The following is a 110,835-nucleotide window of genomic DNA, read 5'->3' as shown; positions in this document are numbered from 1 at the left end:
TTCCCACGGCATCGACAGTCAACTTCATGAAAGCTAATTAACATTCGAGGATCAATTGAGAAACTATACGTGTGTGGCCGGAGAAAGAGGTAGATCATGGTCCACTGATAAAGAGACGTTGTGACCGATGATTTGATTAATACCGGGTTGTTTTTGTGTTGGAAAATATTTTTTAAAAAAGTAAAAAATATATATATTTTTATTTCAAAATAATATTTTTTAATATTTTTTATGTGCTGATTTTAAAAATAAAAATAATTTATTTTAAAATATTTTAAAAAATAACTACAATCATATTTTCAAACGAGCCTTCATATCCCTGGAGAACCACAGACCTGCCTTTGGACAATATTTTTCACTTAATTATTATTTACATGTATAAGATAGATTCTGCTTTTATTATTATTGTCTGTATATTCATAGATTCTGCTTTTATTATTGTAAACCTTATACCTAAGATTTTCCAAAAAGTTTCAATGTTGTCCAGGTAAGAGAATTTAGATGAACATGTACATCCACTCTCTACGTTGTTACTTGTTTAGATGGAGACTTTTTTAATTGATGCTCATTTTTTATGTTATACTATTAATAGGTTCTTTTTTTGTTACCTTTCATCCCCCTTTATTTCTTTTCTTTTGATTATTTGGTGTCAACTTTATGGTTAAGTATGAAATTCAAGGAAAATAATTTTGTGTGGAATTGATAATAATTAAATGTATTAATTTAAATTGAATAAATTTGAATTGAAGAAATGAATGATAATTAGTTGGGTCCCAAATAATTTTAGATAGTCATGGGTTTTGTTGAAAATTTAGAAAAAATTAAACTAATGTGTAATTGATAACACTTATAGTATTAATTGATGTTATTTATTTTTAAATTGAGTAGTTAATTGTGCACATATTATTTTTTGTTAATTTTATGGTTTGGTTGAAAATTTAGGGGAAATTGAATTTTTACGGAAATTATAACAATTAAAGGTTAAGTATGTTTCAGCTTATAAAATGTTTGATAGTTATTGAATTATGAATTATATTTTTTAAAATTAGAAGAATTGAGTTATTTTAAAATTAAAGAAATGATGGATTATTAAGTTATTAGTTGGTTTACATTGGTTGATTGTGATTCATTTCTTAATAAATAATTGAATTTATATTTAATAGTATGTTTCAATGTTTTTTTAATTGTTTCATTGTTTTTTTTTTAAGTACCATGTATTTTTAAAAAAATACAAGTCCAAATCTAATAAAAATACTCATTTTTCATCAAGTATTAGTGTTGGTGATCATATTATGAATCTAAAGCAAGATTATAAAAAAGTACCCAATATAAAAGTTATCAATCGACGCTCAACCACTAGAGATAACAAATTAAACGTCCTTTATTAGATAGAAATCATTTAAAAAAAATGAATAGCAAAATGAAAGGACAAGCTTTTTATGTAATTGTTTTGTAACATGATATTATTTATTTTTATGGAGTTATTTTAATTATATTATATAATTATATAAAAATAGCTTTTTTAAATTATTTTAGATAGAAATCTACCTTTTGAGTTCATTGCTTGAAGTATTTATTACCTTCGATACATGATCACCATATGTATACAGAGAAACAAGACAATACAAAACGGACAAAAGATATATATATATATATTCTTACGTCGAAGGTTTGGACAAACTATCGATTCTTGCTCAAAACACTGCACCCACCGAACTTTTTATATAGACTTGTTAATTCTGGGTTTTAAGTGAACATCCACGTCAAACACAGTCCCTAAGCTGCCCTGGAACCAATGGTCGATAGGCAGAGAAAGTCGAGGACAAGTGTTTTTGTCGTCGTCCCTATAATCCACTCCAAAACTGCGAGGTGGCATGGAAAAATTAATGAAGTTGTGACAGGTTTCCAGTTTATTTAAAATTCGAGCTTTCCCTGTCAGTGATGCAGCATTGATGACCACCCTGACAATATATGGTAATATCTTTTATTAACTGAAAAAGAAAATGTATTGATTCCCAAATCTTGCTTCATTGCCTCCAATGGCTCATGGACGCAGCCGATAGAAAAAGTGTATCCGCAACTATACGTAATCTCTCGTCTGTTTTGCACCAGTAGATGCAAAGTCAAGATTGTATTACCTTTTGGTTACGGAAGTCAAGATTATTTTAATTGCAAACACGAGAATCAACGAGTATTTAATGTCCAAAGTACTGTCGTTTTCACGTATGATGCTTGGTACTGTAATCTTAAGGTAATAGCGTTGAAAAGCCTGGGATTGTCTCGATTTTTTTTTTTTACATGTGAATTAATTTAAATGCCGGTTCGCCCTCTCGTAGCACGTCATCAATCCCTTCACATCAACCATCTCACTTTTTTCTTGTCGTTATCTGCCGAAAATCAATATCATTAGGTGAGTATTAGTTGGGGGTTGAAAAATATGTTGATAATTGCACGTCAGCATTTTTGGCTATAAAAGACCAAGATAGGTCGAATATATCACCTCGGTGCATCCAATGCTGGCCACGCAATTCAAATCCAATATCAAGCTCTCAGACATTGCATGTGTTTTAGATATTAAGAGTCAACTTATTGCTACTATAAACTTGACTGTCTGGTTTCTGATTCGGGCCTGCTGGTGGAATGTTCGGGCTTGCATTTCTAAATAATTTAGCTAGAGAATTCTTATTTGATTTTTACTAGACGTACTCGACAGGCACCGTCATTGTTGGAAGCTTGCAAGTCGGCAATTGTTCCCTTGTCTGGGATTGTTCTGTTCAATTATCGCAAGTTCTAGCAATAACCCCAAATGGACAACATCAAGGTTTTGTCTGAAAATCCGACTCGCCATGTTAATTCTAGATGGCCAAACTTTGTAGTTTTCCTACAAGGAGACTTAGTTTTAGAGTTGAAATGTTTAATTTTCAAGTTTTGGTTTTACATTAATTACTTGTGAAAACATTGAAAACAGGGATGATGATATCACTGACTCACAAAAAAAAAAAAAAAAAAAGAACTGTTATGTAATCCAAAATTTAATTGGCCTTCGAATAAACAACTAAAACATTCCTTGTCGGTTTGAATAAACAAATAAATCGTTTTTAAACATAAGAGATTGCTTTGTTTGATAGGAAGGAAACTCATTGGTCCATGGTTTAGATTAAACTCCCACTATTGATAAACACACATCTACCTTGTACTAACTTATTCACCGTATTGTTTATTCATGTATTTAAAATTATATTTAAGTGTGTTTTAAAAGTACATATAACTTTTAAAAAATATTAAATTAATGTATTTTAATGTTATTTTATAGTTTTGATGTGCTAAAATAAAAAAATAAAAATCTAAAAAATTATATTTTAATATATTTTCAAGTGAAAAATACTTTTAAAAAACATAATATATTATGAAAACATTGTACAAGTCTCTCTCTCTCACTCACTCTCTCTCTCTCTCACACACATATAAAATTGATTTATTAAGAAGAATATTTGTAGCACAAGAGGTCAAGATTAAACCTTTTTTATTGCAAAGAAAAAGATGGCATGCTTTGTCGTGATCATGGTAGTATCTCCACATTCGAGATTGGGAAGATCGAAGATACCATTTATAATTAAGTAGTGCCTTTGATGGGCCATACAAAGCATGTTTATCCATGGTCCCTCGAGATTGAGTGGAGTCTCCGACAGACAGATGATAATTTTAAAAGCTTCAACTTTCTTGAGCTCAGCATGTAGTGGAACATTTTTGCTTGGCAGAGAAAAGAGAGAAGGTTTCCTCGCTCCAAAACTTGTTTGTCCTCGGTTGCTAGGGTTCAAGAACGAATCGGAGCTTGGGCTAGTTCATCTTTGTTTTTACGTCAAGAGAATTAAGGACATAAGGCTAGAAATACAGAAGCGTTGAGCCCAAGTAGATAAGTAAATACGACCACTCCAAATATTTGTAGAGAGTAGCCTAGCAAAATTCTTTCACTAGGCCTTCCTCGATCCAGATCCTTTCCAGGCGACGCCGTGACCCCGTCAAACCCATACAAACGCCCCTTTTTCTCGAAAGCATGGATATAAAACTCGGTCGCGAAACTTGTAGATATTATCATTATAGGAGAAAGAACTTTTATTTTTTAAAAAATTGTAGACTGTAGTTGTTATCATTTGAGTGTTTTAAACTTTAAATTTGATTTATGTTTTGAGTATTTGAATTATTATCACAATAATTACTTATCATCGAGAAAAGATAATTGTTCATAAAATCTCAATCACTTGATTATCAGAATTCAATATATCTCACTCTTTTATATTTTAACAATAATATAACTATAAAAATAATTTTTTTTAAAAAAATCTCTATATAAAACTAAACAAGCAAGGGTAGAAAATCACTAGTGTATATTAGATTAGATACTATACTAAAACTCCTAAGTAAAATATTGTAACAATGTTTTTTTTTTCTTTCCTCCTTCAACCTTTTGTTTTCAATTATAGTCTTTTATGCCTAATTTGTCAAACTTTTGATAAGGATTGAATCAATTCAAAAAAATAATTAAATTATAAACACAAAGAGAAAACCCATGATAAATCTAAAATTATATGGCAATTTTTTTTTTACCCTCACACTCTCCATTTTATTTCTTGTATAGTTATGCAGTTTTTGCAATTTTAATTTTAATTTGAAAAATTATTTTTTTAATTATAGTCCTCAAGTTTGTGAGAAGAAAAAGTTGTTATATCATGATAATGAGAGAAAAGGTCATTGATTGGATCACATTTTAAAGATAAAACAAATATTAATTTTAGCATCAACATGTCTAAAAAGGTTGATTGGAGTCAAAAGATGGGAGGGGAATCTTGATTTTGTATTTTTCAACCATTTTTAGGGTTTTTTTGGTTTGTTAAATTGGTTTTGGGTTTTAGAAGAGTTTATTAATTGTTTTTTGGTAAAAATAGTTTGAAAACATCCCCACTTAATTTTCCACGCACCAAGATAAATGATGTGTTGTATGTTCTTTTATATATATATATATATATATATATATATAAAGCATTTTTTCTTTGTTAAAGATAGATGTAAATAACAAATAAGATTTTTAATATATTTTTTTATATAATTGTATCATGTTTTTTCAATATTTTTATCTTCAATCATGTACAAAACATCATTGTGAGTTTATTATGTTAAACCAAGTCGATTTAATATATCATTCTTTTATTATTATTATTTTTTAATATCATCTTGAATTTATTTATTGTTAATATCTAAATCTGTTATCTAAATTGCATCCGAACTCACACAGCTGGATTTTTTTTTTTTTTTTTTTTATCATCTAGTTTTTTTGTTGTCCCTTTATTATTATGTTATTTCTTCGCATTTTAAATTTTCTATTGTCCAACCTGCAGCGGAGGTTGAGGCAATAACCTAGTAATATTTGCGCTTTCAAGACCAGCCAGAAGCATGTCAGGGAAGCCCAATATACTTGGGCCTAGGCACTGAGCCTGAGCATAGCCTGGCAGCATCTTTCAGCCCAATGAAGAACTGAACATGATAAAACACACAAAGTGGATAAAACCACGAGTAAAAACGGGAGGAGGTGTAAGCAGAGAGCTACGCTCATGAGGTGCAAAGAAACAGGATAATTAAAGATGCAAATCCTTCTTCTTCAACCCTGTAAGTCTCTCACTCTCTTCAGCTATTCACTACCATCCATTACTAACAGCTTAGCTATCACACATAAGAGGAGCATAGTCCATCATAACAAGTGTGCAAAACCCCCCTGTTTTCACTCATTTTGTAGTCTTGGGACACTTAAAGCCATTTTTTTGTCTAAGAATTCCCAACTTTGGAAAAGTTCCCTCGTTACATTATGCTCCCAAAATGATGTCTTTGATGATTTTTCGAGTACCCAACTGCCTGAAAAGGAACGGGATGATAGAATTCAAGTGAATGAGGAGCTTGAATTGTTAAATAAGCCATCTCCAGTGGTTTTTAATAATGGTTTGGATGTAGAAGTTGATAAAGAATCTGAGAAACCTGGTAAAGATGAGGCCTTGGCGCCTTTTTTGAAGTTCTTCAAGTCTAATGATTCATTGGATGAAGTGAGTGAGGATGAGCGTGATTTAGGTGTTGTAGAGGAGAGAAGTGGTGTGGATAATGAAGACAAGGAGGCTAGGAAGATTAATGTGGGCTATTATGAGCCAAAACCTGGTGATTTTGTGATTGGAGTTGTGGTTTCTGGCAATGAGAATAAACTTGATGTGAATATTGGGGCAGACTTGTTGGGTACAATGCTAACAAAGGAGGTGCTGCCTTTGTATGACAAAGACATGGAATTTTTGTTGTGCGATACAAAGAAGGATGTCAAGGAGTTCATGGTTAAAGGGAAGATGGGGATTGTTAAGGACGAGGTTGCAATGAGTCCAGGCCCCCCAGGGTTAGGGAAGCCGGTTGTGGAGACAGGAACAGTGCTGTTTTCAGAGGTTCTTGGAAGGACGCTTAGTGGAAGGCCATTACTTTCTACCAGACGGCTTTTCCGGCGGTTAGCTTGGCAACGAGTGAGGCAGGTTCTTTTCTCGCTTTCTTCCTTTCCACTTTGTTTTTTTTGTTTTTTTTTGTGCTGAAATAGCTTCTTGGTAAAATTCTTTAGATGATTCAAAATGAATTTTCAGACATAAATAGGAATCCCTTGTTTGTTGTTTGCGTTTTTCTTTCTGAGAAAAAATATGTCGATTGCCTTTGTAATTGAGTAAAATAATAAGATAGTTTTTTTTTCAACGCATTTCTCCGCAGCTTCTTACTGAAATAAAAACAATCGGGTTGGAATTGGTCCTTTAGAAATTAACTATGAAATTGAGGATTATTGTTGACATCTTACTTTGTGTCAGCAGATCAAAGATCTGAATGAACCTATTGAGATTAAAATTTCAGAATGGAATACCGGGGGCCTACTTGCGAGAATTGAGGTCTGTGTACCCTTTATGTATTTGATTTGTGTGTAAATGCATTGCATGCATAGTAATGATAAATTTTTGGAATTTGCTCTTTCAGGGATTGCGAGCGTTCCTTCCAAGGGCTGAGTTAATGAACAGAGTGAACAATTTTAAGGAGTTGAAAGAAAATGTAAAGTGCAATACCCTGGAATTTCTGGTTCTGAATTACTTATAATTTTTGTTTTTGTTAGGTGTTGATGCTTTAATCATTTAATAGTTGTTGCCACGTTGCATCAATCATAAGAACTTGTTCCTGGAATAAAATTGTATAAAATGCACAATCTTCTGCCTGTGGATTTACATTTCCATACTATACACTCTTTGCAATGATTTTCCGAAGCCTGGTGCATGTTTGTGGTTATTCAAGGCACCTGTAAGGATTAATTTTCCAAGGCAAGGCATTGGTGTTTCTATAATTAGATAACCTATCTGGATTTACCTCTGAATTTGATAGTAAAATCCTTGTCAATGCACCTAAAAAGGTGTTCCTTTCGGTCCACTTCATCAACTGTCTTGCTATAGGCCTCCCTTAGGTTGTGTCTTGACTGTACTCGTTATCTATGAATTTTGTTCTTGATTTTTTTTTTTTTTTTTTTTTTTTGCCAATCATGTGCTTTATTTTGTTGCATCTGTTGGATGCTTCTTGTGGATCACTGGTTTCATCATGGTGTAGGTGGGTCGCCAAATATACGTGCTGATTAAACGAATAAATGAATCGAATAATGAGTTGATACTCAGTGAAAGGGAAGCTTGGGTCAGTTTCCTTGTGGCATTCTATTTTACTTTTCTCCCTTGTTGTTTGAGATTTTGATTTTGGCTAAAAAAAAAAATTCTAATGAAGAAGCTCTATGAATTTGTGTACAAAATTGCAGGAAATGATAAACCTCCGAGAGGGAACACTTCTTGAAGGAACCGTTAAGAAACTTTTTCCATACGGAGCCCAAGTAAGAATAGGTGAAACTAACCGTAGGTGAGTTCTTTATACTTTTAGGTTGCAATTTAGTATATATATCACAGCGTATTGCTGCTCCTCACTCGTAAAGAAGTATCCTAATATTTATTGATCCATTTCAGTGGGTTGCTGCATGTCTCAAACATAACTAGGTCTCGCATTTCATCTGTCAGTGACTTGCTTAAAGTTGACGAAAAGGTTAAAGTCCTTGTTGGAAAGTCAATGTTTCCTGACAAAATATCTCTCAGGTAATTGAGGAGTACTCAACTGCTGGATGATGCATCTAATTTTCAGAATACTGGTCAGTCCAATGATAGAAAGGAACCATCAGAACCTTTTTTCGTGATAAAATACAAGAGTGATGCATGCAAGACTTTCTTTCCCTCTCTTTTTCCATATTTGGAAATGTACAGACACTTTAAAAATAACATGTGGTGCCAGTTCTGGAGAAAGATTCTTATTTATCATCATGAGAGATTATTTTCCTTAACAATATAGGAACATTGCTAGAGAGGAGTGACTTCAATGTATGGAAAAAGAAAAGGGGTAACGAAACAGTTTCGGTCCGCCAAAAACTCAATTTTTTGATAAATTTTGGTCAGCCAGCAAAATCAGTTTTGTTTATTTTGCCAGTTATTTAGTTACAGAATTTTGTTGTTCATTGAGCTGTGCATTGCAATGGTTACATAAGATGTGGAAGTCACTTTTTATGGGCCTAGTATTCTCCTATGGGCAACAAAGATTGCTATTTAAATAGCACAGAATATGTCAATGTATGCTTTTTTTTCCCAGAACATCCTAAATTTACAATTTAATTGTTAAATGAATCATGTATTTAGATACCAGATGGTGCCCTTCACCTCTTCAAATGAGTTTCCTCCTTACTCTTAGTGTTTAGCTATTTGTTGCTGATGGAAAGTCTTTTAATTCCCTTTAGCAAATTTGACTCAGTAGGGCTATGGATCTTTGATTAGTGGAACGATCCGATCATAAGTGCTTGAATCTCTGTGAATCAATCTTGATATTGCACCCTCTACACATTGAATCTGACTTCTTTTGTTTAGTTTATACACCTCACAACTGTGCTTGCAGCTCATTTGAATTTCTTTCCCAAGGGAAGCTCGGACGGATATTAGATGGCTTTTACTTGGTTTAAATTCTGTGTTTATTGTGCCTTCTATGGGACTGTTCAATCGTTGCTAACCTTAACATTCAAAATCTTGAAGATTTATTTGCATATTTTCACCAAATCTTTCTCTCTTTTCTTTTGAATTTGTAAAAGTGCCAAATAGTGGTACCGAGGTAACGACGTATTTTGCTTGCATGTACCATGCAGTATTGCTGACCTTGAAAGCGAGCCTGGTCTGTTCGTATCAAACAAGGAGGTCGGATATTTTCTGGTTTGTTTACATTTTTCATTTAATCCTGTCTAAAATGAGACTGAGTACGACTTTCATTGGTAAAATTTGTGTTTTTTTTTGGGACAGAAAGTGTTTGCTGAGGCAGAAGAGATGGCAAAGAAGTATCGGCAAAAGCTTCCAGCCAGTTCAACAAATTTGAAGCCAGAAATCCCACCAAGCAAGAATGCCCTATCTTCTGACACTGAGGCAACATTATATGCAAACTGGAAGTGGTTCAAATTTGAAAAGGAGTGAAAGAAGCCGGATTAATTTTGAACTTTTGTACCATCCAACCAGAACATGGAGGACTGGGGCCCGGCGATCTTCTCTCACCCTAAACTTAAACACGGTTCATCATGGCAAAAGGGAAGAACTCTTATCAGGCCATTATTCTCTACGGGCAACGCAAAATAATTTTTTGTGGCTTGTGACTTCTGTGTTTCTGATTCAAAATCAGATTGGAAGGTCCACGAAAGCATACGGCGATCACAGCATGGAAGCGCGTAGTTCTGTCCAATATGTAACATGCATCTAATCGTCCTTTTCATATTTTTTTAGTACCATACGGTTTTATTATTCTACAATAAATTATCATATTCATTCATTTCATCTGGTTTTACTTATTCAATCTGTCACTGACCGGAAAAAGGGCAAAGATAGTTTGAAATGGTAGTCTCTTTTCATCTATATGGAATTACCCCGATGAGGTTATGTTTGAGTTGGTTCATCCGTTTAGTCTTGTTATTATATATATATCGTTGTTCTTAATGTTTCTTTTTGGTCCGTTTGATTTTATCATCATGTTTAATGCACGTTGTTTTTGCCTTCGCTGGGAAAGATCGTCTATGTTCCTTCACCTTGATTCCATCAAAAAAGTGATATTATAGTATCAGGGTCATAAGAATGGCGCCCCCGCCCTTTAAAATCTTAGTGTGCACCGTTGATATCCATTTGTTAAGAAAATATATAAAAAATCGACGTATGACAGCTTGACTCCATGGTTTGGTGTGACAGCTTCACCGAGTTTTACTTGTGCTGGTGACCAGAAGAGAAAAATCGGTATTCAATCTTTGTTTAGCAGAAAGCTACGAGGACTTACCAACCCTAGCCTGATCTATTTTTGTCTCCATGCTTTCTTCTGTTACTAAACAAAGAATGTCTTTCTTTTGTTTTCAGGCAGGGGGGTTTACAAGTATTGTTTGTAATCCAAGTTGAAATGGCCTAGTTCAATAGGGTTTGGGGCTCCAGGAATTTTAAAGATGAAGAAAACATATAAAGTCAATCTGTAAAAGCCATTGCTGCATAATCATCTGCGCAAGGGATCTGTTTGCTAGCACCGGAAGCAAACTTTTGCTTAAGGATCATCAATATATTTTAATTTTATCCTACTTTTTTCTTGTTAATTCGAACCAACACTTGCATGTTAATCATTTTCAAGATGCCTGAGAGCGAAATATCCTTCCGGACAGCTAGCCTTTTTGCACAAAAGAAAATTAGTTCTAACCAAATTAAAAAATAAAAAATTCCACATTCCTTGTATCCAGCAACTCAGCCGAGTGCAGACCCATCTCCATGCCTTGATTTATGGTTCTTTAAATCTCAGTGAAATGTCAAACACAGTGATGGAGTACAAGCCAAGCATCTATATACTTTCTGCTCACAGTTACTTACCTTGTTCCCTGGTCTGTTTGCCTTGCCATCTCTCTAATTATTTAGCTAACAAAGATAAATGAAGAAGGATAAGAGAAATCCCTCCGATCAATTTTCCTTCTTATCAAACTAAGAGTACACTCAGCCCCTCCCCTCCATACCTTTCTCGTTCTCGCAAACAGAGTCTAAAACAAATACTATATCTCATCTTCAACTGCTTCCTATTCCCTTCATAACGAACCCTAACTATTTATTCATAGATGCACGATCGTCCGAGATCGTAAATCATAATCAAGGGGGGAGAGACGAATTAATGAGATAAATGAGATTTCAATTCAGATTTTGTATATTCTAATCATGGCTTGCATAATAGAGTATACATTAATACGGCGCCGTATCAAACCGGGAGCTAGCTTCATTAAATTAGAAGTCTACTTTTGGACCCCTTTTTTGTGAGGCTTGCTCCTTAACAGGGAGCTAGCTCGACCACTGCAGCACAGTTTTTATATTATATGTGTAATAGCTATTTGAATCGTGTTTTATTATGGGTTATAAATTTTTTTAAAAAAAAAAATTGGATATATGATTTATTTTCATGTATTTTTTTTATATAAAAAATTTAAATTATAAATTGAAAAGCCCATATAGATCGTTAACAATAACTAAAAAAAATTAAAAAAAAAAAAAGATATAAATGTATTAATCACATAAAATAAGATATTTATTCGGCTACAACGCCATATCCAACAAAAATATTTATAATAATAATAATAATAATATATAACTTGTCTAACCCAAGTTGATATATTTTTTAGTGTATTCAAAAAAAAAATTTCTTCTATAATAATAATATATTTTTTTCAAATATAATAATAATAATAATAATTTTTAAGTTTACCCTTCAAATTAAATCTATGGTTTTTTTTTCAATATTAATTTTCTTTCAAATTTATTAATTATTATATTAATAATAATACAAATAATAACATTTATCATATTATTAATAATATTAATAATAATAAACTTATTCAAGTTTAAGTGAGTTTGACTGAAAGATCGCATCTAAAAGCTTTGAGTCTCTCTTAAATACCAAACCCAAAAGCCTTGGCTTTGGCTCCAATCTAAAGCCATTAGAGTTGGGTGAAGACATAAGACCAAAGAATATTGGGTATTGATGCAGCCCCATTAACCCAAGGTATAGATGTCTGACCCAAGTGTCTTGGGCCACGGAGGTCATAAGACTTAAGGGACTTAGGTTTACGCCCCTACCACTTCCAAACAACTTGAGCCAGACGCTCCTTTTCAGCCTCAAGTTTTTTAGGTCTGGAAAGGCATGCTAGACTCAAGTTAATAATAATAATAATAATAATAATTGATTTTGCCCTTTAAATAAAATCTATTTTTTTTAGGATAGTAATGAAATTTATTTCAAATTTAATAATATTAATGAATTTAATAATATTTATAACATTAATAATAATATTAAACTTATATAACCTAAGTTTTTATAGTTTTTAATCCCTTCAAATAAAGCTTATTGTTTTTCTTCGATACTAATAATATTTTTCTTCAAATGTATTAATGATAATAATAATAATAATTTTACCTTTCAAATTAAATCTATGATTGTTTTTTAAAATTAATGATATATTTTTAAATTTTTTTAATTATGATATTAATAATATTAATTATAATAAAAATAAAATAATAATATTTATAAGATAAATAATAATATTTTTAATATTAATAATACTAACAATAATAAAAATTTAAAATATAAATAATAATATTATTGGATATGGTTGCACAACCAGATCCAAATATATTGGGTCCAGCTACCTAGTTAAACTCAAGATCAATGGCATTCATGCACTAATGAGTTGTGTTAGGCAGTATGAACCATGTTAGTGCCACCTTTTGGATGTGTTTTAGGTTTGGCTTAGCAGTCAAACCCAACAGCTTTTGGTAGAGGATGCAACGCTCCCAGCTGCAATTTTTTACCAAAAACATAGTAGAAAAACACCCTATAAAGCACTACAATGCTGTCCACAATGAAAATAATCAATGGCTATAGTATTGTCCACAATGCAATGTGCCTGTATCTACCCGCATGTGTTTTAAAAGAGCCCACCAAAGAACAAACACAAACAATATAGTCTATAATAAAATCATTCATAATCTATAATAATTTAAAATAATACAATTCATAATAAAATCACTCACGATCCACCTGAAAACGATATACAATGACTCACTAAACCTTAGATAACAACAAATTATGCTATTATTTCTATATGGATATATGATACACGCACCCCCTTTTAGAAGCAAGTATTATAATTGAAAAAATATAAATTAATATTTATATAAATAAAATTTATTTTTAAAATGAATCTAAAAATAAAAATTATTATGTATCTTTAGCATAATTGCTCTGTTTATTTTTGTGTTTTAAAAATATTTTTAAAAAAATTTGAAATTTTTTTATATGTTTTTAGAGTATTTTAATATATTAATTTCAAAAATAATTTACAAAAAATAAAAAATATTATTTTAATATATTTTTAAATAAAAAATACTTTAAAAATTAATCCAAACTGAACTGCTAAAAAGGCTCATGGCGCGGAATCAATCATCCACTGCAAAACATTTGTGACATTAATGAGAGAAGTGTCTCGTGCGGCTAAATTGCTAGGGAAACGCAGTTAAAACCTAAAACCCTAATCGTTACCTGTGCCCTAATATATTCCAAATCCACACCCATCTCTCTCTCTCTCTCTCTCGTGTGACTGTCTGTGTTTCATTATCTTTAGATCTCCACTCCCAAAACAAACCCACCTCCTTCTCCTCGGTAACCAAATCACTTGGATATTCCACCACCCCACAGTAATTACACTGTAAAAAGAAATATTTGGGCCTTAGGCCATCTAGACGACGCCACCATGAAACTTCCTCTGTATCCACGCCACCCTTAACCCTAACCCTTTTATTATAACAGAGGCCACGTTTAGGACCTTATAGTTTATGCAATGTATAGTAGTGTGAGGAAAAAGACATTGAAAATGGTTGCTTACTCCGAAACCCTTTTACCTTTCACAATCTCCTAAGCTGCCTCACTCCTATTATCATCAGCCTCTTCTCTTCCCTAGGCGCCCTCTCCATTTTGTTGTTTACTCTCTTTTTCCGGTGGACTTAAGACGGATGGCGGATTCCGAAACTCTCGAATCTTACCCACTTACATGCCCTCTTTAACTGTCGGGAAGGGTGATTTCTAGTATTTTGTTGAACTGTTATTACACGTGTCGACCATGATTGCTGTCAGGTCGAAGTTTAAAGCAATCCTAGCCATCGGTTTAATAGGACCCATTTGTCTTTCTGGCAGCATGCATTTATATTGAGCTATTTAGACAGCCAGGGTTGTGCCCTGTCAGCAACCGGGTGGCCCACTGACCCGTGCACGTCCCCAAATATTGCCACGTGCATGTATAAGGATGGAGAAACTGATGTGAGCACCCAAGAGAACAAAAGGTCAACACTACCCCACTTGACAACAAAATGCTTCCATGCTGAAACAAGGGCAATTTGGGCTATTCATAAAGAAGCTGAATCGCCCGCCCATGTGAACTGCTCTAAAATAAGAGCTACTTATTTAAATGCCAAAGCATAAAAGGCAACCAGAAGAAGATTGTTCAAACTCCAACCTCAGCCACCATCCACCATCCACCGTCAGGTCCACCACAACCACAACCACCACCATCTCAGCCACCACCACCATCTGCACCCAGAAACCGACCATGGATAAAATGTGCAGTTTCAGAACTTGGACACAAAGAGCTTGATGATATCTTCATCTTGCTTACAATATTAGCACCATCACCACCGGCCACCACCCAGCTTTGGTTGCCTTTGATATCAGAGAGGGAATTTTTTCGGGTAACGTTTTCTTCACTTCGACTGTATCAGCCACTCTTCCACAAGAGATCTAGTGGCACTCTTCTTTTTGTATAGTTCACATGCATGGTTTCAACACTTTGGTGTAAAACTCAAGCATCCAAGGCCTCCACGGGAACTGTTCTCACATGCATGTTGTCTCCTGAGTGGACTTTCTTTCACCATCTCTGTACCTCCATTCACTATCACCATTTTCAAAATCATCAAAAAAATCCTCCTTTCTATTAACCCAAGATTTCTCAAATCATCATCGCTCTAATGGAGAAGCCAAGCCACCATTCCCTCTTGTTTTGCTCATTCTTGGTAATGATGATAACCAGTACCAAAACATTTTTTGTAGTCTCTCTATCTTCTGATGGAGAAGCCCTTCTTTCTCTTATCTCAGCAGCAGACCAGTCAGCAAAAGCATCCTCATCAATCCTCTCCTCATGGAACCCATCAAGCCCAACTCCATGTTCATGGCAAGGCATTACGTGCTCTCCACAAAATAGAGTTATTTCCCTTTCTCTCCCTAACACGTTCCTTAATCTTTCCTCGCTGCCCTCACAACTCTCCTCTCTTTCCTCTCTACAACTTGTCAATCTCTCCTCGACTAATATCTCTGGCGCTATCCCTCCTTCATTTGGCCTACTCACCCATCTTAGACTCTTAGACCTCTCCTCTAACTCTCTTTCTGGTACTATACCACAGGAACTTGGCCAGCTCTCTTCCCTTCAGTTTCTTTACTTGAACTCCAATAAATTATCTGGTAGGATACCTAGCCAACTCGCAAACCTTACTTTTTTACAAGTTCTTTGCTTACAAGACAATCTCTTCAATGGTTCAATACCATCTCAATTGGGTTCTTTAGTCTCGCTCCAAGAATTTAGAGTTGGAGGCAATCCTTTTCTTACAGGAGAAATACCGGTACAATTAGGACTGCTAACCAATCTCACAACATTTGGTGCTGCAGCAACTGGACTTTCAGGGGTATTACCACCCACATTTGGGAACTTGATCAATCTTCAAACTCTGTCTCTTTATGACACGGAGGTATTTGGTTCTATACCACCTGAACTCGGGTTGTGTTCAGAGTTAAGGAACTTGTACTTGCACATGAATAAGCTCACTGGTTCAATCCCTCCTCAACTGGGTAAGTTGCAAAAACTTACTAGTTTGCTTCTCTGGGGAAATGCACTATCTGGAGCAATCCCAGCTGAACTTTCAAATTGTTCATCACTTGTTTTGCTTGATGCTTCAGCTAACGATCTTTCGGGCGAAATACCTGCTGATTTAGGAAAGTTAGTGTTTCTCGAGCAGCTTCACTTGTCTGATAATTCACTTACTGGTTTAATACCCTGGCAGTTGAGTAACTGTACAAGTTTAACTGCTCTCCAGCTTGACAAGAACCAACTGTCAGGTACAATTCCATGGCAGGTTGGTAATTTGAAGTATTTGCAAAGTTTATTCTTGTGGGGTAATTTAGTGTCTGGTACAATACCAGCCTCTTTTGGGAACTGCACAGAATTATATGCTCTTGATCTTTCAAGAAACAAGCTCACAGGCTCAATTCCAGAAGAGATTTTCAGTTTGAAGAAATTGAGCAAACTTCTGCTTCTAGGGAATTCATTATCAGGGGGGTTGCCTCGCACTGTTGCAAATTGTGAGTCTTTAGTGAGATTGAGGCTTGGAGAAAACCAGCTTTCAGGTCATATTCCCAAGGAGATAGGCCAATTGCAGAATTTGGTATTTCTGGACTTGTATATGAATCATTTCTCTGGTGGCCTACCTTTGGAGATTGCCAACATCACAGTTCTTGAGCTGTTGGATGTGCACAACAACTACATTACTGGAGAGATACCGTCTCTACTAGGAGAGCTTGTAAATTTGGAGCAGCTTGATCTTAGCAGGAACAGCTTCACAGGTGAAATTCCTTGGAGTTTTGGAAATTTCAGTTACTTGAACAAGCTCATTCTCAATAACAATCTGCTCACAGGGGCAATCCCAAGGTCCATCCGAAACTTGCAGAAGCTAACGCTGCTTGATTTGAGCTATAACAGCCTCTCTGGTCCAATCCCACCTGAAATTGGTTATGTCACAAGCTTAACGATTAGTTTGGATTTAAGCTTAAATGGATTTACTGGTGAACTTCCTGAAACGATGTCTAGCTTGACACAGTTACAGTCACTTGATCTTTCCCATAATTTCCTTTATGGAAAGATTAAGGTTCTTGATTCCCTTACTAGCCTCACTTCCCTTAATATCTCCTACAATAACTTTTCAGGCCCAATTCCTGTATCACCATTCTTCAGAACTCTATCTTCAAATTCATACCTACAAAACCCAAGACTTTGTGAATCCACAGATGGTACTTCTTGCTCTTCGAGAATAGTTCAAAGAAATGGATTAAAATCAGCCAAAACTGTAGCTTTGATTTCAGTTGTTCTGGTTTCAGTGACCATTATAGTCATTGCTTCCTTTGCTATAGTCGTGCGGAACCATAGGTATGCAATGGAGAAATCTTCTGGAGCATTAACAGCATCGTCAGGAGCCGAAGATTTCTCCTATCCATGGACTTTCATCCCATTTCAGAAGCTTAACTTCACCGTTGATAACATCCTAGATTGCTTGAAGGAGGAGAATGTGATCGGGAAAGGCTGTTCTGGGATTGTTTACAAGGCTGAGATGCCAAATGGGCAGTTGATAGCGGTGAAAAAGCTTTGGAAAACAAAACAAGATGAGGATCCGGTGGACTCTTTTGCTGCAGAAATTCAAATTCTTGGACACATTCGACACCGGAATATCGTGAAGCTTTTAGGCTATTGTTCGAATAGGAGTGTCAAGCTCCTTCTGTACAACTACATTTCAAATGGCAATCTGCAACAGCTTCTGCAGGGGAATAGGAACCTGGATTGGGAAACGAGGTACAAGATAGCTGTTGGTTCAGCTCAGGGTCTAGCTTATCTTCATCATGATTGCGTGCCAACAATTCTTCACAGAGATGTTAAGTGCAACAACATACTTCTGGATTCAAAGCATGAGGCCTATTTGGCAGATTTTGGCCTGGCCAAACTGATGAACTCTACAAATTATCACCATGCCATGTCCAGGGTAGCTGGGTCTTATGGTTATATAGCCCCAGGCAAGCATCCCTGATTTCTAGAACTCCAATATATTTGTTCATGTTTTTTTTAGTTGATTTGTCATCATATGCTGATGGAATCTTATAGTGTGCGGTTCTATTTATAATTCTTATTTCATTTGCTAATAATAAATATATTTCCATGTTCATTGCAGAGTATGGATACACCATGAACATTACAGAAAAGAGTGATGTTTACAGTTATGGAGTGGTATTGCTAGAGATCATAAGTGGCCGCAGTGCTGTTGAGCCTCATATAGGAGATGGATTACACATAGTTGAGTGGGTGAAGAAAAAGATGGGAAGCTTTGAACCAGCTGTATCGATACTAGATGCAAAACTTCAAGGTTTGCCTGACCAAATGGTGCAGGAAATGCTGCAAACACTAGGAATTGCAATGTTCTGTGTGAACTCTTCGCCTGCAGAGCGCCCCACCATGAAGGAGGTGGTCGCATTGTTAATGGAAGTAAAGAGTCCACCGGAAGAATGGGGAAAGACTTCTCAACCTCTAATAAAACAGTCATCGAATCAAAGTTGAAATAATTTCGGTCCTTGTTTTTCTTTGCTTCCAAGGTAATCATTGATTGATTCTCTTTTCCTATCCCAAGAAGACAAAAGAGGAGAGTTGTTGAAAAAATTGAAGAGTGTGCTTTGGATATTGTTATCAGATTTAGCTGGTGGTCCTGGGTGGGTTTCTTGTACAGTTGTAGAAACAGCAATGTGGTTGAATCTGCTTCATCCTTTGCTTTTTTCCCAATTACAATTTTTTATTTACATGCAACTCTATGCATTTCCTTTTTGTCCTCGTTGATGTTACTGAAGTTCCTGAATTTCTGTGAAATGTGATCTGCTGCTTATGCCCACAGGATTAGATTCCCAAATTTCAGCCATAATTTAGGTTTGTGTGGTGCTTGCCACAGCAGGTGGCAGTTGAAACAACATCATAAAATAAATTTCAACTGGTAACTTGGAAACATTCAAGCAAATTTACTGACAGCACATAACGACATGTATACAAGTAGCAGAATTCATGCAACAGCAAGAGAGCACGAGACAGAAGTAAATGAAAACAGATCCTCAGAATCATATGAACATTCGAGGATGTCCAAAATGTGGGACAGGGGGATTGTGTCTGGCCCTCTTCGATTGAAGAAAACAGAAACGTTAAACCTATTGCCGGTGGAATTGCTACTCATCACGGAAGGACTCCCCATACATGTCTTTGCATGTAGGGCCTATGATGCAGATAAAAGCAGACAGATAGAAACAGGCCATGCTTTCCTCCTCCTCCCCCCCATGCCTGGACAGGCTAATTTGTATCCCCTTTCTCACTATTCTTCACATGGTCAACATCACCCTTTTTTCATGAGACAAGAATCGGGTCAAAAAGATCTAATAAGAAAATAATTGCTGCAACATCCCCATTTCCCTCTTGCTCAATGCCCTTTTGGCTATTTTCTTTTTTCCTGATAAAGAGAGAAGAATCCGTTGTTTAACTTAAATTCAGAACCTCAACATGATAATACCTTCATGTCACGTGAATAAAGAAATAAAAAGATCCATGATTAGTTCAATAAGCTTCCCTTTTTGTTTCTTTCATGGCCAGGTCAATCTTTACAATCCCAGGTATTATGGGCCAAAGCAATTTGAAGTAGAAATGATGTATGCAGACCACACTCTACGGACCACATTCATCGTGTATTTGCACTGGAGCCTCTGCAATGGTAGGCGATGAAGCTGCATAAAACTTCAATTAAGTATTTTGGGCTTTTTCATGGGCTGGACTGGAATGTTTGGCCTTAATACTGAGCTGGACTGTGATATTTGGGTCTGGGTCTGGGTCTTCCTCTTCAAAACAAGTCTTAGTTAATGAACCCTCCTCTTCCTATACTCAAGTAAAAAATGAGAGAAAAATAGAGTTCGTAGAAATAAAAGCGTGTAATGTTAGGTTTATCCCGTTAAAAATATATTATCTTTAGCTCCATCTCTTGTCTTTATCTTTCTTTTAGTACCCTTTGTCTTCAGCTTTATAACAGCAAGAATCCTGGGAGATAACCTTAGACAGGGGATTATATGAGGGAGGTTTATTATTTTACTTTTAGATCTAACAAATTATTTTGAAAAATTCACACCAGAATAGTTACGAGTTGATAAAAGCTTCTTCAAAAACAAAAGGAAAAATTAAAGTAAAATTCAACTAGATATAGTATGAGTTAGAAATCAAAATATATTGGATAGAATTTATAATTTTTCAATTTTTATGTTTGAAAATATAAATCAACCCATGTTTTCAACAAAATTAAGTTTTTTTTATGAAAAATTAATTTTTTATATATATTTTAAATCGTTTGATATATTAATCTTAAAAATATTTTTTAAAAAAATTATTATTTTAATATAAAATACATTTTGAAAACCAACCAATTTTTACATATTAGAAAATAGGGGTGAGCAAAACCGGTACGGTTCGATTTTTATCTAAAAAACTAACCAAAACCAAAATTTGAAAAACTTAAAAATTCAAACCGAAACCAAACCGGAACCAGTTCAAACCGACCGGTTTCAGTTTGGTTCGGTTTTTTTTATAAAAACCGAAAAACCTGTACTATTTCTTCGTGAATCAAACTGTTTGGAGCTTATATTTCTAATCAAATTAACATGATTTTTAGAGTGAACAGCCATTAAATATTTATCTTCTGCTTCTTTCCCACTCAAAATCACACACCTGAAAGATTCAAAGGTAATAACTAATAACAATAATAATAAGTCCAGTCATAAACCATCAAATAAACCATTAAATATGATATTCATGAAGAGAGAATATATGTAGCATCCTTCAAGATTCTTGCTTTGAAGCCAAGAAGAGCTACCCTGTCCGCCTCTGCGCAAACTGAGGTCTGCAGTGGGGTTATTGTTTGAGCAAGTGATAGTGGTGAAGCAAGAAAGAAGGATAGCAGTAAAAGCTTAGAAACCTATCTTAGAATCTGCAGGAGAAACAATAATAATAAGTCCAGTCATAAACCATTAAATATTTATGTGTTCATAGTTATCAGCTACTTGGAATTCAAACAGCTAAACTTAAAAAGATTATACCTTTGCGTTGGTTGGTGGAAGGGAGAAAACGAGAGAACGAGGTGCGGCTGTGAGGAGATGGAGTCGCAGTCTTTAGGGTTAATTAGATTCTAGAAAGTGATTTTTTTTCTCTATTTATAGTACCATTTAAATCAAACCGGTTCGGTTCGATTGAGGTTTTTCCGGTTTCTGGTTTTGAAAACCGAAACCGAACTGAACCGAAAATTTTTTGAAAAAAAATAATCAGTTTTTTTTTTTCGGTTCGGTTTTTTCGGTTTTTTTTTTCTTGATTTTTTTGTTTTTTTTGCTCACCCCTATTAGAAAGTATCATGCAACCTGTTACTTTTGAAACAAGCAATAAATGGCGCAACCGATTCTCTTGGAAAATGTACAATTATACTTCACCCAAACGGCTAGAATATATATATATATAGAACGAACCCCGACAAGAGGTGGCCCGAACAGAATAGTTTCAAAAGAAAGAAGAGGTAGACAAGAAGACAACCAGTTCATGCTCGCCACATGAGAATCGACGTCCTCTTCTTTAACTAAAAAGGAAAAATCCCGTTGTCAAAATGGTTGCAACCGGCGCCTTTTGTGTCTTCTCTGGTCCAATTCAAGTTACTTGGTTTTATTTGTAAATAAAATGGATAAAGCTGCTAGTTGCATTTGGTGCTTTTCAACTTGAACATGGCCTCTGGTGACATCAAGTTGCAGAACTTGCTGCTTGTCCATACTTGCCAGAAGCTGTCCTGAAACATTGCAATCAAAGAAATATCATATAGAAGTTAGGGCTCACAACCTTCCAATTCGAGTTCAATTTCCTAGTGACTTCTGCTTTTTAGACCACTAAGCTTGTCCCCAAAAGCCACATAATGGAATTTCTTTTCTCCACATGCATTTTATCTGTTTCTGATACCATTTTCCCTTTGCTCTTTCCTTTCCTTGTATGCTTTGCTTTTTATATGGGCTGCAATTTCCCACATCTCTCTCCCTATAAACCAAATAATCTTTGAAAACCATGGACTGCAGTTTAACACGCCCTACTGCATTAGCATGCAGCCATCCCTGAGAACCAGTCGGCAAACTCTGACAAATTACTTGGATATTCTGCTCCTGTTTAACTACTGTTAGTGAAGCACCATGTTACCTCGTCAGCGCCTAAACAATACATCCAGTAAATTCCCATTACATGTCAGGAGACATTATCTCACCCCTCGTCAACTACAGATCTTCGCTCTTCCGAAGAGCCATCCCTAGCCGAGGTTTCTCAGCGCGCCCTCTTCTGGTTGAGTAAATTATACATTAGTCCCTATAGTTTTGTATAATGAAATGAATAGTCTCTCTAGTTTCAAAAATAATTAATTAGTCCCTATGTTTTGTATAATGAAATGAATAGCCTCTCTAGTTTCAAAAATAATCAATTTGTCCCTATGTTTTAAAAGCTGCATGTAACTTGACATTTCCTGTTATTTCTCAATTTATTTTAAGTAATAGAAAAAAGAATTGGATCATATGGAAAGATTGATGAGAAAAAAAGATATTAGATGGTCAAGTCAATTGCTTTGCAAGGAAGACAATGAAATTCAGTTTCCATTATTGTGTTGAACAGGAGTTTCCACGAAATACTGTATCATTTATTAGAAATATTTTCCAGAAAGTGAATTTTCTAGTGACTACCAAAGGGCAGCCTATGAATTGCTTGCTAGTTCATGGATCTAATTCCAGAAGAATATTTCTAAATTCTAATTTGACTCAGCACTTAGTTATGCCAGATAACTAAAAGTCATCAACTACATATCATGCCATACCAATCTACAAAGCAACATCCTTCTTCGTAACAACAATGACATTGCTGCCTTCCAAAATGAGGTCCACAATCTTTCCCCTCTCCATCTCAACTTTAACCAGTTTTGGAAGTATAAAGAATAATAACGCTAAACATACACTCCATAACATGATTGTGTGAAAGCATCGGCGGGTAAATTGTGGATCAGCTAAGAGCAAGTTATTTCAGCCTGAACTAGGAAATCAATAACATGAAAAAGCTCAAAAGAGATGAAGCCTCTAGTTTATCGAAGAATTCAGGTGCTGGCTAAGGAAAATGGAAGGGAAATTGAATAAGTTTAATGTTGTTGGCAATATCTATCACTGGTTACTGAAAAAATGCCCCATTCATGAGCTAAATTTACTTCCTGCTGATGTATTAAAAACTTTCCAACACCCGCATGGATCTACCTGTCTCAAAACGAAGATATAAACACTGCTATTTGAGCATTCTCTGTCACATCAAAGAGACATCTAAAGGCAGGCATTTGAATGTAGTCGTATCTTTTTGCTATTGTGGCATGAAATTGTAACAGGCAACAGGAGTGTACATGCTTACAAGTTGCATTTTTCCATCTTAATCTCCAACGTTTTTGGGCTTTTTACAGGATATGTTCTGCGAGATTTCGTAGTGTGCACCATGGAAAAAAGGACAATAGATGGTTAAAGACATTCCTAATCCTTCGAAATTAAATGTGGCTTTTAGCCTGCCATATTGGTTGGACAAATTAAGATCCAAGCCCACTTGTTGAATAGCTGCCCAAAACTTGACTCTCTTGTTAGAGGCCACTGTTTGGAAGAGGAATCTATATCCATTGTGTCTAAAAATCAGTCTTCTTCAATAAACAGACTACAACTCCAGGGTGTGGTCAAGTCTACAAGTGGGAGATAGGTGGTACAAAGAGGTGAGAGCAGTGCAAACTGCAAAGGAATAACAAGGACCATTGATCTCAGGATTGAAGAAAACTGTAAGAATTCAGTGTTTGACAGTAAAAAACATACAACTCTGAATAAAAAGTACAAGAAACACGCAGTTAGTGCCTGTTAATCCAGTACTAGGAACCTTGACGCAAGCAAACTTTAATGGAGTTGAATGTATTTCTTAGGCATTTCAGAGCACTCCATGGCAGATCCCTTCTCGTTGTATATTACCTATGAACTTGGCCTCATTGCCACTAAACCACAAAATGCTTGAGTTGACTGTGGAACATGTGGGCTCTTAATATTTTCTCCTAGCTCTCAATTTCAACCTTACATATCAAAGTATCATCCTAATCTTTGGTGGGTTCTTATAAGCAAGAAGCTACTCATTGGATATAGTTAAAAGCATAAACTGCATTGGTGCATTCTTAGTTCAGCAACAGCAATATTTCCCCATAGCATTTATCCATTTGTTTTGCTCAAAATAAAATCCGTAACATCCATAATAAGAGAGGCAGACTTACCTAAACAAGCTCCAATTCGTCAGTCAAAGCATGAACATAATAGAAGCATGTGACCATTCATTGCGCCTCATATTGTCAAAAAATTATTCTAAGCTACATAAAACAATATCTTTTAAGTCAAAAGGTAACAGAGTTTCCACTATTAGTACCATTGACATTATTAAATTTGAACTGATCCGTTATTCAAAATCATCTTCATTTCCTACCGTTAATATCCCATGCATCATAATTCATAGCAAAGCCCTTTCCACCTATAACATCAATATCAAAATTATCCTCAATGAGAACAAAATACATTGCAAAAACCCAAAAATGGAAAGCACTAAAGAGAATTTAAGCGAAGACTCATTATCACAAACCTCGTTAATCATCTAACTGCTGAAGCTCGGCCTTTAACTGCTCCATCTTGAGCCCCATTGACCTTTGCAAAGCTGCCTTTTCACTCTCTGGCAATTTACCTAGTAGTCCTTCAAACAGGTCCGTAACTTCCTTCACTGCAGCCCTTGCACACTCAGCCTCTTCATCAAAATACACAGTCTCTTTTGACTCCGAAGCCATGTCGATCTCCTCTCTTGCCTCTGCAAACTTGAGGTTTATCATGTCAACTTCTCTGTTGACATCTAACAAGGGCACCGACTCACCTCCAGACTCAGTACTGTGTCCTCTCCGATTTTGGTCGGTCAGGGACCGAGCTCGAGTGCTCGGTCTACAAGGGTGTGTGAAATTATGGAAATTTGAGACGGGTGTGTGGAGAAATTTGGGGTTTCGAGAGTCGATTGAGTTCGGAACGAAATAGGTTGAAATCAGAGCTCGCGACTGGAGGGGGGACGGATTTGTGGGTTTCGGGGAACGTTCAAAGGGGCGTCTCAAAAGCAATTTGAAAAGAGAAATCTGCAATCGCTTCTGCATTTTCACTGAGCAAGAGAGCAGACACCCAAAAGAAATTCTCTAGGCTAAACTCTAAAACCCCAACTCCCAACTCCCTTCTTTTACAGGTTTAGACTGGGCCTAGGCTATGTAAAGATTGAAAATGGTCTGGATGAAAGGTGTGGATCTTTTTTAGGTATGCATCGTAAGGCCCTTATCAATGTCAAAATGGGTCATTCTCAAACCACCGATCAAAAATGAAAAAAAGCAGCAGGTAGGTATAGTTGGAAAGATGAATTAATGATGTAATGCGGTGATTGGGCGCTTGTTTGGAAGTAATGTATACGTTGTTTTTAAAAGATTTTTTTTTTTAATTTATTAAAATATATTTTTTAATTTTTTATAGTATTAAAAAGTTTTAAAAATTTTCAAAAAAATAACCAATTGAACCGTAATTTAAAAACATGTTTTTTTTTTGGCACAATGTTTTTAATATTTTTTTAGATTGGTTTTTTACTTTAATTTTTTTTTTTTTTTACAAGAATCATGAAGAGTCAAAACAATTATCTCAATCTAAACTCTAACAAATCCAGAAACCCCGTTTGGCAAAGATGAGCCTTATAAACTCTCTCAACATCACAGAACCAGGCATAAGAAAATTCCCACGGCTCGCCAACTTCACTTGAAACAAATACCACTAAGCTGGCCTGGCTGCAGTGACACTTCTCTGTGTGCATTTGCCTTGTTCGTGCCTACAAAGGGTCAATAGCATTGAAAATTAGCGATAGAATATTTCAGATGCAAATAACGGATTATATATATATATATATATATATATATAATTTTTTTTAATATTAACAATGAATTTAGTAACAAAAAATTAATTACTAAAAAATAAATTAATATATTAAAAATCAACAACGAATTATTCATTGCTCATGACATGCAATTTATAGTCACTGTACTGATAAAAATAAATTAATATACCTATCTTAATTTGTTGTACCATATTCATTGTAAGATGAAATATGTTCTTTGCAAATGGATTTCTTGGGAGAACAACACAGAAAAAGTTAAAAGAAAGTAAAAATGGGGTTGTTGGAAAAATAACGTTCTGGAATTACATATTTATGAAGAACAATTTAAGAGAAAGTGACAAAAAATAGGGTGGGTTTTTGAAAAAAAAGAAAGAAAAGGGATAGATTGATGGGGTTAGGGTTATTTATTTGGAGAGTGAAAATTGTCTGATTTTGAGATTGATAATGGTCTCCTTTGATGTAAGGTTTTTTTATTGCAATATATACAATGTAACAATTAATATATTAATTTATTTTTTAACAATCGATTTTTTGTTGCTTAAATCTGTTACTAATATTAAAAAATTAATATATATGTAATCAGTTTTTTTTTTTTTTTTTTTAGTAATGTGAGTTGTCCCAAGTGGTGGTAATCTTACACAATTGCTTTAATTAATAAGGCCGCATAAAGTTTTCTATAAATAAGAATGTTGATTACAGTTTTTGTTCTCAGTGATTGCATGGTTTGACAGCTGCAAAGCCCGGTGCTCCCTGGAAAGAAAGAAAAAGAAAAAAGCGAAAAAACAACATGATCCTTCATAATAATCATGGCAAATGTTAAGACCTGCTTCAATTATTACTTTTAACTGTTTTTTGCAACTAATGGAGAATCATAAACAATCAGGTGTTTGAATAAAGCATGAACAATCAACTGTGTTCATCATCAGGTTGAGTTCCTGCGACCGGACAGTGAGATAGGCGTTACATGATAGTTGAGTTAGAAATAGCTCAGCACATTTTCTCAGCATTCAATGTCAAATTTCATCAATAAGAACTCCATTCCAGTTCCCTTTCTACCAATTTTTTTGGCAAACAGAAACTATCTCCTTTCCCGGCCGGGTTTTCCGCGGAACATCCATGCCCGGAGAGGCGCGTTCACATGAAAGAATATTTTCTACTATCAAGAACACTTCAGAGATGCAATCCCGAGGTGAAAAAAAAAATTTAATACACTGATTTATAGCTAAGAATATTAAATATATATATAAAAAACGTGATATAAGAAGAATGAGGAGTACAGCTCTACATGCCAAAGGAGGAGAATGCTAGAGTGACGTGTTTGTCACTAACATGGAGCTTCAAGTCGAGGGAAATACGGGGAGCCCCACTGCACTCAGTACCAGAACCATCGGTTTCAGCGCGTCTGAAATCAACAGAAATGGGGAGGATCTGGATTTGCCTGACCAAGGCGGCCAATACCAAACAAGAAAAAAAAAAAAGCGCCGATGAGCGGCGGATGAGAAATAGAGGGAAAATCGAAGGTGATTTGAGAGGCGAGTGGCCGTGTACAAGACCCTTTCCATCCAAAGACATCAGTACCTAAAAGAGGGTGAAGAGCTTTGACTTTTGATTGCTGGGTTTTGGTGATGGTGGCCAGGGGTTTACGAGAGCATCTTTATTGCGAGAGCCAAAAATAAAGTGCTAATTTTTTAGCATTTTGTTCCGTAATTTTGCAGCTTTACTTTAAGAAAAAAACGAAAAGTTAAATGTTTTTTTCCAAAAAAAAAAAGTCATTCTTAGCTTCAAAACATTATAAATAAATTATTTAAATGTTCGTTTTTTATTAATTAATTTTTTCAATATCTTTTCAGAAAAAAGTGATTTTTTTAAAAATATTTTTTTATTTTAATATTTACAAAATAATCATAAAAATAAAAAAAAATATCGATTTAATATCTTTTCAATTTTTAAAATACACTTAAAAACAAAAATTATGTTTTTTTTTTCTTAAAAACAATTAATAGATGGGTGTAGCCATATGCGGTGACACAAATCGGGCCACGGGCCCATTTCCAGCAGCTGGCCCAAAATTCTAAATATTGGCGCCAAATACTCAAAATTTAAACCTCCAGAACCCCCTCCCCGCCAAAAAAAAAAAAACCATTTTAAAACACAAACCCCAAACAGATCGAGAAACAAAATCGAAAAATTCCTTTCCACCCAGAAGAAGATCATGCAGACGATTTTCATCGCCCTACAGTGCTACCAGTGCTCCACGATGCAGGCACCCTCATCTTTCTCTTTCTCTCATTTTTACCAATCTTTCTGTTCATCTACCCATCCCCAGACATAAACATTTTTTTTTCGCATGTCCAGGTGAAGCAAAAGAAGAAGAGCAGCATCAAGTGGACATGCGTAGTTTGCAACCAGAAGCAGTCCGTAAGGAAAGTCTTTGCTCAAGGTTGCATGGCTAAAGACCTCCGCAAGTTTGTCCAATCATTCAACATGTCTCGCAAAATCGCTGACGAACAAGACTCCTTCGATCAAGATGCAGCGCTTATCCCAACATCAGAAACTGATCATGTTGGGTTAAATGAAGATTGTCAGAGAAAGAGGCGCTCTGATTGGACTGAGTACCTTGATGCAGAGGAAGAATATAATATTAAACAAGAGGATGAAGGTACCTGCACGTGTTTCTTTTTAAGTGTAATTGTCTTAATTTTGATTAATTGATTGAATGGTTGAATATAATTTTGGGTTAATGTCGATCATGGCGCTCTTGAGAGGGAAATTGGAATATGGTAACGCAGGAGAGGAACCTGGGCTAATGGTCGTGACAGAGTTGCCCAAGGAGATGTTTAAGAAACCCAGATTGAAGAATGCTTTTGGGCAGAATAGTGGAGATCATGGCGATGGAAATCTGTACAAGCCGGTTTTTTCAAAGAGAAATGCTAGCAAAGTTCCCATGTCTCGAGGTACTGGAATCGTAGTAAATGAATTCAAGAGATTCCTCCTGTTTTAAGTTTCCTAGTTTTCACTGTTTTGGTTAACTTTGAGTTGCAGACAAGGAATCAACGAAATACCAGTCTACAAAGGCTGCTGGCAATTCAAAATGGAGTGATTGCAGGACACAGGTTGAGGAGGAGGAAAGGATTTCCCAGCCGACAACGGGGAAAACCAAGGCTTCCAAATGGAAAGATTACATAACGCAAGATGAAGATGGTTTTAACTCTGGGAGGGGGAGAAATGCTGGAGCTCCCCACCAGAACTGTGGTGATTGGGAGAACATATTGGATGACGATCAGAAGGTAGAAGATGATGTCCACCCAGACTTCATGTAAACATCTTTCACTCTGTTCAATACTCTTTCTATATAGGTCAGGGACCAAAATTAACTGAAATTTGGAAGCTTTGAGCTACTTGTCATTGATTTGGAGTGCAGTTGACCTCGTTTGAGATCATGCTTTTACTTATTTTAGAGGTTTAATTCTTCTACGGGTTAGGAACATTCGATGCTGGAAGCTCATCCTGTTCATTACACACCATAGAAGATGCAGGGAACCGTGCCAAAATCTGGTTTAGAGTTCAGACCTTGCAGCTAACAAAATGAAGACAGATAACGCGCCCTTTAACCCCGTTGGCTCTTATCCTTTATTTATTCAGTTCCCATTCCGTTTTCTATACATCATCTTGTGACACAAATTAAGTTTTCACTACCACGTTTTCAGATTGTGCTTCGATAATTTTGTGGCTTCAAGAATCAGAAAAAAAAACCCTAAAAATCGCTGTCATGCTCAAATTCGGTAGTCTAAGCTGCCAATCCACTAATACAATAAGGTCCTATAATATTAGTTTCAGAGAAAATTCTAACAAAGGGTGACGGGTCATCAAGCCCTAAAAACCTAGGCTCATAAACACCAATTTATAATCATTGTATTTACCCACGAAAATAAGCTATGCTTCATTCATTGAGTGCCAAGGAGCCAGGTTGATCACCAACGCTAGAAGCACCAGCTTCCTGAAGGACTTGCATTGCCTCAGCCACCTTTTTCTTGAGAGCATCTGGAGATTCAATAAGATGCAGCACCTCTGTTTGATCCATCTCCAATAACATCCCAGTCACCTTTGCCACATGATCTGGCTCAAGACATTCCACGAGGGGATAAAGCTGTTCACCCAGCATCTGCCAGAGATGTATAAAAAGATAAAAAGTTATGTTTCATACATCTATCTTCACCAAATAAAAAGCATTTTCCCAGAGTGGAGGAGCAATGTCGTGTTACATACCATCATGCGGTTCTCTGGTGTAGCAGAAGCCAGAGCGGTTGTGAGAGTTGAAATGGGCACTGGAGTGGTTGCCTGGGCATGACTAGGAGTTATAGGCATCCCTGAAGCCTCAAAGGGCAACGGCATCACTGGACCAACAAAACCTTGCGGAACCACAGACGAATCTATGCCATTTCTTGCGTTGCCCGCGTATCTTAAGCCTTGATTAGTATTCCCGTGCAATAGCTGAATTCAAAATGAAGTGGGTATCAGACATGGGCAAACAGTTGTAGCAGAATAGTTTTTGAATCAACTACAAGTTACATATCAAGATTAGGAGCAGCACCGAATTGAGTGCCATTACCCCATGATATGAAACACAAAGATGAGAATAGTATGATGCAGTCAGCCAAAAAAGCTCAAGTAATGATGAAAATAAAAGCGACCACTCTACTCTCACCATGCAATTAACCATCAGAGGAAGAAAGTTTGGACAAAACATTTCCAACAGATTGAAGTGCAATAATATCTCATAATTTAGCCATGAAGTTTCAATCAAGAAAGTGCCTCTTTGAAATAAAAACTAGGTTAAATTAAAAGGGATTTGCTCATGTAGAACAGTAAAATTAACATGGGAAAATTACCGACCACACTTCTTAGGTAAGGGGAAATATGACATTTTCTTATATAACAGAAAAAGGAGGGAAATAGGATGTGTTCTTGAGTGGCGAGATAAAGGAGGGAAATGTTGAAAGACATGTAAACAATAAAGCACCTGCTGCTGCTGCATCTGTTGGTGGTTCCCTCCAGGCCGCATGCCCATCCTCTGCCCCGGTTGTCCTTGCCTTTGCAGCTGATACGGCATAACAAAGTTGGGGCCTACACCAGCACGCATTCCAGGCAAGAGTTGCGGCTGGAAACTGTAGCCTGCAGGCTGAGGGGGCATCATGCCAGGAGTTCCTTGGCCAAAATAGAGCTGGTGTGGTGCAAGCCTAGGTGTGCCAGGATGATATCCAGGAAGTCCTGAAGGTAAAGTTGGCAGTCCAGGTACCCGAATTTGAGAAAAATGTGCCTGGCAAGAAACATCGTTTAAAATAATCCATCTACATTTCACAAATAAAATGAGAAGATAGGCGTTACATCAGATTCTACCATTGTATACTTTCAAACTATTGAACTTTTGAACAAGTGTAACACTCATCTCACTATGCACTACACTGATATTTCAGAAAACAGTGATGGAAAAGATCAAATTTGGGTGTTGAAAAGTAAATAGTGAGTTTAAAAGCAACCCTTAGATTCCTGCATATATCTTGCTTTGTCCAATTGCATCTGGATCGCGGTTTAGAGGGTATCTGAATTATTTCACTCCCAGGAAATCCTAAAAACGAAAGCAAAAAACTAGCTATTTCTGCTATAAACCAAAATCTTCATCCAGATTACCAACAACAATGATACAAAGATATTGAAGAGCTCAGTAGTCATTTTTTATTGAGGACTATGCAAGACATCTACAGGACATAACAAAGATGAATAAATAAATACATGCTTCCCACCAACAAATGCTTTCTTATTGAAATAAAAAAGAGAAAAGTAATTGTTTGACAAGAGAAATATGCGGTGATGAAGATTACCTGCAGCCGAGCTGTCCTTTCTTCTCTGCGTTGGGCAACGGCCACATACAGGGGTTTCTTTCCTATCATCTTTCCATTCATTTCACTCAGCTGAAAATAAAAATTGGTGGTAACAGATTAATATAAAAAAACTGCAAATGTAAGAGGCCAGATGGCAAGATCTAATTAGCAATTAAAAATTAAAAAACTTACAGCTCTTGAAGCTTCCTCAGGTGTAGAAAAGGCAACAAAACCAGAGCCCTTACTCAGCCCTTGTTGATCAAGCATGACCTGGAAGGAATATTACTACATGAATAACAAAATTGAATCTATTTGCATGAAAAAATAACCCAGTTATCACTTCCAAAAGCAACTGCATTGTAACTATTACTTGTAAATAGATTATACCTTGCATGATGTTATAGATCCAAACTCAGAAAATAATTCCTTCAATTTTTCTTCGTCAATGGTGTCGCCAAGATTTTTTAGGTAGAGATTAGCAGCCTTCATTTTCTCATATCTGCTGTTTCTTTCCTGTTCAAACTTGGCTTTCAACTCTGCCTCCCTTTCTCCTTTCCTTTGGGCCCTCCCAACATACCAAACCTTATCACTGAAGGTCATCCCATTCAACTTCTCAACAGCAGCAGCAGCAGAATCTGGGCTCTGGAAATTCACAAAACCAAAACCTCTGGATTTCCCATTTTGGTCCTTCACAACAATTGCACTGGTGATGGCACCATAACTGCTGAAAATTTTCTTAAGGTCCTCATCAGAAGTTGTCTCAGACAAATTCTTAACAGAAACATTAGTAAATTTTGGTGACCCATTAGCCTCAATCCTTTCTAGGCGTCGAACAAAAGGTCCAACATATACTTCTCTATCGTTTACCAACATGCCATTCAACCGGTTGATTGCACTCTGAGCATCTTCCTCGTTTTCAAACTGTATGAAGCCATAACCCTTTGATTGGCCATTGTTGTCAACAGCTACCTTGCAGGAAAGGACAGGCCCAAAGGAAGCAAATGTTTCGTGCAAAGCCTTGTTATCAATTCTAGTGTCCAGATTCTTGATAAAAACATTTGCATGTCCACTTCTCCTTGTAGTAGGATCACGATGAGAAAACATTATTCTGATAGGTTTCCCATTCAAAGGGGTAAAGTTCAGAACCTCCATTGCTTTTGCAGCTGCGGTTTGCAAAATGACAATCAGGGCCAAAATGCTAAGAAGTTTGTTTTGTTAGCAAAACGATTGAGGAAAAAGGGTGCCTGCCCTCGTATTTCCAGTCGCAAAGACATTACATGCACACACATACTTGAATTGACATCATTTTCAATGTCATTGAACTAAGATGTGCTACATTCAAAGGGTGCGAGGGAGGGTGACGGAGAAGAGTATCAGAAACATTGGATAAATCCCAGGAAAAACTTTTTTTTTAAAGAAGGGAGTTGTTATTCACTTTGGCTGGCTTTTATCAACCGTGCACAAAAAGTTTCTGAAGGATAAAAAAAACTAAGAAGCAAGAAGAAAAGGAAGCAAGCATCAATTGAAGAATTCCAATCTCTTCTCTCCATCTTTGCAGTAAAAAAAATAACCAGATTGATCTTAACAAATAGGACACTACAAAAACATTGGCACCACACACTCAAAAAAATTAAAAACCACAAGCTGATCACAAAAAAAAAAAAAAAAAACACTCAAATTAACAACGAGAAAAACTGCAGGACAATAAAAATATATAAAATTTAATGAAAAAACTTGAATAGAATTGTCAGCACTGATGCATGCACTCACACATTGACTAACACGTGAAAACAGATTGCTATCACAGAGTAAACAACAAAACAAGGGCCAAACAATAGTATAAATGGGAAGAAAATTACCATCTTGAGGATTGCTGAAATTGACATAAGCATAGCCGAGCGAGGTTAGCCCAGCCTGATCCCTACAAACCCTAGTGGAAACAACCGGCGCCACCTGGCTAAACAGATCAAACAGTTGTCCTTCTTTGACGTTATGCTCCAGATCCCCAACGTAGAGCGACCTGTTCGGAAACTGTTCCGCTGCGGGCGTTTCCGCTGCAGGAGCAACCACTGCCGCTGTTTGATCCGTAACCACTGGTACCGCAACCGCTGCAGCCATTGTTTTCTTTCTTCTCTCGCAACGGAAAGAACAGATTGAAAAAAGTATATATTTGTAGAGTGATTGGAGACAGATGTAAATAGAGAAAATAGGGTCGGCTGCGTAAACGGAATTGAATTCTTTATTTTTATTTTTTTATTTTTTTGGGTTTGTTTCCTCTTTAGAAAGGGAGAAGTGGAGGGGAGTTGGGGGAGAGGATGGAGAAGGAGGCAGCGAGAGTTATATATGTGTGCGTGGGGAAAAGAAAGGGACTTGAACCGGGTTTTTTTTCTCCTTTTGGTTGGTTGGATTCCTCCAGGAAGTAGAAAAAAAGAGAGTGAAGAATCGCACGTGTGAGCTGTTGTTGTTGGAAGAGTCCGTGCGTGGTATTCGAGGCTTTGTTTGTGCCTTGTGGGGATCCTCCCCTGCAAGTTGTTTCTCTTCTTTCGTTTTGGATGGATTTTTTATTATTATTGTTTATTTATTTTTCTGTGACGTCACGTTGGTGATCTCACTTCTGGATGCCTACTGGTTTACAGGGAATATGGAGAGCAGAATTGACAAAATAAAAAAACAAAGGGTGAGTAAACGGGTGATTTTTTTTTATTGGTTGGATCCCATGATCATGCAATATTATAGTGCAATATAATGGGGAAAGAAATATATATTGTTAAAGAAACATTTGTGGCTGAAAAGTCATGAATATACAAATAAATATGTTATTAAAATAATATTCCCTTTTATATTTTCAAAGGCATTAGTTGCATAAAAACTTGTCTTTATAAATAATATTTTTCTTTTTTATTTTTAAAATGTCATTGTAAAAAAATAATTTCAAACCTACTCAATCAAAGCATATATAAATAAAAGTAATTGTTCTCATAGTTTTAAATTCAACTTCAAAGTTGACATGAGATAATGTTTGGGCTATGGGTTGAACGTGTCAATCCTTAAACAAAATTGTTTTGATCAAGAAAAATTTTCAAAATAAAAAATCAATAGATTTGTTTCTTGATTTTTTATTAGGCTTTACACTTGGTCAATTAATTTACGAATCAGCTCATGTTTTTTACTAGGTTAGGCCACATAACTTCTTAATTTATCTTTTCTTAAATCTAGATTGGTTAAAGCCTCGAGTTGTTCTAATCTCATGATCGGTTGATCCAGATTTAATAACTAGAGTTGTCATATTATTATTAATTTCAATACTCAGTATAAACTAAAAAAAAAAAAAACATCTAATTATTTTTAATATATATATATATATATATATAAGTTTAACAATATTATATATCAAGGGTAAACTAAACTTTTTTATAATTTATACCGTCTTATCCGTCGTTAATCGGATAAGGATATATAGACAATCATAATGCCTTGTAAATCAATACTGAACATAATTATATATTTGTCTCTTATTTATCTCATGTTCTCACTCCCGCCGTCTCTTTTGTCATGATACAATAATAAAACGTTGCCATGATGATATACAAGAATAAGAGGCAGTTTGGGAACGCGGTTCAACCTGTGTTCCTAAATTTTTTTTATATATTAAAATTAAGTATGGTTTGTATTTTTTTGATCATTTTGATGTGCTGATGTCAAAAATAATTTTTAAAAAATAAAAAAACATCATTAACATGCATTTCGACATGAAAAGTTATTTGAAAAGTAACCGTTACCACACTGCCAAACACGCTCTAAGTGTCCAAGTTGGGTGTCTATTGTTATCAAACCTGATTTAGGATGCCAATTTAAGGACCACTCGATTGAGCCATTTACTTGGTTGGATTTCAAGTTGAGTCGGCTCCCACCCGACTCAATACGTTTGATTGACTTTATGACTTTAAATATAATTCGATTAAAACTCAAATTAATTTAAAAATTTTTAAAATGATATCATTTGAATCTTTTTTATACATTAAAATGATAATGTTTTAAATTAACTCGTGTTAACTAGAATCAACCCTCCAAACTAGTGACCCAAAATATAAATTTAATTGAATTTAATAATTTTTTTTAAAATTATTTTTTATTTGATTATATGACAATAAAAATTGACATGGACATGAAAGCTACCAAATAAAAATTAAGAAGGAAAACACGGTAGATAATTGTATTAAAAGTGCTTGTTAACACTGTGAAAAAATTATTACAACCTCGTTAAAAAAAAAAAACCCAAAGATTAGTTAATATTTAATCAAATAATATCCAAAAAAAAATCAAATTAATCCATTTCAGTGAATTGTAATAAAAATGGAAGAAAAGATGACCAGACACATGTTTCTAACTATTTTTTTTTATTATTAAAATGAGTAAATAACATATCATTTGTCTATTCAAAAAAATCAAGTGACGCATCACCTACAGTCATTAAACCAGATTATATTTGTCCACCTTCGAGTGGTTAGAAAGCAAACTTCGTCTTTTGGTCTCAAAAAATATATTTTCAACAATATTTACTTGAAAATAATTAGAAAGCCCACAAACCCAAATAAATCCATATCTAACCTCAAAATAATATTTAATTGATAAGAAAAAAATCAACATAAGATGAAAAAAATAGCAGCTCCCAAATCTAGCTTTTTTGATGATATTAAGGGCAAAACACTTAGATGGATATTTTCACGTCAAATAGAATCTATTTACACTAAAATTGATATTTTTGGTTATCAAAAAATGGACAACTAGCAATTTTTTATCTTCTTTTTTGTTTTTCACAACTCTCTTCTCTTTCTCAAACATATGGATTGTGAGTTAAACAAAAAAGATTTGAACGAAAAAGTAAACGGTTTGAACTAAAGGGGTTAAAAATAAAAAATATCTTATAAAAAAATTATTAAATTTCAATTTCAATTTACATAATATAAAAGGATAAAAAAAAATCAGCAACCAAAATAGAAAGCCCCATTGAAAAAAGAAAAGAGAAAACGATCTCGAAATCCACACTGTTTTCTTTCAAAGTGGAACAATAAAAATACCATAATATTTATTTATTTATTTTCTATAATGCAATGACTCATTGACCGTCAAGTTAGCAAACTAAATTAAAAAATAAATCCTTGTTTGGGGGTTAATTAGCAAGGGAGTGTTATAACCCCCCAAAAGGGTCCTCTCGGATGGTAAATTTCACCCTCCGTATTTGAAAAAAAAAAAAAAAACTAACCTTAAAGCAAATATTATTATTGTTCTCTTACGTATTCTATTTTTTCTCTCAAAATATATATAAAGTGATTTCTTACTTATCTCTCACCGCTCAGCACTGATAATTTAATTATTTTTTACTATTTTAATGATTTAATTTATTATTACACCAAAAACTATTTGGAAATCAATTTCTACACACTTAAAATATTTTTTATTATAATAATTCACTTTATTTGTATTTTTTAAATATCGGACCACACACCAACAGCCCTACTTTTAATCAATTGATAACAAATCGGAACAATAAAGCAGTCTCGCTGAAAAGCCCAACCAGGAGTCTTGACTCGGAACCACGCCTTAAGCTCGAGTCAGGTAAACGGCACTGAGCCGAGAAACTAACTCGGCCCGTACATATCTCCTTCGTTTGCCGATTTTACAATCTTAACCCCCCTCCTTTAGCGATGACGTGGACTCAGCCTCTCCACTGGTCTCTCAGTCAAAGAAAGAAGCGAAGCAGCTGCATTCAGTCTTCCACGTCTCCGTGTTCTCCTCTGTGGCTAGTAGAGTAGAATTGGAGAAGACAGTATTCTGCAGGGAAACAAAAATGGCAATTCCATTATCAAATGGCTTAAGAGCACTCTTCTCAGTATTGGGCTGTTTAATGGTGGCCACTCTCATCTACACCATCTACGTGGATGGCTTCCCATTTCGCAGAGACCTCCTCACCCCGTAAATAAAACTCTCTCCGTGTCAAATATTTTCTTTCCACTTTCAGAGTTTTCTAAGTAGATGAAAATTATAAAATCTGCTTGCTTTCTCTTTTACGTTGCAGGTGGATGGCCGCTACTTTAGTTGATTTCTACATCAATATTATAGCTTTAGCGGTACCGCTTTCCTTCTCTTCCACTATACATATTCTTTGCTTCCTAAGATTTAGGAATATGATACGTGCTTCAACTGAGAGGATTCTCTGGTGGTTATCAGGCTTGGATCACCTACAAGGAATCGAACTTTATTACTGCAACAGTTTGGATAGTTCTGCTAATATGCTCCGGAAGGTATTTTTTATGGTTATTATACTTTAATTATTGTTCCATTAAGTGCAAATCCCTTTGAGAAATTAATTCAAATGTGGTGGTGGTTGTTAATAGAAATGGATGTAGTGTCAAAAAGTCACTTCTTTAATATAGTCTTGCCGTACAGTGTCAGGATTTGTTGTTTAATCTTTTTGTGTTTTGTTCAATATCTTCAGCATTGCAACGTGCGCCTACATTTTTATTCAACTTCTCAAGTTGTCGCCTGAAGAATCTTTGCAAGATCCGCTGTATCATGTACTATTGCGGCACGAAAACAAGTATGTGATTTGAATTTCTGGTTTCTAGAATTACGCTCTCATGCTGGAGTAATGTTAAAATAAGGAAGTAAGGCTGTAGCCCTTGCATGGAAGTTATTCCCGTTTCCATTTCCTCCCCATCAGTTCTGCTTTTGCAGTGGTGGTTGTTCAAAGCTTGTGTCTTCCGTGTGTATGTGTGTTGTTAACCACTCCTGACCTAATTCGATGCCCTGAATCAGTAACCTTTGGATCATGGTAAAAAGTAAGCTCCAATGTTTATAATTCAACTCAAACACTAGTTTTGTATCTGGCAATTGTAGCCATGGCGCTAAGCATGTTGCAGCTTGGTTATAATTTTTTTGTGCACACCCCTTTGCCTGATGATGGAAGCCTGAATGCTACTGCTCGTAAGTAAAAACTTTATTCCATGTGTGGAATTCATAATGTGTTGAAGAGGTGAATTTTTCTTTGAAACTGGAGGTTTTCCTTCACAGACATCAACAGCAGTCTGGATGGTGATTTACTGTTTAAAAGGGTCGAACTTCTTGATGGGCAAACTGCTACTTTAGAGTCTTACTGCTCTGATTCTTAATCCCGTTCTAACTGGACACAAAACAAGCTAGGAATCTGTTGGAAGGAAGAGAATAACTTCCACACCACCAGTACATGATTCTTTGAAATCTTTTTTTTTTTTTTGGTTATTATGTTTTAGAAGTTTATTCACAACTCATATAAAATAGATTCAACAAGCTCTACAGATCTCACCAGCTTTCCCTTTTTGTAATAGTTGCTCATGCATTGACAAACAGACTTACTTATAGGGGTGCGGAACAAAAGACAAAACAATCTGCTGTTGTGACTGCAAGGATTGCTTTCAGCATTCTGGGTCTTCTGATGCTGGGAACTTTGATTTACACTTTAATAACTGATGGTTCTCCTTTTCGCAAAGAGCTTCTTACTCCGTAAGTTTTCAGTTTCCTTTTATCTCTTGCCCTTTCATTTTCTCCCTTGGCTGAATATGTTATTAGATAAAGGTGGTTATCTAGTTGAGTCCTTGTCCTCATGGTTGAAAAACATGAGGTGCTGAATCAAATCACTCCGGGGGGGAAAGAAAGCCATGATGAGCCTCGTTTCTATTAGAAAGTCTTCTTATTGGCCTTTGTCTTGGGTGGGGCAGGGCAGAAAGCTACGAAGAGATTTCTCTGTTTCTTTAAGATGTTATTGTTTGTGTCTAATCATTAGTTTTTGTTTATTCATCAGAGATATTTGCTAGTTTGTTATCTTCTATAATACTGATTGTATATTGCATGCTCGCAGCTGGATGATTGCAACACTAATTGACTTCTATATCAATGTCGTGGCTCTTTCGGTAGGTGGAATTATTTTGGTTACATTGTTCTGCTCCTTTATTGTTGAAGTTAATTTTAAGACCTTGATATAGTTTCTACCGAAGCCACAAAAGGTTCTCTAAAAATGATTCTTTTTCACTAGCTTCTTTGACATGTGTGATTCACGGGTACTTGGATAGATTTCATTTTTTCAAGAAATTCATAACAGCTGTTTGCGGAGAGGAAGCACAATGATATAAACCCTTGTGCTTGTATCATTCTTCACAATTTCACAAGATCTGACTTTCTTTAAAAAATCTGTTAAAGATCTTTTGGGATATTAAAGTCTAGTGGTGATTTGATTTACCGAGAGAATCATAGTAAATTTTGGGTTTTACTAAATATCCTTGTGCATTTTCTTTCAAATGAATAGTGTCCTTCCTTTTGAATTTAGGTTTGGGTTGCCTACAAGGAATCAAGTTGGATCAGTGCATTCTTATGGATATTGTTATTGATTTGCTTTGGGAGGTAATATCTCGTCCATAGCCTTGATTCTCAAATATAAAGGATGGTTTGCTTTGGCTGTCAAGAGAGTCAAAAAGTTGCCAGGAAGTCATAAAACATTATGAAGATAAAGTTGCTATATGTATGATCTGCAGTTGCTTTACGTAATTTAAAACCATCTGTCCATTTGGGATGCAGGAATTTTCAGATACATACCGAAGAGGAATGAAATTTTAATTGATAAAACGATATTTACCTTTTGCATTTTCCTTCCATGTTGTTCTTTTGGTGTCCAAACCGAGTCTCACACAGTGCGTGCCATTGTTGATGTAATATGGAAGTATAAATTGCTATTTGCATGTTTTTTTATGAAAATGTTTGGTCATCAGGGATAAAAGAATCTATAGCAGATATATGGTGAAAATATATTTAATGAATCTGAAATAAAATGTTGATTTGAATGATACTTTGCTCACTTTTCATCTATAATTATCTTCCTTTTCTTTTCGAGTCTGAAACTGATCGATTCGATATCCTTTGTAAGTACTGATATTTCATTCCTACAATATCCAGCATCACTACTTGCGCCTACATAGTCAAACAGCTGCTGCAGCTTACTTCTCAAGATCCAGTTTACCTGATCTTATTCAATAGAGGCAACAGGCAAGTCTATTACACTTTTCTGTGTTCTAAATTCTTGCAGTGGCTTTAAGTGTTTCTGGGTTCAATATTATGGGTGGCAGGTTGAGGAGTATGAACATATGACTTGTCATGTAGTGATTTGTTCACTTTGATGTTTCGACATATACAATCACATTATGGCAGAAAAATGAAGAGGTTAAATGTTAATTATAATGTTCTTGCAATTGAGCTAGCAAGCATCAAGATTCTAATTTCTCCTTCCAAGAACCTGTGTGTTACGAGCCTTTGTTTGCGGAAAGATTTGGAAATTAACGTGCTGTGTTCTTGAACTGTTTCCATTGCACATATTTTTTGTATTATTTCCTAAGAGCCGCACAGTTATTTGTCCATGGTAGGGCAGAAAACAGGTATGAAAGGACGTGAAACTCATCTAGACGACAGGAGTTGATGGACATGAAGCTTATAATACGTTTCTGGTGTGCACTTTGTCTTGGACTTTTATGACAGTGATTGCTTATGAATGATGCGAACAATTGTTGACATATTCATAAATTGAATCATGATTGTACTACTAAATTACAAACCAGAATTTATATCTGTATAAACCTCGTGAATTGTTACTTGAATTGTTACTTGTGTATAGCATGATGATGATTATTTTTAAAATATTTTTTATTTAAAAATCAATTAAAATAATATTTTTTTTTATTTTTTAAAATTTATTTTTGATATTATCATATCAAATAATCTAAAATTACTATAAAAAAAATTAATTTTAAAAAACAAAACACAAAAATAAACATGTCATAAATTTATCCATAACTATTTAATTTTAAAATAACAAAACACAAAATTTAACGGGTTTGGTGGGGTTGCCTAGAGTTATCCACTGAAACCACCCATAAATTATATGTTTTTTTTTTGAAATCTCCTTTTAGTCTCTAAATTTTGTGAAAAATTATTTGTCACTATTTTTTTAAGAAAAATTAGTATGGGTTATAGCTTTTTGTTTTTTAGCTCTTCATATATATTTTTTTTAAAAATTTAGTCCTTGATTGAAATAGGTTTTTCAATCACATGTATGCTGAGGACTAATTGCAAGGCCAGGCATGCTTTTTTCGAAACTGAAGTTTGGTAACAAAAAAATATTCAGATGGAGAATAAGGTGAGTCCAACAGAAATTTAATATGTAAAATAAATCATAATTGAAGTTAATATTTTCAGCTGATAATTATGAAAAATAAAATATATCTTTACTAAATGTAATTACCACAATTAAAGTGACTTGTGTGTAATCCAAAACAATTATCAATTGTATAAATTTGAAATTCATGGGAGTAAATTGAAATTTAATTATTTGCTTTGCTAATACAATCCAATCAAATTTAGGAAAATAAACAAAAATAAAAGATTACGGAAGGACTAAGCACTCGTCTCTCTGCATCGATCGTGTAGGAGAGCTCGTGTGTTTTTTAAGAGAAGTACAAGCCTGATAAGACAAGACAGAAACGAAGAAGAAGATGCAGATCTTCGTTAAGACTTTGACTGGCAAGACCATAACTCTCGAGGTCGAGAGTAGCGACACCATCGACAACGTCAAAGCCAAGATTCAGGTACCTTAACTCAGTTTTTTTTTTTTATTTTTAAATAAATTATTCCTCCGGGTCTGTTTATTTTGACGGAAAGATTTTTTTTTTTTTTTTTGGTTTCGTCTTTGCCGTTTTAATTATCAGTAGAGTCGAATAATGCGTGGTGTTTCTCATGAGTTAAAATAAGGCTTTGGATTTTGTTGCTTAGACTCGTTTCAGCCTTGAATTTTTATGGGTTTGGCTTCTCTTTGCAGTCTCTAGTAAAATCTTGTACTGTTATTATATGCTTTAAGTAACTGGTAGAGTAGAAGAGTTGTGAACTCTAGAATATTCAATGGAAATTATCTGAAGCCCGACTTAGGTTTTTGCAAAAAAATGAATTGTTTTCTTTAAAAATAAATTTAAAAAAATAAAAAAAATTATTATTTCATGTATTTGCTAGTCAAAATCATTTTGAAAAGCAACTCCTACCAAAACACCAAACAGCCTCTTAATACCTGTCGCCATCAATTGTTTGTGTGTTTCTTCATAGCGTGAATGAGAGCCATGACACTTTCTTGGTTAGACAAGTGAATGGTAGCCGTTGCGCTGTTAATTTATCTGCAACAATAGTCAACTATATTTTGTATTGTTCGATTCCCACAAATTGATAAAGCTTTGGTCAAGAATATTCAACAAGTGCCAAGTTGGTGTTCTTTGCGTTTAGTTTGTTTGGTTTTGATGATTGATGTTCCTTTACCCTGAGTAGCTGAAACTCGTGTCTGACTTTGTTGGATGTACCTTTTTCAGGACAAGGAAGGCATCCCTCCTGATCAGCAAAGATTGATTTTTGCTGGTAAACAATTAGAAGATGGGCGAACTCTTGCTGATTACAATATCCAGAAGGAGTCGACACTTCACTTGGTTTTGAGGCTCAGGGGAGGAACCATGATCAAGGTGAAGACTCTAACTGGAAAAGAAATTGAAATCGACATCGAACCAACCGATACTATTGATAGGATTAAGGAACGGGTTGAGGAGAAAGAGGGAATTCCTCCAGTGCAGCAAAGGTAGCAATGCATAATTTATCAGTAACACAGGAGTTGTTAATGTGTCGTAGGAGTAACATTACCTGGTTTCTTTTACGAAGCATGCTGCATTAAACTTCCATCTGGATGACAAACTACAGTGAGGTTTTATAACAACCACATTCCTTTACTATGCTTTCTGCTGGTTGCAGGCTTATTTATGCTGGCAAGCAGCTTGGAGATGATAAGACAGCTCGTGACTACAATATTGAGGGTGGCTCTGTGCTTCATCTTGTTCTTGCTCTGAGGGGTGGTTGTCTTTGAATTGAACTCATAACGTTACAAAAATCTACCTATCCAAGCTTCTTCCATACAAGTACAGCATGGGGTTATGAGAATCCACAATAAATATCTTTTTATAATTTTTCTAGACACAAGATTGTTCAATTATCTTACACTACCTCCGCTTGCTGCTTTCTTATGTTTTTGCAAGGTTAAACCAATGCCTGCTTTACTTGTTCACTCGTACCAACGTCACGTGTATTTTTGAGCTTTTAACCAGTAGATATGCATGTGCATCTGTGGTGGCTGGACATTCTGCCAAGAGCATGAAGACACAAGTTCCCACCGCTTAGGATTGCTAACAATAAAAAGAATTTGTCCAGATGACTATCTTCCATGATGTCATGTTGTATCCAATTTCTGAAATCTACTTCAACAAATAGTATAATGAGCAATCTCTGAATAGCCAACACAAACCAATTGATTGGATTTATAAAGAGCTTCATCTGAGGATATGCTTGACTTGAGAATGAAGAAAACATTCAAAGGGATTTCATAGTTATTATTATACATTTTCCTTTGATTAGGAAAACTGGATCTCCACCTTGCGTGTTCAGTTTACCACCACCAGCGACCACTTTTCCGAGTAACAACTATCCCCAACAATGTTAATACTTAAGAATTACTAGCAAGAATTAATCTTAACATTTAGCATCAAGAGTTGTTGAGTACGATAATTTCAGTGCATCTATGCTGTAATAGGCATGCTGCCCTGCAACTAATTACGGCCAGTGCAGAGTAAATTTCGGATCAAAACGAGTTTCGAATGATCATGTCGGTGCATTTTCGTTAGCTGTTGTGTGGAAATCGGTGAAAATGGAACCGGCATGCTATAGCTTTTTTTCCCATTTGTTTTACCTAGTTTAACTGACAACCAGAACGATGTCCGAAGAGAGAAAAATAAAAAAGGATCCACAACTTTAACTTGGAGGCACTCTAAGATGGAGGGAGAGTGTTTGTTATTGCAATTAAGTAATTGATTATTGAAATTTTGATTTTTTTAAATAAAAATAATATTTTTAATGTTTTTAAATGTTGATATCAAAAAATAAATTTGGAAAATAGTCTTCCCCTGCTTTGGAAATCTGGATGGGCCATGACGTAGTTGAAAACTAAATCAAATTTGACATGGACATATAATCTCGACTAGAAACGGCGTGGATCACATTGCTTAACAAGGCTCACTATCTCGAAATGCCGAAGTCAAAAATATAAAAGGATCCCAGCAGCTTTCACGAATAAGATCTTTTTAACTAGAGGCGTTAGAAACACTCAATTCCGACACAGCTCTGAAAACAGCATCCATTCTTTTATCACAACAGAGACAATCTGAAAGCAGTTCATGGCATACTAACCCTAAGTAGAGTTCTACGGTTTTAGACTCGGAATTTTATCAAACCAAAACAGTTCTGCCTGTTAGAAATGGCAGTGACACTCAAGCATGTTTCAGGATCAAGTGCGAGCTCAGTATACAAAGTGGACAAAAATAAAGTTCAAGAAAATGGCTAAAAACTCACATCGACCAAAAAAATGATAAATGAGCGCACTAAGACGAATATGTTAGATCTATCCAGAACTTAACATGCACAACCACCTCTTTGCTCACTCTCTGAGGCAGCCTCTGGGATACCCTGGAAGTATCTGCAATTAAATACAAGGACAAAAAAGTTCGTTAATAAACGTTTTGGATTGTTCTAAATATCATTGCAATGTTTGACAAGCACAGCAAGCACTAAATTTAAAATCAAGGATTGGGTTCAAAACCACAACTTAAGATTTTATCATATCACAGCTAGTACAATAAGACCAAGATGAAAACATTTTGCCTTTTGAGTGCACATGAAAGCATAGCAAGAAAAATGCATGCCAAGGAACCTGAATGAGTCCATATACAGTTCAAATTTCTGGTAAATTTTGGTTATTATACAATAATACATCTTAGTTAATAATAAGCAGCTACAGAGAAAAGACAAGCACACTATATATCACGTCTTCTAATTCATTAAGACGAGAGAGAAACATTCGTTTGATTTTGGAATTTAATACTACCAGCAAATTATTAAAATGACTTCAGTCTTATTTAAATTAATTAGTTGGGCAATTGATTTATTTATCTTTTAATTATTATTATATCTTTTGGAGATATTAGGGCTTTTATTTAAATATGGGTTCATTGGATTATAACAAACTAATGGCAAACCATCCTAAGCTGTAGATCCTAAATAATAATAACAAACTATTTTAAATCATTTATGACCAAACTAAAATGCCACCATCCTGGGATGTAGATCCTAAATATTAATAGCAAATGATTTTTTATTTTTTGAAAAAAAAAGCTTATGCACAATTGCAATCACACATCTAAAAGACCCTAAAATTGTAATATCATATTCTGTAGGAAAAGAAATATCCTTGTCCCATAACACAGCATTTGAAATGACACCGTGGAACAAACATCATGGATGGAAGGATATCCAATCTTCTTGAGAAACTTTTAAATGGCACTCCATCAGCTTGGACAGGAAGAAAACAAAGTCTTCAATTCCTAGCATGAAACTTTCCATATGCCAAGTTGATCATTTTCTACGGTTGCAACCAAAAGTTTGGAAGCATTGTGGAATTTCCTGGTTAAGTACTTTTTTGGGAGCTAAAGAGAAATGAAAGCTAAAAATGATTTTCAGAATTAAGAAAGAACAAAGAGGCTAAGATGGAAAATGAAGTACGCGAGAAAAGGAAATAGATATACAACCAGAACCTAGTAATTTTAGGTCCTTTTGTTTTTGGAGTCTTATAAAATTTGTATTTCTTAACCCATTCCAATAAATATTTCCCTTTAAGATTATTTGTTGTAATCTTGCATTCTGTTTTATTCTGATTTTGGTCTAGTAAACTTGGGAGACCTAATTGCGTCTCATTTCTTAATATCAAATCAACAATCTATTTTTTCACCTGAACTTATGGCTGTTGCTGTAACCACTTACATTACTAATGTATGGTGCTGATACAATCCAAACAAAAACTCAGCTGACAATTTAAACTTACATGTCTTGTTCACGCTCATTGGCTAGAGCAATTTTGGCAATGGACAGGAATGCAGGATCAACATTGTAATCTTCTTTTGCTGACGTCTCAAAGTAAGGTATGTTTCCTTTTGAAGCACACCAGTCCTTAGCTTTCTTCTCAGAAACCTGCACAGCATAAATATTAGACCAAGGGCGGGGCAAGGAGTAAAGGAAAATGAATTTACCAGATTCAAATTGTACATCCTTACCACTCGGCTATTTCCACCATCGATATCTATCTTGTTTCCAAGTAATATAAATGGAAATGTCCTGGGATCAGACGGGGTTGCCTGGGAGAGAATAGGAATGAAAACCATGTTGAATTGGAAAGAGAACAACAATGCCATCCTCAAAAATTAGCAGCTAAAGAGTTGCAAACCATAAACCAAAGAAAAAGCAGGGAAGTGATGGATGGCCAAAATGGGCAGGATTATCCTGGTAGATTATATAGGAATGAAATGCCCAGTCAAATAAATTGATGCATTTCCACAAAATGCTGCGCTCATCTTTACCAAGTTAAATAAATTGATGCATTTCCACAAAAGCTGTCAGTATCCTTGACAAATTCCCTTGAGAAAGCACAATGATTCTATTCATCAACCACCAAGTAACAGAATTATTATCATAACACGAACTCCTGGCAAAATCTGCCCATATTTCGGGGAAATCAGCTAAATCAAGGCCTAAAAATACAAATCTTAGTTTGACCTACTTCATAATTATTTCAGAGTCAAACACCAGAGTTGGTGAGTGAATAAATGGAGCATTCCAAGGAAGACTACAATATCTACAATAATAGGAAACCTCCTATGCAATGGAATCATGGACCATAGCAGGAATATAATACTAGGACATTATCATTTCCCTCATTACTAAAACTAGACTCAATTGCGTGTGATGAAAATTCCATACACCCCAAACCATGGGTGCAATCCATGTAAAATGGAACATTGCCTAATGTAAAGAGAACAGCCCCCTATGCCTCAGACCACTAGCAGGACTTTGCTACTTGGACATAACCCATATCTTTTGGTGCTGATATCTGCCCCCAGTATAACATATCACAGCATGTAAGTTGAATAAAATACGTTTTGATTTCCTGATGTGTGGGAATAATTTGAGGAATCATGAAGCCTTAAGAATCTATATACCAAAGTGCCATAGCAGCTATCCATTCATCAAGTTAATCCAATCACTTTGATGAGTGAAAGGACATGCCATTTTTAACTGGTTTATCGTTATAACTTATTTGGTCCATTGCAGTCACTAAGAAGAGTCCCTAAGAAGTCAAGATGATAGCTTAATGGCTGGCAAACCATTTACTCATTGCATAAGAAATCCCAACTTTATCAAGGCTGTGATAGTAAATTCTAGGGGCAGAAAAAGGTGGTTAGCCCTTCTCCAGAACTGCTGCTGAAGCCAAAATTATGAACAAGTAGCACAAGCCATATTAATGCACTGCTTTATTGTACTACTGTATATACATGACACTTTCCAATTCACACACCAACTGTTCAAATCTTTATTGACAAATGGTAATGAGAGAGCCATCATAGAAACAATGAAGAAAAGCAACAAAGAACCTGTTTAAGAAACTCTTCGTGCCAGTTGTCAAGAGTATCAAATGATCTCATGACATTCACATCATAGACTAGAACACAGCAATCTGCTCCTCTATAAAATGCAACTCCAAGCGACTGAAATCTTTCTTGTCCAGCTGTGTCCCATATCTACATATTAGATACTAGTATTTTCAGCAAGCATTCTTGCACACATTCCAAAACAATTCAATAGAATTGAAAACCCACTTGCAGAGTGACGAGCCTGTCATCAATCAGTAGTTCTTTAGTCACGAAATCCGCACCAATCGTAGCCTTATATTGTTGGCTAAACTTCTTGTGCACATATCTGAGTAATCAATTAAGGACTATACATCCCATTCCCACTCTCCCGCCCCCGCCCCCCCGCCCCCCAAAAAAAAAAAAAAAAACCGCAAAATAAACCTTAAATTTCTATATAATCTGCATCTAAATTGATTAAAAACCCAATGAACTCTCCACGTTATTATTAATTAAACACTATCAAGAGCAAAAAGATTAAAAAGAATATTAAAAGAATAAATTAATTGATTAATTAACTAATCAAAATGCAGATTTAAGAGATCAAAGAAAGGCTAAATCTAGCGATATTATGAAGACAGAGGATACTGATTCATTAACGACGTCTTGCCGACCCTGACAGTCACAGACAACATTTAAAATACAAAATCAGATTATTTTGTATGTGCTGAACAAATCTGAAGAAAAACCCTAGAAATCGTACCCGCTATCGCCGAGAACGATGACCTTGAGCAAGGTACGCCTACGCGTTGACATGCCGCTCTTCTTTCTTCTTATTAATAGTCACGAATATACTGCTGGTGTGGTGATAGAAATTCAAATCAAAAGAAGAAACAATTTTCCTCCTTTTCTTTTCTTTTCTTTTTCCAGATTTTCACTGTTTGTAAGAAAGGAGATGGGGAGAGAAAGAGAAGAAAAAAGGGGCGCCAATTTCGATCTGCTCTTTTTGCATTTTACGAATTTCTTTTCCTTTTTCGAGTGATCGTCTGCCAATTATGTGTAAATTATAACAAAAGTAAAATGGGGGTAGATATCATTTAGATCATAAGATATTTTATATGGATTGTAATAGTTGTTTTATTTTTAATTTTATACATTTTGTGAGATGTTATTTGGTTGTTTGCTTTATATATATAAAATGTATAATTATTTTCTATTTATTTATTATTTATTTGGGTCAGGTAAGGATTGTTACACACAAGCTCTTTCGATCTGAGTATCATGCTACATTCAAGGTACCTGGAGCTGGCAGGTACGCGGGTTTAAAGGTTTAGATAATTTTCATGTAACTTGGACCTGGTTGGGATACCTAAATAACTTGGATTAATTTGATTAAATCTGTCATGACTATCCAGACTCAGGGAGCTTAAAACAATTTTTATATTTTTGATATTTTAAAAATTATATTAACCCACGAGAGCCAATACATTAGTAATAGTTAAAATTAAATTGCATTGATAAAAAAATAATAATATATATAAAGTCGTTTTAATATTATTTTGTAGAGTAATTTATTATCCTTTCCACACTGTTGTTTTGATTTAAAAAACTAAAGATTTTTTTCTGCCACGCTTCAAAGTTTTTATGAACTTTCGTATCAAAAAGGAATTCAAGTGAAACTAAAAGGATCCCGAGTCTGTCACCATTTGTTTTTGTGTTTAAAACTTTGTTTATCTTGAAAAAAAAAAATATTTTGAATATATTAATGTTAGGAATTAAAATAATATATATTTTTTTAAATTATTTTTAAGTAAAAAATATTTTTGAAATGTATTTTACATCACAATACAAAATATATTTAGCATTGTAATAGTTTTTTAGATTGAGATTTAGAAAATAGATTTTAAAAAACAAATGTTTTATAATGTTTGTTTCTATAATTAAACCTATTTTTCAAATTATTTTTCACCTAAGAAATTAAATTGATATATTTTTATATATTTATTTTATAATTTTAATATGCTATATTAGTATATATAATTTGAATATATTTTCAATTGAAAATTGCGTGCATTGCATTATCAAATGCACATATCTAGGATGGTCTTTATTTGCATTTGTCCAATCACTAGTTCTTAACCCATGCTACGTTTTGGGTTAAATAAAAAACAAATTAACCCAAAAAAATATCTAAACTATAAAAAATATTTAATATTATTATTAAACCCGATGAAACAAAACCTTGAATTCTTTAATATTGACTTGTCGACTAGCCCTGGTATACGATTAACGCTGTGAGAGTTGCAGTGTTTGTGATTAAAAGGAAAGAAGTTATTGTTTACTCTCTACTGCTAGTCACCCTGAGCATCTATGAGCCAAGCACGAGCCACCCCAGAAAACACGAAGGGACCGGTTAACACAGTCTCATCACACACACTTGGGTGTGAATTTTTTATTTTTATTTTTTCCATACATGACGAACCAGTCCGATCTCAGCCACATTTAAATCCTGAAACCCTAAACCTAAAAGGATAAGGCTCCACACTTTTTACACGTTAGGAAAGGAGAACCTTGTGGTGGCCATGAAAAGATGCTACTAGAAAATATTGAACCTGACTCCTTGTAATTACGAAACCCTAAATCTTACCTGGGCCACCCACCTCTCATGTTCTACAGGAGTAAATCGAACAAAGTCTCAAATAGCGCTTCTTAGCATGATGGATTTCTCACTTCTTAACATCATCAGATGTTTAACTGGATCCCATAATTATCTACTGCTAGCATTCTTATATTTCACTCCTAATGGAAGAGCAATATAAATCTTAATTCAGTTTCTGTAAAAACATCGACACAAGAAAAATAAAATTGATGATATAACCATGAAAGTCCATCAACGACTAACCAAACAGAGACAGCTTGATTATCTTGTTCTAGTATCTATCATCAATTCATCATCAAAAGTGGGGCTTTTTTTTTTTTAGAGTATAAAACGAGGCAAAGGACTAAATCATAAAAATGCAGTTGCTTTACTCAAACCTTGAAGGTAGTCAGATTGGCTCTTCGACCAGAACCAGGAATACTCAGTGGCATATGTTTTACCAGCCACGCTTTTTCAAAAAGTCCCCAGTTCTCTTCCTCATGCGAGTAAAAACAATAACAGCACAGGCAAGGATCCATGGCGGGAAGCTTCCACCAAAAAGGTTTGAACTCTTGATCCATTCTGGACGTTCCTTCAGAGCCAATGTTATCAAAAGAGTGATCACTGCTACCCCAAGCACGGTCTTGGTCACTGGTTTGATCAAGGAGTCCTGCAGTTTCAGAGTACAAGTTGCATAAATATCCTATTTGAGCAGAAACACTATTTCAAAAAACCGAAAGAATCGTGAGTTGGACAAAAATATACAGCAAAACTGCAATTAATCCAAACACGATTGTAATCCATGCCCAGAATTCCTGGTCTAGAGAATAATTAATACAGAACACATGCCAAATGCAAGATGATTATGTTACAATGTATGATAAAGTATCACCGGTAGAAAGTTCAAAGAAATACAAGTCAGATGAAATTTAAGATGCTTTTGGAATTAGCCGGTCAATGCCTGATTGAGCATTTACGACAAGGAATCCGAAATTAATTGTTTTAAAGAAGTAAACAAGCATAAAAGTTCAAATTATGCTCCATTAACTTCAACATGGATAAGTAAGTAATCTTCCCAACTCCTGCAACAGCCTGGCATTTCTAATACGAAAACATAGCCAGAAAAATGAGCATCTTACTTTGCATTTTGACCATCAAAAACATTTATAGGAAAAAAATAATCAAAGCGAGGCTAATCTATTCAAATCCATAGCATTCATTTGACTCGAATCTTGTTAACTAGCAGTTTAAAACGTAGCGAAAGAATATCACCGCGGCATATTGGCACAGCTGGGAGGAATTAATTTAGAGAAAATCCCAACATTCAGAAAACCATTCAAGAACTAGTGGTTAAGAAATCACATGCTTGACAAAATAAATTTCAGAAATGAACATTCAATGCAAATCCAAGAGAACCCAGTCAGTGAAATAAAATGACAAGAAAATGGAGGTTGATGTTTTCTTCTCTAATTTTTAGATTTTTTTATGACGGTTGATCCAGTTTTCCAATATACTATATGCCAATTTATCATCGATCGCTAGGTGCAATAAAATTGTAAGCAAGCAACAAAACATTGAAAAAAAAATGATAATTGCTGTAACATAATGAAACTGGAAAGATTAAAATCGAATCAAATAAAAATAAAACCAAATCAAGTTCTAAAATTACCTTTGGTTCTCCGTCAACGTGAATGACCGATCCATCTCTATACCCAAGCATAGACCTACCATTCCTCCCAAAACGAATCGGCGCACCCCGACCCGACTCTGGATTGAAAGCGAAGATCGACTTGAACCCGTATTTCTCGAGGATTTCTCGGACCTCCAGTTGGTCCTGGTCCCACCCTCCCAAGCTCGACTTGAACACGTTAATCGGACCCTTGCCTTGTCTGTACAGATGGATCTCCACCTCCGGTACTTTGGTCCTAACCGTTTTTTGCGTCGGCTTCGGGTTGCTCGGTGAAGATTCGTTCTCGTTTGCGCCTTCGATTTCTCTAATTTCGTTTTCTGCCTCCATTTTCTTCGGAAAACCGGCTTCTAGATTGTAAGTGCCAGCTTATTACCGTATATATCAGGATTATTAAATATATTTATTAAAAGATTATTTTATGACTCGTTATGGGTTGATTTTGATTCAATTGTGACAATTATATTCAGAATATTTTTTGTGATAATTAAGTTTTTTTTTTTTATGAGATGTACATCACTCTTATCTTATGTATTTGAAAAAAATTAAAATATTTTCATGATTATAGAATAAATATGTCGTAATGTATCTCATTTTAATTATTTTTAAATATATAAAAAATTAAATCTTAGAAGGGATAACTTAATAGATTATGTCTTAATTAGATTTTCTTTTTAGAAATTATTAATTCAAGTTTTATAAATTCTAGAGCAATTAAAAATGTATATGATTATTAATTTTAAGTTTCATTAAATTAATTAAGATATATATAAATTAGTTATATATTCATATTAATTTTTAAATATATATATATATATTAAAAATATATTAAAATTATATTTTTTTTATTTTTTAAAATTAATATATTAAAAAAATATAAAAATATAAAAAAAATTATTTTTTTTAAATATGAATTGGATCAAATTTCCAAACGTTCCTATCAAGTCAGATAACCAAAAAGGACGTGTTTTTTAAGGAGTAATTGTTTAGAAGAAAGAGAGGCGCTCGGATTTCGATTCTATTACCCTAAACTCGTATCTAAAAGTTTGTTATTAATAATTCTCAGTGTGTTTATAAATTTAAAGATTAAATATTAATATAAAAAATAGGAAATGATTTAATTATTAGTAATGATTAGTGAGAAAATTAATTCAGCATGTACTCTGAGACAGCGAGAGAGAGAGAGAGAGAGAGAGAGAGAGAGAGAGAGAGAGAGAGAGAGAGAGAGAGAGAGAGAGATAACACTGGTTGAAATATATATTTTTTTTTTGTATTTCTCTAACCCGTAACAAAGCTTCGATACCCAAAAATCCACGGATTTTTTTTTTTTTTTTTTTTTTTGTTATAGGAAATATTTTTGGAGTCTTACAAATATGAAAACATTGAATAAATTTCACATAGAAAATATTATAGAAAATCATACATAAAAAATATTGCATCTAAAATACTTATACCATGCATACAGTTACATTTTATTTTACAAGGTAAACTATATTCGAAATTATTTTTTTCTTAAGCTCCCTCACACTTACTTTTATTATAAAAATTTAAAACTATTTGAAAATAAGTGTGTAAAAAATAATTAAATATTTTAAAAAATAAAATTATCAAATCAAGTTGTTCTTTTTGGTAACCCGAGATGTCCGGGTCAATTTACGTGCACCACGACTAATCCCTGTATCCATTGAACATCCTGAAAGCCTAATAGATAAATTATTATTTTATACATATATGTGTGTTTTTATAACAACGTGATCCAATGTTTTTCAGGTTATGTTTTCTTTGATATTTATAAATTGATACACTGTCACCATAAGTAATTAAGATATGTGAAGATAGGTGGAGGTGCCCACCTTGCCCACTTGGCCACTTGCTCTTCCATGGATGCTTGCCTATAAATAGGCAAGCATCCAAGCATTACACACACACCAAAGTAGAGAGAAAGAAGAGAGAGTGAAGAGGGAAATCCCACTAAATTGTGAGGTATTTGTGAGAGAGTAAGTGAGGTGTTTTCTCCTATTAATAGAGAGATTCTTAGTTGTTCTCCTATTATCTGAGAGAGATTGTAATTCCCACATTACTAGTAAAATCCTTCTATATTTGCCCGTGGACGTAGCCTAATTGGGTGAACCACGTAAATTCTTGTGTGTTTCATTTCTCATTTTAGCCTTTTGTCTTTGTCGGGTTTGCATGCCAGTATCCTAACAGTGGTATCAGAGCCTTCTTGGTTGGTGTTGTTAACACACAAAAGTTATTCGTGTATACGGTTACTATTCACGTCTACGGCACTATTCATCTATACGGTACTGTTCACTTTCGTTACTGTTGGCGTATATAGAAAGTCAGTGCGGTGATTAAATACAGTCTAGGAAGTTCTGTCTAAGGAGATTGGGTTTTAAGCGGGACCGTTTGTGACCCCTCCAATCTTTCCTGGGAACTTACTTAGTGAAGTATTATTCACACGATACTATTTCTATATACGTTACAGATCTGTGAAACGGTGATAGCTGAATAGATCTCGGTGAATACAATGGCCGCAAAGTACGAGATTGAGAGGTTCAAGGGGAGCAATTTCTCACTTTGGAAAATGAGAATCAAGGCAATCTTGAGGAAAGACAATTGCTTGGCAGCAATTGGGGATCGGCCCGCGGAGATCACTGATAATGCAAAATGGAATGAGATGGATGGCAATGCTATTGCTAACATACATTTAGCATTAGCTGATGAAGTATTATCAAGTGTGGCGGAGAAGAAAACAACTAAGGAGATATGGGAGACTCTAACAAAGCTATACGAGTCCAAGTCTTTGCACACTAAGATTTTCTTAAAGCGGAGACTTTATACCCTTCGAATGACAGAAACCACGTCAGTGACTGACCACATCAACACAATAAGAACTCTATTTTCACAACTCACTACGTTGGGTCAACAAATAGAGGAAAATGAACGTGCAGAGCTTCTACTTCAAAGTCTTCCTGATTCGTATGATCAGCTCATTATCAACTTAACCAATAATATCCTCTCAGACTATTTAGTCTTCGATGATGTTGCAGCCGCTATCTTGGAAGAAGAAAATAGGCGCAAAAACAAAGGAGACAGAAACAGTTCAAACCAAGCAGAGGCGTTATTGGTGTCAAGAGGAAGATCAACGGAGCGTGGCTCCAGTGGGAGTCAAAGGCAAGGGAGGTCCAAATCAAGAAGTAAAAAGACTATGAAATGCTACAACTGTGGCAGAAAAGGGCACTTCAAAAGGGATTGTTGGTTTAAAAAGGGTATAGAGAATACTGCAGAGTCATCAAAACCTCAAGGATGTGTTGTAAGCACCTCAGAAGATGGAGAGGTTCTATATAGTGAAGCAGCAACAATCTCTACAGATAGAGAAGAGCTCGCTGAGATCTGGCTAATGGATTCAGGAGCAACATGGCATATGACCCCTAGACGAGATTGGTTTCATACATATGAACCTATCTCTGGAGGCACAGTGTTTATGGGTGATAATCATGCTGTAGAGATTTCTGGCATTGACACCATCAAATTGAAGATGTATGATGGCTTAATTCGTACTATTTCAGGAGTGCGACATGTGAAAGACTTAAAGAAGAATCTTTTGTTCGTAGGACAATTTGATAGTCTTGGCTGAAAGATTCGAACACACAATGGAATCATGAAAATTGTCAAAGGAGCGCTGGTGGTTTTAAAGGCAAGAAAGACAGTTGCAAACATATTTGTATTAATGGGAGAAACACATCATGAGGCAGAAACATCAATCGCATCAGCCAGTCCTGTAGAAGAGAAGACGATGATGTGGCATCAAAAACTAGGCCACATGTCAGAGAAAGGTTTAAAGGTTCTCTCTAATCAGAAGTTACTCCCTGGGCTTACAAAGGTTACTTTACCTTTTTGTGAGCATTGTGTTACAAGTAAACAACACAGGTTGAAGTTTGGCACGTCAACAACTAAGAGCAAATGCATCTTAGACCTGATTCACTCTGATGTTTGGCAAGCACCGGTTGTATCCTTGGGAGGAGCAAGATACTTTGTATCATTCATAGATGACTTCTCCAGGAGATGTTGGGTGTATCCGATTAGAAGGAAGGCAGATGTGTTCACAGTTTTTAAAACCTTCAAAGCGCGGGTAGAACTTGAATCTGAAAAGAAGATCAAGTGTTTGAGGACTGACAATGGAGGAGAATATACCAGTGATGAATTTGATAACTTCTGTCAACATGAAGGTATCAAAAGGCAGTTCACAACGGCATACACTCCACAACAAAATGGAGTGGCAGAGCGGATGAACAAAACTCTATTGGAAAGAACAAGAGAAATGTTGAAGGCTGCAGGTCTAGAAAAGTCATTCTGGGCCGAAGCAGTCAATACCGCCTGTTATGTGATAAATCGATCTCCATCTACTGCAATTGAGTTGAAGACACCAATGGAGATGTGGACTGGAAAGCCAGCTGATTACTCTCGATTGTATATATTTGGAAGTCCTGTGTACGTGATGTACAATACTCAAGAGGCCAACAAGCTGGATTCAAAATCCAGAAAATATGTATTCTTGGGATATGTTGATGGAGTGAAGGGGTATCGCTTGTGGGATCCCACTGCCCACAAAGTAGTCATCAGCAGAGATGTCATATTTGCAGAAGATAAAATGCAAATGGAAGAAAATAATAGCATTTTAAAGGAGACTACAGAATTCCAGATGGAAAATACTCAGAATCGTACTTCTTCTGAAGTTGTACCAGAGCATGAAGAACAAGAACAAATAGAGTCTGAAACTCCTGAAGTTCGACGGTCGACTCGTGAAAGAAGACCACCGGCTTGGCACTCAGAATATGTTACTGAGAGCAACATTGCATACTGTCTTCTAACAGAGGATGGAGAGCCATCAACTTTTCCATGAGGCTATCGAAAGCACAGATGTATCTATGTAGATGACAACAATGCAAGAGGAGATTGAAGCTCTGCACAAGAATAACACTTGGGATCTTGTTCCACTACCACAAGGAAGAAAGGCCATTGGCAACAAATGGGTTTACAAGATAAAGCGTGATGGCAATGATCAAGTGGAGCGGTATCGTGCAAGATTGGTGGTGAAAGGATATGCTCAGAAAGAAGGAATAGACTTCAATGAGATATTTTCTCCGGTGGTACGACTTACTACAATCAGAGTAGTCTTGGCAATGTGTGCTATATTTGATCTTCACTTAGAGCAGTTAGATGTGAAAACTGCATTTCTTCATGGAGAACTTGAAGAAGAAATTTATATGCTCCAACCAGAGGGTTTTGCTAAAACAAGCAAGGAGAACTTGGTTTGCAGGTTGAAAAAATCTCTATACGGTCTCAAACAGGCGCCGAGGTGTTGGTACAAGAGATTTGATTCCTTCATAATTAGCCTTGGGTACAACAGACTCAGTTCAGACCATTGTACGTATTACAAGAGGTTTGAAGAAAATGATGTTTTCATCATTCTGTTGTTGTACGTGGATGACATGTTGGTAATAGGCCCCAACAAAGATCGAGTCCAAGAATTAAAGGCACAGTTGGCTAGGGAGTTTGATATGAAGGACTTGGGACCAACAAACAAGATTCTAGGGATGCAAATTCACCGAGATAAAAGTAAGAGGAAGATTTGGCTTTCTTAGAAGAATTATTTGAAGAAGATCTTGCGACGCTTTAACATGCAAGATTGTAAGCTAATTTCCACCCCACTTCCTATTAACTTCAAATTATCCTCAAGTATGTCTCCTAGCAATGAAGCAGAGAGGATGGAGATGTCTCGAGTACCGTATGCATCAGCAGTGGGAAGTTTAATGTTTGCCATGATATGTACAAGACCAGACATTGCATAAGCAGTGGGAGCAGCTAGTCGATATATGGCAAATCCTGGTAGAGAGCATTGGAATACTATCAAGAGGATCTTGAGATACATCAAGGGTACCTCAGATGCCGCATTATGTTATGGAGGATCAGAATTCACTGTCAGAGGTTATGTTGACTCAGATTTTGCTGGTGACCTTGAGAAAAGAAAATCCACTACAGGCTATGTGTTCATAATTGCAGGAGAAGCTGTGAGCTGGGTCTCTAAACTTCAGACTGTTGTAGCATTATCCACAACAGAAGCTGAGTATATGGCAGCTACACAAGCTTGTAAAGAAGCAATATGGATGAAGAAACTTATGGAGGAGCTCGGGCACAAACAAGAGAAGATTCTTTTGTATTGTGATAGTCAGAGTGCCTTGCATATTGCAAGGAATCCGGCGTTTCATTCAAGAACAAAACATATAGATGTTCAGTATCACTTTGTTCGCGAAGTGGTGGAAGATGGAAGTGTGGATTTTCAGAAGGTTCACACAAAGAAAAACCCAGCAGATGCTTTGACCAAACCAGTCAACGCTGATAAGTATATATGGTGCAGATCCTCTTATGGCCTAGCAGAAACGTAAGCAGCATGAAGATGTCAAGTATTGAAAGGATAGAAGAATCACAAATGATGAAGTGTGAAGACTTGATTCAATCATCAAAGTCTTCAAGTGGGAGAATGTGAAGATAGGTGGAGGTGCCCACCTTGCCCACTTGACCAACTTGGCCACTTGGCCAACTTGGCCAACTTGGCCACTTGCTCTTCCATGGATGCTTGCCTATAAATAGGCAAGCATCCAAGCATTATACACACACCAAAGTAGAGAGAAAGAAGAGAGAGTGAAGAGGGAAATCCCACTAAATTGTGAGGTATTTGTGAGAGAGTAAGTGAGGTGTTTTCTCCTAGTAATAGAGAGATTCTTAGTTGTTCTCCTATTATCTGAGAGAGATTGTAATTCCCACATTACTAGTAAAATCCTTCTATATTTGCCCGTGGACGTAGCCTAATTGGGTGAACCACGTAAATTCTTGTGTGTTTCATTTCTCATTTTAGCCTTTTGTCTTGTCGGGTTTGCATGCCAGTATCCTAACAAGATAAAGGTTCAAGGAACTGTTTTATATTACAGCTTACCATATAATTATTTTTATATTTAAATATAATTGTATTCATCACAAGGTCAAGCTAACTTTATGAAAATGAAAAATTATGTTTGTTTATATATTAAAAAAAAAATGGAACAATGATCCTTGTACAGTTAAAATCTATAAATAATTTATATCAAATTTAGGAAGTTAGTGAATTGGACCGAAATTATTTTCTAGAGGGAACACTTGGATGTTGTCCTAGGCTTTGTTTGTTTACAGGAAAGTTGTTTTTTTTTTTAAAGTGAATTCCGAGGAAAGTGAATTTCAGGAAAGTATTTTCCGATGTTTGGTAGTGTTATGGAAATGAACTGGAAAACACTTTCCAGTGTTTGGTTGTGTTATGAAAAATAAACTGGAAAATAATTTATTAATGAATTAATTTTTTTTTCAAATTTATCTAATATATATATATAATATTTAATATAAAATATTTAATCACTTATGCCATAACCCAACTTTTTGAATAAATAATACAAAATGAATGGATAAAAATATATTTGAGAATGGGGTTAAAACAACACAAATTCAAAGTTCATGGTTGAAATTATCAGATTTGAGAGTAAATTGGTCAAAAATTGAAGAATTAATAAGTTTGAAAATTTAATTAAAATTTGGATTAGTTTAATTAATGAAATTAGAAGAATTAATAAGTTTGAGGACTTAATTAAAATTTTATTTAATTAATTAAATAAATTTAGGGACTTAATTGAAATTATCCAAGGGTCAAATTAAAAGGTGGAAAAGATGCCCTGTCAAGTGTGGTTCATTCACATAGAAAGAATATAATAAAGAAATGGAAAGTGTTTTCCTTAGAATAAGAAAAAGGAAAACACTTTCCTCCTCTAACGTTTTAATTTTTTGTTAACTGGAATTGAGTTTTCGTTGACTGATTTTCCTTATGATTGTCAAACATGGAAAAGTGGGGAAAGTGGTTTCTAAGAAAATGAATTCCTGTAAACAAACAAGGCATTATGTTGTATTGAATTTATTTTAAGAAAATGATTTATAACTCCAGACAAACTTTAAATGAAGCTCTCTCGCTCTCGTTTATTGTGTTTGTTCTCTATTTTTTTTTTTATAAAAAAAGACATTAAACTTTGTAACTATAAAATGAATAATATAATTTTATTATTTTTAAAATATGACCACAAAATTATATGAATTTTTACATGGACGTTCTTCAAATAAGCGTATATGCATCTTATATTTGTAAGATATTAAATAAATGGATGCATAATGTAGGCGGGTGTCGAAAAACTAAAAGACATATATATATATATATATATATATTTGTCGAGGTAAAAAGACAAAAGACAACTAGGACGGGACAAGATAAAATACTATAAATTATATTTAGTAATGATATACAAAATATAAATAAATATTTATTTATTTATTCTGTTAGTGAGGTATAAGAAAAAAATAAATTGTAAAAATGCTTATATCATACTTGTTATATATCACTATCAAAATTATAATGTTTTAAATGATAAATAAAGATTATTATTTTCACTTTATTTTATAACAAGCATTATTTATTTTAATAAACTTGAAATAATAATTATTTTACTCATCAAAATCACGTTTAAAAGAGATTTTTAATCATAGTTAAAAAAAAATCATTGCTAAAAGACAACATTGTTGAATTATAAATATTAAAAAATATTTTTAAAAACAAAATCACTACAATACCAAATACAAAATCCACAATTGTAGTCCACCGCAGCATTGCTTACTCACGAGGAGATAAATTACAGATCTTAAAGCAACACGCGTTTCACGCTAACATTACGTCCACGTCATAGCTTCTTTTTTGTCATTCATGTGGATGCGTTACACCCGATGGCGACACCCCTCTCAAGTCTCACCTTTTCAATATAAAAACAGCAGAGAGAGCAGCAAAACCACGCGAACGCAATAACTCTAAAAAGCAACATAAAACACAGTACGCGAGAGAAAGCCGGCGAAGAAAAAAAAACTATCGTTAGGGTTATTGAAGTTTCTCGAGGAGGTTGTTGAAGAATCAAAGCATGGTAAATCATCATGCCTTTAGCTTTCCTTTTCTTTTTCTTTTTGAATTGTTAATTTGTTAGTCGGTATTGTAGATCCTTTCTAGTTGTTTTTTGAATTTTAATTTTTGATGTCGAATACATACACAATTTTTGTTGTTTGATCTTCAGCATAATTTTCTTATATTTTTGTTTATACTGAAGATAATCCATTTACTACACAGTTTTTGCATGGTATATTCTTGATGCTGTAATTGGTGTTTTGTAGGATACTAAGAGAACGCTGCAGCGTTCTGTGCTGGCTTTAACAGACGAGACTCTTATTTCAGTAAGCAGAGTAGTAAATGCTGCAAGGGGGGACGCGAATGATGGGGTTGAACGGTGTGATCCTCAAGTTATCACTCAAGCATCATCTTTAAGTACTTTCTTTCTTTCCTTATTTTTTTTTTTTAAATTTTGACAGGTTTGAATTCGTTGTTTGGATGTCATGTATCTGTATTACACATGAATTCTTTCTTAAACTTTCATGAGGAGATTATCTATTAACGAATGGTAGTTTTGATCGGGTATATTTTTTAGCGGGAGAGAAATGAAAAAAGAAAATGTGTTTTGGGAGGTCAATTTATCCTCTTTACCACATTGGGGGTAACATGGATGATTTATAGAGTTGGCAGTCACTGGCTCGCATGTCAGTATCAAATACATTGCATGGCATTAAACTCCACCCTTGTGCATCTTGTTTGTTCCTTCTTTATTAAATAAGGTTTGTGCATGCTACGTTGTGTCCTGGTTTAATATATGTTGATGACTTATGACAGGTAAGCTGCCAGCGGAGCCTTCCTCTGTGGATATTGTGGTTTCCATCTGCAGTTCGATTGAATTTCCTGGTGATCTGTTGGTAAAGGAAATTTTTAGAGTGTTGAAGCCTGGTGGAACTATTCTGATTTACAATTCTCAGCAATCTGTTATAGGAGAAACTGACAAGGTGAATGTCAGTGCTTTTATTTTTCCTTGATAAAGTTTTGGTTTGTCACCAAGCTTCTCACCGTGGTGTTTTCCAGACAATTTCTGGTCTTCAGCGCAAGTTGCTTTTAGCTGGGTTCTCAGAAGTAGAAGCTCTACAGCCAAAATCTGTTGGACTCTCCAATGCGATTCATTCTTTTGGGGTGAGTTAGTCTTCACAAGTTGATCATTAACGTGAAAGGGCAAGAATACATATTCTTCCTTGCAAGTTTCAATTGTATCATTCTTTTTACCATGTCCTAAGATTATTTGCTTTCCAGCATTCATATTACTATTTACTTGGTTGCATTTATAATCCTTCTTTATTTTTAGGTCAAGGCCAAGAAGCCATCTTGGAATATTGGGTCATCCTTTGCGCTAAAGAAATCCATAAAATCATCAGTCAAGGTTCAGATTGATGATGATTCGGATTTGATTGATGAGGATAGCCTTTTGACTGAAGAGGATTTGAAGAAACCTCGGCCACCACTTGGTAAGATACAAGACACCGAACGTTGGTTTTATGCATTTTTATGGTTTTTTTGGGCCGCTAATAACCAAATTTGTATGTGAAGTTGGTGATTGTGAAGTTGGAAGCACAAGGAAGGCTTGCAAGAACTGCACTTGTGGTAGAGCTGAGGCAGAGGAAACAGTGAAGTTGGGACTCACCACGGATCAGCTGAACAATCCTCAATCAGCATGTGGCAGTGTAAGTTTTATAATTCTGGATGTGCATTTGCGCGGATGAAATTGTATATTTGTATATGCTACACTATTTGTCTCAACATGTTCTTAACCATGGGTTCTTAGATGAATCTGATTTTTTTGGGCTTCACCGCAACATTGTTTCGGGAAAGTAAGCTGCATCCTTGTTTTAAAGCTGTCATGTTTAGGGTGCATTTTACTTTGTATCAAGGCATCGTGTTCATGAATAGACTAGCACATGAAAACATTAAAATTGCCATGCCTTTTGAAGTCTTCCGCATTGTGGGCTGGTTAGCTAATTATTTCATCCTTTTTTCCTTGAATGTCACACAGTGTGGACTAGGGGATGCTTTTCGTTGCAGCACATGCCCTTACAAAGGTCTTCCCCCATTCAAACTCGGTGAAAAGGTAATTAGCAGGATCTCTCTCCCTTTCCCTCTAAATTTACAATACTGAATTGTATAGAACTAAGAATCTCTCTTCATACAGGTGTCGCTGTCTGAAAACTTTCTCGTGGCAGACATTTGAAGATGCTGCTTTTGGACAAACGCAGCTTATGAAAGCTTTTGTTTCAGTTGGCAATGATCCATGCATACTTTACCAATTCAAATGGTAATCAACTTTAGTGTCCTGGAAAAGGTCCATAAAATGTCAAAACAATGCTTGATGATGAGAATAACAAAACCTAATTTTGTAATTCTTATCTGTCTTGGTGCTTATTTTCTCCTTGTCTCAGGTCCTTCGTTAATTCTAGAACTCATTCATCATTAAAAAGGTATCCAATCCAAACAGTTCCCAAACTCAAATTGAATTTAGCTCCGAATAGTATCACTACTGTTTATGCACAAGGTGTCCCATTATTAGCTAGGCACCTGTACAGCACCCGGCGAGCCACTGTGTTGATGACCACAAAGCAGCTATTCACAAGTTCAAACACATCTTGTCACCAATAAGCACCCATACTTGTTGGCTGAATGAATAAAAAAACTTGTCGTCAACAAGCACCAACTCCTGCTGGTTAAATGAACGAATAAACAAGCTCAGCCTTCGCAATTTTTACATGTATGAAGTCTCGCGTTACAAAACTGAATATACAATTTGATGCCTGGTGCAGCTTGGAAGCAAATCAGTTGATCTGTTGAGAAAGAAGAACTAGAAGCCCTTGTGGACCAACCAGTATTTCGTTGAGGAAACTCGATAAGCCAAACCATACCACAGGAGTCACATCCACTCCTCCAAGTGGTGGAATCAACTTCCTGGTTAGAATGAGAAGCGGTTCTGTGGGAGCATAAGCTATTACATATGGAAACTTCCCAACAGGAAGCTTCGGGTACCAGGACATTACTATTCTCAAAACAAATAGAAAGGAAAATGCTGAGAGGAACGGCCCTAAGATACCTATAGCTAACTTAGCTGTGGCAGGGTCCACATCTGCCAGCATCAACCTCTGGATTAAATTTGAGGTAGCTTCTGACGTTGTCGGTATATCTACCTTGATATTCCTCACAGCCTCGGGAACTCTAGAAAGCTCCCCTGAAATGGTTGCGTGTGATGGCGAGAAGTCAACATTGAGAGAGGCTGTGACTCCTGCAGAGCAACACGTCCTAGACCGCAAGACTTGACGGCCTTGATTGGCATGTCCTCTGGTAGGGCGTTTCAACCTTTCCTGCACAATATACTGTATTAGTGCAAATGAATATAAAAAAACTATGAAAAACCAAATGTCAAATGAAATCAGAATTATTGATTCATAACAAAACTCGAAAAGGCATTCAGAAAGATTCCAGGCAGCTCATTAAATAAAAAAATATTAAGAAAATCAGAGGGGCACTAAGACAGGGATTTTGGGTTCAAGCAGCATACACTAGAAAAACCTCATGGAACACGAAACTGAGGATTTTCTGGTGTAGATGGGATTTCTTTTTTGGAAAATTTATACTTATGAATTAGAAAAATAAATCATCAAGGAGTGGTGCCGGAGTTCTTGAAGAAAATAGACGCACGCACACAGAGGTCAGAAAATTCATCAAAATTGGAAGAGCTAATCTACCTCTAGGGCTGGTTTGGTTTCAAAAATTCAGATCACATTCACAAATTGAACTTGGTACCAGGACAAAGCAAAAGGGATTCAAATTGAGCAAGCCCTATCAGTAATCAAATGACACGAACTTGGCCTTGGCCTGCAGACACTGCTGCTTACTTTAGAAATCGGTAACCATATTCAGCTAAAATATCAGTTTTAACATATTTCCAGAATTACGTAACACCCACTCCCCCCCCCCCTCGAAGAAAACCTGTTGTAGCTACGGTTTCTTTTTTCCATTTTTAATCCAACATTTTGATCTGATAAACTTCATTTTAAACACAAAATCATTTACTAAAATGCTCGGTTAGTCCAGAGCAGAAGAAAATAAGGACTAAGCTAGAATTTCATGGCACCATTATATGTACAGAGGAAACTGGAAAAGCAAAATTGTAAACAGAATTTTGGGAACTCACCGAAACATTGGATTTGCCTTTCGTATGTATCAAAGGCGCCCAGCTTATATGATTCTGGTGGTTGTAGTAGTAGAGGGAAAAACATGCTGCCATGTTGTCTCTGTGTATGAGAGAGGGGAAGAGATGAATGAGTGGCAATCTATCATTGTGTTTGTGGATTTTTAGGTATTTGTTTTTTCATGGGTTAATTTGATTTGACTAGGAAAAGGAAAAACAAGGTACGATCATAGGACTCCACATTGGAAATCTGGTTCGGTTGATTCCATCACCTAGAAGCCCGAGCCAGGCTTTCTCTTAGACGAGCGCAATATTGGGCATGGGCCTGATCTGCTTAAAAAACCCAATTAAATAGAAAAATACTTGGAAAAAAAAATCATAATTATTGCAGAAGATTATCTTTTAAATTTATTTCTAAAGGATATTTAATATTTAAAATTTAAAATCTAATCACCTGAATTAAACTTGATATAAGAACACATTGGAAAACTAAATACCATACAAAGATATAATAAACATTGAATTAAATCCTAAAAAAACGAGTAGGAAAAATATAAACTCACCTTATCTCCTCGTTTTGTTATTTTAATTTCTTGAAAATGTTAAAAATTGAAAAAATGATGGTTATTCCAAAAACACGAACTCGCTTGTATTGGAGATGATTTGCGATATAAAACTTGTGAGAGTAAGCTAGATGATCAAAATTCATGACTGCATATATTTAAATATAAAAAAAACAGTTCATATACTCAAATAAAAATAAAATAAAATAAAGCACGAATACAACCTAAGCCCGTCACATTAAAACTCCAATAATAAAACTAATAAAGATCCTGGATTGATTATTTCAAGAATACAAATATTCAAATAGAAAGAAAAAACCTCATCCTGCACCAACCAGCTAACTCTTAAAAGAAAGAAAAACCCCTAAAAATCCTGCGTGTTCTTCAGTAACTATAAAAAGAATAAAAAGAAAATCAATGAGCATCAAGAAACCCTACAAAATCTCTTGTGAGAGATGCTCTCTCCTCCATCTCTTTTAATCGACTAGCCACATTGCTTTTGAGAGTCTCTAAAGAAGCCTTGTATTGCCGAAGCTCATCCATGTCCAAATCCATATCCTCAACTGGCAATGCCCACCACGAAGGCCGCCCTTCTTTCCCATCTACGACTCCCTTAGACGGTGGCGATGGCCCGTGTGTGCTAACATGGGGAGATTCATTAGAGCTGCTGCCGCAGCTATCAGTGGTGTGGTTGTCAAGAAATTGGTCGACGACCGAATCCACAGAAGGGTGGCCGAACGTAAAGAGCCTACCCGACAAAGAGTAGGAGACTATAGCAATCTGTGTATTGGACTCGCTGCAAAGAAATTTGGCCTTTTTTATAAGACCAGCTCGTCGCTTTGAGAAGGTCACTTTTCGGTAATCTTCGCTTTGTATTTTTTTTATTTCAATCTTTCTTCTCGTCATCTTGGGAGATAGCTAGCTAAAAATGCCTGTTTATCTTTGCCTCTGTTCTGAGGCTGAGAGGCGACGGGCTAACTGTTTATATGCTAGCTTTTTGTTTAATCCAAAACGGAAAAGAAATTATCTCATGTAAGTCGGTTGTTGAAGTGGGTTTGGATTAGGATACTTGGGTTTTGCAAGCCCTCGGGACACTCTGTTTCCAGATACTTATTTTTAATAATCTCAGTTTTTTTTTTGGCTTAAATAAAACAATAAATATAATGACATGCATGCATGTTCATCTTCGTCTTGCGCATGCATTCTCTCTATATTGTAGTTTTTTTTTTTTTTTTATTTAGAAAAACAGTACAAAATATTTTTTATTTTTAAAAAATTATTTTTAATATCAACCCATCAAAATAATTAGAAATATAAAAAAATATTAATTTAAAAAAAAAAATTTTTTTCAAGAACCAAACAGACAACATGAGAAGCTTTGGATATGAACTTTAGTTGAGAGATGCAGTATGAATACAACAAATACCAATATTCGAAGGATGCACCTCATAGGTATACGTGAAGCTTGTCATCTAGCACCAAAGGTTTTGGTTCGTGAACAATAACCTGTGGAAACTGAGAAACAATGGCTAAGAACGCACTAACTGGATGCATCTGGCATGATTTTGGCATCCGCAAATGGAAGGTTCTTAAAACGTTATTCAACTACGGAAGACGATCTTACAGCCCAATAACTTTGCCTTGTTACTCCTTGAGAGAGGTCTTCAATTCCCTAATCGCGAAATGGTGTGAGATCAATGGCCATTTGTTTCTTCCCCTTGCTCACCTTCTGTCAGCGCAACAAAGTAAGCATCAGAACAATAGAGTGAGCATCCAGGTCAAAGATGATTTAATGAAAATAATTCAATACCAATGCCCGTTTGAATTTTCTCGCAACAATCGAAATCATTCCACAATCAAGTCCATAAAGGGTTGGGATTTTCTTTAACGGGAATGAAAAGGCTGAGATATAGGCAAGAAATTTGCACGTTCTAAACATGTCTACTTGAGGGCTATAACACAGAGAGAAGATGCATCCGGAAACACTTTGAGATGGAAGGAAGAGACCAAAGCAGCAAGTGAAATTAATCAAACCAGCAGGCTTTTGAACAAGTCCAAGGACAACATACCAATCAAGTATGCTTGGTCCAAAAAAGTGCTAAATGAATGGAAAAGGAAACAGTGAGTTAAAGAGATCAGTAGATGATGGCAGAGATACCAAGAAGTGGCGGGAAGGTAAAATTACGAAAATTCTTAGGGTTTTATGAAATTATACTCCCAAACAGGGGCCCCTATCTGACACTTGGATACCTTTTCTCTCATCTCTGGAATTAGAGATGAAAGTATACAATGTGCGCAGCATTGCTGAAGATGAGTTTCTTACAGTGAATAAGCATCAAGGAAACTGTATGTGCAGATTCAAGACGGGTCTAGAACTTACAGCTATTGCCACAAGCTCTTCTAGCAGCTCCTCTAAATGGCGTAGAGGCTAATTTCATGGGAAAAACAAAAGATGTTAGATGATTATACTTCCAAAATAGAATATGGAATCTGTATATGGAATCTCATTAAAAACACCTATGGTGTTTGTCAAGGACCATGCTTGTAGAACTCACCCATTGAGTTGGACCATCCACTGGGGCATTTAGAGGATCGTCATGCACCTAAGCACCAAAAAGAAGCTTTGAGATACCATTGTATGTATATGATCAAGGATACTAGCACTGACATAACTACAAGAAGTCTCTGGGCCAGCCAAGAGTCCTTAACCAGAGCAATAAACTTTAATCCCTTCCTTCTTATGAACTTGGGAATCCCCACAAACTTGAGAAAAGGGTGCATGGGGTAAACCAAGCAACAAGAATTATAATCCCGAAACATTCCAATAATAAATTGATCATTTTTAACAGATCATCATACCTCCATGAAAATTCCATCCACCCCAACAGCCACTGCCGTTCTTGCAATGCATGGTATCAATTCACGAAGACCTCCACTAGCAACACCTCCACCATCCAACTGCAGACAGAGTATAGTTTAATCATTTCATAATGGAGAAGATACAAGAAGCAGATGTAGATAGCAACACATTAAACTTTACTTAAAAATGAAGGCCAGGGCAATACAGCAACCAGAAGGAAGGACAGCACAAAACCATAGCATCAAAGATCAATATGCAAAGCACAAAGGCCAATATTATTAACAGATTGGTTTCTCACATAACTTTTATCATGAAAATTATGTAACACACGCTAATAATGGTTAACTAACTCTTTACTAAGGCTGAATCTATTCACCGTTATCTAATTGTACAATTGAAAATGTAGGACAACCACACCTTTTTCCCAGCAGGCTGTTGCAGTGAATGTGTAATGTCAGCTACCTGTTTTGAAACACTTAAACCAATGGTTAGCTCTTCCAGATTATAGCATGTAAATCAAAGCATAAGAAGCAAATTAGTCAAAAAAGAACTATCTGAAGTAGATTAATCCTGGGAATCATGTTCAAAGCGGCCGTAGATCATTTCTAGAATCACTTTAAACACCATGTTTTATGAAAGATAAAAGTTGGTGACTTCTAAACTAAAGAACAAAAATTACACAAGCCAATGCTATAAACTTAAAAACTGGATTAAGTTTAATCATTCATGATTGGAAAAATTTGAAACATTTTTAGAACTTTTCTTATTTTAATGGAAGATTAAATTCAAGATCAAGATCTAAAAAAGTCAAAAGGATGCTGCGCTCTTGCAAAGAAAATTAGAATCCTGATCAGATACAATGAGTTCTCCTTATCTCTTAGACATTAAGTTCAAGGCGTGAAAAATGGAAATAGTCCAAGTTTTGGAGACTCATGTGAAGGGCTCTCTATACGAATGAAAATAAGGTGAATATCTGCTATTAGTTGGCCTTATAAATGCAAATCACCATTCACCCTCTGCTTTGATACACTTTGTATTAATTATGTACTTTCTACCTCTCTTGATGGAATTAATCTTTAACAGTTAAGGACTTGAGAAGCATCAAATGGTATGAAACAATAATATAGAAGAGCAATTGACTTACAACAGGACATTTAGCTTCCCTCATCCATTCAAAATTACGTGGATCAACAATCAAATCATCTACAAACCAAGCCCAAATGTAGGATCAAATCAAACTGGATAACAAATACTATTATTCATCAAAGACTTCAAAATTCAAACATGTTTAAACCAAGCTCTTTTAACTAGTGGAGTTCACGAAAAGTAGTTCATGGAACTTCTATCCAGATAATAAAACACACTATTCTTCCTTAGCAAGACAGCCCATAATTTTTAATTACCCAGGCTGTCCTACATTACTGGTACGCCAATTTAAAGTGACTTCTTAAACTAATTTCAGACAGAGAGTTGCAGAACTTCAAGAATCCCCTAATCAATCTCTTTTACACCGTTGAATGATAATAAGAAACAGAAAACACCTTCAGGCATATGGCATGGGTCATTTGAGACAAAAACTGGGCAGACTTACTATAGCCAAACATAGTTCCCCTCTCGCAAACCATGACATTTGGATTTCCTGCCAATCTTACCTTCTCAGCAGAATTTGACATGACCTGCTTGTTTTTAATTGTACGATCATCAATTAGAGAAACAACATAAGACAGAAGCATAACTCTATTTTAAAATCTTATGTCAAATAAGAATACTTTTTCATGAAAAAGAGAACTCACAGAAGGAGAACAGAATTGGCCTTTCTTAATATTGATAATTTTTCCAGTCTTGGCAGCTGCAACTAGAAGATCTGTCTGTTATAAAATCCAAAAAATAAGTGAACTGAAATTGAAAAAAACAGTGAAAGGAAAAGGCACATAGCGCCTCTCTCAAACTCAAAATTAAATCATCATGGAAGCACTAGGCTCGAAGCTATAAGGTAGCAACCTAACCTGACGACACAAAAATGCTGGAATCTGAATGATATCTGCAACTTGGCCGACTGGTTCACACTGGTCAAATAGAAAAGATTACAAATTGTTTGAGACACTTTGGAATCCAAATGCAACGTCAATACTTTGTATTGGTAGCGAGATGCCACTGAAGAAAAGGTTGAACAGTTGAACAGAAACAAAGGACTATAAATAGAAAAGAGATAAAATAGGACATAAGGATTTACACAATTCAAGAAATCAGGATGACTGCAAATTCTTTACGACACATTCCATGGGGAAACAAATGAAAAAAACTCCATGAGGTTCATCAAGCCAGTAATTTAATCATTTTTTTTTCAAAATTCTATTATTTTGGTTACTGATATTAGAAAGACTTGGAAGTTATAACAAACAAATCACAGTGATATATAAATGATATCCTCTTGCAACACAATAATACATAACTTTTATTTCTAAATCTAATTAATTAAAGTTGCCTCGGCGTTGGGTTTGTATAGCTGGTCTCAACTCCCAAGGCAAGATAAAGGACAGGACCGGTCACATCTTGTATGCTGTAGATCCAAATGATATAGCAAAGCAGAATAACTGGATCTGCATAACAAGTTGAAACTAGAATAGAACTAACTTAGTTCAGGTTTGGACCCTGCCAAGCACATCAACTTTCATTTCTCATTCTCAACACCATTAAGAAGTAATGCTCCACCTAATGGAACTGAAAGTCTAGAAGAGCCATGTAATAGACAATCGCTCAACACATTAGAGTATATAATATAACCTTCCAAAAAATTAAAGAGAAGAAGTCAGCCATGAAACATAATAAACAGGATGTGAACAACTGAGGAACCCTTGACAATTTTAAGAATAGGATGGCAGCCTACCTGAATTGTTTCATGCACATCAGTAACAATGGGGATGTCATATGCTAGTTTAACCTTCTCAAGGATCTACACCAAATAAGAGAGAGATATGATATTAACCAGATATCCATTCATGCATGTGAAATTTCCTAAAATTATATAGCATCTTGAAAAGTCTACTCATAGCATGACACCAACAAGAAAATCTAGTGGATGTGCGAACAAACAAATTTCTGTGCATGCAGTTTGATATAAATTGATACAGGTGCCAATTTATACAAACATGCACTACTTGTTGATGTCAAGCATGCACTAATTGTTGTCCTACATCTGATTTGAGTTGTCATGTCAAATAACAATGGCAGAGACCATAATACCGAGATCATTATGCAAATCACCATGATCTATAAAGGGAATATATGCTAACACTATCCTGTCCCGTGTTCCAACTCAATGTCTACAATTTATGAGCATTTAACTTAGTCCTTACCTGTGAATGTGTGAGCTTATTCACATATATTTCATAAATGCTGCTAGTCTTGATTTAACAGTTATGAATTAACATAAAAAGCATGAACTTTACACCCATATCTTATTCCAATATTCCATTCTTCTCATTTCATAAAGCATGAATCGATACCTTCAACCCTTCGCTCATCCCTGGACCTCGAAAGGATTTGGAGGATGTTCTGTTAGCTTTATCAAAGCTTGATTTAAAAACAAGTGGCAACCCAACTCTACAAGATTGAAAAAAAGACAAAATCAATGGAATCTCAATCATCAATCTTCTTCTTTTGTTTTCTTGTTTCAAGTAACGCAAACAGGCAAAGGAACTAGAAGGACCAAATTCACACTTCAATTTCTTTAAACACACACGCACGCACACAAAAAGCAACGCCTTCCACAATTAGCTTCATTTAACACCTCACAAACACATTCTCTTCAACTAGCTTCCTTCCAATGAAAACGAAATCAACGCATTTCCTTCATTAAACTAAAAAAAATACGAATTTTCAGAAGTAACTGACTAACTAACATACAAACAAGAAACATACTTGGTTGAGATAGTCTTGAGATGGTTGGCCATTCTAAGAATGTGCTCCTCAGATTCAATCACATTGGGTCCAGCTAGCAAGAAAAATGGTTCTGCTGCCTGTTGTTCAAATCCATCAACACAAAGGACGATTCATACTAATGCAGCGCCTAAACAAAAATCTAACTGGTTCGAGATCCAAAACCTTACCTTGAGCTGGTTAAACAAAACAGCTGAGGAATCCATCTTCTCTACTCAACCCAAGAATCCTCTGCAACTGCAAAATTTTATGTTACTCAGATTTTGAAGAGCACGGCTGTCATTTCTTTAGTCAATCAAACAAATTATTAATAATAGCAGACAAGTTTTGATAGCAGAAGAGAGATCCCATCTTACTAGATCTACGCTATAGCTAAAAGAAATCCACACTCGGAATTACAGACCGAGAGTGTCACTTCAGTATTATTTTTTTATTTTTTAAAATTTATTTTTAATATTAACATGTTAAAATAATTTTAAAATATTAAAAAAAATAAATGTTAATAAAAAAACATGTTAAAATTCAATAAAAAAACAGCCGTGAGTTAGTGAGGGAACCAGGTCAAGACGCAAAAAAATGTGCGTTTCGGGCCTTATAGTAACCAGTTAAGTCTGAACAAAATGGCCAGAGTGGCCAGGCCGAAGGATAACCAGCCTATAGTGTAACGCTGTACAGGGCAGGCAGGCGAGGAGAGGACGCAGCTGTCTCTGGGTTCAAATTTTTAGATATTTTTTTATATTAATATATTAAATTTATAAAAAATCACGAAAAAAAATATTATTTATATTATTTTAAGTAAAAAATTCATTTCTGTGGTAAGAAGGAGAATGTGTCTGTGTTGTTTTTCGTGCTGAAATATATTATAATAATATATTTTTATTTTGTAAAAATAAATTTTAAAATTAATATTTCAAAACAATAGAAAACATATAGAAAAAATTATCTTTTTATAAAAATAAAAAAATAAAAATTTTAAACATACATGTTAACCGTGTTTCCAGAAGCTATATAACTATATAGCCATCCATAACCAAGAAATTTTTATTTTATTTTTTTGGCTTCAATCAGACTTACAATTTGCGAACTACATATTGTTCTATTGTTTCAAGTTAATCCAAACAATCTCTCTCAAAAAATTAATAATATATTACCAGCCAATGGACAAGTTATTACCAACATAGAAAATTTGAATTAAAATCCATGAGTATTTATTCCTCTATTCTCAGGTGTGACATTGCCAGCATTTCCTAACGATCAAATTAGATTCTGCTGCAGCTCAAAAAACCCTCATAGAGCTGTTTTTTATGCGGGAGGCCGCATGCCAGCAGTTTCTTGAACAAATCAATGGAAGATGAACTCAAGAACAGGTGAGAGCAACCGAATGGAATCCGTCAGGTCCGCTTCATTAGTTTGATCTGAGAGTCGAGAGGAAAAATAACAAGACCAAGAACACAACCTGCCGCAGCAGAATTAATGGATATCAACAAATGCAGTTTATAATGCGATGATTAATTCCTATAAAAACAGTATCATGCAACATTTACTTCCATGTTAAACCTATAATGTATGCGAAAATTCTAGCTGGTACAAGCTGATTATATCAGAAAAACTTACCCATTATCATAGACAGGTGTCATTCTCGTTGCTAGGTCCTGATTTGCTGAGAAATAAAGGAAGAACCTAACCACCTTGCAAGCTTAGCTCTCTCAACGTAAATATTTGCGAATTGTTTCTCGCATCAGGCACATCCAGAGCCAAGTCCTCCAGAGATTCTGATGCATGGTTATGAGGCCTGAGTTAAAGCATTCATCAAGTGAGCCGCGCAACCTTTCATTCTTTTTCTCAATCATAGCCGTTGGCGCTTTCTTGGCAATCTCATGGAGAAAAAATGTCTTTCATGCATAAGTGGGCTTCCCTTCTTAGGAATCCCTTTGCTAGAATCGCCCTTGCTTGAGCCAACATGGTTAGGTGACCTTGGAGAATTTGGAGACTTGGAATGAACTGAGATCTGCAATGGAGAAACAGATAATGGATCTGCACTCTCTGAAGCAGATCGTACAAGCTCCCGATGCACTTTTGATGTTGTTTCAGTCCTCGTAAAAAATATCAAGCTGGGCCTGTCTCTGAAATTTAAAGCCCAAGGTATAAGCCCGCGAAAATACGCGGGCCCATATTAGCCCAGCACAGCTCCGCTTCGTTAAGTTTTTTTCTCGAAACGGCAGCGTTTTGAAAAGCCAGTGAAAACTTCGTCTAGAGTCGCCGTCTCTTCTTCAATTTGGCCTTGTAGTGGTAGACCTGAGCGAAAACGGAGTAACAAAAGCTGAACCATGCCCGAAGAAGCAGTAGAAGTCATCGATTTAAGATCTCAAATAACTTTTCTTCAGAACAGAGTCAAAGTATTATTACTATCCTCTCTGCTTCTTCTTCTTCTTTTTTAATCATCGCTTCGCTTGTTTAACTCAGTCTCGATTCACATATTTCTTATGTTTTGAACTTGATTTTTTTTTATAAAAAAAAAAACTAGGAATTGGAGGAAGAGAATGCAAAGTTTTCCTCTCGACTCTCAAGCTGTCGCTGTAACGAGGTTTTTTTTCTCTTTTGTTTATTACATTAACCAAACCAGTTTCAGCAGTTACTATTTTTTTCCTAGCACTTGAAGTTAAGCAATGATGCAGTTAAAAGAGAAGAAGCCTAAAGAAAAATGTAAAAATCTGGGAGAGGAGAGAGAAGAAATGAATTCTGGGAGCAGGAAGAGTGGAAGAAAGAAAGCTGCGCCTAAAACGCCAGGTCTCTTATTTTGTTAGCTTCTCCAATGTATTTTCACTTGACTGATTTCTTACCATGCTCTTATTGTATTTTATTTTGGTCTGTTTTCCGCCAGCTCAATCAGAATATATAGTGATATTTTTTTTTTTATCAAAATTTATGCATAGGTTATGATACAAGGATCATGAATCACCATCCGAGGAGATATGTTGCTCTTAAAGTCATGTATTTTGGTCAAAGGTATCGATTGGGATGTTGAAACTTGAATATGAACCTGCGTTTCTTTTTGTTGACAACAAGGAGCTATGTGTTTCTTTCTTTAATCTTTTATTTTTCTTTTTGTAGGCATTTTATACTGTTTAGAATAATGGTGGAAGAATGAAGACCTTTTTAATCTTGTGTGTTATGCTTCAGGTTTTATGGTTTTTCTTTGGAGGCACAAATGGATCCGACAGTTGAGGTGTGGCATTCCGTTTTTCCTATTTTAGATCATGGGACTGGATTTTAAGGTTCTGTATGGAAGTGAAACGTGAGGTGATTTTGTTGAGTGATGAGTTGTTATGACAAAAAATCTTCTTCTTTAATTCAAGTGCTCTTGCAGTCTGAGATTTTCAAGGCTCTTGAAAAGACAAGACTTTTAATTGGTGAGAAGAAGGAAATACAGTACTCAAGATGTGGTAGAACAGACAAGGGAGTTTCTGCTGTTGGGCAAGTAGGTTGCTTACCCAATAAAAGTTCTGTTTTCCTTAAAATACCCGTTTTATATTTCTGGGTCGATTGAATTTTCATTTGAAATTGAAAGCATGAAAAATGTTTGATGCAGGTGATTGCGCTGTATTTACGATCCAAACGCAAGGACATTGATGCACACAACAAACATTCAGGGGAGACTGTTCCAGAAGAACAAGATGGTCAGCCAGGTTTGTTATTTTTAGATGGATTGCTGAGCTTTATTTACTTGTAATGGCCTTCCTTTTAAGACAACTTGGAACTTCTAGTTTTAATTATCTTGTTATTAGGATAATCCTCCCTCTAGTTTCTAATTATATGATAACAATTTTTGAGGTTTCGGGAAGAATGTACTCTTAGGTGTAGGATGTCATCCTAAATAGAGTACACAGCACTATGTCACTGCTTACAAGTTACATCTATCAAGCTGGAAGAGAGAATTTTCTGAAATAAATCTTTTAAAGTGAAACTAATTCAAATTTCTCATTTTTTAACTTACAGTATTGTTATCTTCTTTTTTTCCTCTCATTAGGGGAAATTGATTATGTGAGAGTGTTGAATGGAGTCCTTCCAAAAGACATTCGAATTGTGGGCTGGTGTCCTGTTCCAAGTGACTTCAGTGCAAGGTCCTTCTATGTGCTTCATGAACTATTACCTTGAACTTGTCAACTATCATGTGTTTATATAATCAGTCATCTTATATTGAGGTGCAGGTTCAGCTGTTTGAGCAGGGAATATAAATATTTCTTTTGGAGTGACAATTTGAACCTCTCGGTATGCAGTTCCATTATCGCTAGAGCCTTTTTTTTTTTGGACTTATACCTCTGGTTTTATGCTGCTTGACCATGCAGCAACAGGGCTTAACAATAACTCTATCATCATTTTTTATTTTTTTCCCAGGTTATGGAGACTGCAGGTAAGAAACTTATTGGGGAACACGACTTCAGAAACTTCTGCAAGATGGATGCAGTGAAAGTGCACAATTATAGGCGAAATGTGATGTCATTCGAGATCTCTCCTTGTAATATGAGGTCTGAATTTATAAATCATCTCGTCTGATTTCAATATCAAAGCCAGTTTACCCTTTTATGCCATGTTTTTATTTTTCTCAATTGGATGCAGTAACCAGCAAGGTAAAAACCTTTAAAAAATAAGTTAGCATTTGATTCCTAAAATGTTTCATATCACTGAAGTTTGGCAGTTGCATTGCTTGAGTGGTTGAGTGTGCAAGAGAAACAAATATCAATAGCCGGGCTTTAACTTAAGTGGTAAAATGGTGGGATGGGTATGGATGGGTCCTCCAATTCAATTCTTCTCAACAGATTATGGTGAATAGTAAACGAGAGGGTGCAACAAACAATAAACTAAAAATACAAATGGACGGGGAGATATGAAACATTGTATACTCGGCGTAAAGTAGATTGAATCTTCTCATTTCTCACCTCCAGGATGAAATATTTGGTGATGCACAGCCACAGTAGTGGCATGGGGAGTGTTAAATGGATGATTAGGAAGCTAAGCATCAGAACCAAGTGAATAAACATGCTTGATTTTGTTAAATTCCAACTTATGATGAGAAATAGACATCCCTTTATTTATTTATTTATTTATTTATTTTAATTGATCATTGCACAGACATCCATTTGTGAATTTGCTATACTGGCAATTATTCAAATTGAGACCTTGCTATTTCTTTTGTAGGTTTCAAGGGCATCAACTTTATGCTATAAAAATTAAAGGTAGTGCTTTCCTGTGGCACCAAGTCCGGTGCATGGTTGCTGTGCTATTTATGATTGGCCAAGGTCTTGAATCCCCTGAAGTGAGTATCAGATGTCATTCTAATTGCATGGTTTCCTCTTCTTTATTTGATGCCTTTAAGCCAAAATATTTTACAGCAGAGACAAGTTTAGCATCTTGATTTAGTTTACATTTGCTTTAGCTGAATTTCCAGAGATGACTAGAATATAAAATCTGAACAAGATGAGCGCACACAGGATGGCTCTGAACATTCTGCGGATAATTTATGCCAGTAAATGCTTACATGTGCATGTGCACTCATGTGCTTTTCTATTCCTTGTGTTGCTTTACAAATTGGATCCCACCATGCATAGCAATTCTATCATAGATGATAGCTTTTCACCATAATATTCAGGCAGGGACCATTTTAAAACAACACTGTGTATGTTGGTATGCAATGAGTACAGCAGATCAATTAATAACTATCAAGCATTGAAAACTTATACTCTGATATGATACTTAAAATAAATAATAGTAACAATGTAACTATTCACATTCAAAATCAACAACAAATTATAATACAATTTATTTATTAACAAATAAAATTAATATTAATATTTATTTAATTGTAAATAAATAGAACATAAAATATTTAAAAACTATCTCTTGAATTAGACCTTTCGCCACTAATAGAGATTAAGGAAGTGGAATCTTTGAGCTCCTAGAAGAGAAACATCAGAAAGTCTTTTAATTCGTTCATAACTTGTTCCTCTATAATTTAACAATTTTGCAAACCACCATAAAAAATTAGAATATGAAACTTTAAAAAAACTATAATTTTTTTTAAAATAGCATAAGAAACCATATTTACCTTCTTTAATGGAAACATGTGCATATGCTTTGGGCATTGGAATTATAATTTATTATTCTTTATAGGAACATTGTTATGTTTGAATTGGAAATTAAAGAAATCTTCTTTTTAATTCAATTTTAGTACTTGATAGTAAAGGAAATTTAAGGGAAATATTGATACATTTAGTATATCTTTTAAATGTTCTTGTTTGACTTTTGATATGAAATTATTGAACGACCTTATATGGTTAAGTCTAGTAAAATTTAAGGAGGGTTGAGTAAGTACTACCCCCCTGAAATTCTTAGATTGCTATGATATTTGCTTAATCTCTCAAAATGTTTTTGAAATCAGGGGTGTCAGCTGACACCCCTAGCTTCCCGCCAACATATACAGTAGTGAGCATGCGGAATCCTCTCTGTGAGCTAGATTTCCTTGCTAATTGACAATCCAGATGTATATATTTGCTCTTTGCTTCCCTGCTGATGACTTTAAGAGAATTCCTCAAGGTTCATTCTTTCACTTGGGGAGAATTTGAAAGCCAGTTAAGGTGGGCTGACAAGCCCACAGAATGAATCATTGGAAAAGTTTCAAACAGTCGTTGTGCTGCATGGTTTTCTGTATCTTCAAGAATAATTATTTCAGTATGAAAGCAACTTATGTCAAGTGCTCAATTCATAGGTAATAGATGCATTACTGGACACCAGGACACTGAGGAAACCCCAGTATCTCATGGCTCCTGAAATTCCGTTGGTTCTTCTATCCTGTGAGTTTGAAGGTCTCAAGTTTTCGTGTTCTTCAGGTACTCGATATTTGAAAAGACCATTACAAATACTATTTTCAAGACATTCAGTAGTTGAGATTAAGCAAACTCTGCTGGGTTACCCCCAACCTCCAAGGAGCTCATTGTTTGTATTTAATATTTCAAAGCAGCTGTTTAGACAAGTCATGTTCTTTGGAATTCACATCACTTTCATCCATTGCTTGCTGAATTTGTAGGCAATTTTAACTGCAATATCTGAGATAATTTTTATCAAGTGCTACTGAATTTGTGAATAGATGCCGGACAAGCTCTGCATGCTCACTTGGAGAATGAATGCCGACTTTACCATCTCCAGGCTGCTATCTTTCACGAGGCTCTGTTGAGTCATTTGCCTTTGTCAATTGGTGCAGAAAGTACTTCATTTTTTTCTAAACGAAACATCTTAGCTATTGCTTTTATTGGTCTACATTGCTGATGTCATTTCTGAACTTTCAGATAAAGACGCATCTAGCAATGGAGTGACAAGAAAAAAAGCTTCCCATGTTCCCCTCATGTCAAGGGAAACTGAGCGTAAGTCCTATCATAACCTCGAGTATCATCATAGTTTTACTTCAAAGATGGAATTGTGTGTGCGTGGTCATGAAATATTATTGAACTATTAACAAGAAGGTTGGATGTGATAAAAGCCAGCCATTATCGTTTCTCTATCTGTACCAACTTCCTCCAAAATAAATGTTCACAGCTCTATATCAATATTTTCACCGTGCTTGTTATTGCTTGAACTTACAGCATCATATGAAGAGCGGCGTGCTAAGCTGGAAACGGCGAAGTTAAGAGCTTGATAACCAGTCAGCCAGAGCTGGGAGAGTTTAATGCAACCCAATCCTGCAGGTTATTTCAATTTATACACTTTTCATTTCTAGCCGGCTTCTGGAGGAAAATAAAACATTGTGATTGCAATGCTGGCAAAATTATTGTTTGAATCAAGACCCAGAAACTTTGGCTGATGGTCCGCAGGATGTGGAAAAGACAGGCTCTCCAAAAAAGGTGAAAACAAGAACGATCCCAAGATTTCACAAGAGATTGGGTTCTCCCACTCACTTTTAATTGTTCGCGCCATGGTTGATTGTCAATTTTTCCTTTTTTAGATCCTTCAAATTTTTTCTTATTTGCATTTTTGTCACTGGACTTTATTTTTTTTCTCAATTTTATCATTGCACGTTGTATTAACATGGTTTTGTTTCTTGAAATCTGATTTGATTTGTATGCTTTTTGCATACTCGATGTGGAGTTAATAACCAGGTGTTTATTGTGTTCTCAATGTGAAGTTGAATATTAGGTGTTAAATTAAAGATTAATTTTATAAAACTGAATTTTAGGTTGTTCTTAAAAAAAAAAATGAAAGGTTAAGGACCAAAAATAACATTTTGTAAAATTAATAAATAAACTAAAAGATTTGAGTTTTTTTTATTCATCCATTGTGCTCCCTCTTACATTTAATTGTTCGCGTTTGTTCATTGTCATTTTATCCCTTTTAGGCTTGGAATTTTTCCTCTCATTGCACTTTGATTGCTTAACTTTATTTCTTTTTAATCTCATCCTCACAAGTTAATTTGGCATGTTTTTATGTCTTGAAATATGTTTTCATTTGTATATATATGGTATTCAAGTGTTCTTATGTATTCTGGCTGTAATTGAATATTCAGGTATTAAATTAAATATCAATTTTACATAATTAAATTTTAGATTGTTATTAAAACAAAAATTGAAAGATTAACAGCCAAAACTAACATCCTAGTTTTTTTAACTTTTGCATTTTAGTCATAGAATTTTATTTTCTTTTTAGCTCAGTCCTTATCAGTGGTTAAAGAAAGGAGAAAAATGTCAAAAAAAAAAAGAGAAAGAAAGCTCTTAATTGACCACAAAAGATATAAATACCTGCAATTTTGGTGTTTATAATTTTTTTTAAGAGAATAACTTAATCATTCAATTATGTCAAAGTAAATCGAGTCTTGATATTTTTTTTTTATTTGATTTCATTTTGAATTTATAATTAGATTAAAATGTATTTTATAGTAAGAAATAGAATTTTAGAATTCCACTTGATTTTTTTTGTATTTATAAGATAAGGAAATTAAAATTTATTTTTTAAAAATTCCAACAAGCAGCCTCTGCTGGCTGAAAAAATGTTGTAGACGATCAACACGATATCTTCTCAATTCAAAAAGAAAAAGAAAAAGGCAGGGGGGGTCTTCAACCTTTTATAGATGCGATCTAGTCTATCAAATCCAAGCACAATCCACCTCTTTAATTATAAGCAGGCTATCAAATCCAAGCACAATCCAACTCTTTAATTATTAGCTAGGCACGTAGACCCATCCTAACAGCCCAAACATCTCTTCTTCTTTTTTAATGCCTCTTATTTTTTTTATTTTATAATAAAATTCATTTTAAATAAATTTATTTAAATAATTATCTAATTATGCTATGATTTTCAAATAATATTAAAACTTTTATGATAATACTAGTTTGTATGCTCAATTGAGATTATTTTCTTAAAAAAAATATGATAAACAACAAATTACATGTTACAATTTAAAAAATAAATGCAGCTCTAATGTCTGCTCAAACTGGATTTGTTATGGATAATCAATTAAAAATATATATTAAAAACTCCACTGTTCATAGTAACCATTAAAGCATCATAAAAAATATACAGTAATCAAAAATCGCCTTTTAAATAATTACTTCAATTCATAATTTAATTATTTTTATAAAACTTGCTTTTAAAATTATAATGAGATTTTAAAAAAAAAATCTAAAAAACAAATGGCATAAATAATAGAAAAGAAATTTGATAGAAGAGATGTATAGATCATCATCAAAACTCTCAACGAAAAACAGCTCATCCAGGCATGTATAGATAGATCATCATCATCATGTACCATTGTATATAGAAAAGACCGATTCGTGCCACTACAAGTTAAATGGCAAGACCACATCATAACTGATAGTTGACCTCTATCACAAACTATTGTGATGTAGAACTACAGCACCTGTGGTACTTTTTAAGTCAAACATTCAACAGATGAAGGTAAAATGGCAACTTCAGAGCATCAAAACACATTCATGGAAAACTTCAAGTTTTCTTAGTGTCTGCTTCGCCACTAGCGGATGGTACTTCCTTCTCTGCTGACGGTGCTTCTTCCGCATTCTCATCCTCTGTGTCATCTTCATCATCTGCACGGATGAGGTGGTTCATTTTTAGGTAATCAGGTTAAACAGGAATGTTTGCATAGTAGTCTCAAAGTAATAAATCCAAATGGCGAAAAGCACATTGCTTGAATAAATTAGAAGTGACTCACCATCGTCCATTTCAGGAGCAGGCCCATCAAAGCCTCCGCCTCCAAGATTCAGATTCTGAATTAGAAAGGTTACGATCAAACAGCAGCGTTAGTCACAAATAGTTAGAGAAGAGCAGCCCATCCATTCTTATGCAACAAAAACATTGTTACTTACAGGAAAATCAAAACCCATATCCCCCATCTCAGCCTCAGGTGCTCCTAGACACCAGCAAAAAAAGACAAAAAAACATGAATAATTAGTCAAACTGAACTGCAGGGGAAGCATTGCAAAAATATAATGACATGGAATGAGAATTGGAGTCTGGAGGGAGAAAGGCTTACCCTTACTAGTGAACTCCTCATCCTCATCAATCCATTTATCCCAATCAACAGTCAAGAACACTGGAGGTTTTCCGGTTTGTTTTATCAATCTGCTCCACCATTTATTCTCAGCCTTCTTCACAATGTACTGGATACTTCTGGAGCCAGTACTAGCCTTGCTCTCCTGCAAGTAGTATTAAAAACTTGATATCTGGCAAAAAATATATATTCAAAAAGACAGGTTCAGGTACGAGGCAGAAAGGGTACTTACCTCTACAATGACCTTGTCTAATAGGTCAAGTTCAACTTCATAGGGTATCTTATCCACCCCACTGGTAGCAGAGAAGAAAAATTTCCCTTCGGGCTCGATTTTAAGCTTTACATCCTGTGCATCAGGCAGCTGCACGGTGATGAACAAATTGTCGGACCTCTGGGCCCATTTCACTGAAGGATGACGGCTGAAAAGGTCGAATGTCCAATGCGACATAAGAAAAACAAATATTTACAAATCTCCACCATAAACACAACATGTAACAAACCCGTCAGCAGCATTAGATTGATGTCTGTATACTCATAATACAAAATGACATCGAACAACTGGGGGGGAGGGGGGCTGAATACAATTTTTACAGGTAATCCAAGAGCAACAAAAGCCAATAAGTTTTCCCAAGAGTTAAAGCAACCAGACTAATTCTATCATGCTCCAGTCTACATATAACTCCTCGAAATCATGTCCAACAATCTCATTTTCCCGAAAGGCCTTAGTCACAACAACCAGGAATAACACAGATTGCTATAGGAGTACACCACATTTTAGCTTTTCTTTTTCTTTTTTGTCCAATTTCTAATCCACGAAACAGAACGAATTTCGCAAAACAAAATTTACATAGTGGGGAAAAGATTTCTTTGAAAAAACATAGAAAACAAAAAACAGCAGAAAGACAACCATCTCAGACAATAAACTGTGGCTCCACCACCCATCCACAGAAGACACACATCATAACCAGACACTCAAATCTCAAACGTCGCCTGCTTATGAAACTAGTCCAAAATACCAGATCCAACCATGAAGGACAGAAATCCCCAAAGAAACCCTAAGTTTCCTTAGAGAAATGGGCGTCTAGCAACAAACTTGAGGGGGGTATCTAGCTTAGTACAGGTATTGAAGATAATCTATCTATCAAAATGACAATATTAGTAGTACCTCATTATGGTCAGTGAGTAAGAAATTAGTGCAGTGAGCAGCAGGGAAGAGAGGAGCAAACGGCGAGACTTTCTTTGCGTGTGATTTTAGTCAGATAGAGATATTCCTAATTTTATTGTGACGGAAGGTATGGGTCGTTTTATAGACCGGTCGAATGAAATGTAAAAGTAAAACCCTAACTCAGCGAACACGTCTAGATGCTTCCACTCCTGTATCTGGGTACCTCCGGGGGTATTTTTGGGATTGTCTTATTTTGGTGTTCGGCTCGACCGGTCGAGCCGGGTAAATTCTTCTACGAGGGCGGGCGCCATGCATCTTGTTACTGTGGGGGTTTTCTTTTTCTTTTTTATTAATTAGATGCGGAGAATATTCAATTTAAACGATAGCCCACCGAGTATTTTTACGGCAAAATTGGATTTCAGGTGTCAAAATTCCTCTCAACGTTATATGTCCTTCGAACACTCCTCGTTATGGCCGCTCTCTTTTAGTTTTTTTCTGTAATTTGAATTTTAATTTAATGAGGAGTGTTCGAAGGACATATAGTTGTGAATTGTGAATTGCAATCGTGTTTTATATTTTTCATGTTTTTTTAGTTTAATCATTGTGTTAATTAGAATTTTAAATTAATAATTATTTTTAATTTTTTTATATTGTTATCGAAATCTCATAAAGTAATCTGTTATGTGGTTAGCACTTGACATCACAGGAAAAGAAATTAATTTTGTTGTTTGCTGGGAATTAAAATTAAAGGGAACAAAATTGAAGGAAAGAAAAAAAAATCATTTTTTATGAAAAAAAAATGTAAATTATAGCTTTTTTCCCTTCGGTTATTATTTTTTTTTTTTCAATTAGATCTTTTAATATTATATTAGTTGGGATGTGAAGTTAATAATTTTTTTATCTATTCTTTTTATAGTTGACTCAATTAGAAAGACCCATCTTGGTATGTATTTTCATGCTTGATTCACACAAATATAATCCAAATTTATTTTATAAAAAAGATTAAAAATAAGAGGACCAAAATTATATTAGTTAAATATTTGACGGTCCTCTAAAAAACAAATTAATGTGTCAAAACCTTTTTTTAATTTTTTTTGCTTTTGGTTTTTTGTTAAAAATCATTTTTAATCCATTTAGTTTTGAAATCACATCATTGGATTTATTTTCTTTCACTAAAGTCTCTAAGTTTGATAGATCATGGAGAGAGTTCCAATGAATGATAAAACAAATTGAGTAATATTAATTTTTTTATGAAGAAATTTGTTGTTATTCTTAGTGTTAATGGGTTTTATTTACTTATAAGAGTTTCATTTGGATTTTTTATTTATTTATCTTGCCAGAAAAAAATATATTGAGTTTCAAAATTTTATTTTGATTTAATTTATTTTTTTAATCAATTAAATAATGTTTTTGTTATTAAAAAAAGATTTTTTTAGGTCCCTGTAGTGTTTCTTTGTTTTTTTTAGCTAAAAACAAATGTGTTTTATAGGTGTTTTACCCTATAGGACAACTGCCCGACTTTCCAAATACCTCCAATGGCCAGAATTCATGACGGTAGTCAACGTTTCGCTTGTTATTATTACTTTTTAATGAGATGGAAGAAAAAAATTAACAAGCCTACGTGCATGGGCTGCCCCAGCCTACACACCTAGGCTTTTATTTATAATTCTTTGTTTTTTATTTTGTTTATTTTTTTTGCTGGTTTTTTTATAATTTTTTATTTTAATATTTAATTTATTTTGAATTGGATTGAGTTTATTATGGTATTAAACTAGCCTACACACCTAGTTTTCTCGTATAGGAAGAAATCTATGTCGGAAAAAACTTTCATCGTTCACATCAAAAGGATCATAATTTCACAACAAAGTAAAATAAATGGCAAACAGGAACTACTTGAATAGGTTCAGTAACTAAGCACAAAGAGTACATGAGCAACAACAGCCTGAACTGGTTGTTGAAGCAAAACACCCTTAACCACCACCAAATTCTTCTCTTCCTCCTCTTTTTTGGCGTGCAACCGATAGTTTTCTAAAGGCAGGAATAGCTGGTAAAACCCCGCGTACAACCAGTAAATAACAATCGGGGCAAATATGCCCATCACTTCATCACTCACATGTCCTAAAACACCATAGTCAATCCAGTTTACAAAGAAAACAACAAGTATCAACTCTTCAGTTCCAAACCTAAACTGCTCCTCAAAGTCTGCGGATTCGAAGCTGAATTTAACATTAAAGATCTACAGCCATAATGTTCACTCTAGTTAGAAACCGTTTGGGAACGCGGTAAGGGATTAACCTGAAAATCTAAAAAAAACAAAATATCAGAGATTTGAAGCAGCATATTAAAAAAAAAACAAAAACAAGTAAACCTTCGGATATGTGGGGATTTCCATTCTGTGATTAAGCTTTTATCAAAGACATGATTGAGAAATTATTGTGAGGTATAGAGTGTGATTAAGGTTTTTTAATTTCTGTACAACCATTGCTCAGAAAACAATTATCCAACGCTAAAAAACCACATCCCATCTGAGTTTCCTTCGTTTTATTTTACTTCGGTCCCCTGTTCCAGCATGCTCATTGCATTATATATATCTTCTACTAATTCACAGTTCCTGTTTGCATACGACCCCGCCATTATAATTCACACCATCCTTCTTAACATACCACCCTACCATTATAGAGTTGCAAAGATCATAGAAGACAACTGTTTGAACTTTTAATCGATAGGCAGGTTATGAGCATATCGAGAGTGGAATTGAAGGTGGAGTTAGTGTCTCTCCTCAGCAGCCTTTTTAAGGTATGCTTTTAGCCAGCACTCTCGAGCTCATTTGTTTCGAAAAGAACAAGGACATCAATCTCAACAGATTGGAACAAATAAAGTGGAAAACATTGTGAGACAGATATGCTACATACTGGGATAAATACAAATCTTTGGGTAGCTTGGTACAAATAATCATTACCAGCAGGACATTATACCTTCACAGGAATAGAAAAACAAGGAACACCCCATGGACTTGCTTCTAGCTTATAATGTCAAACAAACAATTCTAATTCATGTTTCCTCGAAGAGCACAACCCAGCCAAAGTATATTCCTTTGTTAAGTGAAAGGTTGAAATAATACTGGAGAAGTGTCGAATTGTAACTAGTCCTTGACCTCCTTGACCAGTCTCGCCTCAAAACCACCTTCAGGTCGCTTTACAAGAGTGTAAGGCATATGAGTCCCTAGAATTTTATCCCAAATGGAGAAGAATGGCTGAGAATAATTGTACTTTGTGCCCGGGAGTTGATGGTGGATGTCATGGTAAGCAGTGTTATTCTGGAAAAAAATATGGAAGATATTGCCAGGCAACCAGAGTCCACAATGATCATCAACCGTTTTAACTGTAGCGAAGCAGAAGAAAAAGACTGATGTCCGCGCAGTCATTCCTGAGGTGAGGAATGCAATGGCACCACCAATTGTGTCGAGCAAGAGACCTTCCAGTGGGTGGTTATAAAGTGCCCCTATTGCATAAGGTACGACTAGCCTGTGATGCTGCGAGTGGACATGACGGTATAAAAATTTGTTCTGATGCATGTACCGGTGCATAAAGTACTGCCACGTATCCATTACAAGCATTCCAATAATAATTTGCACAAACTGGACAGGAATAGAGGGCTGGATCGTGATTCCAGATTCATCAGCTGTTGATGTCAACTGAAGCAACAATGCAGGCAAAAAACAGTTAGATGGTAAAACATAAAACAAATACAGGTCTACGTCCTAGACCGTGCAAATCAAACAATACCACCAAGCAATTGACAAAATTATCATCTAAGTCCTAGAATCAATGATCTCTCAATCACTTCACATGCTCCTACCAAAGCAGGGATATGGGAGGGAGGGCTAGGAGATAATCCTACCATTCAGTACTTACAAATGAAGGGAAGCAACCCTATGGTTGCAAGTCCAAGACTCTCATCTTTGCACAAAACAAGGGTCAAGGTAAATAAATAATTATTTGGTAACAGCAGCTATATTAAGAAATACCAAAGACCAATAGCAATGAAAAAAATATCAAAACTCCTAACTTGTTTCAATGTCCAAAGTGCTTATTTTCATTCCACAGCAGCAACTGGAATCTTAAGGTGAGCGGAGAAAACTTTCACAATTGGAAAACCAAGATCGAATTTCCGAGTGTTCATGAAAGGGCATCCAATCAGAAACATGGTAACTAGAAAATAACTAAAATGAGATTTGAATGTTATATCCATAAGTCTTTTCTCAGTACCTTTATTGAATCAACATATTGTATCTCACAGACTCTGAAAATGATATAAGACTACTAAAAAGAGACTCCTGCTTCAATAAGAATAAAAGGGTTTCGGACACAGCTGGATCCAATAACTTTACAAACATGAAAATCAGTTTCTGCTTACTCTGCCAACAAAAAATACCAATGTTCCCCATATAGCTGTTAAAAAAAAGGACAAGAAAAATGAAAACAGAACGCAATGGCAGAAAGAATAACAGCCAATTCAACTTCTAACACTTAAGAAACTTAAAATGTTGCATCTTGAATCAGCATATAGAAATTATTCATCTTTTTCTGCGCCTGTAAACTTAATATCCCATTCACACAGACAAAAACAATGTCAATACTGCTCCTCTTCTTAAAACCAAGGCATCAGAATCATGCACTGAAGACCACTATCACAGAACAAAAGACTGAAAAAAATCCCAAGCACTCAAGAGTAAAATTAACATGTGATCAGCCATGCAAGGCTCGCATTGCACATAGCACATTACAAGAACTATACTCTTGTTGTTTATCTAAAGAACTGCACACAAGTAATAAAAGGAAATCCATCTCCAAGAAGCAAGTTGAAACAAAGAACTAGTAGTAAAAATCATAGACCAATAACAACAAAGACCAGGCCTCAACCCCAAACTAGATGGGGTTGGCTATATGGATCCCAATGTGCCAATCATAAGCAATCATAGAACACAAAGTGAAGGAGAGTAAACTAGCAAGCTATTACAAGTTCTAATCCACATCAAGCCCCTCCTTTGGAACCTTTTCAATGTATTAAATAGCTTAATGCTATTAAATTCTTCAATGTCATTGAACCTATAACCGATGGTCTTCTCTTCTTTCAAGACCACAACTCTTATTCGACTCCTTTATTAGATCAGCTGCTTATCTACTTTTATTTCTACCTCCTCTATTTCAGCATATCAGATACTTATTTACTGCTTGTAAGAACAATGTAATAGATATAACAGTCTCTTCAACAAGCCAACAATAGTGCATACTCCTCCTTAACAAATCATATAAAATACATGACTTAATAGCAGTGGTGAAGGTTCGAGGATCATGGATGGGCTATGGCCTCCCTAGCCCAAGGAATTCTCAAAAGGTCCCCCATGAACCACACCTAACTTCTTATTTAACTAAAAAGGCCCTCCACACTTTTGGCAGGTAAAGGAAAGTATACCTACCACTGGCACTTCTAGGAAACACTACCAGCACCAATAAACCATGAGCCCTCGAGGTCCATTTTTAAGTTATATACGGTCAATGACACGAGTAAATTAAGAATTTTACCCTTACTTTTTCCAAAAATCCTTCAGAATTTCTGAGAATCTTTAAATGATATTGATGGACGTAAACACAATTAACCCAGAAAGAGAGAGCTCGGTATCACTTTCCTTTCTAATAATCACCAACAATGCTATTGATACCTTCGCCACTCTATACTTGCATTTCTATAACCTGTGTTTTTTCATATAGGAAAAAATCTATATTGAGAAAAATCCAATTGTTCACACCAAAAAGGATCACAATTTCACTGCAAAATAACATAAAAGGCAAACAGGAATTACTTGAACAGTTTCAGTAACTAACCAAAAAGAGTGCATGAGCAACAGCAGCCTGAAGTAGTTGTTGAAGCAAAACACCCTTAACCACCTTCGACAGGGACAACAAATTCTTCTCTTCCTCCTCTTTTCTAGTATGCAACCGATACCCATCCAAAGGCGGCAATAGCTGGTAAAACCCACCGTACAACCAATAAACGACAATTGGGGCGAAAATGCCCATCACTTCATCACTCACATAACCCTCCCAAAACACCATGTCTGATCCAATTCACAAAGGCAACAACAAGTATCAACTCTTCAATTCCAGACCTAAACTGCGCCTCTCAATCTCCAGATTCGAAGCTGCATTTAAAACTAAAGATCTGCAACTTTAATATTCACTCTACATAACCTGAACATCACAACAAAAAAAACAATCAGAAATTTAAACGAAAAAACGTATATATAAATAAAATAAAAACGAAAAAAGAAATTTTGATTTCCATGATTCCTGCTAAAAAAAAAGTAGAAATGAATTTCCAGACTCTTATATCATAGTTTCCATGGAAAAAAAAGAACAAAAACATCACAATTCAGGCTAACGAGGTTCAAATTAACCTCGCCTTGCTTTTGATTTATTGCTATAAATAAGGGGAACTAAAAAGAAAACACCATATCATCCGCAACTAATTAGACAACAAAAAAGCCTAAATCAAAGTTCACCTTTTACCAACACAAAAATTGAAGACCTGGGTAAACAAAAAAAAAAAAAGAAATTGAAAGAAACGAATTGAGGTTTAAGGTATCGGTTACTTACAGGGAGAGATTGCGGGCGCGATGAAGCTGTTGTCGTCTTCGTCGTCGTCGAGAGAAACAAGAGGCAGGCAGACTGGTTTAGCGAATGTAATAGATTATTTAGATCTAACCAGAGCGAAGCAGAGGACCTGCCCTGTTGTTTTGATCAACATTAATGTCTTATTGGTGACGGCACAGGTTTGAGATTATTCAATGCTTTCTGATTTTTTAAGCTGTGATGTGATGACATGACTCTTTTTTTTTTGTTTGCCCCTTTGATTTTTCTTTTTATTATTATTTTAAAAAAAAATAATGCAGCCGCCCTGGCCCGTGATACGTATAGCATTGGGGTCTTTTGACAGCGGCTGGATGGATGAGTGCGCGTTGGATAAATAATAATGATAATGTCTGCTGAGAAAAATCAGCAAATACTAATTTAATTTAACATATTGTTTTTCTATTTTCTTTTTTGGTCTAACTTTGGAAAGCGGCGAGATAAAAGAATTTAAATAATTGAGAGCGGAGACTTTGTAGATTGGTATTATTGCAGTTTGTTATTGTTAACAAATTATCATGCATGGGTAGTGTTTACTGATAAAATATTCATCTGGTTATTAAGGTATTATTATATTTATATAAGAGATAAGGATACAAATTTGATTTTTAAAAAATATATTTATTAGGAAGGGATAACCACGAATTCTAAACAAAACTAATTTTATTTTTTAAAAAAAATATAAAGAATATCCGGAAATAAAAATAAAAATAAAATGTATGGATAATCTTTGATGCAGTGATATATTATTATGGATATAAAATCATTATTATTATATATATATATAATACCATATACAAACTCATAGACTATACTTACATATTCTAAAAAAAAAAAGCTTCTTCTTACCAGATATTTGTCCCGAAATCACTATCTAGAAAATCTCGTATATTAAATGAGTTGATCATATTAATAATTCTTGCAAGTTCTTGATATTATTTTATTTTCTTGAGTTTATTTATCCATTAAATCCCATGCATTGGATGAGTGGATCCCTCGAATAGATTTCATTTCAACAATTCTAGTAAAATATAAGGATTCAACTTTCCGGAAATGGATTCGGAATTAAACTTTGTGTAATTAAATTATTCATGTAATTGAGGTTATTTTACATAATTCATCTCATAGAAAAATACTTACAGAACATAGTAGATGTTGATCAGCTTTGTGTTATGGATCCAATTATTTTCATAAAAATAATAAAATAGTATTTAGATGTTGCGAGTATATTTAAAAAATAAACAGTTATTTAGGTTACAGGTCCTACCAAGACTAATATATTAGTTTTATTTTAGTTAAATATTAATAAAAAAAACACCTGTAACAAGCAAACAATATAAAAAATAAAACTATCACAATAATTCAGGGGGTAGAAATATAAAATTAAATAAAACAAAAAGGAAAAAAACTAGCCCGGGCCAACTTGAGGCAGCGCGATATACATGTTATATGAGCAATAAGGGCAAGTTAACCTGGTTTAATACATGAAATTTATGGTCTAAACCATGAGTTTAGAATATTTTTATAAAAAAAAAAACTAAAGAAAAATACAAATCTAGTGTTTTTTTTTAAAAAAAAACTAATGTAAATAGAAATTGAAAAAGAAAATAAGTAAAAAAAATATTACATACATTAATTCTTCAAAACTTATAAATCAGGTCAATCAGGCCCAATCATAAATAGAAAAACAGCAAAACATAATCCATAACAAATCAAAAATTAAAAAAAAATCAATTATACAAGAGAATCTAAAACAAACAAAAAATAGTAATTAAAAACTTGTTTTTTATGTTATTTTTTTTATAATTTTAAAACCTTGATCTTATAGGCTAACTCAAAATCTAGATTAATTTGAATTTTTAAAAAAAATTAACTCAATTTAACATAACCAGACTACTCAAACTCATCTAAATCCAATCTCTTTTTTTAAAAAAAAAAAAAGAAAAGCTAAACCAGTAACATCATCAATAATAATAATAAAAAAAACAACAACAAACATCATCAATTATTCTTCTAATTCTATTTCAAACAATTATAAAACCATTAATTCTTTTTGAAATCACAAATCTACCACCACCACTGCAGTTCCTTCCGGTTGATTCTCTAGCCATAACCATACCAACAGCAACAACAGTTGCCACAACTCCTCAGATGACAAGGAAATTCACGAAGTGAACGAAAAGGACCGTCGCAAGAAGAAGTTAAAGTTGATTCTTATGTTGTCCAACACATACACTCATTCAACGATGTTGAGTTCCTCTGGAGAGGAATCAACGACAAAAAAAAAAAAAAAAAAAAGAATACACGTCAATTAAAAAGAGGAAAATCAATGGACATCAGAGTGAAAAGGTAAGGTTCAAATTTTCCCGAAAGCGTGTTTGGTAGTAGTAATACTTTTTTCAAATAATTTTTCGTGTTGAAATATATATTAATGATGTTTTTTTATTTTTTAAAAATTATTTTTGACATCAGCACATCAAAATAATATAAAAAATATAAACCAAACTCAATTTTAATAAAAAAAAAAAAAATTCAAATTTGCACCAAACACAGATGCAAACACAAAACAAACGGTCTAATTGCTGGGAAGGAATCATCACAAGAAAAACAATTTGAAAAGGCAGCTCGTACAAGCTTCTGACATGAAAGTTACTTGAAAAAAAGGCACGTGAAGGCTTTTGAAAAAAAAAATCTCCTTGAAATGTGAGCTTGTGTTGATTTTCAAAAATATTTTTCACGAATAAAAATCTCTATATTTTTATTCCATCAGTATTAATAATTTTGTCATGTAATAATTAATAGCATGTTAACTGACCTATATGTTTGGTTACGTGTTCAATTTTCAGCACCCGAGCATGCTTTTTATTGGAAAAAAGGGGCCACGGCATAGCTAGTAAAATCTAAACATGATTTGACAATGATTAAAAATCATGCTTATTTCGTCAGGGTGCTCAGAAGTTTCATTCTGCCATTTTTTTTAATGTGAAAAGGCTTGTTTTCCCACCGGTCAATGTATCAAAACTCTTATCGGTCGTGTCTGAGCTGTATACATCGGGCCATCGAGACAACTTTCCCACCGGTCAATGTATCAAAACTCTCAGTTGTCGTGTCGGAATTGTATACATCCGGCCATCGAGACAATTTTATCCAAGCAAGTAGTCTCGGTAATGTCATATCAATGACATGTTTTCTTTTATTTATTTATTTGTGTGTTCATTCACAGGAGGAAAATTCGAGTAATCTGGCTGTTAAACGTGTCTTTGGACTTGAGATTCCTAAAGTCAAAATCCACCATACTTGTCTGCTATTCATACAACTTCCTGGCGTCATTTACGTTTGATCGATCCGTGGTGTGAACATGTTGGTGAAGAAAAGTAATCCATTGATGGGATCCCAGAGGTTTCGTGCTAACTATGCGTTTGATGGTGTTTGTCCCGCAAGCTTTACATCATTCGATTCCTCTCGTGACGGAAAAAAAAGTCGATTCCTCTTGAAATGATGCAATATTCGGTGTGAAGATCTCTCGACATCGAATGCATGAATATTATCTGGTCACCGAGTCGATCACTGAACCTCTAGTCCAGCGAAGTTTATCAAGCTATTGAATCAGTCCATGAATTAAAAAAATAATATAAAAACATAGAAACTACTGTGTTTCATCTTTACATGTTATTAATAGTTAAATCATATTAACCATTAGGTGGGGTGGCCAGTGGTAAAAGCTTGGGACCAAGAAGTTTGCTCTCTCTGTGATCTCAGGTTCGAGATCTAGGTTGCTTATGTGATGGCCACTGGAAGCTTACATGGTCGTTAACTTCAGAGCCTATGGCAATAGTCGAGGTGCACGCAAGCTGGCTCGGACACCCACATTAAACTAAAAAAAAAAGTTCAATGATATTGCAACGGAAAATAGAATACTATTAAATTGTATAGAGCCTGTTTGTTTTTACATTACAAGAGCACTCTTAAAAAAAATTGAGTTTATTTTTATTTTTTTATTTGGTTTAAGTTAATTTTTTTATATTTTCAATACTGATGTGAAAAATAAATTTTAAAAATTAAAAAATATTATTTAAATGTATTTTTAAATTAAAAATACTTTATAAAACAACAACTTACAAAATAAAAAATATATTAGTCTGATTTAAACAATACAGCAATGCTAAGGAATTGATATTGTTGAGAACTTTCCGAGAAGGACATGTCCTATGGGTCAAATTGTTTACCTGTTGACTGGCAATCCAATTCGGGCTTACATGATCCAATCTGTTTTCTTTTTCCACAATTGAGATAATATCTCCTTGTAAAGATACGTTTGGTATGGATATAAACCACGGAAAAAATTAAGAGTTACTTTTCACCATTTTTACTTATGTTTGACACAATTTAGAGGAGGAGGAGGAGGATTTTTTTTTGTGCCCCTCCCTCCAAGTTTTAAATCTAATATTAATCCATTCTTTGAGTATAATATTACTTGCTTTTTTAATAATTTTATTTTATTTAAATATTGATTTGATTTATATTAGGATTCACTTTTATCCCTGGGTTTTTTTAACTCCTGCCAAGCATCTTTAGTATTTTAACCCCTAAATTTATTTAAATCAATAACACTTCATGCTTGGATCTTACTTCCTTAACATGTTGGTTTTTAGTGGATTTGTTTATGGTCATATTGAATTTTATAAAACAATGGGCAAAACCAAAATAAATTTATAAAATAAATAAAATAACTGCAGATACTGAACAGCATATATAAATATAATTATAGAAATAAAAAATAAATTAAATAAAATATGTAATTATAAGAGTTTGTTGCAAGTAAAACCTGTTTAAACAATGAGTACACCATGACAATATAAACTTCATGTTTTAACAAAAAGTATGCAAATCTTAAGAGTGGGCTGCATGTGGAGTCATGGAGGAGATGAGTGAGAAGGGTGGGGGAAGAAAGGAGGTGTGTGACTATTGAATATTAGGGTTTGAATCTTTGAAAGATAATTTTTTATTTATACCCCTTCTAACCTGATATATTTTTTAATATTTTAGTTGAATTGGTTCAGTTTGATTTAATTAATTTTATAAGCCTTGAACCAAAATTAGACTTAATTGTTTTTTGTTTTCATTGATTTTGAATTTTTTTCTTAATTTGGTTTTTTAGGTTAATATTTTATTGTTTATTTTTTGTCTAAAAAAATATCTTCGTAGAAAATAAAAAATAGATGTTAATAAAAAAAATAAAAATTCATTAAATAAAAGGTATTTTTTAGAATTTAAATTATTGTATTTTTTTAATAAATACCTATTTTTATCCTAGCAAGACTAAATAAAAATCTAATTAAAAAACTGTCCAGTGACAACTCTCGGTTTAAACTGGTACAGGCTAGAAAAGTATTCTACCGCTATGCTCTAATATCTATACCTGTCCAGCATGTATATCATCTTGCCCAACTTGCCACGCCTAAACCTATCCCAGCGTATCTATACATGGAACAGTAGTGTCTCCTTGCTCACGTGACAGCGGTGCAGCCTGGCCTATATATATGGTATTATAGTACCAAAATATTTTTAATTTAAAAATATAATAAAATAATATTTTTTATTTTTTTTTAAATAATTTTAATATAAACACATTAAAACAATTTAAATGCATAAAAATATTTAATTTCAAGAGAACGCGTTTCAATCACGTTGGGAGAGGCTTAAAGAGCTCTACACTCTACAGTGCAATTATCCAATACCTCCCATTAATGTGGATATACATCATGCATGGACCATGAATGCAATCGTCCTATCTTACACTTTCTCCTGCTTTGTCGTTTGTATCAAATCCGACAGCTGTTTTTTTCCTACCAAAACATGCAGCACTCTCGATGTCATCTCTTCTTTAGTCCTTTTTTTTTTTGGCCAATATCAACGACTAATTTGCAAGGTCAAGTGAAAGCATGTCTCGTTTTGAATTACAGTCCCTCGACTTTTTTTTTCTTCGGTCTGGTCCCTTCACGTTTGCTTTATATGAGTTTTGAATTCAGAGCTTGCTTTGATTGCCTTGATAAGGATATCTTGCAATGTCGAATGAAATTTCAAGTGATTTGTAGATGCTTGGTTTTATAAAACACAATTCAACTTATTTAGAACAATTAAGTGTGAACAGATCGAAAATAAAACTAAAACTAGTATGAAAACTCATGTAAACTACTTAATGCGTGTAACTAGAGGAAGTCTGTTGTGTTCGAGTAGTGTGCGTGGCTTCCTTTGATGGTCGAATATCAACTTTGACGGTGGTGTTGGAAGCGACTAGTTGCGCTATTTCTAGTGTCTGATGTGTGTTAATAAATGCATGATGGAGAGGCTTTGATAAATTTTTTTTTAATTCTCCTCCTACTTTTCTCTTTCCTTTTATTGGGATTCAAGCTAATTTATTAAAATTGAAAGGTGTCATGTTATTTTATTTCGATATTAGGTTTGATCTTTATTTTTTTAAACTACTATTTGTTTTGTTTAAAATCAATTTTTTATTAATGTTTTTCAATTTCATCCCTCGTCAATTGGTTTCATTTAATTTCTATATTAAATTCGATCATTATTCTTTTAATTATTATTTTTTTTTTTTTATTTTTTAAATGATTTTTAAAAAAAAAAATCACCCATCGAACATTTTGTTTTATTTTAATGTAAATTCAGTCCTTATTTTTATGACTGATATTTATTTTGTTTGGACTTTTATTTTGATTATTTTTTTCAACCTCATCCCTCGATATTTAGTTGTTTGGGAATTTGGCTCCATATTTATTTTTTTGGCTTGCCTTTTGTGGGGTTGGTCACAGTCTCGTGATCCAGGTCACTATTTTGAAAAATAATTCGAGTTGACTTTAGTCTTTGTAGTCACTTTTTAAAAATTGTGTGTTTTTTTTTAAAAAAATTTCATTACTAATATTAAGTTGATTGAGAATTGATCTTTATGATTTTTTGCACTTTCCTTTCTATAGGGTTATCCTAATCTAATATCCTGATTAATGCATTTGATGTGTTAGTCTGAGTCAACTTGGTTTTTTTTTTTTTAGTTTTTTTTTAGTTTTTCCCTTTAACATTTGGGTTATTCGAGTATTGAGATTCATAGTTTTATTGAATTTTCTTTAAACGAGGTTATTTCGGTTGCATAACTAGGTCATGAAATTGACGGGCTAACTCAAGCAGAATCAAATATATGTATATTTTTAATTTGATTATTTTTTTAATTTCATATTTTAACATTTGATTTACTTGAAATTGAGTTTTTGATTTTTTCTCACTTTACTTTCTAAATGGTTATCATAATCTCATTTAATTTTTGTCTCGTTGTCAAATAAGACCATGCAATTCTTCTAAGAATATTAGAATGGTATCTTTTTTATAATACTGACAAACATTTATTTTTTGAGTTAATTGTTGTTATTTTTTTGTTTAGTTTGGTTATTTATTTTGTTTTTATTTTTTTATAATTATATTATTAAATTAATTAAGCTTATTGAATTCAGTTGAGTTAATGATTCGAGTACTAAACTTTTCCTACTCCTTTTAATTTTTTTAAAAAATAAAGCTCAACCAGAAGCATAATATTAGCCACCAATCTAGTTAATAATTGTAATTCAAATCTTAACATTGCAAGGTAAAAGACAGAGAAAAAAAGAATATATGCTTTTTTTTAATAAATTACACATCAACTTCTTCACACCCACATTTTTCAGGAAACACAAAGCTACGGGCATAGTGGCCGGTTTGGTTTTTTAATACTTACATTTACATATTTAAATTTTCGAGTAAAAAACTAATAAACTACCCACAATATCACACAAATCGGGCTCCTTTTTGTTACGGAAAAGCTAAATCAAAACATTTTCCCAAAAAATTCAAACTAGTCCCTCTAAAACCCTGTCGGCAAAAAATATTTTTCCAAAAGAAATCAATTTAGTCCCTCTAAAACCCTCCACACACATCACAACACACTCGCTCCTACAATAACACACACTACTCATCAACCCACCCAACCAAAACCCTGAAAAGTATACCAAAAGGCTCGAAGTAACTTCGCGTCCGCTTCTTTAAAGTCCACCACACGGTCTCCCTATGTTTGGTCATTACCTTGCTTGATCAACAAACAACTTTATATTTTTTTTAATTGAAAAATTTCTCTCAAATTTCTCTATCTCTTCGTCGGTCAATCTCATCGATGACGGTGACCACCGACTCTTGTTTCGGCGCTGATGATAAGGAGTGGCCTCCTGGGTTCAGGTTTCACCCGACAGACGAGGAGCTTGTGGTTTATTACCTGAAGAGGAAGATCTGCAAGAAAAGGTTAAAGCTTAATATTATTCGCGAGGTCGATGTTTACAAGTGGGATCCTGAGGAGTTGCCTGGTATGCCATCCTTTTGAAGTTTTTAAATTTATTTTTTATGGGCGTTGACTTGGGTTTTGTTCTTGTCTGATATTTGAGGGTTTTGTTTGGTTTGGATTTGATCGGAGGATTTAGGGCTTGATTTCAGGAATTAGGGAGTTGATCAACGTTAATTAGTTTGTGTATCAGAAATAATGATGTGGGTTTTCTGTGGATTTTTGCCTGGTGAGTTTTTTTTTATGGTTTGGAATGGTTTGTTGTGATGAAATTGGTTTGATGGAATCATTTTAAAAGTAAATGTTGTTTCATTTAGTTTTGGTACAAGGCGAACCTTTTTTTGACTGATTTTGAGCTTCCCGTGTGTTTGTTTGGCTCCTTGAGCTCTGGATTTGATTTTTTTTAGTGTAATCTTATATTTCTTTTGAATTTGTATCTCTTGCACTGCAAAAGTTTATATCAATGGTTTTTGCTGTGAATTTATTTTTTGTTTGTTTAGTTTTTTTTCAGGAGGTTTGAGTTAGGGTTTGGAAGATTGAATTATCTATTGCTAAAAAATGAAGAAATGATCTTGCAGGGCAATCCATTTTGAAGACTGGAGATAGGCAATGGTTCTTCTTCAGTCCCAGGGATAGGAAGTATCCTAATGGAGCAAGATCAAATAGGGCGACCAGACAGGGGTACTGGAAAACAACAGGGAAGGATCGCATTGTTGTGTGCAATTCTCGAAATGTTGGGGTGAAGAAGACCCTAGTTTTCTACAGAGGCCGTGCACCTAGCGGTGAGCGAACTGACTGGGTGATGCATGAGTATTCTTTGGACGAAGAAGAACTTAAGAGATGCTCAAATGTGCAAGTATGCGGGATGGTGGTCTTGTTTTGTATTTTTTCATTTGTTGTGTATTTGATGCTAATTATTTCCTTTTCTTTCGTGTATTTCCTGCATCAGGATTATTATGCCCTTTACAAGGTTTACAAAAAAAGCGGAGCTGGTCCTAAGAATGGTGAACAGTATGGAGCACCATTTAAGGAAGAAGACTGGGCTGATGATGAATTTCAGTGTGTCAATGGCATGTTTACCCCAGAGATTCCTGTTAAGCAGCATAATGAAGTGACTCTTGTTGATAATTTCATACAGTCTGCTCAACTTGAGCCGCCACTGAATGTTTTTGAGGAGATAATAAAACAAATTGGTGAAGAACCTGCACATAACGAGCTGCTGCAGAACAATGATTTTACTTATTTACTGCCTCAGGTTTGTGTTATGATAATTTCTTCAACGTTTCATCCTTTTCTTTCACCTTGACTGACCCAAAGCATACTGACTGTTGTAATTACAAGTTTATGGTGTATTTAGTCGGAGTGATATCTAGTTTGACCGTTCTTGTGTCATGTCACAAAATTGGTCTGCACTGATTCTTTTGTGTCCAAAACAAGTCTTAAACGGTCCAGTTGTTTTTGCTCTTAGTTTGATAACATTGATTGGCAGGATACAATTGCTTTGGTTGTGCGTAAACAAAGCAAAAGTAGAGTTACATTGTTTTATGTGGTTTCTTTACTTCTGCTTGATCTTTACCTTTTCAGGATCCAACTGTATTAATCAATTTCATCATTGCAGGTTACTGGGGAAGAAGAGGCACGAAGTACTTTGGTCGATCCATCTTTCAGGGATTTTGTTTGTGAGCCAGCTGGAGAGTTGACAACAAGTGGTCAGCATTGCAATACACACACCAGCTTTAACTTTGACCAGTCAGGTACCTCAACATTGCAATTGCATGAGGCACCTGAGGTCACATCCAGCACTAACTATGAACAGGCTCCCCGGTTAAATGAAGAGGATTTCCTGGAAATTAATGATCTCATCGATCCGGAGCCTTCTTTCTCCAATACTGAGCAACCTGTGGAAAACTTGCAGTTTGATGATTTTGATGGATTGAGCGAGCTTGACCTGTACTATGATGCAACCATGTTTTTGCGTGACATGGGGCCTGTTGATCAGGAAGCAGTTTCACATTCGTATATGCATCCCTATGGGTGTGACATGGTTAACCAAGTTGGCTACCAGTTGCAGCCCGATTCAATAATAAATGCGGTGGATTATCAGTTGCAGCAGTCAAATTTGGTGGCCAACCAAGTGGACTGTGATCTGCAGCCACAATTTTTTGATGCAGAGCAGATGAACAATCAGCTATGGGTGCATGGTCAGAGAAGTAATATGTTAGCTGCTTCAGAATCACATAATGAGAATCTTTTCCAACCACCTCCAGGTATATAACTAGTTTGACTAGCAGAATCACTGCATTTATCCTGTCTTCCATCTGGTGTACTAAGCTACTGTTTTATTTTTGGACAAAACTCGATTTTGTCATAGCCAACCCATGCAGAGCTCATGATGAGATGGGTGGCATGCGAGGCGAAAAGCCTATGTGAATTTGGGACTTTGAGCCAGATTCAAGAGTTCTAATACAAGTATTTCCTTCGTTTATTATTAATAACAACCATTGGAATGTAGTTTAGTCTAATAGTAGGCCATTTTGGTCATGTTCAGGTGTTGTGTGTGAATCCAGCAACAATTCTACCATAACCAACGGAAATCAAGGTGGAAAAGAGGGTGATGCTGCTGATGGTTGGTTCTCTTCTGCCTTGTGGGGTTTTGTGGAGTCCATCCCTACTACTCCTGCGTCAGCTTCAGAGAATCCATTGGTTAACAAGGCTTTTGAGCGAATGTCAAGCTTCAGCAGGATCAGAATGAATGTCAAAAGCATTAATGTAGACGCAGCTAGCAGGATCAGAATGAATGTCAATAGTATTAATGTAGTCGCAGCTAATGGTGCTGCAAGTGTAAGGAGCGCTAGTAGAAATAAGGGATTTGTTTTATTGTCGATTGTTGGAGTCTTGTGTGCCATCTTATGGGTATTCGTAGGTACTGGTAGATTGTTAGGGAGATCAATCTCCTCGTGATTTATGTAAATGTGAAGTTTTGCTGTCGAATATTTTGTGGGACGCGCCTGAAATTTATGAATAGGCCTATTAATCACAATAGTTATAGTTTTTACCACTTCGTGTGTGCTGAAGTGTTTTTTTTTTTTTTGGGATTAGGAGAGGTTTTTAGTAGGGTGTAGGAGTTGCATATCGCTCGTCTTCTTCGGCCCTGTAATATGGCGGTGCTCCTCCTCTCTCCTCAAGGGACACATTCCCTCTCTGATGGAAAATGGCTAACGAAAACCGCTGCATTTTCCCTTGTCGCCATGTCCATTGCTTTTCTCTAAAGCCTCACTTTATTTCATTTTCCAGTCCAGTCTTCTCCCCTTTTTCTCTCATCTCCCCTATCAGAAAGAAAGAAAGGCCTCTGGAGTTTTAACAGTAAATATAATCTATGCTTTATAATTTTCTGCCGCATTTTATTCTTTAATCTCGAGGCTGTAATCAAATCAGAGATCTTAAAACCATTATCTTTTCAAAAAAATTATTTCTCAAAAAAATATAAGCTTAATAGGATGTCCGATTCCCCCCCGATCCTTCAAATTCAAGCACACTAAGGTTGAAGCTAAGAAGCATATGCGTTTTTTGACACCCCAGTAACAATAAATAAATAAATGCCAGTCGAGTGGATAAAAATAAAAAAAATAAAATTGGTAGCCCATTTTATTCTGGACAAGAACAGCAGAATCTCCGAAACACTACACCGACTCTCTCCCTGATCGCCCTGAAAGAACATAAAGCATTACTCCCTCCCTCCCCCTTTATATTCAGAAGAAAGACAAACAGATATATATCACTTTCTTTCTTTCTGAGAACTTTCTGACGCTGACCAAAACCAAACTCAACTCAACAACGTACGAATTCACGAACACATAAACAGCAACCGAATAAAGTACTTTATTTATTTATTTATTCAGCTATCTATATTTTTTGGGATACTATACGACGCCGTTTTCGAAGAAGAATAAGAGAGTAGAGGGAGAGCGGTTCGTGGAGAAGGAAGAAGATGGAGCGTTTCTTCTTCTTCTTCTCTTGTTAAAATAATTCATGGCCTCGTCTTCTCAGCATCGCTGCGTTTTTGGTATCTCTTTTCTCTCTCTCTTCTTATCCATGCAATAGTGTGTTCGATTTGATTGCTGGGAAAAGCCAGCAATTTCTTTTTTCAATCCTGCAGAATCCAGTTGAATTTGAAACTGATTTCGCGGAGTTAAAAGCTTGGCAGTGTTTTTGGGTGGAAACTTACAAACTGGAATTTGTGATTATTTATTTTGTAATTTTGGCAGTTGGGAATATACCGTATGATGCAACCGAGGAACAGCTAATTGAAATCTGCAGAGAGGTTGGGCCTGTTGTGTCCTTCAGGTCTGTATTATTGTTATTTTTCCTTGGGAGTTGCAATAATAAAACTTTTGAAACCCTAGAATTTGAAAATAGTTGATTGTCAAATTTCAATTTTGTTCTGTTATCATTGCAGTTTTAATCTTTAACTAGTTACCATGTTGTATTTTATTTAAATTATTGAATTGTGCACCGATTCTGCTGCGAAACTTGTTGTTTGCTGATACTTTTCTCCGGGAAGGTTAGCTGAAGTTTCTGGATTGATACATTAGCGAGGGTGGAATTCGTTGCAGTTAATCTCTCATTCATTTTTTCTTTTTTAATGTATAAAAAGGAAGACCGCAAATCTGTTATACCCGGAATGGGAAACCCTGATACCCCTTCCAGTTCCTGTAAGATATGGGTATGGAATGGTTACCAACCATGTCCAGAAGGACATGGTGCTTCCTTAGGCAGTGGGAGTGCTTTTGCTTCTGTCTTATCAAGCTTGAAGAAAGCACTCAAATACAGATACTTAGGGTGTTTATTTCCTTTATTAAGGCCTTGGGCCAAAACAAAGCTTCTTCTGCAATAGAAGGTTACTCTAAAAATGGAAGTGGGTTCAATTAGCTGTCATTGAAGAAAATGCTGACATGCCTTTAGTAAATTTCCTGAACTTTTGCGTCGTGGATTAACATATTAACAGATGATAATGAGCTCTTAGATATAAGACCATCTGTTGACTACCTTGACAGCATAATCGAATGAAGGTAAAAACCTCAGAGAGGAAAAAGGGAGCAGCCAAGAAATAGTCTGTAGCTCACATGTCACAACAGTCTAATCAAGAATCAGTCAGTTCTTCAGTAGAACATTAGGTGTATTTCTTGCCCTTCTCTTGATTGTCTTTATTGTAGATCTATCTGCTATGCCACCATATAGCCATACCTTTATATAATCATTCAACGAATTATCTGGCTTGTCCTCTAAGATAGATAGTTTACCTTAGTTTACCTTTTTGCTCACAAATTAGCTTTTTATGCCCTGTTTCTTTTCTCCCACAGCAGTAATTTGTTTGTCTACATCATGCTGTCTAAATGATTTATTATTTCCCTTTGTTTCAGATTAGTAATCGATCGAGAAACTGGGAAACCTAAAGGTTATGGATTCTGTGAATATAAGGATGAAGAGACGGCGCTAAGTGCTCGTCGTAATCTTCAGGGTTATGAGATCAATGGCCGGCAGTTACGGGTTGATTTTGCTGAAAATGACAAAAATGCTGACAGAAACCGAGAACAGGTGTGGTAAAGTTTAGATGTGTAGCTATTCAGCTTATTTATTTCCTTTTTCCCCTTCAAAGTGATGTCATTGGCATCTCCTTGCATGACTAGTCTAATGCTGAAGGTCAAATTATTTTCCTGTATATTATAGCTGTTTAAGCTGACATCAATTGAATGGTACCATCCATCGTGCCACTGGGTTGAGACTTGCATTTTACAGTATACCTGGATTCCTGGCTTCTTTTATACGTCAGTGCATTGTTATTCAGCTTTGAGTTGCAGTTGTGTCAAATGCCATATTTTTGCCCTTTGAAGGTGAAAGCTTTAGTGATGACCTTTACTTATCTTGCAGGGTCGCGGGGGTCCTCGACTGGCTGCAAATAATGGTAAGTCTCTTTGGCTCTCATAACTTTATGTATTCATTTCTCTTCCCATGTCAAAGAATCCTGGGACATTTTTTTTTTTCTTTTATGCTTGCACAGATCCCCAGAAACAAGCAGGGGGTCCAGCAATTCTGGAGGAGCCGGCTCAGCACCAGCCAATTGGTCTCCACATAGCCATTACTGCTGCAAATGTCATGGCAGGGACTTTAGGTGGTGCTCAGACTGTCATGCAGTCAAATCAAAATGGTTTACAGAGTCAGCCAGCACTAGCAAGTGATCCCCTGACTCTTCATCTGGCAAAAATGTCTAGAAATCAATTGAATGAAATCATGTCTGAGCTAAAGGTGCGCTCTTGATTAAAGGTTATACTATTTTTTTTTGCGTTGTTTAGTGATAATTGTCTAAATCCGTACTGCTAATAGGGAATGGCTACACAAAACAGGGAAGCAGCTCACCAGCTGTTACTTGGAAAACCACAGCTGTCAAAAGCTCTTTTTCAGGTACCTCCTGTTGTGTGATGGTTTTTCATAATTATAGAGGTTCTATTATTCTGCTTATTTCTTATTTATACGATCTGTCCTAAAACTTACTACTTATTATACAAATTAGAGAGGATGCATGCTTAGTCTGACAAATTATCCAACAATTTTTACAGGCACAGATAATGCTTGGAATGGTGACTCCACAAGTGGTTTGTTTCAGCACTCCAGGGTATATTTTATGGTTTGTCGCTTTCACTTTTTCTAAATATCGCTTTGAATTGTGCAGTTGCAGCTCCCAAATATTCGGCAATCAACAGGTCAACCCGCTCTATCTTCATTACAAGATTCTCAACAGGTTCAGCGGCCAGCAGCTCCAAATCTTCCTGGGTTACCCCCTACTGCGCAGAGGATGCAGTTGGGCTTAGGTCAATTTTCTGCTGGTCCGCAACCATCTGTTCAGCCTCAGAAGTCTCTGGTTCACAACCAATTTTCTGCAACCCCACAAACATCTGTTCAAGCTCAAACACAGATTCCACATCATGTCAACAACCATGTTCCTCATCATGCCACATTGTTAGGGCAGTCTGCGCCACTTCCTGCTGCACTTCCTTCTGTTAGACCACCTGTTCAGATGGCAAACTCCGCACCTCTGAACCAGCAAATGCAACCTTCATTGGTACAACATACAAGACAGGTTGGAAATACGAATGCTAGGCACAACCCTCAGATGGTTCTTGCCAATAAAGCTATGCAATCTTCTCTTTTATCCCGTCCTCCAGCAACAGGCTCCTTTCAGGTTCAGTTACCTAAGCCATTACCTCTTATGATTATGATTTAATGTTGAAAAACAAAGAAGAATACTTGGTACGAAGTAGCTTTGCTGTTACATTTCATTAGATCTGCTTTTATTTGATGAAAATTTCCCCCTTCTGCATCTCAACACTGGAGATCTACCGTAGATTAAATATTAGGAGAGGGGAAAGGGAAAAGATCACTTACACAATTTAATGCCTAGAAATGTTAATTTAATGTTTTGTTCCTTATCTCCTTTTTGCTCAGACATTTCTTGTATGTGGAAATATACACAATTTTGGAGGTAAATGGTTTCAATTGAACAAACAACGTCATATTTAGTGTATTGTCTGCCACCTTGTTGAATTTCCCGGTACACTTTTCCTACTTCATGCGTAGAAAATCACGTAGCAAAGTCTGGCTAGAATCAGTCTTCACATTTCTTTGCGTGAGCATGCTTATACGTGCACTTCCTTTGCATGTTGATTGGTGTTATTTTTATTGTTAACTAACATACATTACGGTAGCAGTCTGGCCCCCCAGTATCATCTGGCATTTCAGAGGCAGCAAATGCTGATAGGTCTACTCTCAGAAGTAATGCATATTTGAACATGCAAACAAGCACAGCTCATGATTCTAAAGAACCAATTAATCGCCCTTCAAAGGTGTTAAAATTAGATGATGGAAGGAGCATGTCTGTCCCTATGGGAGGTTCTAATTTGTTTAGTGCCACTGGATCTGGACCATCCCAAGCACCTGCAGTCAATTCGGTTTCTCCAAATCCACTTCCAAGGCCAGAAGAGTTGCAGCATTCTGGGAAACAAGTTCCTCAGGTGTGTTCTACCTAATGATCTGAAGAGATAACCTCTTTTAACTTGTCAGTTTGCATTAACTGGTCCAGAGTCCCAAATGGTCACACTCAGCCCTTGTCATGTTGCTCAATGTATATATTCTGAGGTACCATGAATTGTTTAAAGCTGGCTGGAAATTCTTTTCTGAATAAAGATTAAAATTGGTCGGACCAGCAGATCAAATACATATTTAGATGCAATCATTTGGATATCTTTGATCCGATTTATAATCAAATATTAATGGCTGACCAAATATTTTATAAAAAAGAAGGTATCAGATATTGAAATCTAACAAATAGCATGCACTTGTTTTAAAAATTCTGCTGCAAAAACAGAGCAGCACTCTTGATAATGGCACATCTTTTTATGCCTTCTTCTGTCTATATGTAATACAATTTATCTTTAGCTGTTTTTTACCTTGTATATTCCACACTGTAGGTTCAAATGGTTTTTAGATTAAGTTCTTGTTTTAAGCTCATGTTATGATATCCTTTCTCCATTGCAGCTTCCAGCGGACATAGAGTCTGCCTTACTGCAGCAAGTGCTGAACCTCACACCAGAGCAGTTGAGTTCATTGCCACCCGATCAGCAACAGCAAGTTATTCAGCTCCAACAGGCTCTTCTACGAGATCAGATGCAACCATCATAACAGGCTGAATCACACACCTGGGCCAGTTTCCATTGCATTTATTATTACTAATTAGTTCAGGCTCCATCTGTATCATTTGGAAGGAAAAGGCTTGCTATTGATTCATCAATCTCTCGATGCCAGTAAAATTATTTGTTCCTCATAAGGTCTAGTTTTGGATCTGAAATCTGAAATGCAAGAGCATTGTAGCATCCATGTAACAGTGATTAGCTTATGTGAAAGAATCAGTGGGAAAAGGAGGAAAAGAAATTTTGTGTAACGTTGTTGTTTCTCCTGGTGTTCAAATAATTTTCTCTATGCTTAGGGTTTGCATTGAAAACTCGCGCAATTGTTTTACTTCCATTCCAAACATGACCAAAGTTGTTTTTATTTTTTTTTTTATTATTAATCCGAGTATTTCCACACGATCTTTCTGTTTTATGATTGATTTTAGTTATTATCTGAAATACTACGCTATTTAAGGGGCTTTGCAACCCTCGCTGCAATCTACCTTGAACCAAGAACCTCAACAGCTCCAGGAACTGCAGGCTTCAGCCCTCTGCTCTCTTAGCTTCGTCCTCGAGCCCTCGAAGCTTATGTTCACAATTACAGTAAAGATCCCATTCTGCATTTCCCTATCCAGAAGAAAAATGGTAAAAAGGCTACCCTGAGATTTGCAGCAGTGGTGAGCACAGTATCACTTGGATTTCAGATGCACAGTGTTTGCTTTTCAGGGGATTGCACGCCTTATGTTTTGTGCATTTTCCTATTTTAGCCCACTAAAAACACAATGGTAAATTCACGCGCGCATTTCCCCTCCAAAATAATTACCAGCAATAACTGAGGCATCAATGCTGTCGTGCCTTCTTCCCCCCCTCTCAAATTAGCACTCGTGCACCTCTGTCCTTCACATAATTCACATGCAACCGTCAATTTCAATAGACCCCCAGAGTATTCAGTACCATCCTTTTCAATTTGACCACACAGTTCTTTTTTAACTATTTCTTATTTTATTTTATTTTATAGAATTGTAATTTTAATTTTTAATATAATGTATGGATTTTTATTTTATAATTCATGAAAGATCTTAATGGTTTTGTTCATAGATTTGAAATCTAGGATATATTTCATGAAAGAAAATTTAGTTTCTTTCCTCAGTCTAGGTTTTTTTTTTTTTTTAAATCAATCTAATTTTTTTTAAAATTCATATATTTTCGAGTAATAAATTTAAATATTCAACTTGCAGCAAAATGCAACTCACCAAATTCACAACAATCATACCTCATTTTCTTTTTCCATCATCAATTATCATGCGTGACTTGAGCTCTGAACGAGTTAGAGCACCCTTGTTGCTGTAATTATAGAAGCAAATTAATATGCTCACAATGCATTCATCAAAGGAGTGATGCTAAACATTATATATATATAGCTTGAATAATATAAAAAGGTCCCATTAAACCCAACGGTCTAGGTGTTATTTTGGCCTTTTATTTTGTCTTTGTATGCTTGAATCTTTTTATTACCATATTTACTTCTAAATATCAAAAGTTAATATTATCAAATCATATACAGTAATTTTTATATTAATAATACCTGCAGTAAAAAATCAAAATATACGATTGAGAACTAGACGACCAAATATTAAATAATCATATTAATTTAATAACTTAAATTTTATTAAATAAAGTTTAAGAATATAATTTTTATTATTTTTTAACATATTCCTTCAAATAAAAATCTTTTGAACTTAAAACTTGTACGGACCTGTATTATCTTGTATTTAATTTTTGTTAAATAAATAAATATAGTGAGATTTAAATTTGTGATCGTTTATTCATCAAAGTTCTCATGTTAAAAAATTATTTTAAAT

At 35.1% G+C, this 110,835-nt stretch overlaps 18 protein-coding genes across 32 annotated transcripts; 9 read left to right on the top strand and 9 right to left on the bottom strand.

Moving 5' to 3' along the window:
• The first annotated feature begins 5,577 nt into the window (after positions 1-5,577).
• Positions 5,578-9,941, top strand: LOC118041327 (protein PIGMENT DEFECTIVE 338, chloroplastic). Of its 2 annotated transcripts, none has more exons than XM_035048724.2 (8): positions 5,578-6,554; positions 6,879-6,953; positions 7,039-7,110; positions 7,654-7,734; positions 7,853-7,950; positions 8,055-8,180; positions 9,269-9,317; positions 9,420-9,941. In XM_035048724.2, the coding sequence occupies exons 1-8, from the start codon at positions 5,637-5,639 to the stop codon at positions 9,585-9,587; spliced, it is 1,587 nt and encodes a 528-aa protein (XP_034904615.1). In that variant the 5' UTR covers positions 5,578-5,636; the 3' UTR covers positions 9,588-9,941. The 2 variants fall into 2 exon arrangements, with proteins under 2 accessions (XP_034904615.1, XP_034904541.1); XM_035048650.2 differs by having other exon boundaries at positions 9,269-9,332.
• A 4,757-nt stretch (positions 9,942-14,698) lies between these two features.
• Positions 14,699-18,875, top strand: LOC118041456 (uncharacterized). Its single transcript, XM_073404374.1, has 2 exons — positions 14,699-18,054; positions 18,210-18,875. Exons 1-2 carry the CDS (start codon positions 15,192-15,194, stop codon positions 18,590-18,592), a joined length of 3,246 nt encoding a protein of 1,081 aa, XP_073260475.1. The 5' UTR covers positions 14,699-15,191; the 3' UTR covers positions 18,593-18,875.
• Positions 18,876-21,635: 2,760 nt separating this feature from the next.
• Positions 21,636-25,448, bottom strand: LOC118041534 (embryogenesis-like protein). 2 transcript variants are annotated; one of them, XM_035049048.2, is made up of 2 exons: positions 24,758-25,448; positions 21,636-21,878 (listed from the first exon to the last, which is right to left on the bottom strand). In XM_035049048.2, exon 1 carries the CDS (start codon positions 25,305-25,307, stop codon positions 24,762-24,764), a length of 546 nt encoding a protein of 181 aa, XP_034904939.1. In that variant the 5' UTR covers positions 25,308-25,448; the 3' UTR covers positions 21,636-21,878; positions 24,758-24,761. The 2 variants fall into 2 exon arrangements, with proteins under 2 accessions (XP_034904939.1, XP_034904860.1); XM_035048969.2 differs by lacking the exon at positions 21,636-21,878 and adding an exon at positions 24,430-24,649 and having other exon boundaries at positions 24,758-25,441.
• Positions 25,449-28,221: 2,773 nt separating this feature from the next.
• On the top strand, positions 28,222-29,832 carry LOC118041741 (uncharacterized). The gene is made up of 4 exons (XM_035049263.2): positions 28,222-28,346; positions 28,439-28,742; positions 28,873-29,037; positions 29,126-29,832. The coding sequence occupies exons 1-4, from the start codon at positions 28,296-28,298 to the stop codon at positions 29,401-29,403; spliced, it is 798 nt and encodes a 265-aa protein (XP_034905154.1). The 5' UTR covers positions 28,222-28,295; the 3' UTR covers positions 29,404-29,832.
• A 55-nt stretch (positions 29,833-29,887) lies between these two features.
• On the bottom strand, positions 29,888-34,314 carry LOC118041660 (polyadenylate-binding protein 3). The gene is made up of 7 exons (XM_035049163.2): positions 33,822-34,314; positions 32,350-33,125; positions 32,155-32,232; positions 31,963-32,052; positions 31,104-31,400; positions 30,350-30,574; positions 29,888-30,245 (listed from the first exon to the last, which is right to left on the bottom strand). The coding sequence occupies exons 1-7, from the start codon at positions 34,078-34,080 to the stop codon at positions 30,024-30,026; spliced, it is 1,947 nt and encodes a 648-aa protein (XP_034905054.1). The 5' UTR covers positions 34,081-34,314; the 3' UTR covers positions 29,888-30,023.
• Positions 34,315-37,701: 3,387 nt separating this feature from the next.
• LOC118041828 (uncharacterized) lies at positions 37,702-41,639 on the top strand. Its single transcript, XM_073404239.1, has 9 exons — positions 37,702-37,935; positions 38,039-38,090; positions 38,191-38,264; positions 38,459-38,560; positions 39,349-39,501; positions 39,857-39,908; positions 40,322-40,395; positions 40,945-41,034; positions 41,409-41,639. The coding sequence occupies exons 1-9, from the start codon at positions 37,811-37,813 to the stop codon at positions 41,434-41,436; spliced, it is 750 nt and encodes a 249-aa protein (XP_073260340.1). The 5' UTR covers positions 37,702-37,810; the 3' UTR covers positions 41,437-41,639.
• A 417-nt stretch (positions 41,640-42,056) lies between these two features.
• LOC118041923 (ubiquitin-NEDD8-like protein RUB2) lies at positions 42,057-44,131 on the top strand. Of its 3 annotated transcripts, XR_004686409.2 has the most exons (5): positions 42,068-42,178; positions 42,403-42,626; positions 43,392-43,651; positions 43,822-43,985; positions 44,103-44,131. XR_004686409.2 is itself a non-coding variant. In XM_035049526.2 (4 exons), exons 2-4 carry the CDS (start codon positions 42,534-42,536, stop codon positions 43,931-43,933), a joined length of 465 nt encoding a protein of 154 aa, XP_034905417.1. In that variant the 5' UTR covers positions 42,057-42,178; positions 42,469-42,533; the 3' UTR covers positions 43,934-44,131. The 3 variants fall into 3 exon arrangements, 2 of the variants coding, with proteins under 2 accessions (XP_034905417.1, XP_034905355.1); XM_035049526.2 differs by having other exon boundaries at positions 42,057-42,178; positions 42,469-42,626; positions 43,822-44,131; XM_035049464.2 differs by having other exon boundaries at positions 43,822-44,131.
• Positions 44,132-45,181: 1,050 nt separating this feature from the next.
• Positions 45,182-49,717, bottom strand: LOC118042085 (ras-related protein Rab7). Its single transcript, XM_035049686.2, has 7 exons — positions 49,336-49,717; positions 49,221-49,247; positions 48,822-48,921; positions 48,597-48,743; positions 47,223-47,303; positions 46,994-47,139; positions 45,182-45,592 (listed from the first exon to the last, which is right to left on the bottom strand). Exons 1-7 carry the CDS (start codon positions 49,386-49,388, stop codon positions 45,529-45,531), a joined length of 618 nt encoding a protein of 205 aa, XP_034905577.1. The 5' UTR covers positions 49,389-49,717; the 3' UTR covers positions 45,182-45,528.
• A 1,702-nt stretch (positions 49,718-51,419) lies between these two features.
• On the bottom strand, positions 51,420-53,278 carry LOC118042164 (uncharacterized). Its single transcript, XM_035049798.2, has 2 exons — positions 52,880-53,278; positions 51,420-51,880 (listed from the first exon to the last, which is right to left on the bottom strand). The coding sequence occupies exons 1-2, from the start codon at positions 53,225-53,227 to the stop codon at positions 51,668-51,670; spliced, it is 561 nt and encodes a 186-aa protein (XP_034905689.1). The 5' UTR covers positions 53,228-53,278; the 3' UTR covers positions 51,420-51,667.
• Positions 53,279-61,786: 8,508 nt separating this feature from the next.
• Positions 61,787-64,323, top strand: LOC118042337 (anamorsin homolog). The gene is made up of 8 exons (XM_035050010.2): positions 61,787-61,941; positions 62,186-62,336; positions 62,736-62,902; positions 62,979-63,083; positions 63,253-63,412; positions 63,495-63,628; positions 63,958-64,032; positions 64,114-64,323. The coding sequence occupies exons 1-8, from the start codon at positions 61,939-61,941 to the stop codon at positions 64,150-64,152; spliced, it is 834 nt and encodes a 277-aa protein (XP_034905901.1). The 5' UTR covers positions 61,787-61,938; the 3' UTR covers positions 64,153-64,323.
• Positions 64,324-64,647: 324 nt separating this feature from the next.
• Positions 64,648-66,323, bottom strand: LOC118042421 (protein COFACTOR ASSEMBLY OF COMPLEX C SUBUNIT B CCB3, chloroplastic). Of its 2 annotated transcripts, none has more exons than XM_035050116.2 (2): positions 66,124-66,323; positions 64,648-65,290 (listed from the first exon to the last, which is right to left on the bottom strand). In XM_035050116.2, exons 1-2 carry the CDS (start codon positions 66,214-66,216, stop codon positions 64,751-64,753), a joined length of 633 nt encoding a protein of 210 aa, XP_034906007.1. In that variant the 5' UTR covers positions 66,217-66,323; the 3' UTR covers positions 64,648-64,750. The 2 variants fall into 2 exon arrangements, with proteins under 2 accessions (XP_034906007.1, XP_034906085.1); XM_035050194.2 differs by having other exon boundaries at positions 64,648-65,285; positions 66,124-66,282.
• A 774-nt stretch (positions 66,324-67,097) lies between these two features.
• On the bottom strand, positions 67,098-67,589 carry LOC118042555 (agamous-like MADS-box protein AGL61). The gene has a single exon (XM_035050296.2). It carries the CDS (start codon positions 67,587-67,589, stop codon positions 67,098-67,100), a length of 492 nt encoding a protein of 163 aa, XP_034906187.1.
• A 425-nt stretch (positions 67,590-68,014) lies between these two features.
• LOC118042643 (2-dehydro-3-deoxyphosphooctonate aldolase 1) lies at positions 68,015-73,928 on the bottom strand. 3 transcript variants are annotated; one of them, XM_035050457.2, is made up of 15 exons: positions 73,839-73,928; positions 73,653-73,719; positions 73,465-73,562; positions 73,050-73,146; positions 72,431-72,496; positions 71,550-71,609; positions 71,337-71,411; positions 71,135-71,219; positions 70,688-70,746; positions 69,961-70,005; positions 69,543-69,641; positions 69,239-69,286; positions 69,064-69,111; positions 68,308-68,412; positions 68,015-68,198 (listed from the first exon to the last, which is right to left on the bottom strand). In XM_035050457.2, exons 2-14 carry the CDS (start codon positions 73,686-73,688, stop codon positions 68,356-68,358), a joined length of 873 nt encoding a protein of 290 aa, XP_034906348.1. In that variant the 5' UTR covers positions 73,689-73,719; positions 73,839-73,928; the 3' UTR covers positions 68,015-68,198; positions 68,308-68,355. The 3 variants fall into 3 exon arrangements, with proteins under 3 accessions (XP_034906348.1, XP_034906275.1, XP_073260326.1); XM_035050384.2 differs by having other exon boundaries at positions 68,015-68,412; XM_073404225.1 differs by lacking the exon at positions 73,839-73,928 and having other exon boundaries at positions 68,015-68,412; positions 73,653-73,832.
• Positions 73,929-75,726: 1,798 nt separating this feature from the next.
• LOC118042795 (uncharacterized) lies at positions 75,727-81,625 on the top strand. 5 transcript variants are annotated; one of them, XR_012167905.1, is made up of 15 exons: positions 75,727-75,878; positions 76,007-76,066; positions 76,158-76,269; positions 76,416-76,488; positions 76,663-76,708; positions 76,850-76,960; positions 77,072-77,168; positions 77,507-77,603; positions 77,691-77,751; positions 77,878-78,008; positions 78,679-78,796; positions 80,246-80,366; positions 80,624-80,705; positions 80,823-80,897; positions 81,117-81,178. XR_012167905.1 is itself a non-coding variant. In XM_035050545.2 (15 exons), exons 1-15 carry the CDS (start codon positions 75,810-75,812, stop codon positions 81,167-81,169), a joined length of 1,338 nt encoding a protein of 445 aa, XP_034906436.1. In that variant the 5' UTR covers positions 75,727-75,809; the 3' UTR covers positions 81,170-81,625. The 5 variants fall into 5 exon arrangements, 3 of the variants coding, with proteins under 3 accessions (XP_034906436.1, XP_073260609.1, XP_073260608.1); XM_035050545.2 differs by having other exon boundaries at positions 77,510-77,603; positions 80,624-80,740; positions 81,117-81,625; XM_073404508.1 differs by having other exon boundaries at positions 80,624-80,731; positions 81,117-81,625.
• A 1,585-nt stretch (positions 81,626-83,210) lies between these two features.
• On the bottom strand, positions 83,211-85,358 carry LOC118043006 (co-chaperone protein p23-1). The gene is made up of 6 exons (XM_035050828.2): positions 85,197-85,358; positions 84,264-84,450; positions 84,014-84,176; positions 83,847-83,890; positions 83,693-83,747; positions 83,211-83,567 (listed from the first exon to the last, which is right to left on the bottom strand). The coding sequence occupies exons 1-6, from the start codon at positions 85,199-85,201 to the stop codon at positions 83,467-83,469; spliced, it is 555 nt and encodes a 184-aa protein (XP_034906719.1). The 5' UTR covers positions 85,202-85,358; the 3' UTR covers positions 83,211-83,466.
• Positions 85,359-88,060: 2,702 nt separating this feature from the next.
• LOC118043081 (very-long-chain aldehyde decarbonylase GL1-9) lies at positions 88,061-92,061 on the bottom strand. 2 transcript variants are annotated; one of them, XM_035050948.2, is made up of 3 exons: positions 91,853-92,061; positions 91,082-91,447; positions 88,061-88,890 (listed from the first exon to the last, which is right to left on the bottom strand). In XM_035050948.2, exons 2-3 carry the CDS (start codon positions 91,310-91,312, stop codon positions 88,339-88,341), a joined length of 783 nt encoding a protein of 260 aa, XP_034906839.1. In that variant the 5' UTR covers positions 91,313-91,447; positions 91,853-92,061; the 3' UTR covers positions 88,061-88,338. The 2 variants fall into 2 exon arrangements, with proteins under 2 accessions (XP_034906839.1, XP_073260651.1); XM_073404550.1 differs by having other exon boundaries at positions 91,082-91,398.
• A 7,891-nt stretch (positions 92,062-99,952) lies between these two features.
• Positions 99,953-103,311, top strand: LOC118027467 (NAC domain-containing protein 17). 3 transcript variants are annotated; one of them, XM_035056248.2, is made up of 6 exons: positions 100,142-100,278; positions 100,393-100,482; positions 100,832-101,109; positions 101,203-101,508; positions 101,872-102,520; positions 102,802-103,311. In XM_035056248.2, the coding sequence occupies exons 2-6, from the start codon at positions 100,452-100,454 to the stop codon at positions 103,212-103,214; spliced, it is 1,677 nt and encodes a 558-aa protein (XP_034912139.1). In that variant the 5' UTR covers positions 100,142-100,278; positions 100,393-100,451; the 3' UTR covers positions 103,215-103,311. The 3 variants fall into 3 exon arrangements, with proteins under 3 accessions (XP_073260409.1, XP_034905021.1, XP_034912139.1); XM_073404308.1 differs by lacking the exon at positions 100,393-100,482 and having other exon boundaries at positions 99,953-100,278; positions 102,625-102,945; XM_035049130.2 differs by lacking the exon at positions 100,393-100,482 and having other exon boundaries at positions 99,960-100,278.
• Positions 103,312-103,894: 583 nt separating this feature from the next.
• On the top strand, positions 103,895-109,245 carry LOC118052488 (cleavage stimulating factor 64). The gene is made up of 10 exons (XM_035067026.2): positions 103,895-104,316; positions 104,519-104,597; positions 105,674-105,848; positions 106,182-106,215; positions 106,312-106,556; positions 106,635-106,712; positions 106,868-106,903; positions 106,981-107,490; positions 108,017-108,319; positions 108,843-109,245. Exons 1-10 carry the CDS (start codon positions 104,283-104,285, stop codon positions 108,984-108,986), a joined length of 1,638 nt encoding a protein of 545 aa, XP_034922917.1. The 5' UTR covers positions 103,895-104,282; the 3' UTR covers positions 108,987-109,245.
• The last annotated feature ends 1,590 nt before the right edge of the window (positions 109,246-110,835 follow it).

This window comes from Populus alba, chromosome 14 (assembly GCF_005239225.2).
Source record: "Populus alba chromosome 14, ASM523922v2, whole genome shotgun sequence".
In the NCBI taxonomy this organism is placed as follows: Eukaryota; Viridiplantae; Streptophyta; class Magnoliopsida; order Malpighiales; family Salicaceae; genus Populus; species Populus alba.
Note: the sequence above shows the minus strand (reverse complement) of the source record. Positions and strands in the feature narration are given on the sequence as shown.

What these genes read in the sequence shown, in the direction of transcription:
- LOC118041327 (XM_035048650.2), top strand. Translation starts at nt 5,637, where the DNA reads ATGCAAATCCTTCTTCTTCAACCCTGTAAGTCTCTCACTCTCTTCAGC. An exon ending in ATAGGTGAAACTAACCGTAG is followed by an intron (nt 7,951 to 8,054) that starts GTGAGTTCTTTA and finishes GATCCATTTCAG; the next exon opens with TGGGTTGCTGCATGTCTCAA. An exon ending in AGGAGGTCGGATATTTTCTG is followed by an intron (nt 9,333 to 9,419) that starts GTTTGTTTACAT and finishes TTTTTGGGACAG; the next exon opens with AAAGTGTTTGCTGAGGCAGA.
- LOC118041456 (XM_073404374.1), top strand. Translation starts at nt 15,192, where the DNA reads ATGGAGAAGCCAAGCCACCATTCCCTCTTGTTTTGCTCATTCTTGGTA. An exon ending in TTATGGTTATATAGCCCCAG is followed by an intron (nt 18,055 to 18,209) that starts GCAAGCATCCCT and finishes TGTTCATTGCAG; the next exon opens with AGTATGGATACACCATGAAC.
- LOC118041534 (XM_035049048.2), bottom strand. Translation starts at nt 25,307, where the DNA reads ATGCAGAAGCGATTGCAGATTTCTCTTTTCAAATTGCTTTTGAGACGC.
- LOC118041741 (XM_035049263.2), top strand. Translation starts at nt 28,296, where the DNA reads ATGCAGACGATTTTCATCGCCCTACAGTGCTACCAGTGCTCCACGATG. An exon ending in ACCAGTGCTCCACGATGCAG is followed by an intron (nt 28,347 to 28,438) that starts GCACCCTCATCT and finishes TCGCATGTCCAG; the next exon opens with GTGAAGCAAAAGAAGAAGAG. An exon ending in CAAAGTTCCCATGTCTCGAG is followed by an intron (nt 29,038 to 29,125) that starts GTACTGGAATCG and finishes TTTGAGTTGCAG; the next exon opens with ACAAGGAATCAACGAAATAC.
- LOC118041660 (XM_035049163.2), bottom strand. Translation starts at nt 34,080, where the DNA reads ATGGCTGCAGCGGTTGCGGTACCAGTGGTTACGGATCAAACAGCGGCA. An exon ending in TTTCAGCAATCCTCAAGATG is followed by an intron (nt 33,126 to 33,821) that starts GTAATTTTCTTC and finishes TGCAAACCGCAG; the next exon opens with CTGCAAAAGCAATGGAGGTT. An exon ending in GATCTATAACATCATGCAAG is followed by an intron (nt 32,233 to 32,349) that starts GTATAATCTATT and finishes TATTCCTTCCAG; the next exon opens with GTCATGCTTGATCAACAAGG.
- LOC118041828 (XM_073404239.1), top strand. Translation starts at nt 37,811, where the DNA reads ATGGCAATTCCATTATCAAATGGCTTAAGAGCACTCTTCTCAGTATTG. An exon ending in CTATTGCGGCACGAAAACAA is followed by an intron (nt 38,561 to 39,348) that starts GTATGTGATTTG and finishes ATTGACAAACAG; the next exon opens with ACTTACTTATAGGGGTGCGG. An exon ending in TTATTGATTTGCTTTGGGAG is followed by an intron (nt 40,396 to 40,944) that starts GTAATATCTCGT and finishes TACAATATCCAG; the next exon opens with CATCACTACTTGCGCCTACA.
- LOC118041923 (XM_035049526.2), top strand. Translation starts at nt 42,534, where the DNA reads ATGCAGATCTTCGTTAAGACTTTGACTGGCAAGACCATAACTCTCGAG. An exon ending in ACGTCAAAGCCAAGATTCAG is followed by an intron (nt 42,627 to 43,391) that starts GTACCTTAACTC and finishes TACCTTTTTCAG; the next exon opens with GACAAGGAAGGCATCCCTCC. An exon ending in ATTCCTCCAGTGCAGCAAAG is followed by an intron (nt 43,652 to 43,821) that starts GTAGCAATGCAT and finishes TGCTGGTTGCAG; the next exon opens with GCTTATTTATGCTGGCAAGC.
- LOC118042085 (XM_035049686.2), bottom strand. Translation starts at nt 49,388, where the DNA reads ATGTCAACGCGTAGGCGTACCTTGCTCAAGGTCATCGTTCTCGGCGAT. An exon ending in AAGACGTCGTTAATGAATCA is followed by an intron (nt 48,922 to 49,220) that starts GTATCCTCTGTC and finishes TTGATTACTCAG; the next exon opens with ATATGTGCACAAGAAGTTTA. An exon ending in ATGGTGGAAATAGCCGAGTG is followed by an intron (nt 47,140 to 47,222) that starts GTAAGGATGTAC and finishes TATGCTGTGCAG; the next exon opens with GTTTCTGAGAAGAAAGCTAA.
- LOC118042164 (XM_035049798.2), bottom strand. Translation starts at nt 53,227, where the DNA reads ATGGAGGCAGAAAACGAAATTAGAGAAATCGAAGGCGCAAACGAGAAC. An exon ending in ACGTTGACGGAGAACCAAAG is followed by an intron (nt 51,881 to 52,879) that starts GTAATTTTAGAA and finishes CTGAAACTGCAG; the next exon opens with GACTCCTTGATCAAACCAGT.
- LOC118042337 (XM_035050010.2), top strand. An exon ending in CACTCAAGCATCATCTTTAA is followed by an intron (nt 62,337 to 62,735) that starts GTACTTTCTTTC and finishes GACTTATGACAG; the next exon opens with GTAAGCTGCCAGCGGAGCCT. An exon ending in CATTCAAACTCGGTGAAAAG is followed by an intron (nt 64,033 to 64,113) that starts GTAATTAGCAGG and finishes CTCTTCATACAG; the next exon opens with GTGTCGCTGTCTGAAAACTT.
- LOC118042421 (XM_035050116.2), bottom strand. Translation starts at nt 66,216, where the DNA reads ATGGCAGCATGTTTTTCCCTCTACTACTACAACCACCAGAATCATATA. An exon ending in AAGGCAAATCCAATGTTTCG is followed by an intron (nt 65,291 to 66,123) that starts GTGAGTTCCCAA and finishes TATATTGTGCAG; the next exon opens with GAAAGGTTGAAACGCCCTAC.
- LOC118042555 (XM_035050296.2), bottom strand. Translation starts at nt 67,589, where the DNA reads ATGACGAGAAGAAAGATTGAAATAAAAAAAATACAAAGCGAAGATTAC.
- LOC118042643 (XM_035050384.2), bottom strand. Translation starts at nt 73,688, where the DNA reads ATGGATTCCTCAGCTGTTTTGTTTAACCAGCTCAAG. An exon ending in AACAGCCTGCTGGGAAAAAG is followed by an intron (nt 69,642 to 69,960) that starts GTGTGGTTGTCC and finishes CTCTGTCTGCAG; the next exon opens with TTGGATGGTGGAGGTGTTGC. An exon ending in TGGATGGAATTTTCATGGAG is followed by an intron (nt 69,287 to 69,542) that starts GTATGATGATCT and finishes TTTGGTGCTTAG; the next exon opens with GTGCATGACGATCCTCTAAA.
- LOC118042795 (XM_073404507.1), top strand. Translation starts at nt 75,810, where the DNA reads ATGCCCGAAGAAGCAGTAGAAGTCATCGATTTAAGATCTCAAATAACT. An exon ending in TTCTTCAGAACAGAGTCAAA is followed by an intron (nt 75,879 to 76,006) that starts GTATTATTACTA and finishes AAAAAAAACTAG; the next exon opens with GAATTGGAGGAAGAGAATGC. An exon ending in AGAACAAGATGGTCAGCCAG is followed by an intron (nt 77,169 to 77,506) that starts GTTTGTTATTTT and finishes TTTTCCTCTCAT; the next exon opens with TAGGGGAAATTGATTATGTG.
- LOC118043006 (XM_035050828.2), bottom strand. An exon ending in TAGACAAGGTCATTGTAGAG is followed by an intron (nt 84,177 to 84,263) that starts GTAAGTACCCTT and finishes TACTACTTGCAG; the next exon opens with GAGAGCAAGGCTAGTACTGG. An exon ending in ATATGGGTTTTGATTTTCCT is followed by an intron (nt 83,748 to 83,846) that starts GTAAGTAACAAT and finishes TTTCTAATTCAG; the next exon opens with AATCTGAATCTTGGAGGCGG.
- LOC118043081 (XM_035050948.2), bottom strand. Translation starts at nt 91,312, where the DNA reads ATGGTGTTTTGGGAGGGTTATGTGAGTGATGAAGTGATGGGCATTTTC. An exon ending in TTGCTCATGCACTCTTTTTG is followed by an intron (nt 88,891 to 91,081) that starts GTTAGTTACTGA and finishes TTGTTGCTTCAG; the next exon opens with TTGACATCAACAGCTGATGA.
- LOC118027467 (XM_035049130.2), top strand. Translation starts at nt 100,092, where the DNA reads ATGACGGTGACCACCGACTCTTGTTTCGGCGCTGATGATAAGGAGTGG. An exon ending in GGATCCTGAGGAGTTGCCTG is followed by an intron (nt 100,279 to 100,831) that starts GTATGCCATCCT and finishes ATGATCTTGCAG; the next exon opens with GGCAATCCATTTTGAAGACT. An exon ending in AGAGATGCTCAAATGTGCAA is followed by an intron (nt 101,110 to 101,202) that starts GTATGCGGGATG and finishes TTCCTGCATCAG; the next exon opens with GATTATTATGCCCTTTACAA.
- LOC118052488 (XM_035067026.2), top strand. Translation starts at nt 104,283, where the DNA reads ATGGCCTCGTCTTCTCAGCATCGCTGCGTTTTTG. An exon ending in AAATCATGTCTGAGCTAAAG is followed by an intron (nt 106,557 to 106,634) that starts GTGCGCTCTTGA and finishes TACTGCTAATAG; the next exon opens with GGAATGGCTACACAAAACAG. An exon ending in GAATGGTGACTCCACAAGTG is followed by an intron (nt 106,904 to 106,980) that starts GTTTGTTTCAGC and finishes TGAATTGTGCAG; the next exon opens with TTGCAGCTCCCAAATATTCG.